At 35.9% G+C, this 110,872-nt stretch overlaps 5 protein-coding genes and 3 long non-coding RNA genes across 12 annotated transcripts; 4 read left to right on the top strand and 4 right to left on the bottom strand.

Annotated features, from left to right (window-relative positions):
• Positions 1–1,306: 1,306 nt before the first annotated feature.
• LOC119069753 lies at positions 1,307–1,948 on the top strand. Its single transcript, XR_005086395.1, has 2 exons — positions 1,307–1,395; positions 1,638–1,948. It is a non-coding gene; the product is annotated as an uncharacterized LOC119069753 (long non-coding RNA).
• A 13,616-nt stretch (positions 1,949–15,564) lies between these two features.
• On the bottom strand, positions 15,565–32,673 carry LOC119069727 (la-related protein 1). 4 transcript variants are annotated; one of them, XM_037173851.1, is made up of 7 exons: positions 31,357–32,673; positions 21,828–21,927; positions 21,513–21,688; positions 20,672–21,447; positions 18,795–20,566; positions 18,423–18,714; positions 15,565–17,737 (listed from the first exon to the last, which is right to left on the bottom strand). In XM_037173851.1, exons 1-7 carry the CDS (start codon positions 31,981–31,983, stop codon positions 17,380–17,382), a joined length of 4,101 nt encoding a protein of 1,366 aa, XP_037029746.1. In that variant the 5' UTR covers positions 31,984–32,673; the 3' UTR covers positions 15,565–17,379. The 4 variants fall into 4 exon arrangements, with proteins under 4 accessions (XP_037029746.1, XP_037029748.1, XP_037029747.1 ...); XM_037173853.1 differs by lacking the exon at positions 31,357–32,673 and adding an exon at positions 25,686–25,799; XM_037173852.1 differs by lacking the exon at positions 31,357–32,673 and adding an exon at positions 25,517–25,558.
• A 4,391-nt stretch (positions 32,674–37,064) lies between these two features.
• Positions 37,065–49,086, bottom strand: LOC119069755. Its single transcript, XR_005086397.1, has 3 exons — positions 48,746–49,086; positions 41,448–41,459; positions 37,065–37,076 (listed from the first exon to the last, which is right to left on the bottom strand). It is a non-coding gene; the product is annotated as an uncharacterized LOC119069755 (long non-coding RNA).
• LOC119069736 (rRNA methyltransferase 3, mitochondrial) lies at positions 42,722–44,185 on the top strand. The gene has a single exon (XM_037173875.1). It carries the CDS (start codon positions 42,811–42,813, stop codon positions 44,083–44,085), a length of 1,275 nt encoding a protein of 424 aa, XP_037029770.1. The 5' UTR covers positions 42,722–42,810; the 3' UTR covers positions 44,086–44,185.
• Positions 44,116–47,919, bottom strand: LOC119069743 (dnaJ homolog subfamily C member 8). The gene is made up of 5 exons (XM_037173882.1): positions 47,716–47,919; positions 47,399–47,606; positions 46,165–46,277; positions 45,997–46,104; positions 44,116–44,459 (listed from the first exon to the last, which is right to left on the bottom strand). Exons 1-5 carry the CDS (start codon positions 47,770–47,772, stop codon positions 44,199–44,201), a joined length of 747 nt encoding a protein of 248 aa, XP_037029777.1. The 5' UTR covers positions 47,773–47,919; the 3' UTR covers positions 44,116–44,198.
• Positions 49,087–49,650: 564 nt separating the features above from the next.
• On the top strand, positions 49,651–101,180 carry LOC119069728. Of its 2 annotated transcripts, none has more exons than XM_037173857.1 (17): positions 49,651–50,117; positions 88,979–89,101; positions 89,169–89,392; positions 91,461–91,662; positions 91,752–91,899; positions 94,280–94,348; positions 94,419–94,749; positions 94,817–95,194; positions 95,340–95,595; positions 95,662–96,179; positions 96,248–96,384; positions 96,452–96,579; positions 98,942–99,114; positions 99,186–99,330; positions 99,397–99,914; positions 100,815–101,055; positions 101,087–101,180. In XM_037173857.1, the coding sequence occupies exons 1-16, from the start codon at positions 49,967–49,969 to the stop codon at positions 101,025–101,027; spliced, it is 3,714 nt and encodes a 1,237-aa protein (XP_037029752.1). In that variant the 5' UTR covers positions 49,651–49,966; the 3' UTR covers positions 101,028–101,055; positions 101,087–101,180. The 2 variants fall into 2 exon arrangements, with proteins under 2 accessions (XP_037029752.1, XP_037029751.1); XM_037173856.1 differs by having other exon boundaries at positions 49,652–50,117; positions 91,458–91,662.
• LOC119069758 lies at positions 50,936–67,073 on the top strand. Its single transcript, XR_005086400.1, has 4 exons — positions 50,936–51,052; positions 51,485–51,496; positions 52,978–52,985; positions 67,060–67,073. It is a non-coding gene; the product is annotated as an uncharacterized LOC119069758 (long non-coding RNA).
• On the bottom strand, positions 96,576–98,752 carry LOC119069733 (oxygen-dependent choline dehydrogenase-like). The gene has a single exon (XM_037173864.1). The coding sequence runs from the start codon at positions 98,526–98,528 to the stop codon at positions 96,684–96,686; it is 1,845 nt and encodes a 614-aa protein (XP_037029759.1). The 5' UTR covers positions 98,529–98,752; the 3' UTR covers positions 96,576–96,683.
• Positions 101,181–110,872: the final 9,692 nt, after the last annotated feature.

Below are 110,872 nucleotides of genomic sequence, written 5' to 3'. Positions count from 1 at the left end.
GTTGGTTCCTAAATTTTGGGATGAGAGATGATTCCTCTGGCACTTCCCAACTTCCATTGGATTTTTCAATGGATTTGGGTTATTTTCGTCATGAGTGATGTGTTCCAAGGTTGGTTCCTAAATTTTGGGATGAGAGATGATTCCTCTGGCACTTCCAAACTTCCATCGGATTTTTCAATGGATTTGGGTTATTTTCGATATAAGTGAGGTGTTCCAAGGTTGGTTCCTAAATTTTGGGATGAGAGATGATTCATCTGGCACTTCCTAACTTACATCGGATTTTTCGATGAATCTGGGTTGTTTTCGATATAAGTGAGGTGTTCCGAGGTTGGTTCCTAAATTTTGGTATGAGAGATGATTCCTCTGGTACTTCCCAACTTCCATCGGATTTTTCAATGGATTTGGGTTGTTTTCGACATGAGATACTAACAAAACTAGTGACCCTTACCCATAAACTTCCAAAAGAACTGATATCCGCCAAAAAAACACTAAAGGGTGAAAGTGTGAAATAACTCATATCGCTGAGGGTGACGCTTTCTCAGGCGAAAGTTTTATCAACAAAAAATTGACCCAAAAAATTTTTAAGAAAGAAAATTTTAGAAAAAGTTGCGTCCCATGTGGCAGATGATTCAGGACTAGGCCTGTTCATTTTTGAGAAATAGTCTCAAATTCATCTGGCATGGTGTCTATCTGGTCCGGAAGGCTAAAATATTGGACCCGTATTTTTTTTTTAGAATTTAAAAAAATAGTTTAGATCTGGGGAGCGAAGCATTTGTTCAAATGTACGAAAGCGTTGGTTAGAAGAGAGGAGAATGATGGTGTATATCTTTTTTACTCTTCTAACCAACGCATTCGTACATATGAACAAATGCTTCGCTCCCCAGATCTAAACTATTTTTTAAAATTCTAAAAAAAAATACGGGTCCAATATTTTAGCCTTCCGGACCAGATAGACACCATGCCAGATGAATTTGAGACTATTTCTCTAAAATGAACAGGCCTATTCAGGACATATTTTTCCCTATTTTAACTATTTTCCTAACATTAGTTTCCTTAACATCTAAAATTTTCTTTCTTAAATTTTTTGGGTCAATTTTTTGTTGATAAAACTTTCGCCTAAGAAAGCGTCACCCTCAGCGATATCAGTTATTTTGTAAGTAGAAACAGGGACTTGCGTCACACTTTCACCCTTTAGGGTTTTTTTTGGCGGATAGCTATATAGCTATATAAACGGAAAGCAAAACTCTTCAATTTTAAATTAAAAAAATACTCCCGCGATAAGTACTCCCTTCTTGCTTAAAGATTTTTTAAGTTTACTTTATTTGGCACATCCGAAGCAATAACCATTGAAAAAAATGCTCAGTCCGGTTAATCTATTGGTGTTTTTGTTAATTGGTAAGTAGAAGCGTCGTCATCGTCGTTGAGACATATGAATAGTTACATACAGATTTATTGTCATATTAGCGAATTATATGAGAAATGAAATTTCAATAAATTATAAAATTTTCAAATATGCAAACATCGCAGGCTTTGTTTGTAACGGGGCGATATGAATGAAATTTCATTTTTCTTATAATTCGCTAATGTGACAGGTCACATGACATAAGTTAGTATATAAGTTAAATGATTTTTTCTAGTAATCTGGACAGTCATCGAAGTCGAAAGTTGTGCTGACAATGGACAAGCTTGCTTTCGGAATCATCAATGTTGTTCTGGTCAGTTCTGTTCGTATCTGATGGGTTTTCTGTGCGTCTACAAATAGTTCAGTGTAATTAAATCAATTTACATTTTTTCGAAGTATTTTAAAAATGAATCGTGAATATGTGTGGACTAAGGAACAATGTTGTCAATCGTAGAATAAGATAAGAACCTGAAAGGGGACCCGTACGAAGGGTATTCCCAACATTTATGTACCAATATAATAAATCATTTATCTTGAAGCAACAAACAGCTTTATACTTTTTCATTAAAATTTTACACGTCTACTCATACTATGTATGGATCTGAAACATGGCTTACTTTTGGGAATTTTATTTCTAAAAAATTCGGAAAAAACTCCGAAGAAAATTCTAAACTTTTTTCGGAACTTTTTCCGAATTTTTCAGAATTAAAATTCCCAAAATTAAACCCTGATCTGTAAATATAAAATTCTGACTTCTAGCCGACTCTTTGTATCTCATTTTCATATTTATTGCGATTGTAATAAAATTTTAACTCTAAACAGCAGTACAATCGCTAAACCGAACTGGTGTGCATACGTTATTTTGCACCAGCTGGTCCCATTTGGAATTGTATGTGACCAGCTGGTGCAAAATAACGTATGCACACCAGTTCGGTTTAGCGATTGTAAATAGAATAGATTAATGTTTTGCTACATCTGTCTGTATATCTGTAACATCTATACCTAGCACCTGGTCGACAGACACAAACTATACCGATATGTTGTAGATCCTCTTGTTTCGGTCTTTGGTGTAAATATTTTAGTTAAAAAAAACTGCACTTGAAAATGGAACGTCCAAGGGTCTATCTAACGGGGCGTTAAATCACCTCATTTTCATATAACTGAATCTCCAAAATGGTCCCTGCTAGATGTACGGACTCCAATTTTTGTTTAAATAATGTCAAAGGACCACTTTCGCTCTGACAGGATTATCATACCCAAAACGTTAGAAATATTTAAGCAAACGAGACTCGAAAAGGTTTGGAGATCGCGAAAAGGGGAACAAAAAAACCCCATATATCTTGGCGTATCTTTAATCTCTTTTCGTACCACTACAAATGTAACCGATTTGTGGAAATCACAAAATTTGTTGAGATTTGTGGAAATTACAAATATTATTTTGTGAAATTTTGTGAATTCATAAAACTTATTCTTTTGCTCGTCCCAAACTAGGATTCCTAGTGGAATGTATCCTTTTACGAAATGTACCGTGCAAGTGTTTCGTTCGATGCTAGAGAAACATGTAGGGCCTAACGTAACAAACATTGGTTGGAGGGATCTAATTTAAAAACGAACTAAACTCCTTCGTTACATTTCGTAAAAGGATGAATTACTTAGGAACGAAGTAAACGCCTTTACGGCTAGAAGAATTACACGGACTAATTATTAGACGATGCGAGAAAAAAAATTAACTCCTAAGTTACCGACACCGTTCCGGCGCCCGGCTCGCATTGCGGCCCTCCGCTTCGCTCCGGGGCAATGGGCCGGATCGCTCGGCGTGTTAAAACCCTTTTTTTGTACAATGAAAATTGGTATTCATTTCGTAAAAAGATGAATTCTGTAGGGACGAACTCAACTCATTTACTATACATTTCGTAAAAGGATGAGTTCCCCAGGAACCAACAAAACGCCTGAACGGCGAAAAGATAGTTAGGAATTGAGGTGAGATCTCAATTCAAGATCACTAAAATCTCAACTTTTTAATTTATTTTATCTCCATTTCATACATGTAATATTTCCATATCTAGTTACATTATCTCCAAAACTCAATTTATTATCTCCGAAATTAGATTTTATTATCTCCAATTTTCTATCTCTCCATTTTGGGGTTTCATATCTCCATATCACATTTTGTTATCTCCATTTATATCAAATTTTTTATAATTTTTATCAAACTGTAAGTGGGAGTTGTTTCGTGGAATATCTCAAGATTTTCTCTCTAACTTTCTTCCTCCTTTTACGAAATGTAACGTAAATGAGTTTATTTCGTATCTACAGAATTCCTCTTTTTACGAAATGAATACCAATTTTTATTGCACAAAAAAAGCGTTTTAACACGCCGAGCGATCCGGCCCATTGCCCCGGAGCGAAGCGGAGGGCCGCAATGCGAGCCGGGCGCCGGAACGGTGTCGGTAACTTAGGAGTTAATTAAATTAAATTTAAATTTACAGAACAAAATTATAGACAGCAACTGAATTCACCCTTCAATAAATTGTATTAGGAAGGTGTTTGGTTTGCCATACAAAGATAAAAATCTGTTCTGGAGATATTATAACTAGATATGGAAATAACAAATGTGTGGAATAAAAATAAAACCGGGGATAAAACATATTAAAAAGTTGAGATAATAATTTCACAAAAGGAGATAACATCAGAGATTAAAAATTGAAAAATCTGAGAGATCTCAAACGGAGATAAAAACAACTAAAAACTGAGATAAGAGATTTAAAAAAGGAGGAAACTCCGTTTCCAATCAAATTATCTCCCTTTGTTAATTATTTATCCCCGTTTCTTCTTATTTAATCTCAGGTCTTAGTTTATTTATCTGCATTTCTTAATTTTTTTGACCTCCGATTCTCAATTATTTATCTGCCGTTTTGTTACGTACTTTGTAAAACGTTTTTTTTTTCTTAACTTTAAAATAAAATTTTCAAAAATATCCCATATGGCTTCTGATTTCATAAATCACAAATTTGTATTTTTTTGTGAAAAACACGAATTTCACAAAAATTAAGTGTAATACACAAAATTTGTGATTTCCACAAATTGGTTACATTTGTAGTAGTGCGAAAAGAGATTAAAGATACGCCAAGATATATGGGGTAACAAAAAACGTAAATTTGATGATGATAGTGTTAGAAATTAGAGACCAGTTGGTACACATCACAAAGAATTCCGAATTTGAACAATATAATACTTGAAAACATCATTTGCCCCAATCAAAATGGGGAAAAAAATTGTGTTATGAACCCATCAATTTTATGTACATCCATCCACACACGCTCAATTTATATCAAAGAGTTTTGTTGAAAATTGAAGCCATTAAAACTAGCAGTTTATTCTCGTACATGGGTTGTACACTGTGTGTATACTGGCCGGGCTACCCATATATATACACATATTTGAATATAAAACAAACTAATATTTTAATGCAATTTTAACAGCACCAATTTCGTATTCCGCAACTCTACTCACTTTTACAAACAAAATAAATTCGTTTATATTGCATACTCTAGTGAATTGGTATGTATATTTAATAAACATTTGAATTTGTATAACATCCTCTTCAAAAACTGTACATCTGGTCATACATATTATTTTCTGAACTAAAATGTTTGCACATTATAAATAACACATAACTTGGAGTTGGAGTACGTGTACTAGATTTTTTTTCTCTCTCCATATAATTTGCATGGAGTGAATTAAACATTATAACACAAGTGTCGATTGTTGATATGGACTTAATTCAGTATAAGTGCTGAGATTGTGCGAAACAGAGTACGGATTAGGTATTCGAGATAAGGATGAGTTTAGAAGTAGCTTTTCCGTTTAGTTGAACATTTCTGTCAGGATTAGCCGTATTCCTACCACATTCAGATCTATCAGTAGCGGACATTGATGATGATTTAAGAGGCATCGGTGCTTTGCTGCTTTGTATGCTATACAATTGGGCGTTTCAAATACTGGATTTTAGTTTTCTTTTCACAAATGTCTAGAACCTATTCCTGCCTGACTGGGCTTTTACATTAGGCGACCAAAAATTTCTTAGGAGTGCAAAAATGGGCTCAGCCAAAAGTATGGATTTTTGGTATTTCTTCAAAGAAGTCTAATCATTTATGGATCTACGCATTAGGTGATAAAAAACTCTTAGGAGCAAATACTTGCTTTTCAAAGCGACTCAATTAAAAATATTATTTTTCGTATTTTCTACCATTTACGTGGGTTATGTCTGTTCTAAATAGGAATGGGCAACGATGATTTTGATCACTTCAGTTTTAGAGCGAACGCGCCATAATATCCGCCTCTATCGACAATTAACCAAAAAAAATCAAGATATCGATATTTCGCGAGAGGGAAACTACGCGAGCAAATATTGTCTTACCTCAATCTTTTGTCGCACCATTTCCTTCTATTGTCGCATAAGGAATATTCTATTTGTCACCAATAGCAAATAGCCCCTCTCCCAGACTGGGACTTCCAGTTTTTTCTCTAGTAGTTTCCCCTCGATATTTCGATAAATCAATAATAGTACATTACAGACTGGAGAGCCGCCAAATTTCAGCCGCCGAAAAACGGTGGCTAGGCTCAAAACGACCCGCCGCCGCCGCCGCCGGAGATTTTGGTCGGCTAATTGCAGCTAGCCGCCGTAAGCCGCCGCCAGAGGTTTAGGTCGGCTAACTCGGCGGCTGGTGTATATTTTATCCATAAAAGACAAAAAGATGACACAAACCAACAAAATTAAATTCATTTTTTGGGACAATACAGTCACTTGAGAATGTACCCGTACTTTTAATGTCCCTTGCGATGCCTATCTTTTAGATATTTTCTACTTTGATTTTCGCATTTTTTTTATTTTTTCTTCAAAACGACATTCAAAGAAAAATTTAGAAATTTAAGAAATTCGTAAAAATTGCGAAAATTCGATTCGTAAAAGATGTGAAACTTCATGAAAAGCGCAAAAATTCGTTAAAAGCGCGAAAACTTGTGAACAGAGCGAAGATTCGTGAAAAGGATGAAAATTCGTAAAAAAATCGCAAAAATCGTGAAAATTACAAAAATTTGTCATCCAGCCGCCGCCAGCCGACCTTTTTGGTCGGCGGCTAGGCCCAGTCGCCGCCTGAACTTTTTTAACGGCTAAGCCGTACCTAGCCGCCGCCGCCACATCTTTTTTGGACGGCTAGACGCCGCCGGCGTTATTTTTCGGCTCTCCACTCTGACATTATGATACCGGTTAATATGACAAGTGTTAATAACTCATATAGATTGTGGAAATTGGTATCGCCTCGCCACTACCGCAAAAATCAGCTATGATACTGCCTCGAGTCGGTCTTTTGAGATACGAAATTTAAAAATCAAAATCATCTTTTAGAAAATTAAATTTTCGATCGTCCATGAAAATATTGTTCGGTGAGGTGACACAAGTAACCGACTTGCCGACAGCGTTAATCATTGAGATTCCTGTGCCATATTCGTTTCACACCATCAATTCGAAACCGATTTCATTAAATAGGGGCTTTTTGAAAAGCTCGAGTCAATGCCTTTCGAATGATGCGTCCTGGAAGTCTAAAACTATATTAGTATCCTGTGTTACGTTGAGGTAGTAAAATGTAATCGAAAACTTTATGTTTTTGGAACTCAGCGATAGGTGTCTCCGTCTCAAAAAATACAGATGAAAGTAGAATAAAAACTTTGGAGTTCAGATTTCTAGGATTTCATGAGACAGGACGTAAGTCCAGAGAGGCATGAAATAATCCGATAAAAATACGAGAAAGCTTTTGGTTCTAGAGCTGGGAGCTGGAACACCAGGAAGGAAGATACTTAATTTTTATGGAATGTATATTGTGCAGTTATCACCATTTAAAACACTCCTGGCGTTAAATCATCCAATTAAAAGTATTTTCTTGGAAACATAGGATTTATAATGACGAGTTATACAAATTTGGGTATTGAAGGGCATCCACAACATCCTGAGCTAGTTTTGTGACTGGTGTTCAATTCTAAAATGTTGGTGACAGGCTATTCTTCAAAATTCATTAGCAAATATTGAGTATGTGTCACTATTTTGCTCAGAACAAAATACTAAATAATGTTGGAAAATATCAGTTTTATTCTCGACATCCAAGAAACGGCACGTCACGCAGCATTCGAATGGCACTGACTCAAGCTTTCCAAAAAAAAAACATCAATTATTGAAATCGGTTTCGAATTGAAAGCGAGTTTCCATTTTCTAGAGAGAGAAAAATAGTTCCACAGTTTTTCATGCATGAGAATGAGATATTAGAAAAAAATCGAAAAACTTAAAGCGAGCGAGCCGACTTTTTCTGACACAAGGGGCTGGACTAACTTCGATTTAGCCATATTAAAATTTTACTGAATGACGGGACGGAGGCCTGTTTTAATTACATTTCAATAGGGATATTCGATGGAATTGGAACTAGTCATTGGTAAAATGTAAAGCCTAATTAATTGCAGACACATACCACATTAAATTTATGAATCAAAATATTTTGTGATTAAAAATTTTTCCGTCCATACATACGACTGGTCTGCGAACAAATATTTTTTCCGGGTAATAATATTAGCCCCGCTATTCAGGCATAATTTTGTTTACATTTAGTTTTATCATGTTTCCAGGCATCAGTTAATTAATTTATTCATTTCTATTTTGTAAATACATATTTTATTTAAAAAAATGTACCACAAAAATGTTAATTGCAAAAAGTCGGATACTTTTGCATTGTTAGTAAAATGAAGGTCTATGGTATAAAAAAAATGAATTTTGTTTGATTGCGGCCAGAAAATGCGTCACTCCCGCCAACAAAATACGATAATCCTTTGCTGTGAAATTTGTTGTATCGACATAATGCGCTGTAATCCTCGGCTTCGGCTCGAACTCCAAACTTGCCATTTGTCTAAACAACAAATATCCAAGCAAGAAAGTTAATATGTGCTTTTGTGGTATGAGCCGCTTGCTTAAATTAATTGTTGGAGTGTTTAAGAAGAATGAAAACTTCTCTCGGGGTCAGCTGTCAAAAATTAAAGAATGACGTTGCCTATCACGTTAAAACACAATACAAAAGTTCTAATGTAAACAACTAAGACATAAGTGCGATAGCGGCGCCTATTGCGGATACCGCAAAAATGACCAAGATCCACTCACAGCTTAGTCTAGAAGTTACATTTGGAACAACTTGTTTTAGTTGGAGAAGAAGTTTAATCTTTGAAAATAGACTTGACTACAACTACTCCTGAAAAATTCCACCGTTCATCATTCGTAATGACGTTTTTCCGGAATGACGTTGAACATTTTAACACTAGTTAGGAAAAATGCAATTCACATCCCAAAGGACGAAGTAAAGTGTTTGTTACGGAAGGTGGTATCATATACAGTAAAAACAACTTACCGGGCTTACCTAACTTTGTTTGAAAAAATTCAATACTCCCATGCGGTGCCATTGTCAATCTCTAGTGCGCAAAAGGTAAGGCAGCAACATTTCGATACATGTATTAAAAATAGCTCTTATCTCATCCTACTTATCCGAGTCTTTAAAATGCATTCTACTCATCTACTGTCTGTTAGTTTCGGTTATTATTTCGTTTTTACTTTACCGTACATATCATATTTAAAAAGTCTGATTCATCTAGAAAACAATCAGTAGAAAGACAACTTAAGTCCAAAAAAAAAATCTATTTCGGATTGTGCATTTTCGTCATGGTTAGCGATTTGGCTTTGTTTTCCATAAGGAATAGATTACTGTGAACAGTTTTTGTATATAGCTGGATTTTGACTTATTTTTGTTTAATATTTTTATTTGAATGAAAACATGGAAAATTCAACTCGCATTCGGTTCATGCTCCGATGCTATGACATTATTAGAGCTACGACAGGAAATATTTTTTTTTACCAACGGTAGACCTTACTCGGTGTGCATCTTTGTTGTATATACATATACAATGAGTTGGGTGTACACACCGAAAAGCTGAAAAGTAAAGTATAATTTCGAGTGAAAGCTAAATAAGCGAAAAATTAATTTTTCCTTTTTCCTACTCTGGTAATACCAGTCGCCTTATGTATTTTCCGCAGTTGTGGTTTTTCGTATGTTTAGAATTTTGCGAATAATTGAAGGTGAAAATAGGTCTGAAAATGGTATTTTGTTGATTTTTTTCTTACATTTTTTTTGTTAAATAATTAAACAGTTCGAAAACCTAATTAAATACAAGACTTGTTTTTTCAAAAAAAAAGAAACCTTATTTCTTCCATCTCATCAAGTTCTTTAGTCAGAGATGGGAAACTTTTTTTTTCTTCTTCTTTATTATTCCTTCTTATTGATAAACTAAGTACAATACAAAGTTTATACACAGAGGAAATTTTGCGAAAGGCCTTTTCGGAGGGGGAGTCTCTGTGTTGAAGACAGTACATCGTTTTGCTTCTCGCTTTGTTTCACAGTTTCCAAATATTGTGTCTAACGGAGTAATTCATGATTTTCAAGTCAACTGCCAGTTTATCGACCAATTTATCATTTAATTCAAGATATCTATGCCAATCACTCATTTCCGTTCATTTAGGTTATTGGGCAACGATTCTATTTTCGTGCAAAGCATTTGAGTTGAGCAGACCATAGAAGCTGCTAGATCGAGAAATAACGGTCGGTTTGTAGTGCAGCTGATAAACATCAATTCAACTGATGGATGAATTTATACATGAGTGGAACTAAAAAAGTTAAACTACTGCGGCGTGAAGATAATTCCACTTTTTTCACTAAAAGAGTGGTAATATTAATATTGTAACGCTGGTTCAACGAGCGACGTCTCTCGTTCTCCCTTTGTCCTAAGTGTTATATGTCCTCAACAAGGGGAGTAGGCGATGTGAAAATGGCTGGACGTGAAAAATTTTTGCTCGTCGAATTTGTCTTAGTTTTTCAAGTTATTTCTTTGTTTTTTTGGTTTGTTTGATTTTAAAGTTGTTTACAATTGTGTCCGACTGTTTTCGCGAGCGATTGTAGTTTTTCCCGAATGAAATTTCGACGGACGGAGACTTAGGCGGTGAAACGGGATGGTTACCAACATTGTTTCTCGACAAATTGCTCAATGGAATTCATGGAAGTCATGAATTTGAGGGAACTGCCGAGAAATAGAGGCCAAATGTTAATGCGGAAACTAACAGGAGGAATATCGAACGGAGCTGTATCCAGGTCAAGCCGTGAAACCAGTGAAACTCGATGATGAACGAAGGCTCTGGTCGTGGTGTCAATGTGTTGCAAATATGGTTTGTCCTGCGTAAATGATACTGAAATACTGAAACCGCAGCACGGTTTGGAGAAAACTCGGACTCCAGTTGAAGCAGATACGGTTTGTATAGGGTAACGGTTTACGGTACGTGCGATGTAACTTGATGAGCGAATGGTTGATGCTTTACAGTTACCATTCTCTGAATGCGTCATATCTCACGGTTTTGCTTTATCGTTTCTTATAAGGAGCATTTACGCTTTCGGTTTTGGATATGCCGTTTTACCAGTTTTGGCAAACAGATACTTAACCGGTGGTCCTGTGCGATTAGAAGCCTTATTCGTGTTTTCGCTCTTCGTACGTGCACAAGTACAATTTGTTTGCAATTTGTTGTTGTCTACAGTTTTCTTCTTTCCGTGATGTTGCGCGCTTCGAGTTTCGGCCTGTTGTTGGTTTTAATTGTTGTCGACGTCTGTCAGGTCAAAGTTATGGTTCGTTAGCCTTCAGTTTTTCTCTAACGTTTCTTGAAGGTTGAAGGTTTCTTGTGGCTAACACATGCGAAGCGTTTTACGAAACGTTGAGAAGAGCATTCCCGTTGCGCGGTGTCTGTCGGAACGGCGATTCCAGTTTTTCTCGGACGTTTATTGACGGGAGCATTCTCGTTTCTTTGACTAACGATAGTGTAAACGGTTTTATGTAATAATTTGGCTGTGTTATCTTCTGCTAAAGATATGTATATCTGATCTTAATGTTATCTCTCTCGTTTCACGCGCTAATGGCTTATTGGAGAACGCTTTTTTGAATGATACGAAAATCAAAAGAATGATTACGCACCAACGCTTGAAAATGGTCTTACAATGAAATAACAATGAATCTGAATGAATGGTTTGTATGACGTGTGGTTTGGTAGGTCTCCTGCTGCAGGTAATTTTCTTCACGATACCAATTCTATACAAAAATATTTCCGAGCAATGAAAGAGCTCAGGTGGTTGGTTCATCTCCCCACTGCCGTGTAGTTAGTCCGACCACATAGATCGAGCGACGGTGGTTGAGTTAGTTACCTTGGTTCATCCTTGGTATATAAGTCAAAGGAATGCAAGTAGTGGCCCCACCACTGACAAAGTTCATCGTACACAAAGGAAGCGCAAAATTGTTCTCTGGTGTACAATGAACCGAGTCTAGGAGAGAGAAAAGGGAGGATTAGGACTTGATTTTCATTCGTGATCATTCAAGTCAAAGTCCTCACGTTCAAATAATCTCATGGGTGAGCCCACAGGGGCAAGCTTGTTATTGCGAAAGTCAAGTCAAGTCAAGTCAAGTCAGTGTTATATGTCCTCAACAACACCCTAGTTTTCTGGTGCACATTAATCTACAAATACGACGGTGAAACCATAACTCTACTACGCTCAGATGCACACCGAAATTCGTACAAAATGGAAAAGAGTCGCTATAAACTTGTCGGTGTGTTGTAATCGCTCAAACAAAAGTATCAATGCTAATTAAAATTGAACCAAGATGTTAACGGTTCGATGTTGAATTGACCACAAATAAAAATGGTAAAAATGAAACCCGATGTTACTGGAACGTTAGTTAATCCACTGGTTACCAAAAAAATACATATTTTACTAAATATAAATACAAATGCTAAAACTAAATAGCCTCAATCTCAATTTTATTTATTTATCGTATGGCACAGAAATCAATCAAGTTAACCGCAGAAAAATAGCAACGTCTCATATTGCTAATAGATTTGATGAATCCAACCGTCATCGTCCGGGATGTCCATTTACGGAGTTCAGCGACTGAATGATTAGTATGATGATTCACCAATCGCAGCAATTAAATATTGTCCAGTTAGCTTGATTAGCCAATCATAGCCCGGGATGTTCATTTACGGAGTTCAGCGACCAAAATTTTCAATTGCAATCTCAATACAAACAATATGTAGCTAAAACTAATGATGTTATGGGAGCTAATCTCGGCCATATAGAATATGGTACAGTCAACTGTCTACTATCTAATCTATAAGAGAATTCCGTAGAGATGTTGTCTCGGCCGAAGCCGACAATTCGAAAAAATTTTACCGGTCCGAGTCGATCGTCTGCGTCACGTGGATGACATCCACTGGATGTGGGACGAAATTTCATAACTGTGTTTGGATAGGAATTCGATGTGGTGGATTGGTTGGAGCCAGGGATGTTCGGGCTTGAGTGGTCTGCGAAGTAGTTTGCTAAAACCAAAAAATTACCGAAAATTACCAAAAAATTCCCAAAAATTACCGAAAAAATTCCCTAAAATAGGCTTGATTCGGTATACATCTTTGTGGGATACGTGGAATGCTATGCCAGAAACGTATAGAAAGGACTATATCAATGTGTGTTACTGTGTTATTTTGTGTATTTGTATTGTCAGAAGAGGAAAATCAAATAAGGGCAGGGTAAATTGAAATGATCGATTATGAAGATTTTTAACGTATCGTGATTTGAAAACGAGTATAGAACCAAATAACAAGCTTTCGATCGATTTGCATAACATTCACAATGTTTTTTCGGTGTATTGAGCTTGCACGCGCACGTTTACACTTCGAAGTCGAGCTTATACGTGTGCGTTGGAACTGTTTACAGATAATAAACCTAACAAATGCAATATAAACAGTTCAAATGGGCGATATGCAAGACTATACTGGCTTTCAAATCTAGATACATTCGGAGTCGATCATTTTAATTTGCTTCCACTTTAAGTTTTATTTTAAACTTTTCAGCATTAGTTGAGGCTCGCTTCCATATACAAATACCATACCTCTAGGTCTAGTCACACCAGTTAGCGTCGTTGCATTGTCGGTGGATATAATGTTATAATTTGGAAAACCAAACATCTTTGACGTCTTTCTTAGGCTATTTATTTAAGTATTTTTAACAAACTTCTTTTTTTTTGCAAAATTATTTATGTAATAATTTATTTAATATTATTAATTTGCTCTCCAAAAACAGATTTTTTTTTCCTTTTTTTTTCTTTTACTTTTTATCAACTAGGCGCGCAATATGTAAAACTATATATAGATATTAGATGACCAAGAAAATTAAAAATAAAAACGGAAACAAAACAAGCGATTTCATATGATTATATGTTTTATAAATCTAGATATAAGGAAGAGGAGAAAAAAAAGAGAAAAAAGAATCAAAATGAAAATTCTTGATAACAATAAAATTCTTACAACAATTTTTTTTTTGTTTATTTACCCCAATTTATTATTTCATTTTTTTGAATTTTTTTTTTTGAATTTTTATTTTTTTTTATTTTTTACACCTTACTTAGCTAAATTGTTTTTGAAATCATTTTTTATTTATTTTTATCGATTTTTTTAGTTTTTTTTTAGTTTTTGTTTGTAACAGCCTTTTTATTTCTTTTTTTTATTTCTCTGGTTTTTGACTAAATATTTTTTGTTAATTATATTATCATCGTTACATAAAATGAAAATTAATTTTTCAAAATTAAAAAAATGAAAAATAAACTTTTTTTTTTGTGAAAAAACACACACACACACTGCATCTGTTTTTTTTTCTCTTTTAAATTTTGTTTAAAAATTATTTTAGTCACTTTCGTCAACGAAATCAATCCTCCAATTTTGCATTTACGATTTACGACTCCAACGATTTCATACAATTTTTTTCGCGGCTTTTTTCGAATTGATTGAGAGGTAAACTGTAAACCGGATAAAAATAATATCGAATTCATCACTGTACTAACGCCAGTGATATTCTTTGCTTGGTATTTGAAAGAATTTTTTTTTTCTCAATTTCTAAACCATTCACTAAGACTCGTAGCTTGTCCAATTATGTCCATAAAATATGTTTTGCACATCAACCAATACAACCAATAGTTTTCGTTAGCCGAACAACTCTTGCCCGATAGGATGCGTTTTAAGAGGAGAGAATATTTATGGGTTTCACCTTACGGAGCAAAAAAAGTCGCACAATTCCGTCCTGGGAAAAACTGACACTTTAAAAAGACGTACAATTAGATGGTAGAAAGAGTATTCTATCGTGCTCTTGGCATTGACTGAAACACATTAATTTTTGAAGGGAAATTCTTGTAGGATGTACTTGTACATAATGACGTCAGAATTTACCGGTTTCGATCAGTATATGTGTAGACTCCTTTTTTATATACCTCTAAGAAGCTAAAGCGTCGGTTGGAGCACTTTGCTCGTTGGTAATTTGGTTGGAAAGGTCGCACACGAAACACTAACAAAAACGTGGAAGATGAAGCGTCTCACTAATAATTTTGTTTGAATTCCGAATAATATCGGACCTGTCCCAGCAGAGTTTGCAGTCTCACATATTCTGCGTCTGAGGCAATCACTACGTAAAACTTTAATAGAATTCTGGGGTGAATGAATACTGAATGTAGTATGTCTCTCAGATGTTTCTAGCATCCTAGTGCAACCTGGCCTATTTTCGGTAATTTAATTCCGTAAAATTCATAAAAATTCCTAAAATTCTCGAAATTCATTTGAAGGATTTTTAAGATTTTTTTTTTGGATTTTTAACAATTTTGCGGAATTAAATGACCAAAAATAGGTCATGTAGTGCATCGAGTCGAATTGATCAATTTTGGAACGAAATGTGAATGAAGTCTTTACCATAGAATGAAAGGTTCGAATTGACTTCGGTTTGGCAAACGGTGACACGACGAATCGGTTAGCGCGTCGAATTCTCAATTATTTTGATGTGCAAAACATTATTTTTGTTGGACTCTTTTTTAGCGAATTGATTCAGTTTGTCGTTTGTTTTGCTTTTATGTGTGCTTGATAAATGCACAAATTTGAATTGCACAAAACTTGACCGAACAGATAGTTTTAACTGTTGTTGGTGGTGGATTGAAAAGTTGCAATAATTTTTAGTTTTTTTTTTCTGATTGCAGACACCGAATTCTACACATTGCTGTATACTGTAGGTTACAATTAGACTGAAACTTAATTTTAAAATAAATGTCCCGTGTTTTCGCTAATTGCATTTTGTCACAAAATTCCAAATTTCTTTTCTGTTGCTTTCTTAAATCAAATTTCAAAACGATACAAAATACACCTCTACTCAGGCACAACAAATCTAATTCATAAAAAAAAACAAATCGTCTTTAGATACGCTCTGATGATGAGTTTGAAAAACCAAACCCCGAAAACCTGTCCAACAGTACACCGAACGAAATATTTAAAAAAAAAATTCAGAAGGAAAGGAAAGGAAATGATTAAACGAACTAAGAAAGACCGTGAAAAGTTCCACAACGACAATTTGTGCAAAGTTTTTGTAGTTCTATACAACACTATTGGACCCTAATAAAAATACTGCTGAAATAATCAGATGATAGGAAATTCAGCCATTGGTCCATGTGGACTTTTTAACCGAATAGAAGTCTTTCAGAAAACTCAAATTACGGCCAAAGAACGGAAATAGAAAAAAAAAACTCATTCGACTCAAACGATCACACAAATTCCGAACCGATCGGTAATTATTACGCTGACAAGCATAGTGGCACTCGTTCGCCAGCAAAAATGTGGACCAGGATGAATCAAAAGATTTGATCCAGACACAAAATCGATTATTGATATGAAATGTGGTGGAAAGTGTCAGCAGCGAGCTGGGGTGACTTTTTCGAAACAAAATCAGTTCTTTGTATGTACGAGTGCCACTTTGACCATCGGATTCAAATTTTACATTGGCTTAAACGACGACTAGATGCTCCATTTCTTATTTTTAACGAATAAGGACTTTGGTGGAACATCTCAAAGTGGATTTACATTTTATTATATGTGCGGCGACACAAAGGTTAAAGTTTAACTGAATTTTCTTCAAATAAAATGCAAAAATGTTTGAGCTTCTTAACAGAGTTTATGCGTCCCAACTGATCCGCAGTATTTCCTTATGCATTTATAAAACATGTAGCAGCCGTGGTACGAAATTCGGCGTTGAGGCACATCCGGAAAAATCTTTTTTGTTTGCTGAATACTGTGAGAGGTAGAGGAGAACGCAAATTTCCTTATTTCTAGAGATTACAGTCCAAATGATGTTATTCATTCCGCAAACGATATCCACTCCACACGATAAAGTGGATAATATGGATTGTGGAATGAATAAAGAGAATTGGATCGTAATTGTGACTTTGAAATTTTTCTCGGTCGGTTACTCATAATTCGACCCAACAATTTATCGTGTTTTGTGATTGTAAGAACTTTTATGTGTAACACAAATCAAATGAAAACGACGTCTCAGTGTTACGATAACATAATTTATCGATTGATGAATAGAACTACAAAAAAAATGCGTTAGAAATTCACTTTCACTATATATATGTATAAGTACAGAGTCTGATGTCTCCATGAGCAAAGAGAGACTAGAGCCACAATATCGAAGTGCTGTAAGACGAGTACGATGAAAAAGAATAATTCGTATTCACTGAAGATAATTTTTTTTTGTTTTTTTGTTTTAAAACGAAATAATTTTCTTATCGGAAACAAGGGAGACTTGTGTTCCTTGACCATTATTTTCTGTGTGAAAATTTTGCATTCCAAATATTTTAGAAATTTAAAAATGAAAGAAAAAAAAATTAATTTTCTAATAACGAAAAAAAAACTTGCGAATTGAGAGCAACAAAATGAATTTTTCTCTCCTCCCACATTTTCGTTTCCTTGTTTCTTTCTTTCTCTCTTTTTGGCACTATTGCTTTTTGCCGTCAGCACTAAGTTTGGTCTCCGTTGGCTCTTTCTTGGGTGGCTCTTTGCTTTGTACTTTATTGTTCGAGTTGAAAATCCCTTTGCGCATAAAATGATTGTCGTTGCCAATATTACGAGTGTTTGTCGGATTAGCGGGTATCGCAAAGCAATTGTCAGCACCGACGCTCGACGCACAGCCGTTCCGATGCGACGATGGACGATGGTTGGCTGTTTGTGGCCGATTGCCGAATGAATCGCTGCGTGTTCGGCCCGAGCCGAATGATGGTGCACGATTTCGGTGGCTTGACGAGCCGGCCGATGTTGATGGAGCAGTTACTGGGCGATTGCCAAATGAATCACATCTGTGGAGGGGAAACATTTTTCGATTAGTTTTTTAGTGGAAAATAATGTGTGTTGATGGATGGCGCAACGTGATCAGGTGTAACAGGACATCCCAATGTGGTGATCAAAAATACTGAATTCCTTAAGAACTGGAGTGTCTAAGTCCAACAATTTAAATCTTTTGGAATGTTCAAAAGTGCGTAGGATAGGTCCCTGATACGATACAATATATCCGTTCTAATTTTGTCTGTAGTTCGGCCGCATCCGCTTCAAATTTTTTTTTTTAAGTAATGGGACAGTTATTGGTGCAGCTGAAATCTAGGGTGTCGCAACTGTCCCGTTCAAATTACTTTGTTACATTTTTGGAGAAGCGGCTGCTGCGGAACCACTGACATCATTGGAACCAATGGATGCGTGATTCGAACTTGCGACACCGGGACCTACCCAACGCAAACAAATTGTGTGTTTTCTAGTGCAATCATTTTACGAGATTTACAGTTGTCGAGAAAAAAGTTGTTGCGCCAGTCGATCAAATTTGTCATTTCCTAGGTTTTTCTTGCCATCAAAAACATTGACCGACAGGAATTATTTTGGAAATTTTTACTCTGGGAGATTAGTATAAGGAAACTGGCACAAATCATCCAAGTTCCCTCTTATGGATCTCCGACAAAAGCAATTTCGAAAAAAATATTCGGCCAAACTTACCGTTTACGATTTTGATAATTATCCCGTCCGTCTGGTCGGCCGATAGTTCGTGGTGCCACCGTAGCCACACCTTCACTTTCCGATAGACTGCGATAGCGTCGTTTATCGGGTGATGTACGTAATGTGCCAACACCCTGCAGCATTTCGTTGATTTCCGGCTCTAATACGCGAAAGTCTTCAATGGTCTTGAATTTGGTCAGGTGTTCCTGTAGTCTAGGCTCAACCGTCAATTTGGTTGCGTTTTTGTAGTACTTCAAAAATGCCCAATATTTTTCAATTCCATACAGTTGACCTGAAACGGTAAAAGTCAAGTATGTAGATGCGATTCGGTGTAACATTATCACGACGTCGTTTGCGGTTTTTCCCACTTACCTTTTTCATAATCAGCAATGGTTTCAGTCTGGAAGTCATCGTACAAATTCGGTCGGAACTTTTTCTCCAAGCCATACGAATAGAATCTAAAGAGACACTCCAAGCCATATCTAAATCCCTTGTTCGCATCCTCCAAAGCCAATGTCCTGAATTCGTTGTACATTGTCTTATTGAAATTTTCACGCAAAAAGAATGACCAGAATCGGAACAGCGTATTCATTTCTTGAGATTGTCCAGAGCCCAGTCGCTTGCGTTCCTTCAAGCAACGACTGTGGTACTTATGGTAAGCTTGTTGCGTAAAATTGTTCTCCTTGAGCAGTGCATGAGACGGATGTTGAAATATTGGCAAACTTTGCGGCACTGACGATCCGTAACTAGAAGCACTGGGACTGGTTCCCGCCGAACTGCCCATACTGGACGTTCTTGGACGATGTTCAACGTAATCCATGACCCAACCGACGTGTCCTTCCACCGGTGGATTGCTTGAATGGCGTGTTTTACGTTTGCGTGGCGTGCGTGGATCGATAAACTCTTCCTTATTAGCAGCAAAGAATCTGGCTTTCCCCTTCACACCGCCAGACACATTCAAACGCGATTCTTCCGAATAGGTTGGTGGCGGTGGTGGTGGAACGTCGGGATTGGTTCGTTTATTGATTTTAGGTGCTAGTTTCTCAAAATCGGCTTGAGTGATCACATTGACAGTTTTATAACTACTGGACACTGGTGCCACGCTCGTCCATATTTCGTCTTCGTAGTTGTAGAGGCCGTCATTAATAACCTGTTCCAAGTCTTGAGTAATTTTCGTGCGACTGGTAAAGTCTCCGGTTCGATTGTAGCCTTCATGTTTGGGCGCACGATGGCTCACTTGAGTTACAATCAGAATTTTATTAATATCACGATCCGATAGCTCATAGTCCGACGATTCATCATCTGAGAAGTTGTCAGTGAAATTGTTCACTCGTCCGCTTGTAGGAATGTCCAACTCCTCGTCAAACTGAAAATCCAATTCTTCCTTTTCGGATGGACGGATCTTAGTGACACTTGGCACTTTTGGTAAGTCTTTCCCGGCACTTGTTTTCGATCGTCGCTTCACCTGCTTCCACAAGTCAGAGGTTAGTTGACCGCTTTTGGTTTCGCTCTCCAGTGAATCGCCCGGTTTACTCGTTACATTATCGTCGTTCGTTTTACTCGTTACATTGTTACTGACAGCGTTGGCTTTATCACTTGATATGGCTGATGGATTGATATTGTTTGCAAGGCTAGACGGTTGGTGCACTTCTTCTGGGTTCGTCTGTATTTTCGATACATCAGGAACGAATTCAGGAACATTTGGATTCAGGTCATCTGGTTGCTTGGTCGTATCGACAGCAGCGGTATTCGCATTTTGAACGGCGACAGGAGCTGTTTCACCAACTGTCGAATTTGGTGGATTTCGGGAATTACGGGGTAATGGAGGTGGAGGAATCGTTGTCAATGGTTCAGCGGCTAGTTTCGGTACAGTTATTGTAAATGGTGGCAGTGTCTCATCGCCGTTTTCGCCAGCTTTAATCGGCCATTTGGTTGGATCGGTCTTAGTTCGGACTTTAAAACCGTTGACCAGTTCTAAAGTCTCCGACTCTTGAACAGCAGCGATAACAATCGAAACGTCCGTGCTTAATGCTTGAACACGATGGAAAGAAGCGATTAGAGTAACTGGAAGAAAACCTTCCGGATCCATTTTACGTCGTAGAAAGAAGTCCCTCATCAAGTTCTCTTCGCTAAAGTAGTACTCACTGCACAAGCGAGCCAAACCGAATAAATAGGAAAGAAAGAAAAAACGGAAAAATGTTAGTGGCTTGCTTGCTTAGATTGTCAAATGGAAAAGCCGAAAAACTTACATTTGCTTCTTGATGGCATCTTTAATATTCAGCGAATCCATATTTCCGAATCCAGACACGCCACTGTAGTAATATGTTCCCAAGTAAGGCATCATAAACGGTGGCACATCCGCACCAACTTTATTGACTAGCGTATATTCCGACGGATAATCCAAATAGTCTGCATCGTTTCGGCTACGTGCTGCCGAAGTCTTTGCATTGACACTGCGTCGGCCGCCACGTGAAATGGCCGAACTACGTCCGCCTCGGTACGACGATTTGCGATATCGATGTGCAGATCGAGCCGGTCGTTCTGAACTGTAGTCGTCTTCATATTCAACATCACGACGTTTGTTACGCGGTGTGCTGTCCCGTTTCGATCGGGATTTGGGCAAATCAATATCTAGAGGCACCCAGCGTTGTTTCGAATTTCGTTTACCGTTAGCCGCGTTACCATTTCCGTTGGTTAATGCCGTTGCCGATGATGCTGTTGCACCATTAACAGGACTCTGTGCTTGGTCATTCGATGTACTCGCTGCCGATTTCGAACGTGACGTGGAGCGATTCGACCGTGGTACGGGCGATGGTTCCTTTTCGACTGGTTTCGCTTTTGTCGTAGTCGGTGCTGTCGTTGCGGCTGCAGGTGCAGCTGGCGGTGTGATTGTAGACGGTGGTGCATTTGTGGGAGCTGGTGCGACAGGAGTCTCTTTCACAGTTGTCATTGGTTTGCGAATAGGATCGTGAACGGGAACTTTTCCGAGTATAGGCCAATCACCTACGTTCGAAAAATCACTAGCCTGAAATCAGATTGAGAAATGCCGTTGAGATGTGCACTTCGATTTGCAATACAACATCAAGTCACCTTTTGGTTTATTTTCTTTTTGTCTTTGGAAGCTTTGACAACTATCGGTCCGGATGGTTGCGGTTGTTGTGGGTTTTGTTGCGGTTGTTGTTGATTTTGCTGTTGCCTATTACTTTGCTGTTGCTGATTTTGTTGTGGCTGTTGACGATTTTCCATGCTCGAATTATTTTTTACATCTAAAAATGTATCAAAAAATCAAATTATAATTCCTTAACCATGCGGAGCAGAACCTAAATTGGAATTCATAGAATTTTAAAACTTTTGCACACTCCCAGCGTCCCACCAATTTTTCTTTTGCGTCACAACTAAACTTACCCTGTGATTTGATCTGTTGCTTTGGTTGTAATACACGTTTATCCAAAGGTATGGTTGCAGCAGTTTGTTGTTGAGGCGACACAGCGTTCGGTTTGTTTATCTGATAAGTTGGAAATGTTTATTTAATTTAATATCAAATATTGGACGAAAGTGCTAAGTTTGAACACAAGGGGACATCAAGTCCATCGGGTGTGGAAGTTACAAATGTTATCTCACAGAAAATTAAAATTTACAAAAAAAAGAACCGAAACGATTCATTGCTTTCGCTGTACCAATCACTGACACTGTTCCTTTCCAACGTACTATCGGTAAAGATGCGAACATGAATTTTGTGTTAGTATAGAACGTTACGCAACCAAGGCTGTTAACCTCTATGTTTTGTTGTTATTTTGGTTCGCAAATGATAAAAATAAAATTTATTTCGGTTTCATCTTATACTTCAATATAACCGCTCTAGCCAGCAAAGCAACAATAATAAAAAATTATAATTCGACGAAAACAAATCTTAAAATTGTTCAAAATTTGATAACAATCGATAGATGTACCTTTGTAACATTATTCAACGGCTGATAAGACGTAACGTTGTGAAAACGATAAAAGCGCTAAAAGAACGTAACATATGCACACCTTCACGTTCAGCGGTTTACAGTTAACGAAAAAGTCTGTATTCGCAGGCGAATTCTGATGAGTTGTACAGAGAATTTTCAGTGTGTGGTGCTGTTATGTAGAGACATGTTCAAAGAACGGTTAGTTTATGTCTAGGTAAAATCCTAGGTCAGAATTCGCCCAATGAATTGTTTTCAACTTCCATTCTTCCAAAAGCTTCAATATCCTTTAGCTGAATCTAATCCTAGAAGCTTAAGAATGGAGCGACGCATACAAATTTCGATTTATTGCCCGGTTTCTGAACTAATAAAAGTTGATGAACAAAAACGAAAAATCTTTGATGGAGACTAACAGAAAAAAGTTTCGTTTCTGATTCGTTGGCAATTAGTCTTTATCTTTCGCACGTAAAAACAAAACAACTTCAGGTAAAATGTGTGTTAAGAGAGAATGAATAGCGATATCAAATTGATGGTGTGGCACAATATTTTTCGTCTGAAATGAATGGATTTCGAAGAATCTGAATGGAACATTGGGACATGTTAACAAAGACTATTACTGGTGTTCTGGTGACGTTGATTTGTATAATTACTATTTATGTGGCAAATCTTGAGGGCAGACAGGGCCAACTAAAACTTTGGTAGTGTTAACTACTGACTGAGCATAGAACACACCTCCTCCGCTGAACTTTACCGCCACTGGTTTCATCGAAACTCGACGAAAAATCAAGTGTTCATACGTGTTCCATACTCAGGGCATCACGTTTACATCCACCACCATCAGTGAACAAAAAACCTTTAGTTTCAATATAGTGTCAAATTTGCATATTTTCAACCGTTGCAGTGATGAGACATTCGGCGCTTTTGGTATCCATATCAGAGGATAAAAAAAATGAATTTCTTGCTGGTTGTAACAGTCAACCGTAGAGGTTTTATTACGTTGAACATGAAAAGGACTTTTATTGCCAGAACAAAAACATGAGGTGTACACAGGTAGTACGCAGGTAGTACATGTGACAAAGTATATAATTCGACAGTCAGCAGATAAATTCAATTTTCGAAAATTCGTCGACCTGAAGAAATTTAACATTCAACGATCACCCAGTCCTAATCCAGCTGACTAATCAAAGTAAACCCGCCGTTCGGAAGCAAAAGCGATGTTAGGTATAAACAGCAATTTGGAAACTACAACCAATATGTTTACGCATGCCGTTCGAATAAAAGAGAAAAATGCCAGCAGTCCCACTGTAAAGAAATGTGGTCCTGAGTATACAATGAATGGCAATGTCGAAAGATCGTTCGATATTCGGAACATAGGAGACATAGAATGGTTGATTGACACATGCATTTCGTTGTCATTGCTATCAATCTGAAGCTATTGAACCTGTAGCATATGGCTATTCATCTGCTATCGATAACGACGGCGATGTGAAAAAAACTGAAGTACAAGATTTGAAATTAACAGATTAAAAATACTTTGATCGATGGAAGTAGAAGACCCAATAATAATACTGGTCATATGTTTGTAGCTCATTTGAATTGTTAATGCAGACTGGAGATACACGATTCATGTACTTAGTTTACTTAATCGGAAATAAATGAAATGAAATGAAATATGCTTGCCGTCTGTGACAGGTTAAACTGTATTTATTGACCGGACTGAAGTCTTCTAATTCACGTGCATATATTATTGTACTTAGTAAAATTGCACATATACACACTCATGAACATTGTCCAGGGAAGAGTATTGCACGTTATCGTGTTCTGTAAATCGTTTATTTACCAGCTGTTTGCTGAACATGAAAATGAAACGTTATAAAGTATGTCTAAAAAGGAACAACGAAATGAATTTGTTCATCTAAAAGATTTCACCCCACAACATGAACCGTCTGTAATTTATGATTGGCCAATTTAAATATTTAAATTTTGCTACATCCTCGACCACTGGGAGCGCTGAAATCAAACATTTTAACGTCTACGGATTATAACTTTGTTAACAACAACCAAATTGAAGAAAAAGTAGAGAGAAAAAAAAAATCGGCGAAAGAATTAAGTAGACGAAACCAGTTTCTGTAATTTCGTTTAAATACATTTCGGAAAGGTGTGCAAAAAAAATCGAAAGAAAGAAAAAGAAGAAATTGAATACAACGACCGAAGAGGCCGAAAAGAAGAGCAGAGTTTACATCGTGGTAGAACGGACAAAATATGTTTGAATGAATCACGATAATGGTTGGTACGTGTGAACCTTTCGGCGTGAACACGATGTACCTATTCAACTTTATTATAATATTTTGTTGCCGTTTAAATACTTACGATTCGATATAATAATCTACTTTTCCCTTCGATACAACGAAATTTATTTGTAAATAAACAAATCAGAAATATAATTTCAATTATATTGTACCTGTACTGTGTCGTGTTAAACAAAAAAAAAACCGAACGGTATGCAATTTAATCGTAACAAATGATCATAGATAGAAAACACCACAAAGTTTACAAATACAAAAAATAAATCGGAAAAATACAAGTTTCCTTTCCGTTAGTAACAGCGATTAATTCATGTAAATTTTAATTGAATAGAACGAAAAACTGCAAAAAAAAAACTTCAAATCGAAAACATTTTCAACTGAATTTTATATATTTTCAGTCCGTTAAGTGCGTTTGTCTGTGTACACAGTAACGAGTATGCGAGTGTGTGTTCAGTTATGTTAATTTTTGATAATAAACATTTCGTTCGTATTATTCCGGCCACGTCAGATGATCGTAAAAACACACATTTAATGTAATATAATTTCAAAATATAAAAGAAAGAAAAGAAAAATAAAAAACACCGAAACTCTGACTCTTTTTTCCCATCTATACAAAAAGAAATTACGAACGGATGCGCGCACCGAAACCGAAATGGTGTTAGTCTGTTAGTGGTTTCGCTCACCATCGAAACGAAACATGTAAGAACAACATCGAAATTAATGATCGGGAATTAGAATTGACATTTTAACCACTTTGTACAGTTCTAACGTTTGAACGGAATCGTTGATCGGAAAAATTATTTTCGTTCTGTTCAACTAACATTCGTCTTTATCTCACCAGACTCTGGTGACCAGACAAGAGCATGGATCTTTATAGTTTTTAGTTTTATATTTGAATTGAGTCAACTGTTTGTTGATTTTTTTTTTTTGTTCTCTCCGTAGATCGGTAGGCAGATCAATATACAGACACGCACACACAGTATTGTAATGAATACTATAAAATATACCTAAAACATGTTCGTTTTTTTGTTATAAAAATATAATATCCGAATCGTGAACACCACACTTTTTTTTACTCCGCAAACAAAATACTACTTCATTAATGCAGTTCAAACGTAAAACTGAAACGATACAGCGATAAAAATAAAGTATAATTTTTATAAAAAAATTAAAATATGATTCGGTATCGAGGCACGAAAATTCACACTGTACACTGGTTGGATTAAAAATACCAGCAACGCGCGTTCGTCGTTTTGATTTTCGGATATAATAATATAGCGTCGGCACACGTGGAGATACTCGAATCGAATATTCAATGACATTAATCACATAGAAAATGATGTCATGTTTCGATATCCTTGAGTTTTGAAGAAATCGCTTTGGATGAAATAAATTGTTGAACCGGTCTCGGTAAAATCCGGACCTGGTTGGAAATTACCTTGACACTGGATTTGAATCTGATTTTATTGTTAATCTGACCTGAAATAACCCGATAAGTGAATATATCGGTCGAAATATAGTGACGTCAAGGTCAGGTTTGATGTCATCCAGATACTTTTACACCTGTCAGACACACCTGAAACATTTATACCGTTACAGTATCGTTTCAGGTCAACTGTTTCTAGTTTAGGTTGAAGGATCACAGACCGTTCTTTCATTTGGATACTGAAATATCTCCCATAGATTCGAAGGTTTCGGTGTTTTAATTTTCATAAATTTCTTTGAACTTTGGAGGATCTGGTGTTTCTCTAATGTTTCCTTGGGACGTGCGGAACTTAAGAGTTAAAAGTACAAATTTTGAAAATATCTCGCAAGTTTCTCTATATTGTCATAGCATGCAAAAACTTAGAACGTTTGTATTGTAATGACATTTGAGGGACTAGTTTAGTCTACACGAAATACCGCAACAATTCACACAAGAAATAGAATGTGCATTATCATGCCTTGGGCACAAATTTCAGAATTTTTCTAGTAATTTAGGCCATCAGAATGAAAAGTTGTATACGCATCTCTTGTGGACGGCTGATTTTAGACACTCGCCTAAAATTGCCTAAATTGCCTAAAATTGCCTAAATTGCCTAAAATCTACCGTCTTCCACAGTTACGTGGATAACTATTACATAACAAGGAATAAAAAGTTGAAAAGTTCATTTTTTGTGAGAATTTTCTTCTCCGAGGTGAAGCCGAGGTCAATAAACACACGAAAGCATGACTTTACCGTTTCTATCGAGTTTTGTAATGGATTTTACATGGAAAGGCCGTCGAAAATCCATGAACAGAACAATTTTCCGACTCGCAAGCATGTATAATAGTTCAAATCTTCGTCTAAATTTTGTTCATCCGAGGCGAAGCCGAGGTCAGCAATAACACTTTTCATTTTTATCACGCGTTTTGTATTGGATTCTACATCCTGTGATTTCCTAAAGGAAATCTCTTGTTTTCCCCAGTAACATAATCAGCTATTTTCGACAATAAGGATTCAATCTAAACTCCATGATCACAATAACCTACCACTTCATTTACCTTAAGACTCTAAATTCCTTTCACACTGGAATTATCCGAATCCAAAATTGGAACCAATGGCATACCGAAAATATGGTAACCCTCCGAACAATTTTCGGCCCATTTTCCATCGTTGATGTTTTGACGGACGATTTGTAGAGCATACATACATGTTACACTATCGAAAATTCAAACCGAACGACAAGCGAATAGACGCTTAAGCCACTAAACGTGTTAGGTTTGTATAGATCGGCAGTAGATCGGTTAGTTTGTAAACCACAAAAACACGTTGAGCATATCAATGGAACAACATTTTGTTAATTTTTTGTTTCTTTCCTTTTCAATTGACCTTGGCATTTATTTTCAGAAAAATAAAATTAATTAATTAATACGAACGTTGCATAATAGGTGAGCAACGTGTGTATGCGATTCGATATAAATCGACAGCTTAAAGCGACAAATTAAGCTAAGTCTGATGTGAGTTCACCAAATGCATATTAAATTAAGTTTTTTTTCCCCTTTCGTTTCGACTGATTTTTTTGGTTCAACAAAAAGGGCAACAGCTCGAAACGAAAATGTGCGTATAAGGCTGCACGACCAAAATTTGTGTGTTTTTTTTGGCACGTGTCAACTGCTATAACCGACTGTAGTAGTGAATGAACGATCATTGTTTATATTGAATATTGTTTGTTGTAACACACACCGAACGCACAGTGCTCGATGTGCACATGTATATTACGTTTATCGGTTGCGGTTCTCGTGTCTTCAATTTTTTTTTTCAAGCTCCAAATGTATTTTATTCAGTATGAATGAGCATACATGGGCACAAATACACCATTATACATCACTATCAGCCAATTATATTCGAAAATTGCGAGCAACGTGTAAAAGCAAGAACAACAACAAGTGGTTTTTGGTGTCGGGTGCTCATGAGATGTAAATTTATTATTTATGTGTTCGACCATCGTGTCCGCTAAGGATATAATATACCGTTATGACGTATCAATGCCTTTGCAGAGTTTTATTTTTTTGTTTAATTTAATGAGAGTAGAAACAAGCGCCAACCACTTTGTCTGATTGTAGAATCAGTGGGGCTCGGTAAATTATAGTTGAGGATCTAGAACTACATGAGAAGAGAAATACATTTGAAGTCCCGTACAAAGTGCAGTGGGGTGTGAGATTTTTGCCATATTTCGTAAAGTATTGTAGCTTCTTAGAAATGTAACGCATACTGGAGCTACGCAGTGCATTAATTTAAGTAATTTGATTTTGGAAATAAATGAAATGGAGAATTCATTCCGAAGGAAAAGTTTTAGAAATTTGCGAACAGAAAACATGGGACAAAAGTGTTTCAATTTCTGTTCAACTGGCGGGTCATTGATCTGCTTGGAAAGACGGAAAAAGGTATGCCCTGGTAAAATTTCCGATAAAAATTCTAGAGCAGTGAAAATCTCTTTCAAAGTCGATCTACAGGAATGACAAATGTTTTTTTTTTAAAGATCTCTTTGTTGCCAATTAGGATGCACCTAGTCGGTTTGAGAATAACTCAAAATAATGTGGGACAGACGAACATAGGTACACGGAAATGGGCCAACGTTGCATTGAACACATGACTAGACAACTTTCCATACAATATACGCACGACATTCGAATAAAAAACATTACCTACAAAATGCCAAAAATAAATTTTATGGAAATGGAAATTAAAAGACATCTTTTGGTGACAAAGATCTTCAATAACGAAACATTGGAAATAATAAAAAAAATTGTTTTTTTGCTATCGACCGAATACGTTTTTTTTTATATCTGCAGAAACGTAACTGATGTTTCACGAGTATAAGATATGGCCCGAAGAAGAAATTCAACAATTTTTCTGGGTGTACTATTACTTTACGCAAATAGAACGTTATTTTATCATCATTTTGTTGTTGCTGCTGCTATTTTTTCCTTGTATTTAGTTCATTTATTTAGTTTACATGAATCAGATGAATAAATTAATATTGAAAATTTCGGCTTGGAGATAAAATTCAGAAATATTGTGACACGTTTCTAAGAAAAAGAAAAAAACGAATTTTTGATGTCAATTGTGTAACAGTTTCCTGTCCTTGACGCCTGATAAGTTTCGAGACCCTTTACACTTCGGCGTATTTCGATATAAACAGAAGAAACAGAACCAAAAATTGTCCATCGAAACGTGACTTGTCTGTGAGTCTAAACTCCAAACTAATTTATCGGAACCGAACTGACAGGTGCATGTGGCGAAGACCTGATTTAAATTTACCAGTATAATATTCAAACTTCAGGTAAAAATGAATCAAGTTCAAATACAGAATCATGGTTCAACCGAATCAGGGTAAAATTAATCAGGTTCAAACTTCGAATCAGGTCTAAACCGAATCAGGTTGAAACCGAATCAGGTCCAAACCGAATCAGGTCCAAACCGAATCAGGTCCAAACCGAATCAGGTTCAAACCCTGAATCATATTCCAACCGAATCAGGTGCAAATCGAATTAGGTTGTAACGTTCTCAGGCTCAAACCGAATCAGGTTCATATTTCAGGGACCTGGCATGAGTCCTATATTTGGATTATCTTCAACAACACCGCAACAGTAATTTCTGAAAATTTGAAGTGTTCATCGGTGTAAGAAGTAGAAATTGGGCTCCAGTAACAACAACTGATTCGATGACAAACGTCGTATTATATACGCCAATTGTACCGAAGATTTAATCAAAAATGTTAAAACTGTCTTGGCAAAAGAAATGATCTGTAGTGAAAACACAATCGAATTAGGACTGAATCCAAGTATGAGTTTCTTTTGTTGCTGAAAAAAGAATTTTCATTGCGGCTTAAAATAACTTTTGTGAGCACTAGGTTGGTGTAAATAGCCAAAAAAAAAAAAAAATTGTAAACAAAATATCATTCAGAAGTTTTGTTGTTGTTGTTGTTGCTGGTGGTGCTACTGCTGTTATGTTGGTTTTCGTTTTTATTGTCTAATTTTCTCTCAATCTCTCAGTTAATATTGACTGATAAATTTTACTATCAACACTGTTCGTTCGGCAAAGCATTACGCGGAGATAAATGAACGTTACACCCCCGAATAATATTAAATTTACAGAAAAAATAATTCCTTCAGATAAAAACGTCGCATAGGAAGAATAGAATTTTGTTCGAATATTTTGAGGGTGTCGTAGGAGTCAAAATACCCGATTAGTAGGAACACTTCACGAGGTGGGTGGGGAGACCGAACCGAGAATCTAACAACAAAAAGACCGATTGAGAAAAGTGAAACGATTGGTACTTCACCACGGATTAACGATACGGCGACCTCACAAAACAAAGCAATTGACCCTGCCACAATCATTAACAAACGTAAACAAGTTGGGTGTAGTGAGTAACGGAATTTTTCGAAGGATAGAAAGAAAAAACGCCGACTACACCATCACAGCCAATCACAATATCTGTGCGTTCCGTCATTAAAATTTCCGAATTTTTGCGGCGATATCAGTAATGGTTTCAGTATCCCTTAGTGACCATACTTTTCGTATATCAGTACAATAAGTACAGTAACGTCATTATCGTCTCCGATAATGACCCTCGGTCAATTTTCATTGGAATTTCCTCTCTCTGAAAACGCAAGAAGGGCTTTTTCGCTCGTGAATAAAAGCTCAGGCTGCTACACAGGAAACAAACACTTTTACCTCGCTTTAATTCACCGAAATTGAAGTTGAACCAAAAAGAAAAACATTCAAAATCGATTCGTTACACGATCACGAACACTCCCCCGTATTTGACTGCATTCGGTGCACATAGTTATGCTGAATCAAAATCGCTAAAATTATGGCAAACAAATTGTAGCAAAGGTCGTTGTAGAAAAATGATATTCTGAAATAAATCAGCTGCTTGTGTATAGCTGTTTGTTATGTGTACGCTTACGCTATACAGAGTTTTGCTCGTATACACAACATGACTTTGTATGGCGATAATAATCTGAGTAAACACTCGAAGTCGCGGTTATTATTATGCCATTATTAGTATAGGCAGAAATGTGGGTTTTTTTTGTGTTAAACGGTTCCTCATCATCCACGACAGTATACGGTAGTCTTTTAAATCATCAAACCCCACACCCGAAATTGAATTGAAAATTGCAAATGAAAAAAGAAACGGTTCTACTCACCTTCCATGCATTCACTTTCGGTATCGGAGCTTCCACAAACTTAACCGGCTCTGCATCCGCATCCTCCTCGTTGCCTGACTTTGGTGTCGTATTTTCCGTTTCGCTTTCCGTTTTCGTTGCCGTATCCTTATCCGTCCGATCACGTCCCTCTTTCTTATTGTCCCGTTTCTCCCGACTCTCCGCCTTGGCCGTGCGGCCCCGATCACGTGCTTTACTTGTTCCGCTCAGTGGCCGCGTTTTCGGCTTATCTTTGCGACCACCGTTGCGACGTTCCCTTCGACTATTCGATACAACCGGTGTAAACAAATCATCATCATCGCCGTTGCCCGCGTCAACGTCATCCGATGAAGAGGTCGATGGGTGTTGTTGTTGTTGCTGCTGCTGTTGCGATTGTTGATTCGGTTGGACGGTGGCTACGACATCATTTTGTTTATTCGATGCATCGATGTTGTTAACATCCTTGCCGATATTCTCTTTATTATTGTCGTTCTTGTCTTGATCACGCGGCTGTGATTTCAGACTGAGCACGACCGTGGCGTAGGATGACGTCCCATCGTCCTTTGTCAGTGATGTTGGTTGTTGTTGTTGAGACGATGAGCCCGATTCCATTGACACGTTAGCAGACATATTACTGCCCAGATATAAATGGTTGCGACTCCACACTCTCGCGCGATGACACAAATTAAACTGATTCCAGGAAGAAAATCCTTGCAGTTCGGTTACTTACTCACTATAAACTCATTCAAGCAAAATAATTACAAAGTGGCTATGTAATGTGTGTTGTTGTTGTTGCGTTTCGATTCTATAATTGCATAATACATGCGACTCTACTTTGATAGGTGAAATGACAAAACAACTTCAATGTTCCATGTTGGTTGAATTAGAAGAAAAAAATGTGGCGAGAAAAAGGGAACAAATCAATAATACAAACTGTCAATCGGAATATCGTGTGCGTGTGTTTACGATTAATATGTCATATGCCCGGAAATAATCCAATAATCGTATCCAGATACACTAATTTCGGCTTAAACGAGATATTCAACGTGAACGATAGACACGCAGTTTCTTCGAAACTCTGGCACTTCTCAATGTTTGGTTATGGGTTATTTACATATGTAGCACCAATTAACGGTTACTGAATTTCGATTCAACACTTTAGTTCACTGTAATTCAGATTATATTTACGAGCGTTCCGTGACTGGCTTAGCGCATATTGAATATACGGAATATTCCAAATTTTTAAATTTTTTGACACCGGATTCCATGTGCTTTAAGAGAAATTAAGATGTTAAATTCGTCCATCTTGTTTTGTCAGCTGTCATCTGTAGAATTTAGTGAATCGCAGTGCCATCTTTTAACAAACAACGGAAGCATCTGTTTTGAATTTGTGCGGTTCATTTTCAATTTCTCTATTTTCAAGGCAACTCACATCAGACATTCGTCACAAAAGCCTTCTATTCGTTGAAAAAATTGTTTTGTCGATACTCAGGGCGGCATGTGACTTACTTTTCTCACTAATTCCGACTGTTTTTAAAAGAAGCGATAGTGACCTACTTTTTCCTGATTTTTTTTACTTTTATCACTATTTCCAACTATTTTGAAAGAAATATTGAAAAATCGGAACAATTTCTTATTTCATTTTAATATTTATTACATTTTTAAGACGTACACGAAACCACAGTAGTCCACTTATCCCATGTGAATCTAAAATTCGCAGAGAACAGTTGAATAGTTGAACAGAAACCAGTATCCTACAGATGCTTCTGCAAAGGTTTCATTCTGCACGCAATCTAGAGGTCCCTATACGACATTCAATCAATAAAAGAATTGACGAACAAAAATGTTAAGATGTAGTTTCGCCTATGAAAATATCGTATCTATAGACGAAAACAGCTCAAAAGTTTGCCTGTAAAAGTTCATTTGAAATGTATTTCAGTTCCCTATGCAGTAATAGAACCAGGGGCGGATCCATCTATGTGCGGTCGAGGCGGTCGCCGGGGGTCAGAAATTGATTTTTGCAAAGAAAAAATTTTTTACACGAAAACCGTCCGCATCAGAAATTTGTTTGTCTTCTATCCGCCTGGGTCAGAGCAAAACCTGGATCCGCCCCTGAATAGAACGCACTGGAATTAAAAATTCAAATTAGTTTAAGTTTTTGTATTGGCAAGGTCCAAAAATAGGGTGAATGTGCTGGAATGGAGAAAGTCATCTCCTGGAAAACCCTCAGCTGATGCGATTTTTCGAAATAAATTCAATTGTTAGTATTTAACGAAAAAGACATTTAAAGTTAACTTTATTTCACTGTGGCGAAACTTAACCTCAAGTTTTTGAGTAAAATATCTTACTTGGTAATGGAACAAATGATGGAAATGGCAATTCTTGTGTGTTTACCAACCTGGACTACAAGTCGATCGCCAAAATTAGCATTATCCAGGATTAGTTACATTGGTAAGTAATGTACTACTTGAATCAAGCAAAGGTAAACAATGTTAGCAATCGCTCAGCCAGTTTCCTTCATCGATGAGGTAAACGGGAAATAACTCCAGTATTTTATTTTTCCTAAAAGTATAAACAATTCTAAATTTTTAATCACCTTCCTTTATGGTACATTCAGATACAGGGCTTACTTTAGAGAATTTTCATTCTGAAAATTCTGAAAAAGTTCCGAAAAAGTTCTGAAAAATCCCGAAAAATTATTTCAGAATTTTTCTGAACTTTTCGGAATTTTTTCAGAATTTTCGGAATTTTCAGAATTAAAATTCTCTAAAGTAAGCCCTGCAGATATCCACGATTTAATAACAGAGTCTGTTTAAACATGTGCCGTTATTTCTTAAATATATCAGATGGAGTTCTTTTGCTCTAAAAAACGTTTGTAAAAATAATATTTCATTTTGAGTCCTTTCAGTTTATAAGGGACAAAAACAAGTAATCAGATAACAATAAGTTCTTAGGGCCTTCCAACCGCCAAAACTACGGTTCTTATTATTTTCAGATGTCCCAATCACTTTGTCATACAGTAAAAGTTTTTGTCCAAAGCACCTAGCCGGGTAATAGAGGATTTTACACGTCAAGTAGAGTAGTGTTTCGATACCAATAATACCACTAGCAGCCTTAATGGTAATTTTGCAATGACATTATGAAAAGAAAATCGAATTTCGTGCTCCTTTTCCAAGATTTTTAAACCTTCCGCACGTTGCCAACAAGCGCTAAGGTTGTTACTTTACTTTTTCTTAGTATAAAATGGCGATTTAGAGTTGGTTTTTCTCACTATATGGTCACTTTTAGTAAATCAATTCATAGTGAGAAAACCAACTATTTTCGGTAAATTTGATCACTTTTTTACTATTTTCTGAAGAAAAATCACATGCCGCCCTGGATACTAGATTTGTTCAAATAGAATAAGAAATCATAATGTACGAAGCGATTGCACTCTGGATCCTCTAGATGCGTCGCAAATCGTACTTTATATTAATTACGTTATCGTGTCGTCTTCACCTTGGATCTCGGACCAAGTAATTTCACATTAAAATTCAATTTTTAAAGTTTTTATCCCAAGTTACTTGAACGACTATATCGCTATATCGCATACAAAGCTGAAACGTCCGGCTCTCCGTTTTTTTTTTTTTTGATCCGATGTGAAGCCGAAACAAAGCCGTGAATTTTCCTTTTGAACCCGAGGTATGAAGAGGTATACATGAGGTTGATGGTGAATGAAAGTCAATTAACTTTGGGGAGGTCAGGTCACGCAGATCAAGGCTCTGAAAGAACAGGTTAAGACTGAAAACAAACTCGACATTGAAAACGTGTTTTGGTCCTAGTATTCATTGACAAATGGAGCAATCGCAATTTTCGATAGAGAAATTTCTAACTTTATTTGACAGTTGCAACAATTTCGTCATGAAAACAAGGACCAAAACACGTTTTTAATGCCTCGTTTGTTTTCAGCATAAGACACTTCAGAGTTGATCACGAAGGCGGTGAAACCTAAATTTTGACAATTTAGACAGGTTTACAGATTGTGTGAAATATCAACTTTATAAAAAAAATTCTTCAAGTTTTCTTTTCATACAATCTTTAATAAGTGTGTTAAACAAAACATGTCTAAATTGTCAAAGCAAACACATTTTAAAACATTTTGGTCCAAAAAAATAAGAAAAACCACTTAAAACAGCAAAGTTATCTTAATTTTAGTTTTCACTTCCGTACTAAATCGCAAAATAAAAAAACTGACAGATCATAACAAAGGAGAAAAAAGCTCTCTCTGACGTATATATTTATACGACTAATTGCTTGGATTGGTACCAATTCTATGAAAATATTGGTAAATCGAGTTACTTATAACGCTCACCCAAAACTAAATAACGCCCGAATGAACATCCAATTTTTAAAATGAAATGTCGTGTGTCACCCTAACTGCATCTGCACATTGAAAAGTCGAATACGAAACAAGCTATTGTGTTGTGTAAAATGTGTGTGGCTTTGAGTACTTTTGGTATTTCAACGTGCCGCATTTTCATTCAAATATTTTTATTCGTTTATTGTGCAGATGGCGCTAAGTGACATTTAGTTCAAATTATATTTTTATTCGCATAAGAATTGGTAGAACTGAAAAACATGAGTGAATTATATGTTAGAAGACAACGAGATAGACTTATGTAATTACTGCGAGTGTGAAAGGAACTCTACATTTAACATACCAGTGCGTGGTAGATCATGCAGCATATAATATACGCGTTTTCGATATAGCATTTTGATGAGAATGATGACGAATAAATCGAAATTCCACTGAACTAAACATTTTTCAACCGGTCAATCCGAGTTTTAAAAAAATGAAGAATAATGATGTATAGAAGTATAATGTTGCAAGAACAACACTGTGAAGGTAATGCAAATGGGTAGCTAAAACGATGATAAATGTTTGCTGATATATTGTTTTAAGGGAACCGAAATAATTTTCTTTTCTTTTTTCGCTCCGCTCGTATAGAAAACTTGGGTCTAGTGCTGAAAAAATCAACATTTCAATACTTGTAACACAACATCCTATTTTCGTCCGGAGTAGTTAACATGCTACCTTTTTGCGAGTATATAAAATTTCGCAGGCGTTTTTAACAAAGAAAGCGCCGAAATGTAGCATATTAACTACTTCTGGTGATGTCTACGTCATAAATTTTCGCTTATTTTCCCGATTTTTGAGATTCATGAAGAAAATTCAAAGATTCATGAAAAGATCAGTCTCGAGACTGATGAAAATGACTCCTCTTGATGAAAATGTTTTCGTTGTCAAAGATAAGAGAAATTTTTCTGATCTAATTTATTTAATTTTTTTTTTTGCAATTTAGAGTACAAAACCCATCATATTTTCAGAAAGTGCTCTTTTACAAAATAAAAAAATTTAATGAAGAAATCCTTAAACTGTTTGCACCTTAACCGTCATCCCAGCAACAATGTCGCTCAGCTCCTGCAAGAAAAATGATAGGTATTTAGCATCCGAAGCATCCGACAAAGTAACAAAGGTTGGCAAAATTCATCTATTTTAAAATACCGACAATATTCAAATTTAACCCTTAAAAATCATTTAAAATTGGTTCCATTTCAACTAAAAAACAGCATCTACCATTAACACGAACAATTTCCCCAACATTGGTACATTTTTTGAACTAATTACGTATAAAATTATATGGTTACAATCCTACATAATAGAAACAGAGAAAAAGCTAATTCTTCCTACTGCCAGTAACATACAGAATGTCTCATGATCGTACTTAATTTATTTAACACACATACCAAATGTCATGTGGATTATGTGGATTGGCTTTGGTGCAACAAGGAATGAAACAGCTTTGAGTTTTGTGTTAAAATAAATAAAGTACGATCATGTGACATCGGTGCTACCGATCTCGGTTTATAACGTTAAAACAAAAGAGAAGTCAATTACCTCCTTAAATCTCTTCACGTACGCATCGCATAGCACGAATCTGCCATAGAGTTGGCTAGTGTTTTGTCTTCATCCAGCTTCTTAATGATTTCCTTTTTTTTGGGAATTAGATTCATTAATTTCTCAAATTCCACCTGAAAAATGTTGTGGTTTCCGTGAAATTAAGCAATTGCAGCAAATACACAGCACTGTTACTCATGCTAGCAGGGCCAATTTTTGAGAATTGAAATTCTCAAAAAAATTATGAAAGTTTCTTCAAAAATGTGAAAGATTCTTTCGAATATTTAATTGTTTGAACAGGTAACAACGAATTTAATGTTGTTTTAACTGATTTGATCCTTTTCCAGACTTTTTAAAAAATTCTCAAAAATAGGCCATGCATCATGTCCGGAGCGATAGCGGAGGACTTGACGCAGTCTAACTTCCAAAAAAAGAACGAAGAAATTTTTTTGAGACGCGGCAACTATATATAGGCGAGAATTTAAGTTTCTTTCCTTTGGCCTGTATCACCACAAATCCTATTCTATCTTATTCGCACTTCAAATACGAGCAAAACGAGCTATCACTCGACTATGTAACTTTAAAATTGCCGGAGATACATCGTTTTGAAGTTGGTCATTTTGATAGAAAATGCACCAAATTAACGTTTTCCAAACAATCAAAATCTTTCAACTTACTCTGTATGTTTCTATCTGTCTATCTGTCTATCTGTCTATCTGTCTATCTGTCTATCTGTCTATCTGTCTATCTGTCTATCTGTCTATCTATCGACGGTCGATCTCGGAAACTAGTCAGCCAATCTCCATGAAATTTTGCAGGAACCTCAGGGTGGGCATAAAAATGAAAATGTGATACGCCACTACCCCAGGAAAAACCAGAATTTTGTTTTATTGGCCTCGAAGTGGTTTCTGAGTGTGGTTTTCGAGGGTCGGGAACGCGTTTTCAGCTGTAGCTCAGCTGTATTGAAACCTGCAGGGGCGTGTGACCCATCAAATGAAAGGTATTCGCCACACGAATCGAACAAAAAAATAATTAGAAAAATTGGTGCAGATTTGGTTGAGCTAGAGTGGTCAGAGTGACCAAATTTTGAGCTACTCGAGCGTAGGATGAAAGGACTCATATTTTTTGGCTTATGAGAGATAGAGATTTACTTTCTTCGGCAAAGTCTCAGAGTTTTACGAGTAGAACACATTGGCATATGTGAAAAATGTCGAAAGTTGGAAATGGGTGGGTCAATTATGTTTTTAGAGGTATTTCTTGAATGGTGGCAGATAGAGAGTTACTTTCTTCGGCAAAGTCTCAGAGTTTTACGAGTAGAAAAGAAGGGCATTTGCGAAAAATGTCGAAAGTTGGAAATGGGTGGGTCAATTGGGGTTTTGGAGATATTTCTTGAATGGTAGCAGATAGAGAATTACTTTCTTCAAATTTCGTCAAATTTTCAAATTTCGTCAAATTTTCGAATTTCGTCAAATTTTGTCAAATTTTCGAATTTCGTCAAATTTCGTCAAATTTTCGAATTTCGTCAAATTTCGTCAAATTTTCGAATTTCGTCGAATTTCGTCAAATTTCGTCAAATTTTCGAATTTCGTCAAATTTTCGATTTTCGTCAAATTTTCGAATTTCGTCAAATTTCGTCAAATTTCGTCAAATTTTCGAATTTCGTCAAATTTTCGAATTTCGTCAAATTTTTTAATTTTCGTCAAATTTTTTAATTTTCGTCAAATTTTCGATTTTCGTCAAATTTTCGATTTTCGTCAAATTTTCAAATTTCGTCAAATTTTCAGGGAATAGTCAACATAGCGGTCACTACACAGCTTACATTATAATTCGGAATCAATGACACCTTCTCAATGATACAAACTTAACGACAAAACGTTGGCCACGTTTGGCTAAAAATGTATATGTTCTCTTCTATGAAAGCGTTTCTACACGTTAAGTTATATAGAATTTAGGTTTTCATATTATTTGCATTTGTAATGTGTGCAACATTTACAACGATTTTAATAAAAATTTGGAATACGACTTCAAATGTTACTTTTACAATGTTCATAAACATATTTCAAGGTTTCATATGAAGTAATGAATAAATTTATAGATGAAACGATATTTATTGATATCTTTTATTTTTGCATAATTAGTATAAACATTTTTATGCTCAAAATAGCGGCAGAATAAAATCATTTGCATACATAGTCCATAACTTAAAAAATTAACAGTGTCACATCTTCACAAGAAGACGTAATATTGCACCAACTTTTTTACTTCAAAGTAAAATATGGTTTCATTGAGCGGCGTCTTACAACTAATATTGGTATCCTATAGATATAGATCGTAAGTGCGCTAGGTTAGAATGGTCCGGAGCACTGAGTATGAGTATACTAGATGCGGCACTGCACATTACGCATTTTATGCAAAGATTACTGTGTAGAGGTAGACTTTACTATTGCGAATTTTGACAACATGCACATACTTGAAACATTTCAAATCAAAGATGTGCAAAATTAGCGTAACAAAAAGACTTTTGAAATTTTTGCATATCCTAAAGTGTATAAAAAGAGACAAAATGTGGAGCCTTGATTATCAACACTATTTATGTTCACAATTATGGACCATTTCATCATTGGTACGTATTAGCGTGTTACTAAAACAACTTTATGCAACTCAGCATCACAATGTTATCAGCTGAGTTCTTTCGAAGTTTGACACTAAGTCAATGTGCCGTTCTGAAATAATTTAGCCGCCGCCGATCCCTTACCAGTCGGCGCACCGCCGCCGACTATTTTAAAACCGGCACACACCTCTAATTTTCGTCAACTTCCGACTTAACTTCTAAAACGACTGATATCCCGGCAAAAACTCTTTCAGAGCAAAGTTGGACGCAGTCTACAGTCTATATGTGTGATAACTTCTAAAACAAGTGATATCGCTAGAGGTGACGCTGTCAGCGTCGTTACGCAAAATTGAATTTCACAGCCAATTAATTGAAATTAGCTGATCTAGTTTTCCAAACCATTCGCCAATTTTTTTTTTCAGAAAAAATTTTAACCAACAGAATTTTGACTGAAAAATTTTCAACAAAAAATTCTGCGTCGCATGTGGCAGATTAAATGTTCTCGTAGGTTTGTCCGTGAGCATCTGCCACTTTGCGACGCAGAATTTTTTGTTGAAAATTTTTCAGTCAAAATTCTGTTGGTTAAAATTTTTTCTGAAAAAAAAATAATTGGCGAATGGTTTGGAAAACTAGATCAGCTAATTTCAATTAATTGGCTGTGAAATTCAATTTTGCGTAACGACGCTGACAGCGTCACCTCTAGCGATATCACTTGTTTTAGAAGTTATCACACATATAGACTGTAGACTGCGTCCAACTTTGCTCTGAAAGAGTTTTTGCCGGGATGCTAGTTAAGGCTCGGAATCAGGTCAGGTCACCTGAACCTGATTTGACCTGTGTTAAATATCAAAACATTAAACACTAAATAGTCAAATTAAAATTGGAAGAAAAGTTGTAAAGTCGTGTCTGTGTTAGTAACATAAACTATTTTAATGCATGTCCCCTCCGGAAACTTAACATTACATGTATGGTTGCCCCTTTGGAAATCGTTTATTACCTATGTCCGTTCGGGAAAGTTTATTACCTCACTAGAGAGGTAATAGTAGATCCATCATACAAGATTATCATCATTATAATTTTCAAACACTGAAACAAAAACAGTTTTTGATCACGATGAATAAAAATCCTCGGGCTGAACCTTAGTATCTCTAAGGACACCAGGTTGATCTGTGATTTACTTTTTGTTCACCAACTAATAATATCCGTGTCGTGGAAATAGCGACATTGTTTCAGGTCAAATAGGGTCTCATGAGGGTTTATAAGCATCTACGATTAAATATGAGATGAAATATGAATTGGAAAATTTTGATCACACCGCCTTCGTGATCAACTCGAAAGTGTCTTAACATGTTCTTTCAGAACCTTGCGTAAATAGTCCAATAATCGTACCCAGATACACTAATTTCGGCTTAAACGAGATATTCAACGTGAACGATAGACACTCAGTTTCTTCGAAACTCTGGCACTACTCAATGTTTGGTTATGGGTTATTTTCTAATCATCAGCTAATCTATAAGCATAGGATATGAGAAAAACAGTGAAAACTACATTGAGTTACTATTACAAGTGAAACAAACAACAAAAATTAATTGGATCTACTTATAATAGGAACTCAATGTACACTTCTCTGTTTTTCCCATGCTTTAGATTAGCTGATGATGTAGCAATAAAGTTACGAAACGCACAAAATCACAAGTTTTGGTTCATTATTTACTAACACGATCAAGAAGTATTACCAGAATTTTGGAAATCTCGATGCCCTCCTGGTCGACATAAGATAGATTATATCTGTTTTATACTTTCAATGTTTTCAGCGTAGTTTTTAAGCTTTTTAAAAAAATAATGGACCCTTTCAAATTTGTAGTCTACATTTAGGCGGAACAATATTCGTTTTTTGAAGATTTCTCTGAACCAAAATCTTTTTTTGAAAAAGTAAAACCATTAAAGCATGCAAAAATCTCTTACTTTTAATGGAGCAATTGGTTTGTGAGTCATAACTTAACCCACTTGGAGAAACCTGTGCAGATTACATAAATTTACACAATTTTATGTCTCAGTAACAAATATTTTTGAGCCTAAATGTAGGCTACAAATTTGTAAATGGTCCATTACTCTTAAGAACATTGTTTTGATTTTCAAAGGTGTGCACGTGCATGTACAATAAGCCTGAAATTATATGCTGCATGTGTCGAAAACCTTAAAGCACTACTTTCGACGCATGCAGCTTGTAAAATCCATTACATAACTCAGGATAAAAATGAAAAATCTCGTTTTCGTGTGTTCACACGAAATTCACACGAAAACTCTACTTTCGATCTTTTTATCCCTAGTTATGTAATAGTATTTTACATGACTAGGGATAAAAAGATGAAAAGTAGAGTTTTCGTGTGAATTTTGTTGATCCGAGGCGAAGCCGAGGTCAATAAACACACGAAAACGAGACTTTTCATTTTTATCCCGAGTTATGTAACGGATTTTTAGCATGTAAAATACTATAATTCTCTTGCGACCGATGGGTATTCATTGATTGTTATGTAAGGAGATTTTCAGAAACGATTCAAATGCCGAAATACCATACAAACACTATATGTCATACAATCATATTGTTACAAGAAATTACTGTAAAAACTAAAAAGTATTGTAATGAAAGTATTGTTTTATTAGACCAAAATTGTTCCACACAATTAGCATTGCTTTCCCAATAAAATTTCGTTCTTATTCCGACATCGTGTCGTGTCAATAGCGCCCTCTGTTATCAATTTCATGATTTACAATAGAAACCAATGACTTTTTATTCGTTGGGGTTTTTTCTGGAAACTAAAATAGCCTGGGACTATTTTGTTAACCTCTCAAGACTTACAAAATCAAAATCAAACACAAGTAGTGAAAAGAACCAAGACATTTCATCATGTTTTGTTTATCGTCGCTTATACGGAAAACAGTATCAAACAGACAAATTGTAAATGACATCCGTCAAGCTGCTATTCTCTTTCATACCGCCCCATTGCTGCTGCGTAGCGAAGTCGAAGACGTACTGGCCGCACAGTCGGTAGAAGAGAGTCTGTTTGAGAATAATCAGCGGCACAGTTCATTTGTGAGTAAACGGAATTTACTGGAACAGTACGACAACGGAAAGCAGAACCGAAAACATCGAAAGAAGCAAATAGTAAAAGAAGTCCAAAATGACACAGTTCAACAGCCGATTAAGACTGCCAGTGCATCTGTACAGAAGAAAGACTTGAAGAAAAGTTCACCTGAGTTGATTATTGACGAAGAGATTGGATTCCGCTACACAAAACTACAACGAAACAATGAAACATTTCAGCAATTGATGCTTCTGGTGAAGTCGAAAAAACAACGCAATGTTAAGCATCTGCTGCTGTTAGAAGGTAGACGTCTCATTCTCGACGCAATCACCTGTGGACTTCCACTAAAATATTTGATATTCAGCGACCTTGAACAACTGAAATTGGTGTCAAAATTCGCACCGAAAGATGTGACCTGCTACAAGGTGTCTGAAGGCGATATGAGTTTCTGGTCGACGTTGACAACCTGTCCCGGATTGATGGCAATCGTCGAGAAACCGGTTGATATGAGTAATATCTGGAAGCAACAGAACCCACTTCCCATAACCGTAATCTGTGATCAAGTGCGAGAGCCAAATAACATTGGCGGCATAATCAGAGCTTGTGCTGCACTTCCAGTGGAAAAGGTCATCCTGACCAAAGGATGTGCGGATCAGTGGGATACGAAAGCATTGCGCGGCGGAGCAGGATCACAATTCTTGGTACCGACAATGGGACCAATGGCCTGGGATTCCATATACAGTGTCCTGCCACGGACTTACAACGTCTTGGTGGCCGAAAACAATGCAGACAATGCCGAGACGTTGTTGGGATCCAGTGACATGGATCGCTTCGTGGCGTACACAGATATTCCGCAGTGTGAAAATTGTGTCATTGTAATTGGTGGAGAAACGGAAGGTGTGTCAGCCGAAGCATATGAATTGATGAAAACGAGTCGGGATGGATGCTGTGTTCACATTCCTCTAGCAAACGGTGTCGATAGTCTGAACACATCCACCGCACTAGCAATCATTCTGTTCGAAATCCGGAAACGAATGACAGAGAGGATGAAAAACCAATGCCAAGGGAACGATGCGTTGAGTGCGGAGAGAGAATAGGGAATTGAATATTAGGCATAGAAGTCGCGCTAGAGTTACATACAAGCTGATGTATTTCAAGTTTCTAATTAAAAAGTTTTCATATTGGAAATTGTGTCGTAGCGTCCGTTTGTTTATCTCATTTCCGGTTTTAGTTTTGGCGGATTGAATGCCAGCGATTTTTTCTGCTTTTTCGCCTTTTTGCCCGACGATCCCGATTGAAAACTGTGCCAACTTTGAACCCGATTCTGTCGTGATTCTTCGAAATTTTTTTGCCATTCTTTGTCCGCCTTCTTCTTTTCCTCTTCCTCGATTTCCGATTCTCGTTTGCGCTTTCGTTCTTCCATATCACGAGTTTCCAGTTGCTGTCGACGACGTTCCATATCAGCGAACAACTAAAATTAGAGAGAAAATTCGTTATGAACAAGTTGTTTGCGGCAAGAGCGAAACGAGGACTGCAATTTCGCTCGAGTTGGAATTTCCTATTTCTCCCAGAGGTGGGCACAACGTTTTTCATGAGTTCGTGTTGTGTCCTGCCGTTTTTCTCCACGAAACGAAAACATTAATTCGCAATTCGCATTTCGATAATCTAAACAAAATGACAGTTTGAATGAGAAAAGTTCTATTTTCTCCCCACGGAAGAGAAAATGCTGCACTTTTCTCACTAGAAATGTGATTCGACCAGTTGTCAAGAAATTTTTTTTTTCTCAAAACATTTCTTACACGAAAAGACGAAATGATAGAGGAACCACAAGCAAATGAAAATTTTCAGCTGTACCGTTTAATGAAATGTACGCAGCTCTAGATCAAAAGAGCGGTAACAAGACAACGAAGACGACTGAGCCAGAAGATGAATAAAGGGCGAGTATGATGTTACTTGTCAGAAATTGGATGGACACTGACAAAAAAGAGTTGAAAATCTCACCCGTTACTTTGGGTAACTGGGTCACCTGGGTAACTTTGTACCAGGGAATCGACAACGACTGTCACAGCTGTTTTCTTCGTATGAGGCAAAGCTACCCAAAATTGATGTAGGATTGTCAACCTACGACTATCACCTCATCACTAATGGAATGCGTGGAAAATACTGTCGACACTTCGCAGGTGAAATTGTTCTTCACAGATTATCCATTGACGAGTGAGCACTCGGACCGTTTAATGGAGGACTATCAACCCTTAATTCACTTGCGCGGCGACGTTAAATTTTATTGCTTCGATATCCGGTACAATTCTTTGTTAACAATTGCTCGATCTATGGAAGTGTTTGACATCCAAATTAGCATGAAAGCGAATTATCTGTGTTTTTCGTTCACTACGACTTAGCGCAATTTTGTCTGGCACTGTAGCAAAGAATGTGTATCCGTGATATCCAAGATACCGCAAAACTTTTGGGAGGAGCGGGAAGTCACTTTTGCACTTTTGAGGAATAAAATGAACATTGCTCGTCTCAGGTGCGTAATGTAACCATATGGCTCAAACAGTGACGGCGTAAGAAACGAGCAGTTGACAACAAAAAAAAACATTTGATTCTCCCGCTTACTAGGCTAAATGAGGAACTAACCTCTGCCTGGGCTCTCCCTGACCTTACTACTTCTATTCTAGAGAAATTTCACTCTTTTCGATAAGAAGGCAGTCGTTATGGGACTTGCCTTAATGATGGTAGATCCTCATCTTAGGGTTCATAATACAAGACACTCGCAACTCGGATGGAAATAATGGACTGGGCTAAAGAGCGGAAATCAAATTTCCATAAAAATGGTTCCGTTGAAAATAACCAGAATTGTGGCAAATCATAAAAACAGACAATGTAACAAATTGTTACAAAATGTCTTGTATTATGAACATTATGGAGGTGCGGAACCTGATATTGGTGTATCTGTACCTCCGCCTCTTCATGCTATAAAAATGAATACATTCAAAATTCACACTCACTTTCATCACCATTACGTATATTGAATGCTTATATTTATCCGGATCGTCTTCGGGAATACTTTCGTCGCCTCTGCCATCCTTTTTTAATTTTTTCTTCTTTTCGGCAATCTGCGAAACAGTTTGGCATTTACATAAATTTCGCAATTTCTGTCATTTATAAAGCATTACCATATGGTCGGTGCGATCCTTGGCCTCTTCGTACACTTCCAAGCACTTTTTCCGTGTTATGTCATTGCTTAATACTTTGTATGCTCGATTTATCACCTCGAAAGCTTGTTGAGCTGCAAAATGGATGGGAATTCGAAATGGTTTTTTTCTTTGTACTGAGAGACAATTTAAGTGGAACAAAAAGCCCATTCGCTAAAATATCCATTCGACTAGCCGTAATTAATATTAATATTTTGGCACATTTGGCACAGCGTAAACGATGAGTAAACGGAGTGTAGTACGATTCATACTTTACAGTCACCAAATCTCAATTTTACGCGTTCACTCGCTTGAGCTGTTTTGCCATTATTATAACAATGGCGAAACAGCTGAAAGAGATGTAAAATGTGTAAGATTGTGATTTGGACAGAGTAATTTGCACAATGATGTCTTTATGTGTGTGCCAGAAACACACGAGTAATTTTGCGTTGCTGATTGCGACGATTGTGCTGCGTCTCTCATTTTTTAACGTATGCTACAAATCAGTTTACAATCGTACACGCATCATAATTCTTAGCATAAAGTTGAGACTTAAGGCCGAAAGTGTCTGTTTCGTTTTTGACAATAACTGCTTGCTGTGTCTTTTGTGACATGTTCCACCATTTTTACATTTTAATATGCTTCTCGGAGCGTCATCATCACATTCGACCTGATCTGAATTCACCTGAAACCTGGCTGGTTAGCTTAACGTGTCGGTTTCACCTGACCTGAAGTTCTTGCCATCGGCAGACGTATTCCGTGCTTTATTTATAACGACGCAACCAGCGATTCTGTTCTAAGACTCATCTCGAACCATTCTTTCTCGATTGCCCCCCATTGATCAACTAAATATTTTAAATGTCCGTGGGCAGTACCGAAATCTTTGTTCTAATGTAGGAATAAAGTGGGACGAGGAAAGGCTTAGCGATAATTATTGAACCAACGACTCTTCGGAGCTTCCTCCGACACTTTGACATGGTTTGGTCTTTTCATGTATAATGGTGCGATCACTAAACACTTTCGATTGAAGATTAAAGACAAAGCAGCAAAGCGCATCCACCTCTACACAGACCCTTGTCGACTTTCTAAAAGATTCCTAGAATCTGTAAACATCCATTTGCTCATTGAATATCCATGTCTCGATCCCTCTTACTTAATGGACCGACTAATACCTAAATTCGCCATTCAGGCCACCAAAAATCTCACCAGATCTTACCTTGATCTTTATTATCTTGATTCTTGTCCGGATGGCAGAGTATAGAGAGCGATCGATACTTTTTCTTTATGTCCGTTACCGTGGCCTCCGGTTCCAATTGCAGCACTTCAAACGGATTCAAATTGAAGTATGTGGAGCCCGGTCGTAGTAAACGATTGATTTGTTGCTCCGAGGTGAGGACTGCATCACGTTTCTCGATTTGCTTCACCTGCACGGACAAAAAATCGGATACATTTTCGGTCAAGGAACATGGATGAAATAGTAATGGAGCTTTCGATCAAATATTACTGAGACAAACAAAAACAGTTCGACCTTACCTCCGAGTAAAAATCGTCGAAATTTTCATGCTTTGACGAGCCTGGGGTTGAACACATGACACCAGTGTTTTGAATTCAGTTCTAGAGTGCAAATGAGCTGGATTGGTCGTTGGTTGATGGTAAATTTTATTTTTGCATCTCAAACAAACCAAATACCAAATGACATTTTTGACATATTCTCTGTTCCCCCCGTCCCTTTCTTCTTATTTTTTCTATTCAACTAATTCGAACCGAACTCCGAAAATGGCCATATAAACATCGAAACAACAAATGTACACTAAGTTCACACCATACATAAAAATCATTCTCTTCAAAATGTTAAGAAAATTTAATGATTACATGTCGACGATCGAACATTAAACCGATCATTTTAAAATATAATTTTGTATAGAGTGTTATGATGAAAGAGAAAGAAATATTTTGACAAGTACCCCAAGGCTAGTCTTCGGTCCTCTCGCTCGCATCGTAAGATGCTGAAAGTGAAGCAAATACTTTGACAAGTACCTCAAGGCAAGTTATAATTAACTGGTATTCGGTCGTCTCGCTCTGATCATAACAGTCTATAAGGAAAAAGAGATTTTGTAAAAGGGAAATAAAGTATAGTTTCCACTCTTTTTACACTCCATTTACATGACAGTTGTAAAATAGAACAAAGGAACTGTCACGTAAACGGAGTAAAAAATTGAAATAAATTCAATTTCCACTCCGTTTGCGTGACAGTTCTTTTGTTCTATTTTATAACTGTCATGTAGACGGAGGCTAAACGGAGTGCTCTTTTTAAGTGGAAACTATACTTAAGAATTGATCACCGAAAATAAAAAACTGTCTCCGTTTACTGGACGGATGTAGTGCTCCTTGGTCAAAAACATCTCGAAAAACGGCTGGAAAACGGTGATTTTTTTGTGTGTGTGTGTGGACGTTATGACAAGAGAGTTGAAACAATGAAGCTAGGCTCGATTTTCATTTGTTTGACAAGTCCCGTAATCCAGCTTCATTCAAGGCTAATTTAACTGAGCTCGATTGATGATACGTCAAAATTTCTACTCTCTTTTAACACTCTATACGGTGTTTAAGTAGAGGAAATATAACTGATCTCGAGGTATAGCTGTCACAATAACGTGAGCTGAAAATTTGAATTTGCGTGGCATTATGTTTTCATGTGAAAACAATTTTGAGTTTTTTTTTCGTTTTAAGTGCATGTAGATGTAGTGTGTTTGACTTCAAAACAATTGAATAGTAAACTGTAATCTTTCATTCGGTTGAATTTGTCTTTTCCAAATCTTAATTTAATGTTGTTTGCAAAATGCAACACAAATTCAAATTTTGCCTCCTGTTTTGACAACTATACCTTGAGATCACTTAATTGATCAAAAAACTCGCTGCTTAAACAAGGTGAAATGAACTGTCAAACAGTCATTAATAGAGCCATAAAACCTCAACACTATTCACAAAATAACAAAGAAAAATAAGTTGTGAATATGATTCTATGGATGAGATCGGTTCGTGGTCGGTTCACTTTGTTCGGCTAAACCGTTGCTTGGCAGAAACCTATAAATCATCTTCAAGGCCTTTTGAAATGCCGTCAACGATAAGAAATGGCATCCATGTTAAAAAATCTCATACAATTGAATGACGTATGTGAAAACGTATGTGTGAAAGTATCGTATCTTGAAGATGATATATACTCGAGAGATGAATAAGTTTTTGAATTTTTCTCTCCGGTTGTTTCTATCTAATCTTAACGCTGCTTAACATCAACACTCTATTCACATGCACCAGAAAATTGTTCAAATTTCCTTTTTACGATTTTTCTTCTTGAAGACATCATATTGCAAACACTCCACTTCACAATGACGAAAATATGTTGAATTTTGTTTTGTTTTCGAAATTCGAAACGCCTTCAGCACATTTTCGCCTTTCATCCAACTTCATTCGTTTGGCCATTTACACAAAATGTGACATATACGAATACATATATATACATAAAAAAATAGACTTAGGTAATAAAGTATCGTACGAAGTTGTGATGACTAAAGTAACGTTTTCGGAAAATGCGGAGTTACCTGCGAAATTAGTGTAAATAAAAAATAAAAAGGAAAAAAAGTTGAAAATTAAAAAAAAGTGTGGAAAGAAATTGAAATAAATATAAATCGTTTAGCGAAAGAAAAATAAAAAATCAAAAGAAAAAAATTTATTCAATGATATATCGTGCATTTGTGACAAAAAGTTTATTCCAAATGAATACATTTTTATGGCGCTACAATTATTTCGAATCGGCATCATCGGCACTCTATTTATTAGATGCCTTTTTTCTATGTGCTTATTATTTATGAAGTGCTTTAAAAATTTAAATTGTGTCGTTGCAATAATAGTCCTGCTGTTGGTATGCATTAATATGCCAGGTGTGTATTCCTTTTTTATCCGAAATATAAATCGAAATTTATTTACTATTTTGCTTTTGGGTGGTTTTTCGGCTCCCGGTAGCTAGAGAATTTTAATTCCAGTTGAACAGTTTATTTTGGTTACGATTAAATCTCTGATATTAAATGGTATCTCGCCTACATGGCGTTGTTGTTTCTCTCTCTCACTTTTTTTGTTCTGGTATTTTGATTTATCCTCCAGATATTATATCTACTTATTTCATCATTATTATGATAATCGCTGAACATTAAAACAAAACAAAAATTTTTTTGGGTGAAATCCATAAACAAAAGATCTACAAACAAATACAAATAGTTGGAGACGATCCCGTGTTTATGCTATGCGGCGTAACTATATACAAAAAAAATGTTCCTAGTAAATAGTTACATCTATTGATGACAAGAAATTCCGTAAAAGAATTCCGCGTGTCAGTGTCGTCGAATGGTTGGTGTGTGGTTTTTATGATTTTGTATTATGACTCTCAGTCAAAATGTAAACATAAAAAATGTCCATCGTTAGACAGACACTCATTCGAGTAAATTGGAAGCCACGCATATTTTTAGCTATAATTCTTTTGCCTTATAATACTAAGCAGGTTTGAAACTTTGAACAATTTTTATTGTTGCTGCCTTAGCACATTTTTGATATTTTTGTACCATCTACTCCTAACGTCGTTCAAACTGACCTGTTTGTTTTATAATTTTTGAAGAAATCGAAATATAGGCAACATGGACTTCTATTAAAATATTTCAATTGACCTTTAGGCATCTGTAGTATCTAAATGGTATTCTACCAGGACGACGATTCTCGTAACTCCAAATATTCGTAACTTGACAGTTGTGTGTATAAAATCCCATAAGAACTGTCAAGTTACGAATTCTTAAAGTTACGATCGCTACGAGAATCTACGTCCAGAGTAAATCAAACCAGTCAGGAGCGCTTGATAATTTAAGTAGCCTTGCGAATAAAACAAATTCAATTTATGTTATCGTTAATTTGAGTTCATTCTCATACAGTGTATTAAGGTCCTCTATTTGACGTTTCGAAAATGAACCGCTGCTGCCGTGTATTCTATGACAATTTCCTATGTTATACGAAGATCTGACCGTGGTTGCGTGGTTGGGATTCGATGAATTATTATGATTGCGAATCAATTTTACTAAAAAATCGATTCGTGTTTCATTGTGTGTTGTTACTCATGTATTTACGTGTTCTTGCTATTGTTGATTTTGATCTGTATACACAAACCATACGTTCAAGTTGGGCTTAATTTTGAGAGGGTGTCCTTACTTATAATAATAGTCCACGGGGTATAGCATGAGAAAGGTTCGAAATACGTAACTGAAAGACACGATTTTAGGTATAATTGCTCTAGCGTCAATAGAAATATTTTCGAACAATAATCGTTTGGATTTCTTGAAAAATTGAAAGAAAACGTTTGAACAGGAGCTGCGTCAAAAAAATCAAAGTTATGGTGACCTGGTAATAGTCACTGCTCTTAAATTAAATTCCTTTTTCCTAACTAGCCAATTCATGTGCACCAAAATTGATCAAATTGACAAAATAAATGTCAAACGACAGTGTAGCATAATTTACATAGGCAGAAGAATTTGGTCGAATTGCATTAAACGACCTGAACCTATAGGGAATTTCTTCAATGGAATGTCCGTTTTATCCATTTTTATATTATGAAATCGGCTCGAATTATTTCCTTTTCAGTTTATATTTTTGCAAGAATCTAATCTCTATCGCTCGACGCTTTTTTTTCTGTGTATTTGTTTTTGTTCTGTTTGGTTGTTTGGATTTTTATTGTGTGTGAGGCTAAAGAAGAAGAAGAAGAAGAGGCTGTGTGTGGTGTTTATATTTTGTTGGTTCCTTTCATTACATATTTTGATTTATCCTCAGGTTTGCTAAGAGTTGTTTTGGTATAAGATTACTTCATAACAACAACGATGGATGTGAGGATGAAGGTTTTTATTTTCTCGATATTTTTCCAAAAAAAAACATAATTTTGTTTTCGTGAATTTTCTCCTCCAATCTCCCATTGAAAATCCGTATATCCTCATCTACCGGTCGGTGTGTGTGTGTGCGTGATGGTGTGTATGTGTCGGCCAGTGTGTTCTCATATTATTAACCTACCTGAATTTGAATTATTATTATTTTTGGGATTTTTTTTTCTTTCTTTATTTATTTCTTTATTTTGATCAAAGAGCCAATTTCGTTTTGGTTCTTTGTGTACATGTACACTGAATACCGAAGAAAGAGAGTAAGAGTGTTTTCGCTATATACCCATGTCGCTGTGGAAAAAAGCCCATTTAGTAGGGGCTGGTGTGATAAAATGTATCTCTGGCTACGCCATTCTATCACTCAAAGACTCTCGGTATCATTTGATGTGATTTTAATATGCGTATTAACCGATATTACATAAAGTAAATTCTTTGATAAAATAAAGTAAATAACATCTTGTTTTTGACTGTTCATCCATCGCAACCCACCATTGTGTGTGCTGGCAGAATCGGGCGTTATGAATATCTATATATTGTTTGGGTTGAATCCGAACGTTTCTATCGCATGTGAAATTGTATAGCTGCCAGGGCGGAAGAGGAATGGGGGGAGCTTCTATTATAAATAGATCTGGTAGGTAACGATGATGATGGTTTACATGTTATTGACAAGTCCAACTTCTATTATAATTGGTTTTTCACCCAGCCACCAGTACATAGTCTCTCGCGGTGTATTATAACCGTCGACATTTGCCGCACAAGGAAGTAATTATTTGCCTTAATTAAGAGGCTTGTTTACTGTTTGGCGCTCAAGGAAAACACTTCTTTGGCTGAACAGGATTTTCGGTTTTTTTTTCGTTAATCTATTGAAACATTTAGAAACCTTATATCGTGCAAAAGATGAGTTAATGGTTGGAGTGGGTAAAACAGTCGGTCCCGTTCGTCTATGCTTTCGCATTCCTCAATTCTCCCTTTCAACAGACAAGATACCAGTCGAGTAAAGCTTCTTAAAACCATCACTACTAACATAACCATCGTCACCGCCAAATATCCAACCTAGACCCACTTTTTACCTCTCTAAGATTGCAGTTTTCAAAGGTCAGACAGACATTTTATCAATAGATATCACTTACATAAGGCTTAGCCAAGGGTTTGTTTATTTGGTATGCAAACGGTTAATGTCGTTCACTTCGATATGCCTACTGAACTACGAAACAGTTGTAGATAAGCACCAACATTTAGTCCAGTTACTTGACTAACTACGTAATTACTGAGAAGTTGAGGGTATGGAAACAACAATCGAAAAATGCCTTTCAGTGAGCAACGTAAATCAATCAAGCGACTGCAATCGATAGAATCAATTCAAAGTGCTAACGTCCTTAGTAACTTTTGTGACTTGCAGACAGGCTATGCCATATATGGGTCAACACTCTTCTTACCTCTGTTCACTAACCATCGATTCTTTTGGAAATACTTGCACCATAAGCGGTCGGTTAACTACCGACTAACCCCAATTATCGTTGTTTTACTCTTCGAAAATGACAAACTTTTTCCGCCGATCAAACGATTTCAATTTGAATCAAAAAACCAATTTGAGAACAGCTGACATTCTATGTAAAGGCATCGACCGTAAATTATTCTACTTTCCCTAGTATTGCAGTATGTACGTTGTCCTTCACACAGCGCATATACCTATAATAATTATTATTTGTCAATCGATTGTAAAATCAACCAAACCCTTAGAATCGACTAATTGTGTCAGTTCAAACTTTTTCATGTCTCGGGGGAAAAATGGTTGTTTTTCAAAAAATTTCTCGATTTGTTGTATCTGTCCTGGATGGTTGATTTTAGGCAGAGTTGTTTGTAGCTATGCAATCAATATAGGGAGATTTCAATTTTTTCATTTTTGACATGTGTGAATTTTGCTGCGGTTCAAGGTCGGCAATCTCGCAGGTCAAAAAAGATATTTTCACACGAGTTGCGTATAACACTTTGTATGAGGTGGCGCAAATTATGATTTCCCGGTTGTTAGAGATGCACAAACAGCTACGACATAAATACATTTTTTAGATCAAGATGATGGAACCATTGCTCAGTTATATCAATCTCAATTTCGCCAGATTGAAATCCGTGATCTTTCTTCATCTCGCAAAGAAGGCGTGTTGATTATATTCACCGCAACTGTTGGTATAATTTCGGTCATTTACATTAAACATTAATTTATGGCTGATTATACAAATGGAATAACAAATCCACAAAATCGCATCCTTCCGAACCGGGTGGTGGTGTAGCACTGTTATAAGCGAACGCATATATTTATCTGCAATGTTCACACATAAATTTATTAGCAATAAGATTAAGCTTTTAACGTACATATTCATATTCCGACCGTATGCCAATCTGTATACGCATATATCTCTTTCTCTCGGTATATTTGGGTAAACCTGTAGCATTTAATGAAGTAATTAACTGAATTCTTAACCTGAGTACATTTCTCACCTATGTGTAAATATATTGAAAGGAATATTGCGTATATATGGCATTGGCATTGGGAAAGAATTCATATAAATCGATCTAGGTTCTCGTGTGTGTGTGTAATTGTGTTGGAAGGAGGAACAAAACAAAATTTTTGGGAACCTTTGATGGAAGTCATATGGTGGTTTAATTATGTACTAAAAATCTTCACGTTAAATTTTATTGTTATTGTCCTCTTATCACCCGAGTGAAAGTGTAACGAGACCTTCAATTCATACACATATGGAACGGCTGGATGTATAATTCCACCTTAAACGGTTCAGACAATTTTCTTTTCATTTTCGGAGCACACGTTTCGGTAATTGATTTGCACGGGTAACGAGACTTCGTCAAATTTTATGTTCTATTTTTACTGGGAGCCGTGAATAAAATATTTGATTCCATTTGGATTATTTTTGATACACCTTTGTTATACATAGTGCTGCTGCTCTATGGATGGAATGATGACATCTTTTGATAAAGAGTCGGTCAAAATCGGACGCATTTTTTCTGGATCAATTTCGTTTTATGTGAGGAAACTGTAAAAAATGTTCATCATCAATGACTCTACCATAGGAGTCAGTTGTTTCACACGAAAAGAGCATGAATGGAACGCTTGACCAGGTGGCAATCTGTTCGATCTCTTCAGTAGAAGTATTTTGTCTTTTTATACAAAGCTCTGAAACCAATTGTCTTGGGACTGGAATTCATCCAGACATTTAATTGTTCCTTAAAAAAACTGTTTTTTTTTTCAAACGATTTTCTCTCTCCTTCATTGTATGCTCAGAAATTGAATCGCTCGGTTTCAAAATCTTGATGAAATCTAATTTCAAGGAATCGGAATGTGGCCTGTGTGCCTATTTTTCATGCTTGTTATGGGAACCGAAAGTAAAAATGTCAATTTTGAAATTTCAAAATTGTCATTTTTTTACTTTTGGTTCCCATAACAAGCATGAACAACTTGATACGTCACGCGAAAGTGAACGGTCCTTGTGTCGTAAATAACTAGTCCTTGTGACGTATATGACTATTTCAATCATGGGAGTTGAATCTCCTTAGAAGAATACGTAATTTTCCACCTCCCACTCCCATGATTGAAAATATGGACCCTTGTGGCACATAATATAAACAGTAATGGAGGTGCCGCATATTCACCCGGCTAGCAATTCGCACATCAAAGTCATGAGAGCTTTCAAAACTAAGCTCCCGCCCGTGCATCCGATTTTATAGTATACCCAAATGTCGAAGCATAAATCCAACTCTTGAGATGAATTGAAATTAAAATAAATTTTGCCGAAATGTTGAATAAAAATTCGAGAATTAAACGAATTTTTAATTGAATTGAACAGCTGACGGTCGATTGGGCAATTTCAAAAATGTGTAGCAACAAAATGTACGAAAAGAATGTCGCGAACATTAAATATTTCCTAATTCAAATTATCCCTGCTTATGATAGGTAAGCTCATAAAAAATTCGGTTATTTTAACACTCATCGGAACTGTGTGCTTTCGATTTATTTGTTTTTTCGTCTTGTCTTTCGTTCGTTTTCATTTTAATTAATTTCTATTACTGTCCAATTTGCCGTGTATAACACTCGTTGATCTATGTTGTCGAGGGGGAGACACGATTTTTTTTTTGTGTTGTCTTGCCTTCTAATCCGTTTGGAAGAAAGTTCCGTCAGACCGAAATTCCTCGACTGAATTATGAACTGGCTAGAAATGGCGAACATGTTTTTTTTTTAAACATCCACACGATTTAATTCGGCACCTCAAAAAACCGCCATTCATTGTTGTTCATTTGAAATATGCCAAACGAGATATCTGGTTGAATTTCTTTTTTATATTAACTTTCGCAGATATATACTTCGCTTATACGAACATAGAATTTTATGCGAGCGTTGTACAGACTCAACAAAAATTATATCTATAATTTTACACGCAATATGGTAACCGGAGTGATGATAACAGAAAGTTTATTATTTAGTTAGATAAAAAAAAACGAATCCAAATATCCTACACAAATAACACGTTTTCCTTTGTTTTACTTTATTGTTGTGTGTTTTGAGAAATCAATGACTCGTTATTTATTTTGAAGAATTCATTTCTTTTTCGGTGTCACTATGAAGTTTGAAAATAAAAATAAAAAATGAAAAAAAGACCCGAAAATATCTTCACAATTGTCCATCGTTTACGACACGACTCCACATAATATAGTGGAGCAAGTATAAAGAACCAACTGTTTAAATCTACAGGACAGTTGAATGATGGTTGGATAATATTGTTTTTGGGAAATATTCGAGAGTGAGAGGGAGAGTTCGAAAACCCACTCCTTTAGCTGAAATTTTCAGCTATCACTAACACTAACAGTTGGACGTCAGTAAAATTTAGACAAGAATTTGCTGTAACTGTTTTGCAGAATGACATAACTTTTAAGAAATTTGTTTTGTTGTCTTGCGGCCGGAAAACGACTCATTACCGTCATACCGTCTCGCTCAAAGCCAGTTTTTAGACCCGTACGAAGTACTGGGGTCTTATAGGTTTACGCATACGTTTGTAACACGTCGAATTGGACTCCCTGAGTAAGGGGAAACCTATTGTGGTTGTCTAGAGATGCCAAATCCGCGAAAAAAAAAATGTCCGTCTGTCCGTCTGTCCGTCTGCACGATAACTTGAGTAAAACGCATCCGATTTTGAAAATTCTTTTTTTTCCCGTTTGGTAATGTCAAAAGACAGGCTAAGTTCGAAGATGAGTGATTTTGGATCGACCCCTCCCGAGCTGTGGCCCAATAAGTGCTTTACGGTTTTTCGAAGATATCTCCGGACATTTAAACGTTAAACTTGTAAGTGATACGTCAAATAAAAGGTATTTACAATACCGATCGACAAAAAAAAAAGTTTATGTAAATCGGATGACCGACTCGTGAGTTAGACCCCTTGGTGTGGAACAGGCACAGGGCGGCAAGCAGTTTTTGCTTGTAGGTCGGCCACATTTGAACATATTTCGTCTGTTTTAGCTTTATTAGATAGGTATTGACCGTACCAATCAGGGAAAATTTTTTTTATGAAATTATGTTCTCCGGAGCGTGAGCTAGGTCTCTTGGAGTGAGCTCTTATCTGGCTACTCGGAAGTACAGTGAACGTGGTGTATTTTGACAATATCTCGAGTAAATTTTGACCGAATTTCATGATTTTTTTTTGTTTGAAAGGTATTAACGAATGTAAAGCGTCGGTACTACTTCCGGTCTCCTAACAAAATGGCTGCCGGCGGCCATATTGGATTTTAGTAAAATAGAAATATCTTGGGAAAATGATACTTAGAGAGTTTCTGTTAACATGGAAATAATTTGTTATGTGTGTGGGGTTTCAGGGATTCCATATACGGACATCTATATATACCTATATACAGCTATATTGAGCTATATACAGGCATATAGAGCTATATAATAGCATATATTTATCTGTGAAATGTTTATTTATAGGAAAATATAGGTAAATATAGCGGTATATAGCAGTTTAAATAGGAATTTATGAAATTTGACTTCGTACGGGGCTGTCTATATTGCCTCCGGCAAGTTAGTTGTATATGATAACAAGGCAAAGAGTGGATAATGTAAGTGATTTTAAAGGGAGAATAGTTTTTCAGCAGAGAAGAAAATGAAGGAAGAGAAATGAAGAGTTTCACATTAAAGGCTTTTGATACGAATAGGTGTTTCGTACGGGTCGGCGTTAGCTATGTTTTTTTTACATTTTCTGGCCGCAAGACAACAAAGTATTTCTAGGATTTTTTTTGTTTTGTTTCGACAAGTGGGATGCATTACTCGCCCTCGGCTCGAAATACAACCTTCCCACACGCCTCAACAAAACATGTCCCAGCAAGACAGTAATGTATTATTGTGGTTACCAGCGGGTGCACACATTTTATTATCTTATTTTAATACACCCGTGTGTGCGATTCGTAGCGAGGAGTAACGGCGAAACGTTTACTCTATTTTGACACACAGTCTGTCTACAAAGTCCGCATATTGAGTTTAACTTGTTATATATGGCAAGCATATGACCAGTATTATTATCGGGTCTATTATTTCCATCGATCAAAGTATTTTTAATCGTTTGATTTCAAATCTTGTACTTCAATTTTTTCAACATTTTATATAAAGGAACATATTATCCAGAGCTTGTCATTGTTTTTGTCGTCGTTATCGATAACAGATGAATAGCCGTATGTGACAGGTTAACCAATTAATCAATTTGGCTGGTCAGTCGTGTATTCCCATTAGTTTTTCTTTATCTGGGAGGTAAATCAATCGAGAAAAACTAATAATTAACCTGACAATCGCTTTTTTGTCTAAGATTTTACGGCAGTAAATGAAAGGATTCGCACGGAATTAACGTCACAGCGGTCTGATTAAATTCTCAAATGTTTTAATGCATCAATTTCACCCAATTCATTACGTTTGTATTTTTGAGATAACTAAACCAATTTTCACGCAAATTTGTGTCTTTTTCTTTGTTTGGAAATATTCAAAGAAACACAAAAACAACCAAATCCCGCCTTGTGCGTTGCCAACGTTGACGGATTCAGCGACATTAGTTTTTGATGCTCGCAAACTCAACTGTTTCATGCAAATAAATCCTTGAGCTTTACAACAATACCAAACATTCCATCCAGAAAATGGGTTGTTGAGTGTTTCAAAGTCGCTGTAGCCACTAAACAAATAATTTCAATTGATTGTTTTTGTAGATATATTGAATGAAAATGATTATTTTGAAAACGGAGTTTTTGCTACGATTACAGAAAGAGTTGTGTATGCACCTCGTTGCAGAAGTTGACTTTTTCCAGTAGGAGCATGTCCTAATTTACACAGCCTAGATTTTCATTATCTCTATTCGATTCAACTACAAATGTCAACCAAATTTTCTACTTTTGACTCAAGCACACAAGTTGTGTGTGCTAAATTCGGTACAGTTTAAATTCAGTCTTTGTGACTTTCATTGATTCTTTATCCTTTTTCTGATTGAGCAGATGTCATGTAGGTTTGAAACAATGATTCCTATAGCTAGAACTAAAACTCCAAGCTTAAACTAGTTAAGTCAAAATTTCTCACCAAGCTGAGGAGCCCAGTGCGAACATTAATTTGTCAGAATTGTCGTTTTTTTTTTATTTGAATTACATATTCAAACCAACAGCTTCTTTCGATAATTCATTAAAAGTAAATTGTCGTTTTGCTCTACAGAAATCATATTTTTTCCTGACAACATTGAGAAAGTACGTAATCAATCGATATATTTATCGGGCACGTAACGATGAAGTGTCGAACAAAATTTTAATTTGAAATGAATGTATCGCCTGAAATCCATTGACTCCTTTGAGATGAAATGTATTACGTCAATTGTTTTAATATTCTGGAAACGGCAAACGTATCACGGTTTAATATGTAAATCTAGGACATCTTCCGTTTAAGCTATTTTCGTGTATTTGATAAAAAATCTTCTACTTTAAAGGTTTTAACATACAATTTTTATGCTAAATAAGGGAACATTAACCAGAGAACGTCAGTTAGAACTGTCGTTGTTGTCGATATTACTAATACCGAATCTATCACGTCTTCCCTTTAAGCTATGTATTTGTTAAAAAATCTTCTACTTCAATGGCCTCAACATTCGATTTTTATACTAAATTAAAGAATAACTAGAGTTCATCGGTTAATATTGCCAATGTTGTCGATATAACAGAAACCGAATCAATATTCGAAGTTGATCGAATACTGTTTTACTATTGCCGTATATTATTGTACGTGACAAATTACTAATTTGTAGCGCGATATCCTTGTAATTAAATATCTGTGATGCTATAAAAAAAAACCATTCGCCAAAATGCTACGTAAATTACTTCGGTGATATAATTCTAAACACGGAAAATTCCTTTTATAAGATGGGATGTATCTTACATTGAAGGCCTTGGAAGCAGGTAAAAAATATATTTTTACTCTTCGTCGTCAGCATATAATTGAAAATTTTGTGAAGCAAAGAACACGATGGATGAAAAATAAAATAATAAGCAGCATAGGTTGGTACACATACTCGAAAGCATAATTGTCGAAATGGAACTTTTTTTTGCTATTTTTTTTTCTTCTTCTTTCGGCTAAAGCATTAACATCAGCGTGTTATGTGTAATATCAAAATTGAATACACACAGATGATTCAGTACGGTACCTTTTTCCACAATAAATCCCATTCAAAATTCTATAGATTTGCAATTATATTCATTGAAAACCGGATCTCAAGAATATTTTTATTTTTTATTTTCGGGTTTCTTTCTTTTCGCTCGGAAAAAAGAGTTCAACCCTCCAAAAAAAAAAGACAGTGGTGCTTTTGCAAATATTTATTGTATATTCCAGGCGGAAAGTAAACTATCAAAAATATATAAAATTCAAGGTCATAAACATAACTTTATTAAATAGAAATATCTTTACTTGTACACACTCAAAAATAGCATGGAGTCGCAATATACAACAACACTCATCGCATATTCTATAATTCTTCATTATTATTTGTGTTGTTGTTGTTGTCGTTGCTGTTGGGTTTTATACTCTCTTATATAAAAAATAATAATAATCGTACAGTGCTACAAATTCTTTTCGTCGTATATTTTATAAGATATACATACGTAGGTATAATGAACCTAATACGCGTATTCATTAATTCGCAAATATGATTTAATATTACGAAGAGAATCAACTTCTAGTGATAGAGCTCTCTGTAGCCGCCAACATATTATTTCTGATTTTATATATTCCACTTTTTCTTATTGATAATCGGAATACGATAAATTTGTATAAAATTTTATCGCGATATGGTAAGGTGTCATTTTTTTTTCTTCTTTTATTTTGTTGTGTTTTGGTATGAATTGTGTTCAGTTCACTGGTATTTAAGAGTATTATACCTCTCTAACGTTTTTTTCTTTTCTTATTTTTTTGGTCGAGCGATTTATGTTACATGAACCCGGTTTTTAACTGGAGTTTTTTTCTCTTCTCTATATGAAGAAACAAAAACTTTGATTCGGCATCTTTACGTTAGCGAATGATTGAATGATTAAAATAGATGCAAAATTGGCGTGGATCGCTTTTTTTTCGAAGTTTGGACAACTAAAAATCAATAAGTTCAGCCTATTAGGTTGCGTTGGGAGAGTTATGATTCAATTCAGGTCTTTTCAATGAGTATATAGAAGAGAAACTGACAAGATAGGTTTAGTCCAATTTATACCAAGGTCTACTTATAGTTTTAAGGTCAGGTTAAGGCGCCTTAGATCGTATTTAACAATTTGCCAGGTAAAGGCGGTTTACTATCGTAAATGCTTACATGCGATGATGTAAGGCGCCTTGACCTGGCCTTAAAATTCTAAATAAACCAGTTAAAAACGTATACCACGACGTTAATTCCATACGTACGCGTTATACCCAGTTAAGGGCAGTTTCCTCGGGCTACATGCAAAAATCAAAACCTGCATCTATCCATTCAATTGTTGAGGATCCGTTCTAGTTCACACTGCTTAACCGATTAAACATTTTTCACTGATTTGGTTCACCTTGAACAACTACGTTGGAAACGTTTCACCTTTCTAAATGCAGAAGTTCAACGCGTAGTTGCTTGTGATTAGGAGACATTGAAGTACTAGATTTCGTAATTATATAGAGAAAAATTAGCCCATTGTCACGGCATTATATTGAATCTGGTAATCTTAGGCCAATACATTTTATGTGGTCAATGTTTGTGGATTGCGGAAACGATAAAAAGGAATCGAGTCAGATTAGTGTTTCTATCGTCAAGATCTTCAGTTTTTTGTTAATGCTGTTGTTGATACTTCGTATTATACATGCGAAAAATCTTGACCAGCTTTCTAATATAGCACTTTTCCAGCCAAACCTCGGGACCGACTCGAAATGGCTACTACGAATGGCTACTCAAGATTGACGGACGGACAATCATTTTTTTCTGAATTGGTATTGGCATAAGAAAATACCTTCTAATTCCATCAGTTACAATCGTTACAATAACTATTTAACACTTAGTGGCTAGGAGCTAAAAATTGTTCCAATTCAGAGACGCACCCATAGTTTCCTTATGGTAGTGTTTTGTTGTGGATTTTTGCTCAGTGCAAAGGTGCAATGGGTTAAGGATTTAACGTTAGTATCAGTTGAGCGTTTCTTTAAAGAAATTTTCTTTTCTTTTTTTGCAAAAGGTTCACTTACATTTGTTTCTCAAGTTTCATTTCCATTTCGAGAGTATCTCTTTAACCATTTTTATTCTGTAGAAAGTGGTAGTCATGCGGACAAATTGTTTCGATAAACTTGAAATATTTAGATGTGCGGTCCAACAAAAAATTTCGGGAAAATTGACAAAAAGCTTTGTTCAATGTACTTGAAATTGTTGTCGATTCGGTCGATTCCAGAGATTTTACTAGTCCCTTCGTGAAATTCCAACCATAATTAGTGAAGCCGGTGAAATATTTCGGATATTATTACTTTTCTTGGAACATTTGTTCCTTCATCACTAAAGTAAATTTGGTGCCAACGTGTTCTTAAAATGAAATCGCTAAACTACGAACTGTACCTTTAAATTCTGATGACACCGATCTCATCGTTCGATCAGCGTGAAAATTGCATTTTAATAAACGAAAACAAAAATTCCGTACCAACCACCCTCTCAATACCATTCACCATTAATTGCGGGATTTACTTTCGTCGGTTCGTTCATGGAAAACAAAAGTATTGTTTGTTTAAGTAAGCAATCCCTTTTTCGTCACTGATGATGGTTACAATGCGAAACAAGAACCGAAAAGTATATTTTATGGGGTAATTAGTCTTTTCAATTTAAACAGACCGTATACACTTTCGAACGTTTCGGTGTGAACCAACTTGATTCACATTAATCTGTACAACGTTTTCTGGTTTTGTCCACAAATAAAATATAAATTTTAAACCGAAAATTTTGTAAACTTTACCTTATATAATAACTGGTGGACTGGTGCTTCTCTCATACCATCTAAACCGAAAAAGCCGATGCAAGTTTGGCAATGTTTTATACCCGGTATATCGGACTGAATTGGTTCGATGGTCGAATTTGAATAAAAAACCGATTAATTCCATTTTTATTTTCGAATATTCGGTTCCAAATTAGTGTTAATTACAGGCGCTAGAAATGAGTTTTTTTTTATTTACTCCCGTTATACGTATATGTAGAACACGTGCATCAACTGAGGAATGGTAAGATTTTGTATCGCCATGGTAAAAAAGGGACGATTGGTTTAAAATATGACAGATTAGTACTTCAAGAAAGGCGGAAAAAGTTCTGTAGTTTAGTAGATGGATAGATGTCTAGATTTTATTCTGTAAAGAATTTTAGGTGAGGTTCTTTTTTGCAACTTTTCACAGGCAGTATCGGGCAGCAATTCATGATAATATCTTTAGATCTGTTACATCTTTTGTTCAATGCGTTCGGTGCCTCTTCAATTTGTTTCATACGCTTTGCTACATAAAGAGGCGCTAAACAAGACTTTCCCCATATTCTTGTCATTGTTGTCGATAGCATATGAATATAAATATGCCTCATGTCGTCAGCATTTGCTCCCTACGTACCGATCCCCCGTAAGTATATATATTCTACCAGTCATTATACTTTCACCGAATTGAAGGAAACATTTTTGATTCAATAAAATGAAAGTCCACCAATTTTTCCCTGTATTGTTGCGGCAGACGTGAACGACGCTTGATGCGAACAAGGTCCGTTATTTGCTTCAAAAACTAGTATTACTATAACTGTTACTGTTAAACATTCTGAAATTATAATCCATTTGTTTTGTTGTTGTTAATATTGATGATTGATGTGGATGTGATGGAGTTTCGTGCGTTGAATTAATTTAAAAAAAAAATTCAGTGAACACGACACAGTTTCGGTGGATTTGTTTGCGAGATATCGAGAGGTTTAATTATGTTCTAAAACATCCTAAGAAATATTCGAAAGAAAAAAAACCAAACTAGAGAGAAGAGATAGAGGAAAGTGCGTACATACGGCTTATACATAACAGATTTCTGATCAGATACTTAGCTATGTTAATTTGTATTCTTAATGATTTAATTAAATTTTATGCGTATACAGAGAAAGAAACTCAAATTGCTACAGCACGAATATCGTAGGATGCTATCCGTACAAACAAATTCGTTTAGATGTATTTGCATTTGGATGATGCTCCTTTAAAAGACCACTTTACACAAAGCCAGGGAATTGAAAACGAAGTGACTCTTCGCAGTCATCTGCAAATAGTCAATATTAATGCTATTTGCAGTTACTTATTTGAACTAAAAATATCTTCTAAAATAAAAGTAGAGCAAGTTGGGAGATTGTTATTAAAACAAAGAAAATTCGTTCAGTCAAAAAATTAGAATTGTTCGATAATTTGTAAAATATATATATTGCAAAGTACAACGAAAGAAACTGATTATCCATTGTATAAGCTTTGGAGACTGTTGGTCACATGTACAAAGTGTAAAACTAGGGACTGAAGTGACCTGAAGGGACCTAAAAGGGATACCAACTGTATCATTACGGATTGTTGAAACTGTGACATTACAAAGTGCTGCTCCCTATAACAAACAGTAACATTACAGATTGTCGCTCCCTTTTACAATCTGTAACATCTGAGTGCAGATACCTTTTACAAACTTTGACATAACAGAGTGTTGCTCCTATTTACAAACATTGCAGACTGTTTATCCCTTTTACAAACTGTGAAATTACAGATTTTTGCTGCCTATTACAAACTGCGATTGTACAGACTCTTGCGTCTCTTTACAAAACTTTAATCACAAATTCTGAAATTGCGTAGCGCAAAATCATTTGTCATCAATGTGAAGGCACAATTAGTCTGCGAATAGCATTAATATTGACTATTCGCAGTTGACTGCGAATAGTATCAACATTGACTATTGGCAGTCAACTGCGAATAGTATCAATATTGACTATTGGCAGTTGACTGCGAATAGCATCAATATTGACTATTGGCAGTTGACTGCGAATAGCATGTGCCAATTGAAAACTACCGAAAATATACCATTCTTCGGTAAATTTGTGGTAGATTTAGGTGAATTCTCGGTAAATTTTGCGTCAAATTTTGCGTCAAATTTTGGTAAACTTTCCCAATAATAGGCGCGGCACAAAACCGATTCACTCGATATGATATGCAAATTGTTGCATCATTTAAATTCATTTTGGCATTGAATTACACGATTGGCTGATTTACCGAATCCTAAATGATTAAATTCATCAAAATCCCGTAACCCTTTTGCACAGACAAAAACACTTCTGTAGCCAGGCGCACAACAAAACCAGTACCTTAACCGTAATTTAATTTATATAATTGATTGAAGTAATAACAGGCTATACATAATAAAGTTGAAATGGAAGGAAATTTGTCTTGTACGAAAACGGAATTAAGTTAGATTAGGTTTTATACCGGCTAAATGGATGGATCTTAGAACAGAACACAAAAACTTATCCGTTAATGTAAATGAATCGTATTGTGCCAAATGATTTTTTTGTGTTTGTTTCGTTTTCAGGAAATTCTACCTAACTTTTCTTGTTATTATGCGAAGATGACAAACATGCACCAACACACAATCTTCCTCACATTTGCGATGGAGATTACTAAATCATCGCGCATTACCAAAATATTTTTGTTTTGAAAATTTTAAGAAAATTTCGATGTCGTTCATAAATTGCTTACTCTCGGGAGGAGTGAGAGGGTACGACAAAAGTGAAACATTCGTGTTATAAGTTGTGGGAAATGTGCGGACAATACGTATGGGATATAGAAATCTGCAAAAAGGGAGGACGGAATTCATGAACCGCCCCTTATTTTAGGCTTAATGAAGATTTAAGATTTGAAACTGAATTTTCATATTTGTTCCGGAAATGTTGTGTACGCAACAAAGCAATAAGCTGTTAATTCGCAGACTTAGCAATTCAAGTAGAGGCAAAAGAATGTCTTTGTAAAATTAGGACTCATTAGTACATGAATCTCAGCGTCTCAGCTTTTCAGTTTCAGATCTCGCAAACTTTCTCGCAGTTAGAATTCAGAATGCTCAAAATCTAGGCACATTCTGTCTCAGAATGGATAAGCATGTTTCTTGTTTCTTAAAGCTAAATATCCTGCAAACCAATTACTTCTCAACTTCTGATTCCAAATAATTGCGAAAACTTGTCGTGATTTTTTCAATTTTTTTTTCTTTCTCCCAAACCAACATTCTTCTTTAATCGTTATCGAAAATGTTGATAAAGAAAAAGAAGGAATTCGTATTATTAAACTAGCAAATATAATACTTCACTTGACATAATAACACTGTACACTCGAGTAATCTTCAAATATGACTTCTGTCAGCAAATTCATGTATTACATGGTTTACATACAGTATTATTTGAAATTCATTGCTCGTTGTACAATGTACATGTACAATAATTCTGCCTTGGTATTTGTCTTTGTGAATTGAAAAAAATGTAACATGCAATAAAATATAAGGGTTCCGTAGTATACATACGGAATCCGTAGTAATAATATGTCGTTCGTATGTACAACGTAAATTTTGCAGTTGCAAGATTAATATTTGAAGGCAAAAAAAAGAAGATATTGTACGACCAGACGTTTATTAATCTAAAAAATCAACTGGAGGATGTGGAAATGTTTTTCATTTCTTTCACGTTTTTTTCTTGTCTAACTGCTCATCATTTTTAGCTATGCATACGTTTCTGTAGCACGATTTCATTTAATCGGGAAAAAAATCAATTATTTTATGTATACCTAAGGGATCATTTTCGAGAAATTCTTAAAAATTATCGGCGTCGAATTAAATTTAAAAAAAAAAATATTTTGCGATGCATTCTGCAGAGAAACCTTAGCTACACATAGCAACGCGACAGAGATCTAATTCTAATTTTTCTTTTGTTCTTCTGTCCAGTTTGGCAGCATGACAAAAGAAAAATTTGAAAACACGTATCTTTCGCGTTGCTATGTGTAGTAAAAGTAGGGAGCCACTCGCAAATTACGCACAATAAAAAATGATTAATTCGCCTCAAAAATGTACAGAAAAAATATCGAAAAATTTATGATATCTGGCACGACAGAGTAAATCCAACCGATTCTTTTCTCGAATGTCAAATAAGGGACCTAACACACTGTATTAAAATGAACACTGAATTTTACTTCGTAGAATATAAGGTTTCGGTCTGACCGGAATCCGAGCCTGATCTTGACCTGCACCTGAATTTTCAATTTTGGGTTCGACCTGACGGACATGGTTACGTACTAGTCTTCCACTAAATTAATCCGGCTTCGGAAACCGTGTCAGACAACGCCACATGGAATTTTTCAAGCCATTACATCGCATTGATAACGTCCTGAAGTTCACTCAAGCTTCATAATTTGGGTAGTTGCGATGTATTTGGTGGCTGCAACGATGTACACGGCGTGGGGTAATCTGGCACACCGCACAAATCGAATCTGGGCGAATCTGGCACAGTCATGACTTTTCGTTACATGTAGTAAAGGGACGCATACTATGATCGCATGTGCCAGATTCCCCGATGCCAATTAATCTTATGACGTAACCCAATTATTTGTGCGCATAGTTTCTAGCCTACATTTAGGCAAGATATCAATTAAGCACCTAACTTTCGTTAGAGAGCAAATAGCATAATTTGAGACGTAGTTCAGAAGTCACATTAGGCCGGTGATCCAGACTGCACTTGTTATTATAGCTGTAAAATGGTCTCTTAAAGTGAGGTCTCTGAACGAACAAATCATATCAAATCTAAAATGGTTTAAACCGAACCTGACCTGATCCAGAATTTTCTTTTCTTTTCTTTTTAGGCGAGTTTTTAGGTCAGACTAAGTCGGATTCGGATAAGCCGAAAGTTCGAAGTAAAATTGTATGGTCTGATCTGATTTTTTATTGTACAGGTCAGAATCGGTTAAAAAATTGAAAGTTCAGATTCCGGTCAGGTTTAGGCTGAACAATAAATCTTATGTTCAGGTTTAGGTCAAGGCTAGACTTCGGGTCAACCCGAACATAAACGGGTCAACCCGAACATAAACGGGTCAACCCGAACATAAACAGGTCAACTCCGAACCTTAAATGTACTTCACTTCTGGTAGAAATCGTTTGATATTTTATCGAAACGCCTAAACTACTTAGCTATCCTGATTGACATTGTTGATTGGCTCTTAGTGGATTTTCTTAAAATTTTTAAAGCCCAAATTTTACTGTCTGATTTTATGTTCTTAAACGAACTGTTCGAAACGTTATGCTTAACTACGCTATAAGGATCCAGTTCAGACAATTCAATTAAAATCTTTTGAAAATTACGCACAACTTAATATCCCACACAATTAATTGAGAATTTTTAAATGCTATCCACCCGTTTGCTCCACTATATTTTATGTGATCGAATTGCATGCAGATTTAAATTGACGGAAATAATTAAGAATGTCACATCCAATACGCTTTGGTCGTATATTACATTGATATTTTGACGGATTGTTACTGTCCTTATTTGTCACATCATCACTGAATTACATACCATTGCATTTCGTGCAGCCAGTTCTGAACGATTGAAGAAAGAAAGAGATTTTTTGTTTTGGTGTTTGCTTTATACATCGTTCAAGGTCAATATCTGATGTATTTCCTTGACTTTAAATTGAAATTCGTTACATGTTATTTGACACTGGTTACGTGTTTCTGGCTATAAGATGCTCTCTATATTATGTTTACGTTCACATCTTAACTTTTTTCTTCTTCTTCTTCATCTACATCTGTACGCTATAATATACATTAGAGGCATTCTATATATACGACCTCTATCTTCAACATTCATCGATTAGAGAAACGGCTTTATTATGATGGTCCGGTTATATTTATTTTTCTTTCGAACTTTCCTCTAAATAAGCACAGTGAAACAAATCTAAATGACTCTTACCATTGATATTGTTATTGTTAAGCGAATAATTTCCTTTTATACATTGAACGAATATTTACAGATTGTAGTTTAGGCGGTTAATTAGTAGGCTACTAACATTCCTCATCAACACAATTTAATATACAATGTTGCGTTTGCATGTTTAACAGAAACGAAGAGAAGCAATAAAAGAATGACTATAGGTATAGGTATGCCAAGGACAATGAAAGAGGATTTTTTTATGCGATGACCTATTTCAAATTTAAATCATAATGTCGTATCATTTCCGGCTAATTTCACACTGGAGTACTACCGAAACCACACCGAGAAAAATTCCCGGACTAGACTATAGTCTTTTCGGTTTTCAATTTTTTTTTTATCGATAACAGATGAACAATCGTTTGTTACAGGTTAACGCGTAAACATTTACGACTCATACGCAATAAAAGAAGTCCGTCAAAAATGTATATATTTTAAACAGACAACGATGTAACTGTAACACTATATAACAATAACAGACCCAGATACATTTGAGAATTCCTTCTCAAACTACCAAACTTCCGTAAGCTCTACTTCTCCTGAAAGTACAAAAGAATCCCTCTCAGACATAATAAAGGTGATAGAACTAATCCTCAACCTTGAATACTTTCAAATAATTTCCTACATTTCTTATAAGTTGTCGAATTGTTGTCAAATTGACAATTACATCTATTCAAATTTTCTGCGTGTTACGGCAATGTTAATGACGCCTCGCTCCTATAAAATTTATATTTACATTGCCTAATCACGTAAAGCGCAGTACGTGCGTAGTTTCAAATTTTATTTTGCCGAGTGGGAATATCTCACTCCCCTTCGAATAAATTTGGAACCACGGAAGTAATATGTTATTACAAATTAGAGTGAACGTTCTAAAATCAGCCACTGTATCGAATTTTTCAATGTTTTTGAGGTTCCCAGGGTTTAAGAGTGATATCGCCAAATCTTCAGGTGATTTTTTTAACTTTGGAAACAAGCGGTCTCCGATTTTAATGAGTGATAGCTCGTTGGATTCGTCTTTTAATTCTAGGAAACACATATCTTTCACTTTTTCTTAAAAAAAATGTTTTCTTTGAAAAGCGCTCAAAAGTGAAGACATGTCAGAGGGTACCGAAAACAGTTTTTCGGCAATAACTCAAGAAAAAATTATTTTAAATTGTTGTAATGTTGTACGAATGTCGGCCTTGAAAAGACCTACAGGTAGAGTATAAGCACCGCTTGGTGCGAGTAGATCCACGAGAGTTATGACTAAAAATGTAGTGAATGTTCGGAGAGTCCGCCTTCTCTGCAGCCTCGATGTTCCACGAAACTGAGTATGGGGTGTTGTAGCTGGCCTCACCCACTATCGTTGCACATATAAATGAATCCAGTACTTTTGGGCTGCAAGCCTACAGAAGTCTTGAAAAAAAAGTTGGTGCCAAAATGTAGATTTTTTCCTTCTGTCTGAGGGCCCAACTGCCAGAACAGCGTCTGGAACGGTTCAACGTGAGTAATTTTGTATCGTGTACTATTCCCTTACCGTATACGCTTCACTTTGACTCGAATATAGGTCGTTACAACATATCCAGTGTTAGTAATTCTTGTGAGAAATTATTAAATTTTTCTCGGAGGATTTTAGTCAAATAAAGTGTTAGCGTATAGCAAATGACCTCAGGAGTCCGGAACAGTAATTAGTTTTTCAATTGGACCAATATTTGCTACGCGACAGGAGTTTGGAAAAACGATACGATCAAGTGGGAGCAAACGGTTTTCCAAACTCCTGTCACGTAGCAAATATTGGTCCAATTGAAAAACTAATTACTGTTCCGTAGTCCTGAGGTCATTTGCTATACGCTAACACTCTATTTGACTAAAATCCTCGGAGAAAACTTTAATGATTTTTCTCTTGATATTACTAATAGTGTATCTGATATATTCGCGACATTGCGAAGCGTTTTTCTATTGATAAGGTGAAAGAATAGTAGACAATAAAAAATGATTGCCGTAGTACCGTTCCAGATGCTCTTCTGGCAGTTGGGCCCTCAGAAAGAAGGAAAAAATCTACATTTTGGCACCAACTTTTTTTTCAAGACTTCTGTAGGCTTGCAGCCCAAAAGTACTGGGTTCATTTATATGTGCAACGATAGTGGGTGAGGCCAGCTACAACACCCCATACTCAGTTCCGTGGTACATCGAAGCTGCAGAGAAGGCGGACTCTCCGAACATTCACTATATTTCTAGTCATAACTCTAGTGGATCAACTAGCACCAAGCGGTGCGTATACTCTACCTGTAGGTCTTTTCAAGGCCGACAATCGTACAACATTACAACCATTTAAAATAATTTTTTCTTGAGTTATTGCCGAAAAACTGTTTTCGGTACCCTCTAGCATGTCTTCACTTTTGAGTGCTTTTCACAGAAAACAAATTTTTTTAAGAAAAAGTGAAAGACACGTGTTTTCTAGAATTGAAAGACGAATCCAATGAGCTATCACTCATTAAAATCGGAGACCGCTTGTTTCCCAATCACCTGAAGATTTGGCGATATCACTCTTAAAATGTAAAATGTTAGTGGTTCGTTTATTGGTCTATCTACTCATAATATCATACTCGAGCGCATGTGACAAGAGAAGCCGTGTTGAATCAATGTGCTTTAACGATTTAAATGCTAGTAGGAAATATTGAAATTATAGAAACACCAAAAATTTCTTAGATTGGCTGGTTTTAGAATGTTGTAATTCTCGTCACTGTAGTCACTGTAATTCTGAAAGATGCTGAAGAAATTAGGAATTAGGAATTTTCAGAATTTTTTAACAATGCAAATTCTCAAAGAAAGGCCCTGCATGAGGGAGCTCATTATGAATAGTATGAAGTTATCGCCCAAAACCACTTACAGTGGAGGTGTGACGCAAGTCCTATTATCCACTTACAAAAGAACTGATATCGGTGTAGGTGACGCTTACAGATATGCGTCACAAATGGCAGCTGATGAGCAAAGTACGCGAAAGTTTTATCAACAAAAATCTTACCAGAAAAATTTTAGGAAGAAAATTATAATAAAAAAGTTTGTGTCAAAAAGTGGCAGATGATTCGGCTTTCTTCCGTTTGAATTCCATTCATTAAAGGAATATATTTCACAATTATAAAAATTTTCCTTCCTCAACATCTGCCACTTGTGACGCAAACTTTTTTATTATAATTTTCTTCCTAAAATTTTTCTGATAAGATTTTTGTTGATAAAACTTTCGCGTACTTTGCTCATCAGCTGCCATTTGTGACGCATATCTGTAAGCGTCACCTACACCGATATCAGTTCTTTTGTAAGTGGATAACAGGACTTGCGTCACACCTCCACTGTAAGTGGTTTTGGGCGATATCAGCTCTTTTGTAAGTTGTGATTTTTTATAATTTGGTCGCAGATAATAGACAATCATATTGTGCAGTTTGAACGAAAATATTCTTCTTACAAAACTGTATAACTTTCTCTTTGATCTGAATCTTCCAGCTTTCATTTGACGAAAATCGAAAATTTGACGAAAATAAAAAATTTGACGAAATTCGAAAATTTTGACGGAATTTGAAAATTTGACAAAAATCGAAAATTTGACTAAAATCGAAAATTTGACGAAAATCGAAAATTTGACGCGCTTAAAACGCTCATAGCTCCCAAATAAGCGACTTTTTAGGGAAACAATGAAACACGTATCGACTAGAATCTAAAACTCTATAAATTTGTCTTTTAAACGAACTTTCTATCTTTTATATTTTCTGAGTTATGGGTCATATAGCTCAATGGCTCAAAACGCTCATAGCTCCGAAATTATAAGCTTTTAAGAAAATTCCTTCAAATTAGTTTCTTAGAATTACGTCCTTAACATACCCTGAAAATTTCAGCCAAATTCACCGGTAAATTAAAAAGTTTCGCCGTAACAGAGTGACAAAGTAACAAAGGTTGGTAAAATTCATCCATTTCAAAATGTATGAACAGAACATGAATTTCTTCATACAAATTTCTGCAAGTTTCCAAGTTTTGAAATTTAATATCTCGGCCAAATTTTAACCTTATGAGGCGTGTGATAGCTCGTTGAACTCGTATGGACGCCCAGATTACGAATAAAATACTTTGGGGGTAGTAGGAGCAAAGGGGGAAAAGTCAAAAAGTTCGTGTATATATGTTCCTCAGTCCTGCGGAAATTTTTTTTTGTCAAATTTTTCAGTGTGAACGGACTTGCGTCACGGCCCTTCACTAACGTAGGGCCATGATCAATAGTCGCACAAACCCTACAGCTAATTTAAAATGAAATAGAGTATGAGTTCGAAACACTCTGTTTGGTCCCAACATTTACTAAAGTTAACTGCTGTGTCATTCGCAAGTTTCAGTCTTTCAAACTTTTTATTAAAATTTATTACCATCTACTACCCACCCACATCTCATGTGTCTGCTAGTTCTAGATAGAATGTCTCATAGTGAGACTCACTAATCACACGAGGTCAAAATTCCAGATTACGGCGGGAGAAATGCGAGTAGACATTTTCAACGATTACCATCCAATTGATGTTATTCATTCCACATTCGAAGTCCACGTTAATATACCCACGTGGAATGAATAACTTGAATTAGATTGAAATTGTGACTTCTAATTTGTCTCCGACAGTATGAACTAAATTTGCTCTGAAATATAATGCAAATTCAAAATTTGTACAAATTTTCGTAAAATTGATAGAATTCAATCTGGAGATTTTTTTAAATGGATGTGCAGCGTGCAACTGGTAAAACTGCATCTATTTAAAACGTTAATGCTACTGACAATGTGGTTCACTTAAATTTGATTCAAAAATGCACCGTGAAGACGATCGATTCTTACACCTGGATCAAAACGTTGCGTTACAAGACCGAAACATTTTTATGTGTGTTGGCAATTCACAACCACACGATTGAAAATGTAATATATCTACCAATTTTGTGCAATGTGCAATGTACGATGTTTTTTTCTCAAAAAAAAGCAAATAATTTATGTCATCTATAATGAGCGCATATAATACGTCGGTCGGTCGGTAGAATTTACTTGCGGCATATGCCAGCAACATGTGTTTGTGTGTTGTGAAATTTATATACATTTTATTATGAAATACTTAATGTGTTGTGCGTAGATCCACCGTAAGTCGAGAAGAAAATTTGCGTTGCTTCAAGCTATTCAAATATAATATCCCGATTCCATTTCAAGTCAATTAGGTTTGTGTCAATGATCATTTTTCTGAAATTATTGATTTTATTGTCGCATAAATACTAACAATTTGATGTTAAACTGATGATGTGAGAGGACAATATGGGAGGAAAAATGTTTTATGAAGGTTTTAAATTGTATTTTAAGGTTCGCAGTCACAGCACGGCAGTATATTTTTCTTTAAATCTTTCACTTCTTTTGTTCAAAATGTTTTAAGTGGCCATATTTCATCGCATATGCATCCAAACCCCATAAGTCCCTATTTGGCCTAAAAGCACTTAAAATTACCTTTCAAATGATACCCCACACGACCATGTACGTTTTGTGTACCTCGAGAAATTTCTGTAAGAACAGTGTAAGTCTTCGGTTGAAAACTTTAACTGCACATATTTCAGTGTCGATGAACTTTAAACACAATAAGTCCCTATTCGGCTCAAACGTAGATGTGATTACCTTTCTAGTGAGACCCCACACGACCATGTACGGTTCGTGTAACTGGAGAAATTTTTGTTGCAATTTTTCGGTTTTTGCTCAGCTTTCACCAGCCACATTTTATTGAAAGTGGTTTTGGCTTCTAGGGTCGAAGTCCTTTCTAGGGATATATAAAAAATTCCAATAGAAAATGCGTCCGATTTCGGTAGGCTGTTTTACAAAAGAATCCCTCTAAGGTTTTTTTTGTCGACTTTGTAACAATGACAAAAAATTGAAAAAGAAAACGTTACACGATAGAGCTGTCCAAAAGGCTCGCTTCCGTGGAAAACTTCAATAGTTTCTAATTCACGTAAGTGAATTTTTGAGGGATCGTAATAAACAAACGTTATTAGTTTTTGGTTGAGCGTTATAAATTATACAATTTACCAATATTTTTGTTGAATTGGTACCAATTGTATGAAAATAACGTTTGAGTGCCCTAAAATATTTTTATCCAATCGTCATCTCAGAAATAATAACGCTCGAATATAATTTTCCAATTTTTCAGACCTGCCGTAGAACAATATTTCACTCAGAACAAAGTTCTGCGTCGAGCTCGTGTAAATAGCCATGGGGAAATGGGATGAAGTGTACATCAAAACTGTTTGAAGCATTTTCAACATTTTTTTATCTTGGTTATTAATAGCGTAAGGTTTTGGGCATGTGATTTACTTTTCCAAACGTTTTCAGACTAAGGCTAGTCGATCGTTAATTATGTCTCAGTTTTCAAGATGTTTAGACGATTCAGTCAAAGGTTCAGTTAACAATGTATAAAGGTTCTAAGTTTTTTTTTATTGAATAAATTCAACATTCATTTGGCATTTACAATTTGCTGAAGTACTAGATTTAATTTAATTTAATTTATTGCTACTCTAAGGTAATATTCAGATATGAAATACAGTTTGGGAGCTGTTAATTTTAGCATCCAGACATTGTTTTCAAAAAGAGTATTCAAATTTCAAGACTTAGAATGTGCGTTACGTAAGATACAAAATATTAAGATTGACTCCTTAAAGGTGCCTAGAGCAAGGTGCTAGGTACAAACTAATTATTGTTTTTGTAGATGTAAAAATTTCTAATAAATTCAATTCAAATTACAATTCATGATTGCCCGGGAACAATGTTTGTGGAAAACGGAAAACAAATTCTTTCTTTGAATTAACACGAACGCAATCGGAACGTTTTTCCTCGTCTAATATACACATAATACAAATCAAAGTTTAGTTTTCTACTTGTACCGAGCGTTCTTTTTCAGTTTTATTCCATCTCTTTTTTTGTGATTAAATACTCATATATACTGTCTTGTCGAGCGTCGAAGGCGACTTCCTTTTATTTATTAAATTACACACTTTTCAGACTGAACACGGGAATAAGTAATTTTTTCGTTTGATTTGCATAGAGTTAATCTAAATTTCTGATCAGAAATCTAGAATAATTTAATCATACTCTGTCTGAAAAGAAATAGAAATCTTGTCTCTGACTATGGGTTGGAACAACAACAACAGAAAAAAGAAGTGGATAGCCACAATAAACGAAAACATCGGTAGTATCAATTTTACACATCAATCTATTGGCTACACAAAAAGTATCCGTCTATACCTTACGATAACACACATTACACTTGAGCCAATTGATAGGTCTAATTTGCAATTTTTATTACATTTGAAAAAAAAAAAACAGCATTGACCTCCAAATATTTGATTTTTGTTCAGTTCTTAGTATAATAGGTATGTACGATATAAACGTATTCAGACTCATAGAGTATCAAATAAAACCACTCCATTTTTTTGCGGTTTGAATTGATGGACTCGCTGATTTATGGAAATTCGAGCGAATTAAATTCGTTAAAAGATATTAACGAACAAATGTAACAATTTTTTCAAAGGTTGTTTGCTACTAATCGAGGACAACACGTCTCCGAAGAGCTTCAGTCTCTGAGTTGTTAAGAGACTCGTTCAGTTCATGATGAGTCGATTTGGTCAAAAGAAATGAATCTTGAATGAAAGTGAAATCGGGAAGAACAGGAATCTAGGGGAAAAGACGGTCTTTCTACAATGATTATAACTGGGTAGTGCAATGTAGAAGCCCTGATGGTCATCTTATTTAAAACAAACCGGAGCTTCATCTTTGGTCATTTTTTTCTTCTAAAATGTACTGCTTGATTACTGCTTTCCAAATACTCAATTTGTCATAGAGCTTCTGTTAAGCTTCGACTTGCGACGTACTTTATTGGAGGGGTTGTTACATATATTTATTGATGTAATATGAATAAACACTGCCTAAAATCAACAGTATACAAACTTAAACGACATGAAAAATGTATCTTGAAACAGAATAAGAAAAACGCTGAAACGTTTATTTTGCAGACTCTCACAAAAGCTAAATTGTCTCTTGCTGACAGACCGAAATTCAGCCTTTTTTTATTGAGTTTTTATTGCCGACATCTTATTGTTCGTTTAAATTTAACGACTCGTTTCAATGCGTTCCGCGTCTGTGCTACAATGATCCATTCCATCCACATAAATGCAAATGAATCTATGTCAATAGTATCGACACCCCTCTAGAAATTATGTAAAATCTGAATCACATCCCAATAATAACAGACGTACTCGCCAATCGAATAATAGAACAGGTAAATCTTTAAAACGGGACACTAAAACTTCTGGAAAAAGTGTTTCTTAGATGCTACGACTTTGACATGATTCGACTCGATTACTAGTTAGAAACTTCTCGCTTATTAACTGCAAATAAAGTCAACTAAATTAGTGTCCACATTGTTTCACCAGCTGGTCCACTCATCGGACCCACTTATTATTCAGTTTTACCACTGCCACCCGCGTGTACAAACAAAAATCAGCTGAAGCACATATTGATGCAAATTTGTTTGACTTTCATTGTACATTCCACCCACATTCTATTATGTTCCTTAGAACAGTAACTTCATTTGACATCAATCAACACAACGAAATTCGAGAGGTTGGGGTGAAGTTAGTTTCCGGAAGTTTCATGTGCTGTTTTCTTTGTATATTTTCCCCAAAGAAATCCGAAAAAAACGTTTTTGGGCGACATGATAGGCTTAACATTCAAAATTATTAAATTTTATCAGCTTTCAAAGGAAAGGGAGTTCAATAGTTGGCAGAGTAAATTAGGACAAATGTACAGCATGTATCTTCTAGTGATCTTCCATTTGCGATTCATAAATGGAGGATCTCACTGACAAATTTAGCGAAATTGAGACTATGAGATTATTATGCATGCATACACCCGTGTAGCTGTAACAATCAATTAAAATAATTAAGTAGAAGCCTCGGTAGACGCATATTAATGACGTTAAATGAAAGACATGTTTCGCGCTTTCCCAAATACTGAAAGCCGGTGAACACCATTCCAGTTGGATTTTCTTCACATTGGTGTCTCGAGAAGCAAGGTCACATTTAATTATACTTTTGAGAAGATATTTTTTTCGTAACATTAAAACTTCACTTGTTACGCTCATTTTCAGGTTAAAATTTCTTTTTGCTCTTTAATTGAATTAAAAGGATTAAAATTTGACAAAATGGTTAGGATACGCCCGGAATTTTTAGTTAAGGTCTCGTGAAAACATTTCGCATTACACTTTGGTACATATAAATGGCATTCGGGTCCTCTAATACATTTTTTTCCTCCTAATTATTGTTGGTAATTAGCTCTAATGCTTGGAATTACCCACAGGAAAGTGTATTATTTTGGCAAGGCAGTATTTTAGCTCATTATAAATTTGAATCATATGATGACTTTGTTGAGGAATTCAGCATCAACTCATCTGCGTAGTTAATATATATTTGTAAATTCACCCTAACCATTTGAGCTGAAATAACATAAAATATATGGGAGAAATGGCGGAAAAATGGAGAGTGAGATGTTTGAGAAAATATACAGAAGGTTGATAAAAGGAACACAGTTGCCACACCAACGAAATGACACTAAATTGTGACTCCTAATTTTGAATTTATTGACAACGAAAGGCATAATAATCGACATGGGTGGGTGTCAAAATGAGTCAGTTCCTGTGAGTTTGTGGAGGTGTTGTCACCAATTTTAATGATCTTTGGCATTGTCAGCGCAAGGTGTTTTAAGAGCAAACTGATAAATCTATAAATCTAAAAGAGCAACGGACCCTTTGCAAATTTATAGCCTACATTTAGGCGGGAAAATGTTCGTTTTTTGATGATTTCTCTGAACCAAAATCTTTTCTTTGAAAAAGTAAAACCATTTAATCATGCAAAAATATGTTATATTTAAAGGAAAAACTTTGGTTCAGGGAAATCATCAAAAAACGATTATTTTTCCGCCGAAATGTAGGCTACAAATTTGTAAAAGGTCCATTGCTCTTAACTAAGTTTCGCGAAAGTATGCGCAAATGTTATCTAGAAGTAGGAGATGAGAGTTTGTGTGTTGATAACCATTAGAGTCAATTAAATTTATTCAGTAATTACTATCTGCGCTATTTTGTTCACACGTAACACTCTCGAAAATCTAATATTTAGCAGTTCTAACAAGTGCGTTCGGTTCCCATCAAGGCTAGGTTTTTGCATACGATCACTCATAATGCATGAGCCATGGTATGAGCAATCTACCACTATTTGTATGTCGTTTTGCAAAAGTCGAGAAGGTAATCTTACGTACTTTGTGTAGATGACTTTCTTAGAATGCGAAATGTGCAAATTGAATATCTGAATCATCAAAACAAAACAAAAAATTGGATGCATAATGTTACTCGTACATGTAGCGTACAACAATATATAATGGAACATTATGCGAATAAAAACAGGAAAAAAAACAGTTGAGATCGTAGCGAATTGCTGAGATAAGTCCCGTACGAGTACGTATATAAGTACGCAAAGTTAGTGCGATACACATGTCCAGTACGAAAAACTAGAGGGATATACATTTCTAAAGACTAAAGCTATATTTCCAAGGCCCGTATGAAGTAGATCAAAAATTGTTACACTTCATGCTAGAAAAACTCTATCCAGGGGGCGAATAAACTAGAAAGTGTTGGAACCAAAGAAAAAATCGTTAGAAAATTGTTACAGTTACAGGTAGTGAAATTTCAGCTGTTTTTCCGCTGATACACACAAACAATTGAAACTGTTTATTCGTCCTTACCCGGTTTTACCACCGTATAAAAACGAGGCTCAACCGTATAAACAAGTATAAACAGTTTTGATTGTATGTGTGGATCAGCTGAAAAAAAACTGCAGCAAATTTATGCTGAAATTTCACTGTCTCTGACTGTATGAAATTTTTGAAAACTAGAAAATCCCTTCATCGGAAAATCCTCAAAATCGAAGAAAACGTTTAAAAAATCTTAGAAATCCAACACACCTCTTTAGACTTAGCAGGAAAATCCTTAAAAATCAACGAAACTTTATTAATATCCGTCGCTCGTCTCTAGACGTATGAGTTTCACCAACGGCACATGAAACCTATTAGTCCTCCAGAACATTGTACGGGGCTAAAAATGAAAAAAGTCAGGAATTGTGCTTTTATTTTCACAAAAAAGTGAAGAAGAAGATTAAATGACGGATGAATATGTTTATGATAGGCTGCAGATTGTGTTACTTTATTAACACACCCCGTTAGGTGTTCATCTAGTATAAGATACAATTAGAATGTTATTCCTACATTTCACGCAAAAATGTAAAAAAGCTGAACAAATAATTTGCTTTGTTCGTTTGTTTGATTATTTATCAATTTGTTGTTCTAAATGGGTTAGACCTTGCAAAGTCCATAAACTGGGAGAAGTTTTTGGTCTCATTGCAGTGCCTATTTTGGGAACTTTATTTTTAAAGAAAATTTAACAACTTCTCAGAACTTAAAGAAATTTTCAGAATTTTCAGAACTTTGAATATTTTAGGACTCTAACTTAAGAATTGTTCAAAACTCTCGAATCTTTGGGAACCTTTGAAATTTTCTGAAATTTTAGAACTTTGTGAATTTGAAAGCATTTGTGAGAGCTTTAAGAACTTATTTTGAAAAATAGGCCCTGTCTCAATGGACTGTAGCAATCTAACCATCTTTTCACATCCCAAAAATGTAGGGATGAATTTGAAAATGAAGTCAAGGTGTCAATGATTATTTGTATTTTGTTATGTACACGCAAAACCCCTGTTGTGAACAGTCCGTAAACACAGTCATTCATTTTTAAATGTTCTTGGTTAACTACGTTTTTAGGCTGCGGTTTCTGGCTGCTCGCACAAAGGGTTGTTTGGGCATGTAAAAAACTCAAAAATACTTTCGATAGAGTTGGCTGGTGGCAACACCCTCGGCGTTACTCACTGACTTTGAATATCAAGCACCATAACGGTATATGAATTTGTTAAGAAGAAAATTGAATAACACCAACACCCGTGTGAGTAGCACGTACACCTGCAATACGGAGATAATTTTGAATTTGTGGAACGAATTTAATTTCACTGATTCGACAGTTTCTTTTGCATCTTCCTCACATTACGTTTTTTTTAACTATCGTACTACGATCGACACCCCGCTAAATTCGGTCGATGGGGACTTAAGCACGTAAGGTCTGCCAAGTACATTCATCTTACGGTCGCGGCAAAATGTTCACAATGACAACACAGCCGATAGCAGAGCAGTGTGCTCTGTTAATGGCACCAACAACCGTTTTATATTCAATTATATTTCTATTTTTGATTGTCAAAATATTTCGGTACTTAATTGTTTCACCGAATCAATATAATACTATTACCAGTATCGGAGAGCCAATTTATAGTTTAATAATTAAGTTTAGTGTGAACCAATTAATATAAAGTGTCTTTCAATCAATCGAAGGTTACCTAATTAACTTTTATGTTTTGGCAACAGAGTTCACGACAAGATCATCGTTCTATCATACGATTAAATAAACACAAGTTTCATATCCTGCTGTAGAAGTGCGGTATTCAAAATTGAAATTTTTGATCATCAGTTCAGTCATGCTCAATCATGGAGAAAACTAGAAATTTTTTTGCGTTTTTTTTCACTGATGAATTTTTGACTGTTCGGTATGCTACCATGCTCTTTCAATCGGTAAATTTTTTTTTATGTTGATTTTATGCGTAAATTATGGACAAAATGCGTGTGTAGAAGAGTGTAGTGTGTGTGGTAAACACATAGGTACCGAAATCTACTCTGAAAAACAAGTCAATCGACCTAGTGAAATAAGTGACACAATGTCATGTTCTCGGCTAATTAAGAGAAACACGGCCTATTTTGGTGAAATGTAATTAAAATTTCTCGAATTTTTAATTTAAAAAAAATTGGTCCATCCAAAATAAGCCGAACAGTTGTACATATGGGAGTTATCGACGTGGGAAGAATTTGATCCTTCGGATTGTATCAGATTTTCCTGAAAAATTATTTTCTCCGCGTTCCAGAAGGTGCTAGAGTAATGTCGACAAAATAATGGTCCACTACCACTCACCGTATTTTTTATCCGTATACGAGGGCTTCCACATTGAGCTGTCCCATTTCACCATACAGTCTGCACCTATAAGCCTGGACTGACCGAATTTTTTAGAAGCGTCGTTCTTCGATGAATCAGCACGGCTGCAAATTGCTAATTTAGTTTCTGTAAGGGATATTCTCCTCGCATTTATTTCAGTGTCAGAAACCTCTGTTCCTACTTGAGAATGAAATAATTTATATTTGGCTTGTTGCTCGTTTAAGAGTGATATCGCGAAATCTTCTAACAACTTTGGGACAAGGCGTCACGGATATTATTGACTTACAGCTCATTCGATTCGTTGAACTGTTGCGAGTAAAACGTAGTACTACGTTTGGTGAACTTTATTTTGTTATCGACGATCGAGGTCATGAAGTAAGGGTGTGCCAAAGGGAAAATAAATATTGAATAGCCACAAAAAAAAGTCCAAAAATGCTTCATATCCCACTTTTATATAGAAAATAGTCAAAATAGATCGAAATTTTGGGTTCCAAGAGTATTAGAACCACGTGAATACATCGAAAAATTCTTTATTTTAGTTGATCTCACTCTTGTCAGCAATAAATAATGAATAGCCGCGCAAAAAACCTCAAAAAAGCGAAAAACAAACGAAAGAAAGGGATAAAATTTCGTCGACTTGCGGTGGACTTCCACTAAAGTCGCTCCAACCCCTTGCAGTGAAATTTATCCAAGGATGTTTTTGCATGTTATGGTACTAAAGAGGCTAGGCTATCTCACCATACATACCATGTCTCGGACTTATGTCACTGCAGCTGGTCAGGGACTTGGGAAAATCACCTATTTTTTCACATAAAATGATTGATATCACCAACAGGTCAACATGGACCTGGTGGTGTGTATACTCAAAATGTGCGTCTCTTCAAGGCATACAAGGCTAGCTAAAAAAGTTTTTTCCCAAAATGATTTTACTCGACTAATCGCGAGAAAACGATTTTGGGCCCCTTTTGGCAGACCCTTACTTCATGACCTCGAGTATCGGTGACCCCTTGTCCCAAAGTTGTTCGTTAACTACGTTTTACTCGCAAAAGGTCAACGAATCGAATAAGGTATAAGTCAATAATATCTGTGACCCCTTGTCCCCAAATGTCTGATTTTGTTCGATGTTTTGGCAATATCACTCTTAATGTTCATGTTTTTTCAGAATTTATTTCTCACAAGCACCTCGTATTTAAGCTAAGTTCTAATGCCACTTCGACCATAATCAATTCAAGACGTTGCTTGATTCAGATTTAATTTAGAGAGTGGAACCAAACATTGGCAAATTACAAGTGTGCCTTTGTAATTTTCATTCAAATTTCTTACATTTCACAAGAGCGCCTTTTGGTAGCCAGTCTGCTGCTAAGTCAACCTACATAGAATTTGGCCCCACAAAATTGAAACCGGACCTTCTTAGTAGATAGTAATCTAGAACTCTGAGCCAATCCGATCCTTTCTAAAGGAACGTGGTGGTGACTTTAAAAACAAGTTCGTGACTTGTAACATTTACCTTGCACTTGAGGAACACGTAATTTATTTTGCAAGCGGACTCTTGCGAATGTATTACAACTAAACTCACGTTTTATAATTCAGTAATATTTTCCATAGTACACCGTCCAGTAAATCAGTTTTCTCTGTTCAAATTAATAACAACAAAAAAATCATCTTACGATGCAGAGGAATACATGCACAAGAATAAAATGACAAACGACAGAAATATTCACACTTGACTTTAAATTCTGCGGCTAATAAATAAAATTTATTTAATTCGACATCTTCCACAATATATGCCGTCATATTGTGTATGGAATATGGGGGACTGAACGCAGTATTATTGTTTTTACGTACACAAAAAAAACAGATTTTTTTTTTTGAGGGAATTGAACATTAAATAAATCATTGGGATAGGTCATACATATACGAAGAAAAAAAAAACGAAACGAAAAAAAATGTTGCTTTTGTGTATGCATTACGCAACGCAAGAATACAAACACTGAACTGTGATAATAAAATGCATAGCATCGTCTCTCGAAAGACAATAAAATGTTAATATTAATAAATTACATACATTTTTGTTATGCAGTCCAGTCAACGGCGCTGTGTTCATTTACCATATAATTAAATTTGAATCTTCGGAAAAGATGTCTCTCAGCGCCGTTGTTTATTACATTCATATTATCCACCAAATTGAAGCTTAATTCTCTCAAGAGATGTTTGCTAATTTTTCTACGAATGACGCGGATAATTCAATTAAGTAGAATAGTTTCTCTACATCAGAAAAATCTGTTAAGTGGTATTCGCCAAGACGAGCAAAAAATACAAAATTACGACTCGAAATAATGGTCCTCAATTCACTGACGAAAGGTAAAACTTTCGTTGGCTTTAAGTGGGCTGATGGGGGCTCGAGTGACAATCCAGTATCTAAATGGTTATTTGTGATATCGAGTGCAATAGTTATTTTCCTAACACAGGCTAAACGGAATTGTTAGCGAATGAGATGTTTACGGCTCGAGCCGGAGGTGAGTGCTGGAATTGAAGCATAAGTTAGGAACAACATTTTTCCTAAACGATGGAAGAAAAAAGCGACGAAGTCGCCATATTTCGAAACTAGTTAGCAAAAGAACATTTGTGCCACCGAGAATTGATAACGACGCATTTCTATACTGATAATTAGATCGAAAAGTCGCTCCGCTCGTATGGAAAACTTGGGTATAGTGCTGAAAAATCAACATTACAATACTTGTAACACAACATACTATAACTTATGTTTTTTGGATGTCAAAATTGTTTTAAAAAAAGTAACCCATCCGTCATGAGTATCCCAAATATCGTTATGTGAATGTCTTATCATGTGAATGTCTTATCCCCGATGATTCGACGTTGCTGTGATATTTGTTATTCGACGTGAAATTCCTTGTTGGAGTCGCAATTTTAGATTATTGTTCCCGGGGATCACCATTCAGCATTGACAGGCAGACCTCGACGGGTTTTTTTTTTAAACTTATTATGGATGGTGAATTTGAATTGGAACCGACAAAATCGAATAAATTTCTTCTCATATACGGATATTGTGAGATAAATGTTACTTTTTTGTGAAAAAATGTGAGATTTTCAACCAATGTCCAACTCATATTCGATTCAATCGATTGATAGTCACTGGTCACTGGCCAGCTCAAATCTTTTCTATCCTCTTCTCATGGCAAATATTTAAATTTGATTTGTTTTTTGATGAAGAAAATTAGGAAATGAAATTGCAATACTCAAGTGATTGTAATAAGAGAAGACAATTTTATTATACTTTAGGCATAGCACAGCAATACCCTTTTTTAAAGAGGGATCGACACTTTATTTTTACGAGTCATGGGTAGTGGAAGAGAGTTGAACCTAATAAATGCACAGAATCATAAATGTAATAACTGTAACGGCTTGAAATTGTAGATACAACGGACTGTAATGGTAAAATTATAGTCGAGGGGATGTGAATTACTGAAAATAGCTCCTTTAGCTCCTGATAGTTTATTGAAAGCTCCAATTTTGCTTCAGATCTTTCGTGATTATGGTATTGTGTCCTGGGAAAACTCTGAAAAAAAAACATATTTTGGATCCCTTGAAACAACTTCCTGGTTAGACTAGAGATAACATTGTCACTGCAAAAAGAACCAAACTGTTATGCATCTTAATTTTCCAACGAATTGGATGAAAACGACCTAAAAATTGCCAATTTTGAATTCTCATTATTATTCGCGGATTAACAACATCAATCAATGGGAGTGTTTGTCTTACAACGAAAAATTCCGTGTCTACCTTTGTACGATAAAAGCGGTCTGACTAAGTGATTGTTAAATATTATTCTGGTGCTGCTCACTACCGGCTGAAGTATAACATTAAAAATTTCGATAAACGAGAACAATATCCATCACCAATGAAACCCTCCCGTCTCCACATAAATTGCGTTTCTTTCTAATGAAATATTATTGTTGAAATGAGATAAATAATCAAATTAAAACCGAAAAGAAAAGAGCATCAAATAAATCTAATCTAATTACAACCCATAAAACATATTGCATGATATTAAGTGCCCATCATATTCGATATAAATTTATGTGGAGACACAAGAGTTTAGCTGAAGAAGCAGCACAAATCACTCGGTTTTATATGTTTTGTAAGTTTTGTATCATAGAAATTTTTCTGCCTCCCCAGATCTCCACTTTTCAAACTCAATTTCACATTCATCGTTGGATGGTGGATGAGATATATATAAGAAGAAACAGAATGACACTCTTGTAATTCATAGCAATACTGGCATATAATACAGAAACGCAGAGAATCCAAATTATATTAGTATTAAGAACCGGGGGGAATGTGGAGAGTCTTCGGTCTTATATAAGTTCTCAGTTCGGCCGAGAACAGACGCGACTAGTTAAATAAATCACAAACCCATTCAACTAAAATCTAAACAAACATTAAAATGCTTTGGCTTTTGGAGTTGACGAGAGGGTTTTTCAAAATAGTTTTTCTGTTTCGCATACATCGAGAATGAAGCGAAATTAAGTGCTCTTTTATGGAAATTCTACAGATTTTATAGTTTCCCACTATGTTTTTCTTTACTACTTCCGAAATTTTACAGGTTTTCGTGTTTGATGGGTTCGTGTTTGTCTTTGCACTGTCGGCACATACAAAAGACTTCTATCTATTCATTTGGTAAAGAAAATAGATCCTTACACTGAGAACCGGGTAAACATGAATTTGATAACTCCACTTTAATTATTAATTTTACGGGCGAGTGGCGCATTAAAATAAAGTGATTTCATGAAGACCTTCCGCGATATAGGACATCGAAATGAAGAAAAGGTCGCAAAGTTCAGGGCAACTATTTCATCTTAATTTTCTAACGCCTTAGATAGGACACGGAGTATGAAACACACCACCAACATCTGTGGTTTCATCGAAAATGCTCGACCAACATTTGTAAAAATTGTTTCCACATTGAATGAACGTTAGGTTAAGAAGATGAATGGATTTTTGTATTGAACTCACAGCATCCATTTGACCCACTTAATGAATTGTTCGACTGAATCGAGCCCAATCTAACGCACTACGTAACGTCACAGTATGCTCATAAGTTTCATACGACTGTCGTCTTTGACTTAGTACACTGTTGCAAACGAATTGGACATCACGACTAGTTCTCTTCAGCACTTTCTTCCACAAATAAAGTCAGACTCATTTTATTACAAATCAGTTTATTTATTACACGAGAAGATTTTTAGAGGCTTTAAAATGATTAGTTTTGAACTAATTCGCCCGCAACGATCAATTGATGATAGAAGACATTTTAAGACAACGTCCGTCATCTATCTATCAATATCACACACTGAAATTCTGCTAAGAATATCTAAGCTCTTCTAGAACACTTTGACAATACAATGTTAACTTAGATTTTCCCAAAATAATGCACAGAGCATTTTTAACATACACTGTTTCTTAATAGAATTCACGAGAGTATGTTGAGTTACTCTAGGGAATGGAATGACTGAACGAGCCACTTGTGATGTTCATCTTTGTTTTTGCAATTTCATCTGTCGATGTGTTCTTTGAATTCATGGAATTTTTGGAAAGTGATTTTAGGTTCAGATGATTTGAGCTGTGAGTGATGGCGTGTCCTATTCTGAACAGGCACTGTGCGTGAACAGCATGAATGTTTAATATATGCACGGTCGATTAATTTTACGCTTTTGCTCTTTATTTCCAACTTGCTGTTGCCAAATCTGCAACGTAAACAAGTTGAATGTTTTGCTGTTGTGTCCTTTCACTGATGTTAATTTTAGATATAGCTTATTGCTCGCTTGATAAAGTGTAACTGGTTCTATACTGTGTTAACCTGTTGTGACGAAATTGTTTACAATTATCGTTTATTGGCAACAAAAGCGACTGCTCATGGGAGTTCCACTACCAGGGCTTATTTTTGGGAACTTAATTTTCGGTTTTAATTTTCTGAGCTTTTTATAACCTCGATTTTTTTCGGGATTAGCGAGTTATGACATTGACGAGTGGAAACTAGCACATTGTCGAAGCTTTAAATTCTTTTCAGATTTGAATTTAATTTAAAAAATTGTTTTGTTTATTTCAGTCATATCACCAACCCAAACGACAACGGATGATCCCCAACTCAAAATAATCAAACATCCACCTGCAAATGCAATATTCAGTCAATTACAACCACTTTTTCTACCATGTTCAGCTAATTACACCGGTACGAATTAAATTTTAATTTTTAATTCTTTTTCCATTTTAACCCCATTCACTCCTAAAAAAAATAGGTCCGTACGATGATGGCGATTACGACGATGGCGATGTTATGGACGACCTACAGGAGGGGGAGGAGAAAGCTCATAAAATGAAGAAGACGCATTTTACCGATTTAAAACCGGATGATCGGAATGAAATTATGATTGCCAAAAATGTGGACTCAAACGACGACGACGATGAAGATGACGGAGATGACAGCGGTACGGGTGTGTTCTTTAAACGAGACACGTACGGGGTGAGTTGAACATATTTTCATAATAATATAAACAACGTCTAGGGTGAGGCTAATTTTTCTTTACATTTTTTCTTCTTCTTCTTAATTTCGGAACGCCTATATCCTGTGGTGCTTCGAAACGGTCAAACGAATAGTTTGGTGAAGTTTTTTTTTTCTTTTCTTTGAATAGGATAATGTTTCCTCGTTTCCATTGAAATTTTTTTGAACTTTTCGATGTAGTTTCGTTTGTGTCGATTTCTCATCTCTCTTTAGACTTCTTTTTGTCATCTTCTTTTATCGATTTCTGTTTATTCCTTTATTTTTTTGAAAATAATGTTTCTGAGATTTGTTTTCCTTTTATCTCATTTAATATAAATATCAATTTATCGTTGGATGATTTGCATGCCAAGAGAACGTTTTTTCAAAGCGATACGATCACATCAATGTCGATTTATTATGCAATCATGAAAGGATAAAATTAATTAGAAATCCTCTAATCGTTAGCGAATGCGTTCGGCGGTTCGGCCGCACTCCGCATGAATTTGGTGAAGGTTAAGTCTGCATCTCACTGGCATCATGCAATAAAACAACTTTTCTTTCACAATAAATGGTTTTGAATCGGAATTTCTGGTCATGGTCAGTGATGTGTAATGGATTTGCTTTATGACATCACACATTAATCATTTCGATGTACGCGTGGGTAAATACTTCAAGCAGAGTTTCATTAAAAAAAAAATCTCGCGCTGTTTCTCTAAATTTCTATGCAGTCGTAGAGCTTAATCAGTCTGGGCCCAGATTTTTTTAGGCGCATTGTATAAATGAGATCGCCACCGGTCGAAATTTGTACATAATATATAGAGTACTCAGACCTACCGCGAGGGATTCTTTTGAAAAACGGCCTATCGAAATCGGGCGCATTTTCCAGTGGACTTTTTTAAAGGTATTCGACCGTAGAAGCCGTAGAAGCCAAAACCACTTTCAAAAAAATTCTTCGAAGTTTGTCTGGCAGTTCTGACTGGTGAAAGGTGATCAAAAACCGAAAACTTGCACTTCTTTTTTTCAAAAATTTCTCCAGTTACACGAGCCGTACAGGGTCGTGTGGGGTGTCATTAGAAAGGTAATCACATGTACTATTGAGCCGAATAGGGATTTGTTGGGTTTAAAATTCATCGACACTGAAATATGTGCAGTTGACGTTTTCAACCGAAGACTTACCTTGTTCTTGTTCTTGTTATCTTGTACGGCTCGTGTAACTGTAGAAATTTTTGTAAGAAAAGTGCAAGTTTTCGGTTTTTGATCACCTTTCACCAGCCACACAAACTTCGAAGAATTTTTTTAAAAGTGGTTTTGACTTCTAGGGTCGAATGACTTTCTGGGCAAATATAAAAAAGTCCACTAGAAAATGCGTCCGATTTCGGTAGGCTGTTTTTGATATTTTTGATTTGTAAAATGTGACTTGGTACGCCTTCTCAACCAAATCTAACCCTTGAACCTCGATCTTTTTATAGAAAAAAACCCGACCGAGACTACTTTTTTACCAAAGAGTCGGAGACAATGACAACTTACCTCGTCAAAATTTCATTGATTGTCGGCATTATACAGAAACAGGACATGTCACATTAGCGAATTATAAGAAAAAGAAAATTTCATTGATTAACTCCGTTTCTTACCGTAGACTTGCTATGGCAATAGACGTTTCGTTTTGATAGTTGAAACATCTTCAGTCTATTTGAATGAAAATTCATTTTGCTTATAATTCGCTAATGTGACATGTCCCATTTCTGCAATTAAATATTGAACTCATCGAACAATTTTGTCAAAACTTTTCTCATTTATGTGACATTGTGATATACCGTCTCCGATTCGATTTTAGAAGAAAAAATAAATAAGAAAAGAAAATCAGCCCAACCAAAGTAAAAGCGCAGCCCATACATGATTTTATTGCCTTTAATTACAATTTTATTGCGTTTCCTTCAAAGGTTCGATGCGATTTTACGATGTAATGAAAACTGTAGAGTCTAGTGGCAATTGTTTCCATTGAAGAATAAAAAAAAACGTAAAATTTAATTTCCCCCCAATTTTCCAGCAGCGAGAGAATAAATTAATTTACAAGTGGCTGAGAAATGGACTTCCACTTATACACCGATCCGATTTCGATGTTTTCCCGAACGGAACACTCAAACTGACAAAGTCAAAATCGGCTGCTGGCATATACCAATGCGTTGTTGCTGACGGCTCCAAATTGGGTATTGGCGCTGTTATATCGACAGCGTGTAACGTTGAGAAAGCTGGTAAGTGGCGTATATTCGAAATGGAGTAGAATCACTTTCTGTGTTGCCGATGGCTGATTGTTGTTGTTGTCTTTTTTTTGTTCTTGCAGTTTTTGCACGATACGCGGCAGAGAAAAATATTTCGGCAGAGACTGGTAGCTTTGTCGTAATCGAATGTCCGTTTTATAGTGTTCCGGCCGCTAATATCACATGGAGATATGCGAACAACAAAACCATCGATTTCAACCAAAATAATAGGCGAGTAAATGTCACACTTTTTCACCAAATTATTTCTGCAGTTTAGGACTGTGCTTCCACATTACACAAATGGAATCAAAAAAATCCAAGATCAAACTATCCTCGTCGAATTTCACAATGAACATAGAATGTATGATTTGTATTTCTTCGTAACAATATTGTATCTACCGCTACGCGTTTTTGTCACCACTTTTTGTACTTCTTGGTGAAACACTGTTTGTTCCGAAGCGCCAATATACTTGGTCCAAATAGCAGTGAGGGATTCTTTTGAAAAGCCGCCTACCAAAATCGGACCCATTTCGCCTGGGATTGATATATACATGGTTTGAAAGGTCTTTGCCAGTAGACCTCAAAACAGGCCTCACACGGTCTCTAGCCACACCTGGTTGCTGATTGAACATCTCCGAAGTTGGTAAAATGGTGATTTTTATCCGAATTTTTTGGCCGTTATAAACGATCGTCCCGGGCGAGAGTGGGCTCGTTGGAACGCTGAGTTCAAGTAGTTTCGGATCATGCCTAGTTTAATTTAATTCATTGATATATGTTTGCAAAAATCTGCAAGAAAAATTTTCAAAATCTATGTGAACTTTAGACAGGTCTGGGCTGGTACTGATGACGCTTAATGGGAACCTAACATGCTAGTCGTAACATACATTGTCTAAGCTTTCCATTGATACCCCATTTGCAGTGCTGGTGATTGCTGGCGAGTTTTACGAGTAGCGGTTGTGCTAACATAAAATTCTGTTATGTCGGCAATCACCAGCACTGCAAATGGGGTATCAATGGAAAGCTTAGACAATGTATGTTACGACTAGCATATTAGGTTCCCATTAAGCGTCATCAGTACCAGCCCAGACCTGTCTAAAGTTCACACAGATTTTGAAAATTTTTCTTGCAGATTTTTGCAAACATATATCAATGAATTAAATTAAACTAGGCATGACCCGAAACTACTTGAACTCAGCTTTCCAACGAGCCCACTCTCGCCCGGGACGATCGTTTATAACGGCCAAAGAATTCGGATAAAAATCACCATTTTACCAACTTCAGGGATGTTCAACCAGCAACCAGGTGTGGCTAGAGACCGTGTGAGGCCTGTTTTGAGGTCTACTGGCAAAGACCTTTCAAACCATGTATCCCAGGCGAAATGGGTCCGATTTTGGTAGGCGGCTTTTCAAAAGAAGCCCTCAGTACATTATTAGGGAGATTGCGATTTTCATTTATTAGCACGGCAGAGTAAAATCAGGCAGGAGTACTTGACCTGCATAGTGACCTCAATTATCTTGTAGCCTTATACTTTGCGAATAAAATTAATTGAACTTATGTTAGGGTTCATTTGAGTTCATTTTCATTAGAACAATTAATGAAATCCTGCCTGGTTTTACTCGGCCGTGACGTAAAACTTCAAAATTAAAAGTTGCCCGCTCTCTAAATATACTTTGTACGCAGAAATTCCTTATAATTTCCACGTTCTACGTCAACTCATTAGTGAACATCGCAATCTCATTATTATTGTAACAAAGCTTTAAATCATTTCTTGTGTGAACATTTTGATACGAGCCGACAGCAGGGTCAATAACTGCACAAAGCAGAAGAGTCATTTACATCTATCGTTCCGTTGAATTGTGATATTCCTGACGTTTTCTTAACCTGAACTTTGCGTCGTGTTGTGATTAAAATATAGGTTTCTTCCATCGTTCGGTAAAAACGAATATTGACAGGCCGAAAACAACCAACAGTCATCCACAGACACAACCAACAGTCATCACAACAAAACCGCAACTTAAACCAATTTGTTCGTTAAATCTTCAAAGTGAGGTTGTGTTGGCTTCTCTGTGGATGACGATTGATATTTTGAACGGCCTCGGAAGAAACCTATTATTTGCACGTCACATGCGTCGAAAACCGTACTTTTCACGTTTCAAGCACTACTTTCGACGCCCTCAGCATGTAAAATCCGTTACAAAACTGGGAATAAAAATGAAAAGTTACGTTTTCGTGTGTTTATTGACCTCATCTACGCCTCGGATCAACTCTACTTTTCATCTTTGTATCCCTAGTCATGTAAAATACTATTGAATGCCGGGTTGTAATCGGCCAATTACAGACTAGAAAGTAATAAACGATATTTTTTGGCTTCTCCGACAAAATGTAAATGTCCTCCATAAACTGTCCAAAAATTCTTCTAAAAGCCACGATTAGTATTTCGGTTGAAAATATGTTTTATTGTTGAATGTCAGTGCAAAATTTGCAAAGATAGACAGAAAATGCGGAGTGGAGGGAACAAAACATTTGTAATGGAAAACGGAATAACAGTCCAACCAAATTTTATTGGATCATAAATTTTAACGATTTTAATAAAACGAAAATTTCGTTACAGAATGTTCCAGTTGCTCAACGGTAGTTTGTTAATTACACAAGTAAAAGAATCGGACAGTCAAACGTATAAGTGAGTAGGAATCGATGTTCGAAAACACTCTTATCAAATCATAAATCAAACTATCCGTTGCCCATTGTAGATGCACAGCCCAAAATGCATTCTTTCACACGAGACCTGTCCGATCATATTCGTCATCATTGGAAGTAGTGAATGCAACTGAATCTCAACTGAAATCGGGAATGATATTACCGCTGTGGACGGCCGAAAACCGAACCATCGTAGTCAAAACCGGTGGCATTCTCAAATTGTTTTGTGTCGCTTCTTCGGAGGAAGTGCGATGGACGTTTCGCCAGCGTAACGGCAATCAATCGTTCCGCATCAACGACACATCGAACGTACTCGTCTTTCGGAACGTATCGTATCCAACGCATGACGGATTTTATAACTGTTCAACAACGACCGATTCTCTAGTAACATTTCTGCCATTTTCCCAAATTTAAATCGAATTTTAATTCAAATTTCCTGTCTTCGCTGCAGATGTATAATGTTACCATTAGCGTACCGCCCACCATAGTTCAACAGTTAAACTCAAAAACTCCCGGTATCGGCGAATTTGGATCGTTTAATTGTACAGCAACGGGCAATCCGAAACCGACAATAAGCTGGTACAAAAATGGAGCACCGCTGCTGTTCGACTATATCGTAACATACAACGATTCGATTGTGAATATCAATACGTACGAAAAGGAGCACAAGGGAATCTATCAATGTGTGGCTCACAACTCGGCTGGTGAAGCTCATTCGTCAGCGTTGTACAGTTGGATCAACAAACGGATCACGGAGGGGCCGCAAAAGGTTAAATGTTATCCGTTGAATCAATCGTCAATGTTGATCGATTATGAAAACACCAATAGGGTGAGTGAAACAACATATTTCGTGCTTGTCAATCGTATAGTTGTCTCGTAAACGAGATGTTGTGACGCCCAAAGCACATTACTCAAACCTAAGATTAATCGTGCGAAGACCTAGATCAAGTTATCTAACAATTTTTGTCGAACAGTTTCAGTGGCACGCTATAGTTTACTACACCAGCACAAACCGCTCATCGTTCATCGAATGGAAATCAACTTTCGAACACAATATCAAAAGATTCGATGGAAAGGTGATCGTTCCCATATCCAGCATCGATTTATTCGATCCGTTCATGTTCTATATGCGAGGAATGATGAAGATCGGTCACGAAGGACCAAGCGGCCAAAAGTTGCTGTACGATATGTCGAAATTGTCCAAGGGAACAAAATGTGCCCTGCAAGGATGTAAGTCGAAGTGGATCATGTGAAACAGTTTCCGGTATGGTTCTAATCTTGGCATTCTGTTTACAGTGGAGATCTATTCGATCGTACATCAAACTGGTATTTTCATCTGGTGGCCCAAGTTGCACATAGCCAATCTTAGCCATTTAAACATTCAATTTCGCTACAACGACACCTCAAATCCAACGAAATTTTCGGATCAAATAATCGGCACCAAAGACAAGCTAAAGGAAATGGAACGCTGGGACGACATCCAACCGAAATTGATCAAAATTAAGGCGACCACGAACGTTTATCCCGAATTTCAGGGAACCAGGGACAGACGCTTCGTACCAAACAATTTCAAGCAATTTGCATCATCCTCTGCTACGGCCAGCCTACCGCTGTACATGAACGACGAATTGAAAAAGCTTGAAACAATGAAACGATCCGACAAATCGGAGGGAATCACGGAAGTTCAGGTGCAGGGGGAAGTGACCGGAATTTTGATACCGAACACTTCGTTCATCGATGTGAGGGTATTGGTGCCGGTCATGGACACCGACGGCGAATTGTATCAGGACAACAGCTATGTGCAGTGGAAAACCGTACGAATGAAACTCAGGGCGTGTGAGAGTTTTTTTCATTGAAATTGTTGTTTTTGCTTCTGTTGCAGATATCGAAACCTTCGACGATATCGCAATTTCAGATCATTGAGACAGAATCGCGAAGCATAACGCTAAGTTCGTCCGATAAAAGTGTTGCCTGTATTCAGGCATGCGTTATGACAGACTTTGCCACTTGTCATCTCATGTAAGTTGCATGCAATTCGCTAGAATCCCAGCCACTAATGAGCTCGTCGAATTACTTTTTGTTTTAGTCACGCGCAAAAGTCCAAATTTCGAATAAAAAATCTGACCCCGAACGAGATTCACCGAATTTTTCTGTACGATTGCGTTCAGAACTATTCGCAGCTGGGAGAATTCAACGCTCGAACCAAACAAGACGGTGAGTTGATCGTTTTCTTCTTTATTTGCAATTCTACAAGCAACTCGCACTTAGTGGTTTTTCCGTCGAGAGAATGTCGACAACATCAGATGAAGTGTTTCGATCTACAGTTCGGTCTTCACATATTGATTTTTCGTCCTTGCTTCTTTGATCATATCTGCTGCCTTCTCTGCAATCATAATGGTGGGGGCATTTGTGTTACCGGACACTACCAACGGCATTACTGATGCGTCGACAACGCGAAGACCACTTATGCCACCCTTAACTTTCAATTGCGGATCAACGACTGCTGTGACATCGTCTGCAGCGCCCATTTTACACGTTCCAGCCGGATGATATGAAGTGGCCGTATAGCTTCGGACTACACACTCCAAATATTCGTCCGAAAATTGTTCCAACTCTTCACATCCCGGAAATGTGGTGCTGAACAATTCGGCTCCCAACTTAGCGAACGCCTTTGTCTTTCCAATTGCTATGCCCAATTTCATTCCATCCACTGCCGTTTTGATGTCGTCTGGATGGGAGAAGTACTTTGGATCGATGATCGGATCGTCGTACGGGTCGGTCGATCGTAGTTTCGTGTATCCAGCACTCTTCAGTCGCAGCACGACGGGACCAATGGTAAAGGTGTCTCTTCCAATGTACGGAGCGTATACCTGTTCCCACAATTCTTGCGATAGACCGGCTTTTTTCCGTGAATTCTCTGGGTCGTCTGCGGGACTGATTGCTTGGAAGTGAACGTGAATGTCTGGCCAACTGGAGTCGTTGTTGTATTTGGTGTTAATAAATGCGACTCCTTCCGATGGTGACAATGTGAGAATCCCTTCGCGATTGTTACTGTAACTGTTGAATGCTTGTTCATAGTCGGCCAGTTGGCGAGAAGCTAAGATACCAGAACCTGGTTTCATTGTAAAATGAACACCACCGGGAGAAATGTGATCCTGCAAATTGTGTCCCACTACCAAATCGGCAATTACTGATATTCCCAACTTTTCCAAATCGTCTTTAGGACCGACACCAGATAGCATTAGAAGTTTAGGCGAATTGATAGCGCCAGCAGACACGATGACCTCATTGTTTGCTTTCACCACATGTGACTGGAAATTTCGATGAAATTCTACTCCCACGGCTCTTTTCTGTTCGTTGAATTGAATTTTGGTGGCGAAGCTTCGCGTGAGAATGTGTAAATTCGGTCTGTCTACTGCGGCAGCAATGAAGGACGATGCTACCGAACATCTTTCACCATTGCTAATCGTACCCTGCGAGACTGCAAATCCGCTCTGGGAACGTCCATTGTAGTCAACTCCTGTTTCATAGCCCAATTCTTCGCCAGCGTCAAGAAACGCTTGGATTGCTGGCGTCTTAAAAGTATTCGTCGAAACTTTCAAGTATCCACCACTGCCATGATAGCCATTTTTCGCTAACCTTTCATTTTCCATATCTTCCGATTTCTTGAAATAAGGTAACACTTCCTCGTACGACCAACCTTTCGCCCCCATCCGTTCCCAGTTGTCAAAATCCTTTGGACTACCGCGCGTATAAACCATATAATTGATCACTGACGATCCGCCCAGAACTCGACCAAGTGGCCATTGTGACCGTTGACCAACGAGTCCTAGACACGCATTCGTTTGCGGTTCTGTTGCGAATGACCAATCCATCTCGGTTTTCTGCAAAGATCCAGCCATCCATGGAATTTTCGTCCATTCATTCTCAACGCCACCGGCTTCTAACAGCAGAACGGTGACCGATTCGTCTTCACTCAACCGGTTCGCCAGAACCGAACCAGCTGAACCGCCACCCACAATTATGTAGTCATAATGTGTATTCCAGTCGTTGCGTCGTTGGATTTGTTTGGTGTAGTCTGGTGTTTGAACCCACAGATTGGTCATGAGCTGGAGAAATGCTGCGGTTTTTGTTAGTGCCTGGGCGGATGCTAATTGGACCATGATTTCAATTTTCTGCTGTACACAATTAGAACAGTTCTGTTGCAACAACACGCTTAGTATGAGTACAAAGATGCGTCCACAATTCACATTAATCAATCAGTCCGACCTTGACCTCAGTTGAAATGCACTGCGTTTTTGTGATTAACAAACGATTTTCTCAGATGCTTCTCAAGCAAAACTTTGGAATTTATCGACGGAATTTCAACTACTCGCAGAGAACAACTAGAAACATAGTGACAATGAATTACGGAAATGTAATATCTCTCAATGTTTGCTTATTGATAGAAAATGTGAATCGAAATGATTAGATTAAAAGCGAAGAATCTCTCCGGAGACAGAGTCAGTGGTCCCACTTGTTCTGAAATCTTCAAAAATTGATTTATTGGTTGACCAGTTCATATCTCTCTTCACAGTGCCCGGGACAATTAAAAATTACACCATCTACAATAACAACGGTTGGAAACTGAAATGGTCACCACCAGACCACACTACTGGCCTACAAAATATTCGTTATTACGAAATCGAGTGGACAATAAACGATGAACTTCATTCGAGGAATGTTAGTTACGACAAAAACTATTTCGAGGTAAGAAGCGCCAAACTCTGCCCCACCAGATTTTGTACGAAAAAATTGTGCTAAACATCTTCCCCACACAGTTCCCGTTCGGACAAGATGACAAATTCAATATTACCATTCGAGCCGTCAGCGACGCACACGGCATTCCCATTCACATAAATTCTGAGAACATTTCCCAGGATCGTTCCAACCTGTTCAACACCAAGCGTCGCGATCCCACTCTAGGTAATTTTTGTGAGAAATTCGCCAAATATTTCCGGTTTGTTTACATCCAATCTCTATGTTGGACAGGAATTCTAATCGGTACCATGCTGTCCATATTGTGCATTGTGATCACATTGTGGATTATTGTCCGTTATCGAACGTGTTCCAAACACGATTCCGGTCACAATGTCACCAGAAACACAACATCGCCTATACCAACACAGTCGGCCACTTGTAACTTAGATTTGCACGAAATGCAAAACCTTATTGCCAAAGCGGAAACACTGGCGCCGAACGGACTGGTTCGGCACAGTGGCAATGGTAATAATGCTGTTTCGGAGCGAATTATGCTGAACAGTTCGACGCCGAAAAAGCCGAGAAACGATGAAGACTTTTCGTGCGTCATTAAGGCTAAAGAGGACGAGTTCAGTTCGAACCCGGCGCAATTACATTTTCCGGCTGGTGCGGAAACAAATCAGAGTAATGGCGCTACCTGTGTCGACGATAATAATGCGGTTCTACCTCAAAAAGTACATTCCAATGTGAAAAACGTATTTCCATCAACACCTCCAAATGGTAATCTGAAAGCACCCTCAAATCCTCAGGTGAGTTTTTGTCTTTTCATACAGGAAATTTGTGTGGACGGGATTTGGGTAACTTAAATATTGCGGGCACGGTTGCCTCTTAGCTTTTGGATGGGAAATAAAATTCGAAATGAGACGTCAAGGAGCGGACGCCTTTACCTGATTGTAGAAACTTCCAATTACATTTTCATAGCTTGACCGTTTACTGATCTTTTCGAGGTAAATCCAAAAATTGAGAGGAGAGCAATTTTTGAACTTGGACCTTTATTCATGGTAACCCCATTTTCCGCCTTCACCATAAGCATCTTTCAAAGAATCAAACAAGACCTGGCTACAGTTGACGTTAGAGCAATTTATGAATTCGCTTCAGCTCTCTTTCAGCTGGTCCACTCGTACAAACAAAACTGCTCATACGCCTTCCTTTATACGGTTTAACAACTACCACGCACGGGTGTGTAACTGTTCAAACCGCATAAAGACGTGTGAGCAGTTTTATTTGTGTGAGTGGACCAGCTGCTGAAAAACAGCTGAAGTGAATTTATGTCTAATTTTCACTGTCGTCCCCTGTAAAGGTGAAAGTCTTACAATTTTAGAAGTCCTGATACTTTCAAGCTCAAAGAAGGAGGAGTGAAGTTTCTTTAAAAAAAAAAACAATAAAATGACGGTTTTCCGAGTACATTTTAACAACACATGATGGAGTGATCTCTTCCATCGAAAAAGTCGTCGCTCTAAAAGCAAATTCGAAAAGAAATTTTCACTTCTAATCTCCACCGAATTGACATGCTTAAACGGCAAACAATTCGATTTCATTAATGGTGTCCAATGAAACGGACGCATTTGGGTGATCCTCTCGTTGAGATCTTGAATACGTCGATACGTCGAAAATGTTTTCTTTTTTACTAATAAAATTCTCTGTTCCAGTATTCCACTGACTCTCTAATTAATACGTCGTTATTCGACCGGAGCCAACAGCAGTTGTTAAACACAACAATAGATAGTAACACTAGTAATATTAACTTAAGTACATTAAATGAAAATGATGACACATTGGAACTTAATGGTGATAGTAGCTATAGTCAACAACCGTTGCATAATTGGAATTTTCGCAGACCAATTATCGGTCCGAATGGCTAAAGTGTTTTAAAGAAACAACAAACAAGACAAAACAAAACAAAAATATTTTACAAACAATTAAGCAAAGTGAATGGGTGCTTCGTTGTTTGTTCTTAAGATACAGTTTACCGTTTCCTTATTTTTTTCCCGTACGATATACCTATTAAGAGGTGGCACTCGGGCTGGTAAATGTCATTGCGGTTGGAAGATATTAGTGAATGGAACGAAAATTCGTAACGGTGAGAGTGGTTTTCTTCCTACAGAAAATTCGCAATCAGTTTTATGCAGTGGAAGGAGCAAGGAGATTCATCATAAAAAGAGAAGTTAAGCTGCAATAGAAATAGGATTCATCAAAATAATCCAAAGGACAGATAAACGTGGACCTTTGTCAGCTTTGAACTTTTTTGAAAACTAGAAAAAGGATTTTGCAAAAGAAATTCTTTGAGGATTTTCAATTATTTTCTGAGGATTTTCTTTCTTTTGGTGGGATATTTTCAGGATTAAGAGTGATATCGCCAAATCTTCAGGTGATTGGGGAACCGTTCGCTCCCACTTGATCATATCGTTTTTCCAAACTCCTATCATTTAGGAACGATAGTGGGTGAGGCCAGCTACAACATCCCGTACTCAGTTTACATCGAAGCTGCAGAGAAGGCGGAGTCTCCGAACATTCACTACATTTTTAGTCATAACTCTCGTGGATCTACTCGCACCAAGCGGTGCGTATACTCTACCTGTAGGTCTTTCCAAGGCCGACATTCGTATAACATTACAACAATTTAAAATCATGTTTTCTTGAGTTATTGTCGAAAAACTGTTTTCGGTACCCTCTGACATGTCTTCACTTTTGAACGCTTTTCACAGAAAACAATTTTTTTTTAGAAAAAGTGAAAGATACGTGTTTCTTAGAATTGAAAGACGAATCCAACGAGCTATCACTCATTAAAATCGGAGACCGCTTGTTCCCAAAGTTAAAAAAATCAAATGAAGATTTGACGATATCACTCTAAAAGAATCGTCAAAGTCGAATAAAATAATCGCGAAATTCTCCGAAAACCAAAAAATCCTCAAAACGTAATAGGAAGAAGCAAAAAATGATAAGAAAATCATTGAAATCATTGAATCCTGAGAGTATTTTCTTTGGAAAATTCTTTGTCAACAACATTTACAAACATCCATTCCTCCTCGCTACTATTACGACGTACAGGCCGAAAATTCTGAGAATATTCAGAAATCCTATTTCTACAAAATTAAATGGATGCGCGGTCCTGAGAGACAAACCGTTATTTGATAAAAAAAAGAAAATCTTCGTTCCATTCACTATACCCACCACCTGATGATTCTCGCAAGAGCGACCGATGCTACAGAATATTCAAGAGGCTTTAATTTTTTTGTTTGTATACCAACACGTGATTATTTATAGCAACAAGCTCTCTATTTAAAAAGGAAGTGAAAAAATAAACAAACACACCAGACAGAGTAAGAGAAAGAGTTTGAATCAATCTCTTTTATTTAAATTAAATCGTTAAACTTGCACGTCTCCTTCTCTTCTTCTCAGCTCATTAATATCTCCTTTTTTTAATTGATTCAAACAAAAGTATATTCGCTGTTATAATGACCGATACAATTATTATAAAAATAGAAAGAAACCTATCTAAACATAATTAAGGGAAAAATAAACAAACAAACAAAAAAGAAAATAAATTTGCCAAATCTGTGATAAAAAATAAAAAATAAAATTAAGTGACGCGAGAGTTGTTTTCAATTGCTCTACTATCACCTCATTTATAAGACGAAGAGAAAGTTAAGTTAAGTTCCAACATCGATTTTGAAAACAAAAATATTTTTTGTTACACTGATGGGTTATTACCAACGAACGTAGCGGTAAAACCAAAAAAAATAAAGAAGAAGAAAAAACAAATTGGAGAAAAATGCTTTTTAAATTTTCAGTTTAAGATAAAAATTGATTTTTTTTATCGATTATGATGATATATACCAAGAAATTCATGTGTGTTTCGTGTCTAAACGAATTAGAAGATGAAGGTTACAGACAAGCAAATGGTTAAGTTTTGTTTAATTATTTTTCTTTATTATAGCGTTTAACTTTTAAGTATTGAAAATTTTTGTAATAAGTTTTTTTCTTCGATTTAATTATTAGAATTTATGCAAAACTTTTCCTGATTTCTTTCACATATTCAACTATCTCACTTCATACGGACCTGTAGACGATATATTTGTTGTTCATTTATTACAGTGAATCTCTTTATCTCTCTCTCTCTCTCTCTCTCTCTATCTCTAATTCTTGGTGGCACAATCGTTTGAAACAAAATTTTGTTTAATGAACAAATCATAACGTGGCACTCAACTCTCTGTCTGTATAATGATGGACGATTCAATTTTTTAACGAAAACATTTTTTCATATGCATTACGGGCATCAATAAATCACATCATCTGAAAGATAGGTATGAAATTGTTCAAAAGAAGGACATAAACTGATGGGCGAATGAAGTGTTTGTAAAAATTGACGGAACGGAGCCGAAGACTCAGAACAGGACTATGCTATTTTTTTAGCAGTTTTAGGGGTCCCTAAGAATATGCTCCGGAACAGAACCATTTCCAGGTCTTTCAAAATCAATTATATTCAATCATCTTTCCAAAACGTGCTCGGCGGTGGATGTAAATGAGGTGTATTCAGGGCACCGAGACTTAATCCACGCACAATGCTACCATTTATTTGCTAAACCAAGTTGCCTAGTATAGTCTTTATGGATTATACAAAGACAGACGTGTGTACAGTGTCGACGTGATCTTTGAGATATCGTTTCTAAGCACTAAGGAGAGTCTCAAGGCCGCATGCAAAGCTCCATTGGCATACAGAACAAATTGCAAAAATTCGGTGTTATTTTGTAGGTCCAAATCGAATTTATTTTGACCAGGTACGTTTGTCTGGTGTAAGGGCCTGTTATCAACTGACATCAAAATCTTTCACATTGACTGGAAAGTGAAATTCGACATATGTTCTGATTTAGCAGTTGTTCTGGTTTGTGATCGTTTTCACATAAATTTCGTTTAACAAATGAAAATCTGGATTTTTCAACGAAACACTAAAACACTGAATCTAGATTTAAATTTGTTAGACAAAATTTATGTGGGAACAATTGCAAAGCAAACTACAACAACCATTAAATCAGAAAATATGTCCGATTTGACTTTTTCGAGAGTGTAAGAGAAAAGGTTTTTCAAAATATTTTAAGTTCTTTCTCTCTCGGTTTTCTTTCAAAAAAAGAGATGAAAGTTGAGTGCAAAAGTTGTATATTTATTCTGCTGATTTAGTTCATATATATCGCTACCAAGGGCTATTATTATATATTAATACGTTTAACTGCACCTGCTCAAAATATCTACTCACTTAAATAATTTGAAGTGAAAACCAATTAACTAAAATAAAAACAGAAACCTTTTGAAATATAATGAAAAAAAGATGAAAATGAAAATAGTTGTACCTGATTCTGATTACAAAATACCGTTATTTTTATTAACCGTATACACATGAAAGAAAATCAATTATACGTTTATAATAAAAAAGTAAAAAATTTAAAAAAAATGATGATGAAAAGAGTAAGAATTATTATTATTATATTATTACTTATACATATAAAACATAAAATGAAAATTATTTAAGTAAAAGCATAAGAAGTTTGTACTGTAAAACATAATGAAAAAAAAAACAAAGAAAAAAATGTTAAATAAAATTATGTTAACGAAAAATAATAAAAAAAAAATGAAAATGAAGAAAAAAAAATGGCATAACAAAAATAGAAATGAAAATGAAACGTTGAAGAACCCAAAATAATAAAAATGAAATAATGATGAATGTTATGTGTGTTGGTGTGATTACTAAAATAGCATATCTGCAAACTACAAATTTATATATCATTGTTCTACTCATAATTTCAACAATTTTTCTTTAATTTTTCATCACAACCAACAAAACAATCGACAAAAAAAAACCAGTTGAAATTCCATAAATCAAAACTATTAAGACAGGTGACACAGCACACTCAATATTGCCGTAATTTGCATAAGAAACAAGTGTCACAAAAGTACACAGACGAATTCGTTTTTGTTTAATTTTTGTCACTTGTTTCTTTTGAAAATAACAGCACAATGCAGTTCTGTCAAAATGAAGTAGATCCGTGCGCCGTCCGTCATTTTTTTAATTTTTAATCGGAGTAAAATTTACTTCCTTATTATCCACTGGCCTTCTGTTGACTTAAGAGCGCTCACCCCTTGGCAATTTTCTAGCCTACATTTGTGCGCAAAAATATTCGTTTTTTGATGATTTCTCTGAATCAAAATTTTTTTTTAAGTAAAACCATTAAACTTTTGCGTTACTTTTGAGGGAAAAATTGGTTTGTGGTCGATAAGTTAAATCCCATTTGGAGAAACCTTTGCAGAACACATAAATTTACACATTTGCAAAGGTTTCTCCCAGTGGAATAAGCTATCATCCACAAACCAATTTTTCTCTTCAAAGTAACACACTTTTGCATGCTTTAATGGTTTACTTTTTCAGAAAAAGATTTTGGTTCAGAGAAATCATAAAAAAAAGAATATTTTTGCGCACAAATGTAGGCTAAAAAATTGCCAAGGGGTGAGAGCTCTTAAGTCAACAGAAGGCCAGTTTTGTTTTTAACTGTTACCAATACCGAGTTTCACGCAGATTTTTAAAGAAAAATGGCGCACGGGTTTAAAATTAAGTGAAAGAATGTTGAAGTTGAAAATTGATCACGTGACACAGTGTCAGATATGAAGTGAAACGGGAACGAGCTTTTCATCATAGAGATTTTTGAAATATTTTTGGTTGAAACATTCTTCAAATCGTTCTTTTCTTACGATGACTCATTTTTGTGCAAATGTACAAAAAATTTCGAGATCATGTTCTCTTCGTCATTTTATTACATTTCCACAAAAATGAACCATCATGGCTGCATGGCTTAAAAAAATGATTCCCAGAATATGTCAATCAGCTCTATGGTCTTTGTGGCAATTTTCTCTACCACTGGTAGTGATGCACTCAATTTGTAATTTCGAAAATATTGAAGTGATGCTGATTAATTACGTGATTTGTAAAGCTTCGGAACTTATCAGGTTTTCCCCAATCAGAGCCTGAACCAGTTGAGCTGCTAGAAATAGTCAGGTTATGGAATATTAACCTCAGGTTGACCTAAGACCTTAACCGACTAGACTTTTTCAGGCTGACCTGGTCGATCACGTTTAAAATAAAAAGTCAGTTTCGCATCATCCAATTTCACCTTATAGTCGACAACTTTGAAATTAGTGACGTATTTAGTTTCAGCTGTTTTTTCAGCTGATCCACACTTACAAATTAAAGTGTTTTTACGTCTTTAAATGGTTTAATCACTACACGCATGCGTGTGTGTAACCACAAGTGTAACCATTTTCGTTTATATGAGTGGATCAGCTGAAAAACATCTGAAGCAAAATGCGTCACTTATTTCAAAGTCGCCGGCTGTAGCGGCTTTACGAGCTATCTTATTAAACCAAATTTAATTCGCTGTGATCTATATTGATACTTCACAGAATGGTTTCTGAAGTGTCTCTCGTGCGAGTCCCATGTCTATTCGATTAAAACAATTTTTAAATAGAAAATTCACTAAATTAACAATAAAGAAAAACAATTAAAATGAATGAGACGAAGAAATGAAATTAATTTCCGAAACAGCAATTAAATGAAACAATGAGCTTAATGTAATAACTAAAGATGATAAACCGAATTAATTGATAAAAATAGACATAAACTAAATATCTCTACTAAACATACAGATCTTGTTCACGTTTAAAATATTTTCTTTTTCTTTGTTTTTGAAGAAAAATTAACAAAATGAAAACAAAAATCGTAGCAAAAAAGATCGTGCCTTGAATGTACAAAACAGAACCTGAACGAAACATTGAACAAACAAACAAAAGAAAATATAAAAAGAAAAAACTTTGTTGCAAACACATAACATTCCGAAATATATTTTGTTTCGTGTCGGATAAAAAAGGGTATGGATAGAAGGAAATAAAAATTCCGGATGTTAATTAATTATTATTGTATTTGGGGCACCCATACACATACACACACACACACTTACAGATTTACCAAACAGTTTACAGAATTTATGAAACGAAATAGAATTTAATTAAATAAAATGAGGAAGTCCAATTCAAAATAAATGAAACTATTGTTGGATTAATTTATCCTCCTCCTCCCCACCATAGTGCAATATATCAATAGCTTTAAACTACCACTAACACCATCAAACGTCAAATGCAATAATAAATTTTTAGCATTTTAATTAACATATTCGCTGTGTATACATACAAATTACACACACCATACACTTCAACAAAAATGAAAAATAATCAAAATTGCTTCGACAAACAACTCAACTCAATTTTTAACAAATTTTTTAATCTTTTTTTTTCATCTTATCCAACACATTCATTCAATTCAAAATATTGAAAATCTCAAACTATTTTTAAGATTTTTACCTTTAATTTTCGGATACATTTATTTAGATCATTGAAAGCTTTTAAGAAATTATAATTAACAAGAAATGGGGAAGAAAAAAAAATCCTAAGTTTTGATAAGTGAAGGTAAAAAGGAACGATTTTTTACGTATATGATACAACACTCTCAGACACGTCACAATTTATCTGACGTCTGATGAAGAAAAATTTATAAAAGAAAAAAAATGTGAACCGAGGTGCGAGATGACATTCATCAAAAGATAAACCATTTTTCTAGTATCGAATTGGAGTTCTTTTCGAAACTAGTGCTGAAATGAATTTTATTTGTCGACATGTCAAAATTCCGTTGATTTTTCCTTTTTTTGTGTTCGAATAGAAAAGTCACTGTTAAATTCACACTGGCAATTCAACAGCTACCAGGGGTTGTTTTGCGTCAAACTGTTTTACGTAATTGTGATTGCGTATTTTACTAAATCGAGTAAAAATTGCCGAAATTTACTTAAAATTTACCAAAATTTTGGTAGAGCTAATTGTTAAATTTAGTTGGTAAATTTTAGTACAAAGATGGCATACTAATGAGGCCTAAAATATTTTCAACTAATTTACGTTGTCCGAGAATGCCGAAACCAGCGAGGTTCGGATCGCAATCACCTGGATTTTGAAGCCAGTTGAAAACTTTGTTTTCTTTTTTTAAATTCAGTAACCCTTTTTGGTAAAACTTTGACACAACGACTGAATTTGATGAATGTATTTTGGTTCAATTTTGGTTATTAGGGAGTTCGGGAGTTATTCAAAATTCAAAAAATTCGGTCGGTGCTATTAAATCTTGACACTACAATAATTTGAGTTACTACCGACTAAATTTTATGAATGTTTTTTTTTGGTTCGCAGGACATGACTCGCCAAGTATATGTCCCGCACTTCAAAAAGTTTACCTTTTTTAATTTATTCACAAATGATTGAAAAAAACTTTCTCTTGGTTTCACTATGAAGAGGAAAAAATAAAAGTTCGTCAAAATCCGTCGATTCCTTAAAATCCTGTAAATTCCTCATCTAACAAAATCCAGAAACGAAATCCGATTAATTCTCGCATCGATTTTATAACTTGTTTAAATCAAAAAGAAAAATCATTAAACAAATCACTCAAAATTACGTCACAAAATTTATATCTAATGAACAAAAAAAATATTTTTTTTCTTGATTTAAGAATCCATAATTTGTTCTCTCTTTTCGATTAAAAAGAGATGGCCTCTCCTACCTAGCAATGACTTGAATTTGATTTAAAAAATTCATTGAATCGGAAAGAATGGACAATATAAAAAAGGATATAAAAATTCTGTGATTAGAATTGATAAATTAAAAGCAAAAAATTAAAAACTCACCAAATTTGAACTATTTTTCATTTAAAAACTTTTGTATCTTGTTTTTAACGTTTTCATTTGAATTGAAATAGACTCAAAACATTCCAACAACAATTTAAACGAGTAAAATACATTCAAACTAATTTACTTATTGAACATAATTATACCAACAAACGTAACGGAATGCAGTGTGTGTCACTCATTTTTGTGTCGAAATTTACTTCAGCTGAACAAACCAGCTGGTACGTTTTCTTATTATGAGTTCAAAAATTGAGAAAATGCGGGAAATTCAAAAAAATATTTCCTCGAAAATTTCGGAATTTTTCTTTTTTTTTCGGAATTGAGGAAAATTAAAGAAAAAATAGAATTTAGGTCGTGTAAGTCACGCTTTTACAACAACCACGCGTTGACTATTCAGTATTTACCCTTATAAGCACGAAATTAAGAATACGTTTACCAGCTGGTGCATGCAAACTGAGACACAACATTGAATCCCGCTGACTGTAAACAACAACAACAACAAAATGTTTTTAATAATTTTAGCCTTTTTTCTGTTACTTTCTCGCCATATTGATCAACATTCGCTAATTCAATTTTTTTTTGTTTAAAATATTTTTTTTTTGTTAAAGGAAGTATAGTTTTTAATATATTTTATATTCCAAATGTTATCTACCTCATAAGTCATAACAGAGAGATCCTAAACGTTTTTTTTTTAATTTTTAATTTAAAACTTAATTACAAGAAATTAGTGTTGTAGATTTATATTAATAATAATGAAAAACAAAAAAAAATTAAAAAGTATCGTTTTAATGTCTCGTTGTAACTTTTTTTGTTCTTAAAGTTATTGATAAGATATTGTTTGATATTTTTGTAATAAAACGTGAAAAATGTAAAAAAAAAAAATCTTCGGCTTTGCTGTTTCTTGGAAGAATTGACCAACTCTCTACCAACAGAATGTGTGAAAGAAGTCATTCACAACAAGTGAAGCGAAATTGTAGATTACATTGGATACTGCGAAAGTATATATTTCATTAATGTAATAGGTTTGTAGTGAAAGCAAAACTCGCGTGTGTATTTTTCGAGCCAGAAGAGACGGGAATATGCAAATGCTTGAAAATCCGTTGAAACAGACCAACAAATCATTGAAAATCCTTCTGCACTCAAAAATGCAGCAATCCTGGGAATAGATGCGCGATGTAAGCAGCAATTTGAAAAGAAAAATTGTCGTAACGATACGACAGTTAAAGTTGGCTTAAAATCGGCTATTTCTTCCCAGGATTGCTGCATTTATAACGCCAGTAATACTAAGAACAATTTGGAACCGTTTTTCCATAAATTCTGTGAAAAAAATATGGTTTTTCTAGTACCATTTCTTACACACTGGAAGGTCAACGAATCTGAAACCAGGTGAAACTTTACGTCGAGTCTATATATTTGTTTGAAAGCTCTCGAAATTTAAGGGAGCTACAACACGACTATATTGCTTTCCAGTCACAGATTTTAGAAAGCTTTAATTCTAAAAAAAAATATCGGAAAAAGTCATGGTCGGAAGTACTTTTTCTAATTTTTCATCGGCGAGTCGAATTTTTTTTTTATTTTTAAAGTATGTCAAAAACACATTCAAAATAATTGCGGCTTGTCAACTTTCGGCACCCTGGATTTTACTTAAATAGTCGTGGAATACCTCCAAATAAATTTCTAAAAATCTAGAATTCAGTTTTGGATTTTTAGAAATTTATTTGGAGGCATTCCTCGACTATTTAAGTAAAGTCCAGGGTGCCGAAAGTTGGCAAGCCGCAATTAATTTCAATGTGTTAGCCACAGTCTACACGATTAATTGAGTATATTGAGATCAAAAGTAGGTTTATTCCATCTGTCAAAGTGATGTTTTAAACGTCAAACACAAAATAATTTCAAAGTGGTCGTCATTTTGCTGCTTTTTTTAATGCTTTTTCACTAACAATTAA

The sequence above is a fragment of the Bradysia coprophila genome (assembly GCF_014529535.1).
Source record: "Bradysia coprophila strain Holo2 chromosome X unlocalized genomic scaffold, BU_Bcop_v1 contig_39, whole genome shotgun sequence".
Lineage (NCBI taxonomy): Eukaryota > Metazoa > Arthropoda > Insecta > Diptera > Sciaridae > Bradysia > Bradysia coprophila.
This window is presented reverse-complemented; position numbering and strand designations above follow the sequence as displayed.

Coding starts and splice junctions, on each gene's coding strand:
- LOC119069727 (XM_037173851.1), bottom strand. CDS start 31,983: ATGTCTGCTAACGTGTCAATGGAATCGGGCTCATCGTCTCAACAACAA. Junction 21,689..21,827: donor GCAACAGATCAAATCACAGG/GTAAGTTTAGTT, acceptor ATACATTTTTAG/ATGTAAAAAATAATTCGAGC. Junction 20,567..20,671: donor GATGCCATCAAGAAGCAAAT/GTAAGTTTTTCG, acceptor TCGCTTGTGCAG/TGAGTACTACTTTAGCGAAG.
- LOC119069733 (XM_037173864.1), bottom strand. CDS start 98,528: ATGGTCCAATTAGCATCCGCCCAGGCACTAACAAAAACCGCAGCATTT.
- LOC119069736 (XM_037173875.1), top strand. CDS start 42,811: ATGTTTTGTTTATCGTCGCTTATACGGAAAACAGTATCAAACAGACAA.
- LOC119069743 (XM_037173882.1), bottom strand. CDS start 47,772: ATGTGTTCAACCCCAGGCTCGTCAAAGCATGAAAATTTCGACGATTTT. Junction 47,607..47,715: donor TCGACGATTTTTACTCGGAG/GTAAGGTCGAAC, acceptor TTGTCCGTGCAG/GTGAAGCAAATCGAGAAACG. Junction 46,105..46,164: donor AGGATCGCACCGACCATATG/GTAATGCTTTAT, acceptor ACTGTTTCGCAG/ATTGCCGAAAAGAAGAAAAA.
- LOC119069728 (XM_037173856.1), top strand. CDS start 49,967: ATGGCGCTACAATTATTTCGAATCGGCATCATCGGCACTCTATTTATT. Junction 94,750..94,816: donor CAACAACGACCGATTCTCTA/GTAACATTTCTG, acceptor TCTTCGCTGCAG/ATGTATAATGTTACCATTAG. Junction 96,180..96,247: donor GCTATGTGCAGTGGAAAACC/GTACGAATGAAA, acceptor CTTCTGTTGCAG/ATATCGAAACCTTCGACGAT.